The 121,896-nt window shown below is 43.2% G+C and overlaps 3 protein-coding genes, 1 long non-coding RNA gene and 1 pseudogene across 9 annotated transcripts; 3 read left to right on the top strand and 2 right to left on the bottom strand.

Moving 5' to 3' along the window:
• Positions 1 to 202: 202 nt before the first annotated feature.
• Positions 203 to 32,535, bottom strand: LOC119539699 (triggering receptor expressed on myeloid cells 3-like). Of its 4 annotated transcripts, none has more exons than XM_037843408.1 (7): positions 32,404 to 32,459; positions 9,453 to 9,624; positions 8,918 to 9,256; positions 8,308 to 8,358; positions 7,738 to 7,798; positions 1,652 to 1,784; positions 203 to 771 (listed from the first exon to the last, which is right to left on the bottom strand). In XM_037843408.1, the coding sequence occupies exons 2-7, from the start codon at positions 9,511 to 9,513 to the stop codon at positions 736 to 738; spliced, it is 681 nt and encodes a 226-aa protein (XP_037699336.1). In that variant the 5' UTR covers positions 9,514 to 9,624; positions 32,404 to 32,459; the 3' UTR covers positions 203 to 735. The 4 variants fall into 4 exon arrangements, with proteins under 4 accessions (XP_037699336.1, XP_037699337.1, XP_037699339.1 ...); XM_037843409.1 differs by lacking the exon at positions 32,404 to 32,459 and adding an exon at positions 21,326 to 21,341; XM_037843411.1 differs by lacking the exons at positions 203 to 771; positions 1,652 to 1,784; positions 7,738 to 7,798; ... (1 more) ...; positions 8,918 to 9,256; positions 9,453 to 9,624 and adding exons at positions 24,602 to 24,742; positions 25,099 to 25,218; positions 30,767 to 30,881; positions 30,972 to 31,120 and having other exon boundaries at positions 32,404 to 32,535.
• Positions 32,467 to 44,222, bottom strand: TREM1 (triggering receptor expressed on myeloid cells 1). 2 transcript variants are annotated; one of them, XM_037843407.1, is made up of 4 exons: positions 43,910 to 44,222; positions 40,549 to 40,905; positions 39,336 to 39,531; positions 32,467 to 32,587 (listed from the first exon to the last, which is right to left on the bottom strand). In XM_037843407.1, the coding sequence occupies exons 1-4, from the start codon at positions 44,052 to 44,054 to the stop codon at positions 32,521 to 32,523; spliced, it is 765 nt and encodes a 254-aa protein (XP_037699335.1). In that variant the 5' UTR covers positions 44,055 to 44,222; the 3' UTR covers positions 32,467 to 32,520. The 2 variants fall into 2 exon arrangements, with proteins under 2 accessions (XP_037699335.1, XP_037699334.1); XM_037843406.1 differs by lacking the exon at positions 32,467 to 32,587 and adding an exon at positions 36,112 to 36,517 and having other exon boundaries at positions 43,910 to 44,214.
• Positions 44,159 to 46,975, top strand: LOC119539701. The gene is made up of 3 exons (XR_005217920.1): positions 44,159 to 44,276; positions 44,408 to 44,594; positions 45,584 to 46,975. It is a non-coding gene; the product is annotated as an uncharacterized LOC119539701 (long non-coding RNA).
• A 14,370-nt stretch (positions 46,976 to 61,345) lies between these two features.
• Positions 61,346 to 63,929, top strand: LOC119540697 (annotated as a pseudogene).
• Positions 63,930 to 105,371: 41,442 nt separating this feature from the next.
• Positions 105,372 to 114,999, top strand: NCR2 (natural cytotoxicity triggering receptor 2). 2 transcript variants are annotated; one of them, XM_037843902.1, is made up of 6 exons: positions 105,372 to 105,551; positions 105,696 to 106,037; positions 111,901 to 111,960; positions 112,524 to 112,653; positions 112,774 to 112,884; positions 114,715 to 114,999. In XM_037843902.1, exons 1-6 carry the CDS (start codon positions 105,500 to 105,502, stop codon positions 114,758 to 114,760), a joined length of 741 nt encoding a protein of 246 aa, XP_037699830.1. In that variant the 5' UTR covers positions 105,372 to 105,499; the 3' UTR covers positions 114,761 to 114,999. The 2 variants fall into 2 exon arrangements, with proteins under 2 accessions (XP_037699830.1, XP_037699829.1); XM_037843901.1 differs by having other exon boundaries at positions 113,709 to 114,999.
• Positions 115,000 to 121,896: the final 6,897 nt, after the last annotated feature.

Here is a 121,896-nt window from a genome sequence, read left to right as displayed (position 1 = left end):
GCAGGGAAATGGAGGAAAATCCCAGTAGATTCTCTGAGTTGAAAAGATGAAGTTGAGAGTCCAGGGAGACCCAATGCAGCTAGAGTTTGGAGGATAGAGCACTGGAAAGAGCTGCACAGAGATAAAGACGAATCAAATGATAGATTGAGCATTTCTACAGATCCCTACAGATGTTAAGAGGACAAGAATGGAATATTATGAAGACCTTTGTACCTGTTTATTCAACAGCTGAGATGAAATAGACAAATTAATTGAATACACAACTTACCAAAACTAACACAAGAAGAAATTTTAAAATACCAATAGCCTTTTGTTAATTAAAGAAATTGAATTCTTAATTCAAACCCTCCCCACAAAGAAATCCAGCCCTAGATGGCTTCACTGGGGACAGATGCTGAGCTGGTCTTTGGCCCCACAGAGTGGGAAGTGTTGGTGCAGATGCAGATAAACCCTCTGTGGGGGTCAGTTTGGGGAGAGGTCCAGGCTGGGGGAGTGGATCTCCGAGTGATCAGTTCTGGGCTGAGAGGTCGCCACAGGTGAACTCAGGAGCTGTGAGTCGTCTCCTACAGCCTTGGGAACTGGTCTTTCCTCTTGGGGCTTTGGAGCTCAATGGTTGGGGTGGGGGTGGGCGGTTCCCAATAGCTGGGCAGGGGAAGGGGAAGTGTTCATCCTGGATACATGACTGTGGTTACAGCACCCAAGGGTCCTGGTCCTGTGCTGGGTGGGCTGGCAGGGTCAGGAACTTGCGTCTTGGTTGTCCCCACCATGACCCTGAGGAGGGCAGATGAAAGAGCAACATCGTGAACTGAAGTGAAACCTTTCCCTGACCCCCTTTCCCATCCCACAAGCCGGCCTCTTCCTTTTACCCTGATCTTTCTCTTCCCCTTCCCTTTCTCCCCTTCGCTGACCTCCAGCCTTGCCCCCTTACTTCCCCTAAGCCTCCTACCCCACAGTGGATAAAATAAAATAGTGGGCTGCATGGGGCATTGCCAGGAGCAACCCCTTTCCAAGAAATGACAGGGAATTAACAAAAACAATCAAGCGCAGGGGTTTTCCAGGAAAATGGAGCCCTGCGGACAGAACTGCACTTCAGCAACACCTGGCGATAAGCCGGTTTGGGTCCAGTGGAGACAGCTTGTCAAAACGGACAAGCAGACCGTACCGATCAATGCACATCTTTTCCCCTCTCTGTTAGACCCCCCTATGTAACAAGGAACTTTGATGTCAGCTGGTCATTGTAACCCCTAACCGCCTTCATAAGCAGCAATGACCTGGAGGCAACAGAGACCCTTCTTGAGATCTCCCTGCTCACAGTATTTCTCTCAATAAACCTTTTTGATGTTTTAATCGTTTCTTTCTGACACCAGGCACTCTCAGCTTTTCCCTCCTGCCCTTCTTCCTCTCAGGTGGGAGAAAGAGGCTGAATCTTGGAGTGGGGACTCCAGGAAGCCCTTGGCCTCTGTCTTTCTCTAAGAATGGGAGCAGTTAACATCTGAGTGAAAGGCAGAGGTAAGGAGAAGGAAGGGATATTCGAATTAGATTCAGTTATCACTTTTCCTGCCTCTGAGCCCTCCAACTCCCTCCTCCTGGCCATTTTTCCTGGGGCAGAAGCTGTGCCCAGCTCCTTCTACCACTCCCAGGCCCTGCTCACCAGCAGCCTGCAGCCCAGGAGCAAACCCAGAGCTGACAGCGTCAGGCTCTTGGCCACCAGGAGTCCACACAGCACAGCAACCAGGAGATGGGAGGCAGCCTGGTAGGAGGAGGAGGGTGGTGGAACCGATTGCCTGGAGGGAGGAGGAAAAGGCGGGTGAGCCTGGGTGGGATGTCTGGCACTCCTGCAGCCTCCCTGGGCCCTTGTGGCAGAGATTGTTTGTATGGGACCCTGCCCTGAACTGGCTATGAAGGGGCAGAGGGCACAGGGGTGGGGAAGAGTCCACAGAGGTTGATCTGGGCCTGAGATGAGACTCAGGGAACCCAGCAGACTCAGGTGGAAGGAAGGCTGGCTAGGGGGAAAGGTCGGGAGCAGAGTCCACCGGTGCGGAGGGACAGAGGCAGGGCAGCAGGAGCAATCCAACCATTAGAAAGGACAGGGCCACCAGGCTGTACCAGCAGGAGGTTACTCAGGCCAGAAAAGAAAGGTAGATTTTCTGGGGTGGGGGGTAGAGAGCGGCTCTCGGGACCCAGGCATCAGGAGACCGGGGTCTTTGCCCTGAGTCTGCTCATAAAGGGCTGCGTGATTTGGGACGGATCCCATTTCCTCAGTTGTGGCATCTGCGCTGATCCCTGAGATGCTCTTGGCTCCAACATCCCAAGAAGCTCCGCCCTCACATCTGTGGGCAGCCAGGGAGGGAGGGACAACTGGGACAACACATTCTCTCCAGAAGCACATTAAGGTTCCATGGGCTGCGTCTCTGCCGAGCTGAGTGACTTCCTGGCATCTTCCTTTTGCCAGTTGAAAAGGTATAAAGTTACAGTTCGTGGTTGTTTACATTGACACTTCTTTAATTTCTAATGAGTATGCACATCACCCGTAAGCCTTTCATATTTCCTGTACTATAAAACTGCCTTTCATATTCTCTACTTATTTTCCACTGAGGTTACCATTTTTCCTTATTTAGTAGCATTAGCTAACTCCTTGTATATTGTAGGCAATATTTCCATGTTAGTTTTAGACATTTTCAACCAAATTTTCCCAGTCTATCATTTGCTTGATAATTTTTCCATGGTGGCCTCTAACAAATAGAATTCCTCAATCTTGATACAATCAAGTTATCGTTTTTCTTATGACTTGTGCTTTTGAAGTTTTGCATACAAAGTCTCCATCCTCACTCCTAGGCCACACAGATAATCTTCAGCAGTTTTTTCCTAGCAACTTAATTTTAATTTTCACACATATTTTTTAATCCACCTGGAGTTCATCACAGTATATAGTATTAGATAGGGATCCAGTTTTGGGGTTGTTTGATTTTTTAATATGCTCTGACAATTTTCTCAAGGATATCTACCTAATAATGGGTCCTTCCTCCCATTCGTTTGTGGTTCTATCTTATCATAAATGTCATCTCCATATCCACACTAGATCTGAACTCTTCACCCTATTCCAGCAGTCCATTTTTCAGTTCTTGTACCAACACCACATTGTTATCAGTTGTATTATTTAGTAGTATCTCAATATTTGGTAGGACAAATCCTACCTTCTATTTTTTATTTTTCCTACTTGACTTAGCTATTCATGCCTCTATTTTTCCGTATAATTTTAGAATAAGTTTATGAAGTTCTTAAAAAATTAAACACATTTTGTTTGGGATTATATTTAGAGTATTTAATTTTGGGAAAATTGACATCTTTATAATGTTATTGTCTCATCCAATAATCATTTATTATTTCTATTTATTCAGATGACCTCTGTCATTATTAGCATTTTAAGGTTCTCTCCAAAGAGGCCTTGGTTAAATTAATGCTTCCTAGATACTTTGCAGATATTTTTGCTATTATGAGTAGTATTTTATTTTTATTAGATTTTATAAATGATTATTCCCTAGTATAGAGAAACACATTTGGTTTTTATCAGTTGATCTTGGATTTGGCAGCCTTGCTGAACTCTCTCATGAGGTCTAATTGTTTGATGATGATACTGTATAATTTTTTCTAGATAAATGATACCAACATCTATAAATCATGACAGTTTTCACTCTTCCAGTTAATCTCCATTTCTCTTATTTGTTTTCCTTTTCTTATAGCATTGGCCAGGACCTCATTAGTAGTAGTTATGGCTTCCTTAAACATATACTTTCTCTACTAAGGATAATCTCTACTTTAGTTATTAGTATACAATTTTACCAAGTTATTTCTATTTCTGTTTCATAGGAGCTTTTCCTTGTACTCATAAATATATCAAATTTTCACAAATGCTTTTTCTGTATCTGTTGACTTTTCTCCTGTAATTTGTTAATTTTGTTAACCTACATCGATAGATTTTCTGAAGTTGAACAATCCTTTCAGTACTGGGATAGACCCTACCTGATCATAATACATTCCTTTTTAAAACTTCGTGGAATTTGCTTAGCTAATATTTTATTTTGGTGTTTGACTCCATGTTCACCAGTGAAATGAACCTATTATTTTATTTTTTCATATTATCCTTTACTGGTTTTGAAATTAAACCAGTTAAGGTGAGCTGAGCAGCTTTTGTTCCTTTTCTATTTTCTGCAACATCTTGTATAAAATCAGAATCAAATGTTTCCTAAAGTATAGGTGATACCTGTAAAACCTCCCGGATCTTGAATTTTCTGGGAGGAGGTGTCTTTATCTACCATTTTGATTCCTTTGTTATTCATTATTCTATTCAAATTTATTTCTTCTTGTGCTTTGACATTTCATATTTTTTTGGAATTGTCCACAACTAGAATTTCAAACAAGTATCTGTTCAGGATTTATTCATTTAAAAATCATTTTTTCTTAGTTTTCCAAGATACTATGAGAAATACCACCCAATGGGTTGGCTTAAACAATGGGAATTCACTGTTGCTTGGAGGCTTTAGGTTTGCTTCCTCCCAGGATTGCTAGTGCTCTAGTGCCAGCTTGCCAGAAATCATTAAGGTTACTTGGCTTTCCTGTCACATGGCTTCTGTGACTGCAAGTTTCTCTTTAAAAAAGGGCCTCTGCCTGGATATGACTCCCAGGGATGAGCCTGGACCCAGCATCGTGGGATTGAGAACATCTTCTTGACCAGAAGGGGGATGCGAAATGAAAGGAAATAAAGTTTCAGTGGCTGAGAGATTTCAAATGGAGTCAAGAGGTCACTCGGGTGGGCATTGTTATCCACTGTGTAGATATCCCTTTCTAGGTTTTAATGTATTGGAATAGCTAGAAGTAAATACCTGAAACTACCAAACTGCAACCCAGTAGCCTGGACTCTTGAAGATGACTGTATAACAATGTAGCTTACAAGGGGTGACAGTGTGATGGTGAAAACCTTGGGATCACACTCCCTTTATCCAGTGTATGGATGGATGAGTATAAAAATGCGGACAAAAAGTAAATGAAAAATAGGGTGGGATGGGGGGATGATTTGGGTGTTCTTTTTTACTTTCATTTTTTGTTCTTATTTTTATTCTTTATGGTATAAAGAAAATGTTCAAAAATGGATTGGCATGATGAAGGCACAACTATATGATGGTACTGTGAACAGTTGATTTTACACCAGGGTTGATTGTATGGTATGTGAATATATCTCAATAAAACTGAATTTAAAACAAAAAAGACCTCTGCCTGAAATTGGAGAGCAGCTTGGGAAATTCTCCAAGCACTGGCCTGATTCCAAACTCTCCCCTAGGGGGACAGAAGCCCCAGCCCTCCCAGTGCAGTGATAGACCAACCCTTTCCACATATGGTGGGAGCCCCTCTCTCTTGGCCCTTGATGTCATTTTTCCTTTCAATTCACCCCAACTGTGTCTCTCTCAGTCATACGTGACAAATTTGAAGCCTGACAAATCCAAATCTATTATGACCTCTCATTTGAATGACAGTTTGGTTGGATATAAAACTCCAGGCTTAAAGTTCTTTTATTTAATCCTTTAAAAATATGATGAAATTGCCTTCATGTGTCCAGTGTCCCTTTTAAAAAGTCTGATATGAATCTGATTCTTGTTCCTTTTTAGGTTATCTGAAAGCCTTTAGACTTTCCTCTTTGCCTTTGATGGGCTTACATTTCACACAATGGGTCTAGGTGTGTATGTGTGCAGATGTGTGCATTTCCTATTTTCTTCTTTTGGGAGCAATATATGAGTCTTTTTGGTCCAAGATCTTTCCTTTTCCTTTAATTCTGAGACATTTATCTTCAGCCCTACTTCACATATTTCTTCCTTTCCATCTTTTCTCTCTCTCCAGGAGGGAGTCTTAATGCCCCTATGTTAGTACATCTACTCTTATCTGTCATTTCTCTTAACTTCTCTTTGATATTTTTATCTCCTCCTCCTTTCCAAATACATTCTTTCCAGCAACATCTATGCTTTATTTATTAGATATATTGTAGTATTTATTTCAACTATAATATTTTTCACAAGTACCACCATTTCCATTTAACTCCTTTTCATGGTTTTTGTTCTTGCTTCACATAGTTTATGTCTTCCCTTGTCCTTTTAACTTTTTTGATCATATGTATCCAGAATCATTGTACTGTCAGTTCCTGTGGTCCTGCTTCAGATGGTTTCTACTGTTTGTTTTGTTGTCACTCTTTTAGGGTAGTGGGTCCCCTTTGATGTCTGGTTATTTTGGTTTGTGAATTCAGATTCTCCGGGAATGTGGTAACAGGTAATGGGGTGGGAAAGACCTTCCATCTAGTGAGTTTTTAAAAAGGGAAGGATAAGCTCCAGAACACAGAACCCCAAGTATCCCCATTTGCTGCCATTTCATTTTTGGTAAATGTATTCTTTGAAGTCTTCAGGAGACATTCCTTTATTTGTAATCCACCTGCCTAGAAGCTTGGAGAAGGAAGGTGTTCCAGTTTGCTAATGCTGCTGTTATGCAAAATCCCAGAAATGGGTTAGCTTTATTAGGGATTTATTAGGTCACAAATTTACAGTTGTAAGGCCATAAAAGTGTCCAAACTAAGGCATCACAAGAGGATACCTTCACTGAAGAAAGGTCAGTGGTGTCTGGAACACCTCTGTCAGCTGGGAAGGCACGTGGCTGGCATCTGCTGGTCATTTGCTCCATGGTTGTGTTTCAAAGTGGCTTTCTCCAAAATGTCTCTTTCAGCTTCTCTGTTAACTCCTCTCTCTCAGCTCCTGTGCATCCTTGCTTCTTTCTCCCAGGGCATTTCACTCTAAGTGTCTGGGGGTCCTATCTTAGCTTCTCCAGGGTGCACTCTGGTCTTCATCTCTCAGCTTAGCATCTCCAAATGTCCTTCTGTCTGCATCTCCAAACATCAGTGTCAGCAAGCACCGCTGTAGGCTCCCAAGTGTCTCTTACAGGACCCCAGTGATCTAATTAAGACCTACCCTGAATGGGTGGCCCACACCTTCATGGAAATATCTAATCAAAATGTCTCACCTACAGTTGGGTGAGTCATCTCTCCATGGAAACAGCCTATTCCAAATATCTCACAAGATTGAATCTAAACATGGCTTTTGTGGGGGACATAATATATTCAAACAGCACAAGGAGATTAGGGACTAAAGGCCTACAGACAACTGGTCATCTGTTTTCATCAACACTTCATGCTTTTGCTCTGCCCTAAGTGTCCCTTAGAGAACTTGTGACCTCGGCTGCCACAGCCTCTTTCTGCAGTGAAGGGGAGACCATGATGGTCTTGAGACCCACGTTAGAGGGAGTCGAGAGCAGGAACTGAAAGTATTCTTTTAATCATTTCTTGCTGATGTCTCCAGCCACTGTCAGCCAAGGCTAAAGTCACTCCGTCCACACCCACCACTCAACGCACATCAACACAGAGCCTACTTTTCACATGGTTTTTTGTTCTATTTTGTTTCATTCCAGAAATCTGTGGTTTCCTGCTTTTTCTATAGTTCCTCCACGGTTAACGAGCTGCACCCTCCTCCCCATTCCTCTCTACCTCACTTTGAATCTGAGCTCTGGGGGCTCTTCTGAAGTGCCCTGTGCCTCAAAATACTTGGAAAAAAAAAAATCCTTGGTTCCCCTCTTCCTGATTCTGAGTCGCATTAGCCATCTGTCCGTCCCTTCCCAGAATCTTCCCTCCTTTTGAGACCCATGACCTACCTGGGCTCAGAGCCATTGGTGGAAAGTGGACCGGAGATCGTCTCTGGAGTTGTGATAATGACTGAGGAGGACACAAAGAAGATATTGGCTATCGGGAGACCAGAATAGAGAATGGAATTGGTCCCCAAAACCTTTTAGAGGAAATGAGAGGGGCAGGCCTGCTCCTTAGGGCCCCTCAGGCCAGGGGTATTTAACCAGCTAAAGTCCAAGCTGACACTGGAATCAAATGAGAGCAGTCTCTTCCAGAGCTGGTGAGACACAGAGGGCAGGGCTGGGAATGAGATCTGAGGTGGGACATGCAGGTCCAGGGTCTGCGAGGCAGGTTTGCCTCTTGAGACCTTCCATCCATTATCATAAGAGCATGGATATCTTTATGATCAGACCAGAGCATGCAAGTCCTCTCCCTGGGTCTTAAGTTCAGGGAGCCCTGAAGGTAGCTTCCCACTAGTCCAAGCCCCAGGGGTCAACCCCCTTCCCCGGGAAGACCCCCCGGTCTCCTTTTTCCTGAATCTGAGTCTGCCCAAGATTCCTGGTCACATCTTTCCTCCCCCACTGAGACCGCAGACCTACGTGTCCTTGGTGGAAGCCAGGTGGAAGTCCACATAAGTAGAGTGATCGGGGCTAAAAAGAAAAGAGAGTGGATAATGATTGCCCAGGAGCTCAGAAGAGAGAGGAAGTAAGGGGCCCAGAGCCAGTCCCTCAGGGTCCCTTAGGCCAGGGTGACCTGTGCCTAAAATCTGCACACCTTTGGGCTAAGGTCGTGGGGGGAGGGAGCCATTCCCAGGGCTGTTGGGAGGAGAGCGGCTGAAGACAGACAGGGGCCTGAGTAAGAAGGGTATTGCAGATTTGGACATCCCAAGGCTTGCAAACTACTGAGGCAGTCAGTATGTGTGTATGTGTGTGTACGTGTGTGTGTATGTGTGTGTTTAAGAGACAGAAAATCACAGAGAAATTCTGGTTTCCTGTCCAGTGAGCTCTGGGCATATCTCTCCACCAGCTGGGGCCAGGAGGCAGGGTAGAGGTGGCAGCCCTTTTCTGGAAACAGGGTGTCTTGCTCCCCCTGGTTCTGGAAGGGACACCAGAGACCTGATGGGGTCTGAAGTGATGAATGCATGGGAAGGGGTGAGTGACGTTTGCCCTGGGGCCCCAGGGGGCCGGTTTCCACAGGGAAGGATCTCACCTGGAGACACCAGCAGGCTGATGTTTCTGTAAACAGTGATCTCTTCCCCGGAAGCATTGAAGCTTCCACACCAGTAAGATCCCGAGTCCTCCTCTTTCAGCTGACTCATAATGATGACAAAGACGCCATATACAGCATCGTCCCAGATCGTGTATCGAGACTTCTCAGCCACAGTCCAGGGCTTAGAGGTGGTAACTAACATGGTACACCTGTTTGGAGACCTCTCCTGACACCAGGTTTTATTCTCGTAGGGCCCTTCCTTGGGTGGGTACTGGCATGGCACAGAGAGGGTCCGCCCGGCCACTTCATGAAGTTCCTCAGGTGGAAGCCCCCGGGAACCTGGTTAACAAGGCCTTACGTCAGGGCCCTGACTGGACCCAAACCACCCCTCCCTCAGGGCAGGAGAGGGAGTGTTCCTTTCCTTCTCAGGAAGCACCTTCCTCTGCCCACACCCAGAAAATAGCCCCCCAAGCCAACCCTCTGTCCACAGAGCCACCCTGCTCCCTGCCCCACTCCCTCCTCCCCTCCATCTCACCCAAGGCCAGGAGAGCCAGCAGGACAGGTGGCAGGAGCAGGTGTGGGGCCCCCCAGGCCATGCCACCTTTCTCTCTTTCTGGGGATAGTGGAGAGAAGGAAAGGGGAGGCCTCGGAGGACAGAGAACTTGAAGCTAGGTCCAATTCTTCTGCAACTTCCTGGCATTTCTGAGCTGGAAGAACAGAGAAAGGCAAACACTTTGATTGGGGAAGTGGTTGGTCTGAGAGGGGTGGCTCTATAGGCAGAGGAGGAGGGACTGCCCAGGCCTGGGAAGGAGCTGCCAGGCTGCAAGGTCTGTCTCTGGGCTTGGAGAACACCAGCCTGGCCTCAGTCACTCAGCTCCCTGTGGCCAACTTCTCCCCATCTCCACCACTTTGCACCAGCCACCATCACATTCCTTCACTCTTGCTACAGGAAGCTCTGAAGAGGCCCAAGAAGAAACCCTGGCAAAATAAGAGGCCATTCCTCTTTTTTCTGTCTTTACGCACCGCCTATGAGTGGTTAGGAGTTCCTGACTAGTGCCTTGAATCCCACTGGTCCTCGAGGCAAGACAGAGTCCTTGCTCGCAGGCCTGCATGGTGGGTCAATGACATACTTTGCCCAAGGAGGTTTTCTTGGGGGCAGAGTTTCAATTCCAGAAACTATAAGGATGGTCCCTAAGAAAGGCAGAAGGCCAGGATAGCTGGGAGGAAAGAATGCACTGAGCAGGGATTATCAGAGGGAATGGGTCAGTTGGGTGTGGAGAAGGAGCTCAAGAGCATCTCTGTCTTCAGCTCCCACTCCTTAATGATGCTCAGTGCTCAGTGTCTATTGAATGAATACGTAAGTGGGTGGAAAAAAATGGAGTATCCTCTCAGTTTAACAGTGTCTGTGTAAACATGTGAAGAGGCAATGGCTAAAGCTGGAGCAATCTGAGCAACAAAATAAAGCTGTGCTGGATTATGAACCCAAGTATAAAATAAATATCCACAAATCCATACTGATATGAAGAAATTACTGTATGAATAAATAAGTGGAAGGAAATAGAGAAATCTCCTGTGCAGAAGAATATCAAATAATTTAGGTAGTGTGCCGGCTTGGATATATTATGTCCCCACAAAAGCCACATTCTTTAATGAAATGTTGTGGAGGCAGATTTATTAATCTCTCTGATTAGGATGGGGTCTCTTGATTGAACATTTCCATGGAGATTTGACCCCACCCATTCATGGTAGGTCTTGATTAGTTCCCTGGAGTCCTTTAAAAAGAGTCACACAGGCCCACCCAGATGCTTACTGATGCTGATGCTTAGAGATGCTTGGAAATGCGGACAGAAAGATATTTAGCTAAGAGATGAAGTCCAGCATTTTCCCTGGGATATGCTAAGACAGGTGCTTAGACAGAAATGTCCTTGGGGAAAGAACCAAGAACACAGGAGCTGATATTGGAGCTGGAACACAATGTGAGATCAGTGGAAGCCAGCCACATGCCTTCCCAGCTAAAAGTTTTCCAACACCATCAATCATCCTTCAGTGAAGGTATCATCTGGCTGATGCCTGAGTCTGGACACTTTTATGGCCTTAGAACTGTAAATTTGTTACTTAAGAAATCCCTTTATAAAAGCCAATCCAGGAGAGAACCTAAGATGGCAGCCAGGTGAGAAAGGGCAAAAAAACACCTCCGTGAAAAATACTAGATTAAAGCCAGAAAGTGACCCAGAACACCAGTTCCAGTGATATACCAGCTGGACAAGGTCTGCTAAATCCACAGGGAACATTCACTTGGTGAAACCGGAAGTCAGCGTTCTGAGACGAGTGAGTAAGCCGCTGAATATCCAGCAGCCACACTGCGGTGTGGGGAAACCAAGGGTTGGTGTTTGGAGGTGGACTAGTTCTTTTTAAAAAAACCCAAAAGTGGCTGCAGATATGGCAGCAAGAACCGCACAGTGAAGCACTGCAAGAACGGGCTGTGCAAACGCCTCAATATCTGGCGTGAAAGATAGCCTTTAGCGCACCCACTGTTAATTGTCTCGGAGCGAGGCGAGCAGAGGTGAGCCAAAAGTGGAAAAAAACCACACTCTTTGCAGCCATCTTCCCAGCGGGCTGGGAACGCTCCTGCCCAGCACCAGGGCCACAGCCCAGAGCCACACCAAGAAACCCAGTGTGACAGGGGTGTTTTCACCGGCACGCACACATGCCACAGTGTCGGGCGTGGACAATAGCCTTTCACGTACCCACAGCTAACTGCCCCAGAGCTGGGAAGGCAGAGCTGTGCGAAAAGGGGGAAATTGGCACGCCCCATTCAGCCATCCTTACAGCAGGCTAGGAATGCACCTACACGGCCCGGTGGCCAAGAACTTCCCTTGAGGGATGGCGCAAACTTGTGACATAACACAACCTTCCCTCAGCAGAGGCCCTAGAAGGGCATGGCTTGGAAGAGGGACCCACTTGGAAATCCCAGGGACCATATGCCAATACCAAGGACTTGTGGGTCAGCAGCAGAGACAATCTGTGGCAAGACTGAACTGAAGGTTTAGACTCTTGCAACAGCCTTAAATCTCCAGGAACACCTGGGAGGTTTGATTATTAAAGCTGCCCTCCCTCCCTAACCACTCAGACACATGCCCCACATTCAGAGTGGGCAGCACCAACAACACACCCAAACTTGGTGCACCAATTGGACCCCACAAGAACCAGACCCCCACACACCATAAAGACGAAGTTGGGCAGAACTGACTTGAGGGGCATAAGTAGCTCGCAGATGCCATCTGCAGGTTAGTTAGAGAAAGTGTACTCCACTAAGTTGTAGATCTGACAAATTAGAGATTCGTCCTTGAATAATCCTCCATGTCCTGAAAGAACCTATCAAAAAAGCAAATGCCAAGAGGCCAAAAAACAATAGAAAATTTTAAAGCATATAATAAAACCAGATGATATGGATAACCCAAACCTAAACACCCAAATCAAAAGATCAGAGGAGACACAGTACTTGGAGCAATTAATTAAAGATCTAAAGACAAACAATAAGAGCACGGCACAGGATATAAAGGACGTGAAGAAGAGCACAGCACAGGATATGAAGGACATGAAGAAGACTCTAGAAGAGCATAAAGAAGAAATTGTAAGAGTAAATAAAAAAATAGATGATTTTATGGAAATAAAATAAACTGTTGACCAAATTAAAAAGATTCTGGATTCTCATAGTACAAGACTAGTGGAAGCTAAAAAACAAATCAGCAACCTTGAGGACCACAGAATGGAAAATGAAAGAACAAAAGAAAGAATGGGGAAAAAATTGAAAAAATGAAATGGACCTCAGGGATATGATAGATAAAATAAAACGTCCAAATATAAGACTCATTGGTGTTCCAGAAGGGGAAGAGAAGGGTAAAGGTCTAGAAAGTGTATTCAAAGAAATTGTTGGGGAAAACTTCCCAAACCTTCTACACAATATAAATACACAAAGCATAAAAGCCCAGCGAACTCCAAATAGAATAAATCCAAATAAACCCACTCTGAGACATATTCTGATCAGACTGTCTGAAGAGAAGGAGCAAGTTCTGAAAGCAGCAAGAGAAAAGCAATTCACCACATTCAAAGGAAACAACATAAGACTAAGTAGTGACTACTCAGCAGCCACCATGAAGGTGAAAAGGCAATGGCATGACATATTTAAAATTCTGAGAGAGAAAAATTTCCAACCAAGAATACTTTATCAGCAAAAGCTCTCCTTCAAGTTTGAGGGAGAGCTTAAATTTTTCACAGACAAACAAATGTTGAGAGACTTTGCTAGTAAAAGACCTGCCCTACTTGAGTTACTAAAGGGAGCCCTACCAACAGAGAAAGGAGAGAGAGAAATGGAGAAAGGTTTAGTACTAAAGAGATTCAATATTGGTTCATTAAAGGACATTAAGAGAGAGAGGGAAAAAATATGTCTGACAAACATAAACCAAAAGATAGGATGGCTGATTCAAGAAATGCCTTCACAGTAATAACATTGAATGTAAATGGATTAAACTCCCCAATTAAAAAATATAGATTGGCAGAATGGATAAAAAAATATGAACCATCAATATGTTGCATACAAGAGACTCATCTTAGACACAGGGACACAAAAAAATTGAAAGTGAAAGGATGGAAAAATATTTCATGCAAGCTACAGCCAAAAGAAAGCAGGAGAAGCTATATTAATCTCAGATAAAATAGATTTTAAATGCAAGGATATTAGGAGAGACAAAGAAGGCCACTACATACTAATAAAAGGGACAATTCAACAAGAAGAAATAATAATCATAAATGTTTAAGCACCCAATCATGGTACCACAAAATACATGAGACAAACACTGGTAAAAGTAAAGGATGCAATGGATGTTTCCACAATAATTGTGGGAGACTCCAACACATCACTCTCTCCTATGATAAATCAACTGGAGAGAAGACCAGTAAGGAAATTGGAAACCTAAACAATTGGATAAATGAATTTGATTTAACAGACATATGTAGAACATCACATCCCAAATCACCAGGATACACATTCTTCTCTAGTGATCATGGAACTTTCTCCAGAATAGACCTTATGCTGGGACATAAAACAAGCCCCAATAAATTTTAAAAAAATTGAAATTATTCAAAGCACATTCTCTGACCACAATGGAATACAATTAGAAGTCAATAGCCATCAGAAACTTGGAAAATTCACAAACCCCTGGATGTTAAACAACACACTCCTAAAATAAATGGTTTATAATGTAGAATGTAGGGGAACTAGCAATAGAGAGCAATTAATGAAGGGGGAACAATCACCCAATACCAACAGATAAGCTATTGTGGGTAAATTTAACATTCTGGGAATGCCCAGGAATGACTATTGTTTGTTAATTTCTGAAGGGTATGGTAGGAACAAGTTCACAGAAATGTTGCTATATTAGGTTATTTTCTTGGGGTAGAGTAGGAACATGTTGGAAGTAAAGTAGTTATTTTAGGTTAGGGGTCTTTTTCTTACCCCCTTGTTATGGTTTGTTTGAAATGTTTCTTTATTGTATATCTTTTTAAAAAAATTTTTTTATTTAGTTAATTTTTTAAAAAAAGAGTTAATTAAGAGTTAATGACAGTCAATGCAATATATGATACTGGAATGGATCTAAGAATGGAGGAGAAAAGCTCAAAGGGGGCATAAGGAAAAATTGGAATATAGAATTTAAGCTTTATATCCATATTAATTTTCTTGAATTAACTGCAGTTAAGTTAATGACATCAGTTAATATCCTTGTTCATAGGAAATGTACATGGAAATATTATGAGTTCAAGAAATATGATATATGCAACCTGCTCTCAAATGTTCAGAAGATAAGTGAGTAGATAGATAATTGATAGAAAGATAATAGATATAGTTGAAAGAAAGAGAAAGGGGGGGTAGGGAGGGAGGGAAGGAGGAAGGAAGGAAGGAAGGAAGGAAGGAAGGAAGGAAAGAAGGAAAGATAAAGAAAGGTACTACAATGGTAGCAAAATGTAAAATTGGTAGATACAGATATCTGGGGGTGGGGGGGTGTTAGAGTTCTCTGCATAGGGTTTGTATTATATTTGCAACTGTCCTATATGTTTGAAATTATTTCAAAATAAAAATTTAAAAAAAGGCAATTAAAAAAAAAAAGAAAAGAAAGAAAAAGCCAATCCATTCCCGGTGTTTTGCATAACGGCAGCTTTAGCAAACCAGCACAGGTGAATACCATATCTTATAGAGGCGGAGATAACGCCTCACTCCTGAAATGTGGGCTGTGTGTAGTGACTTCTTTTCAAATAGTACAGTATGGAAAGAGGGGCAAAGAGCAACTTTACGGTGGAGAAACCTGAGCAGCACTCTCTCGGCCAGGTGGTCAAGGTCAACATCAACAATAGTAGGTCGTGTTGATAGTAGCTATCCTGGATATGAAGCGATGAGAATGGCACTTTACCTCTGTCGTCTTCCTCCCCAAAACCCAAAACCCCAATCTAATCATGAGAAAAACATCAGACAAATCCCGGTTGAGAGGCATTTTATAAAATGCCTAACCAGTTCTTGAATCTGCTAAGATCATCAAAAATAAGCAAAGTGTGGGAAACTGTCACAGCCAGGGGGTGCCTGAGGGGACGTGATGACTAAATGTAATGTGTCCTGGATGGGATCCTGGAACATAAAAAGGATGTTAGGTAAAAACTAAGGAAATCTGGATGCAGTATAGATTTTAGTTAATAATGTGTCATTATTGATCCACTCATTGTGACAAATATACTTACTAAGGTAGGATGTTAATAATAGGAGCACCTGGGTGCCAGTATATATGAGCTCTCTGCCGTATCCTCACAACTCTTCTGATAATCCAAAACTATTCTAAAATTTAAAAGTTTGTTTTTAAAATGTGGAGAGGTCTGTTCTCATGAGCACTCAACACCTGGCTGCTCTACTGCTCCTGCTCCTGTGCTGGGTTGTGTTGCTGCCGTTTGTGGACACTCTTGGTCCCTCTGCAAACAGACTGTGAGTCCCTAAGATCCAGGTCAGCTTCTCTCATTTACTGCCAGAGTCCGGCCCTGCTCGACCCTGCACTGTGGTTTGCACATGCTTGCTGATGGTGGTGGAGGCTGAACTGCAGAGCTGGGCTACGACTCGCCCAGGGGTCCACAGAGATGTGGTTGCTAAGCTGGGCCTTTGAACCCTGTCCTTTGCTCACCGCTGAGTAGCCTCGTCCACCCCGGCTGCCAGAAGTGTGTCCCTTCTTCCATCCAAACAGCAGCCCAGGGGAGGGTGCCCATGGAGAAGACTCAGGGAAAAAGGGGGCAAAAGGACTGAGGCTCCACCATAATACAAACCCTTTCTTTGAGAAGGGAAAATATAAAATCAGAAGTGTGATTTCTCTTTAAGAGGGAAATCTGCTTTAATTAAATGAAAACTACAAATCAAACAACTCAGGTGTAAAAACAGTTTGTGCTATAAAATGTTTTGATCTATGTTTATGAGATGCTTTATTTATATCAAGGAACGGAGAGCTTTGTTAGCTGACCTGTTACCCTTAAGCAAAAGCCAAGAGCGGTGCTGTCCAACAGAACCTCCTGTGATGCTGGAAATGTCCTGGGGTTACCTGTCCAAGATGTAGCAACTAGCTTCATGCAGTTATCCAGCACCTGACACATGGCTAGTGCAACTCAGGAACTGAATTTTTATTTTTAGTTAACTTTAATTAATTTGAACTTAATTGCAAACAGCCACACGAGGTCAGCAGCTACTCTACTGGACAGTGCAGCTCTAGATGGCCAAGATGAAGTCTGACGATACCCTGCTCTCCTCGTAAGGGGTAGATTCCTTTGTTGTGTCATGTTTGTGAAAGTCAAAACTATAAAGCTAATAGAGGATAATGTAGGAGAATGTCTGTACATTATATAAAAGGCAGAGTTTAGAAGGTCTCTGAGCCTCAGGTTGGGAATAACATTTTATATAAGACCCCAAAGATACCAACAATAAAGGAGAAATGGATGGATCTAATTACATTGCCAAGTGCTGGCTCCCCAAATATCACCACCACAACCTGTTGGTAAGACAAAGCTGAGTTTATTGCTTATGGCTGTAGGCAAGAATATCTCTCCTGCAAAACTTTGGCAGAACTTAGAGAGAGCAAGGGAAGGTCAGAGTTTATTGAGGATTGGAAGTTTGGTAAAAGGCAGGTCTTTCAAAGCAGATGGCTAGATTAAGAGTGGGTCAGAATCAGGGGACAACAGAACCGGGATTGGTGGTAACAGCCAAGCGAGGGTTTTGAGGCAGGGACTAGTGAATTGTAATGTGTAAACTATCTCATAACGCTTTTTGTTGAAGAGTTGATAAAATCTTTCTGGATGTAATGAATAATCATTTTGACTGTAATGAGCAATCAAACCATTTGCCTTGGCAAGAAATTCCTGGGAATGTAAAGTCATGCTAATGAAGACAGTGAAATGGCAAAGTCGTGTGAATGTAGACAGTAAGGTGTGGTTTTGGTTCTCGTGGATATGGGGATAAATGGTTTCAGTTCTCAACATAAAAAAAAAATTCTTTTCAACAACCAATATTGTAGAGAAAAGTAATGTAGGGGAAGAGTCCCCCAGCAATGCCCTGGCCATTTGCATGTATCCGCATAGGCCATGCAGGAAAAGGCTGGACACAGCAAGTCCGCGTCTTGACAGAAGGCCCTGTGATTCTCGTGGAACATGAGAGGATGGGAGGCCTGTAATGAGCTGCTCCAGGACCATCTCCCACTCCTCCCCCGATCTCCCCTGGGAGACAGTTTCTCATTGGCTCCTGGGTTCTGATGAGTTATGAGGCTTTTTGCCCCACTGCCCTCAGAATAGAGCTACAGGCCATAAAACCATTTGGCGGCAGTCTAGATCTGGCTTCTCAGCAAAGGGATATCATGCAACTTGCACTGTGTAATCATCCAGCCCTTTTGTTTTTAAGTGTGGGACAAGGACCACGGGGAGTTAGTACATTGGGCTAATCTTCCTTTTATTGTCTCTGTAAGTGATAAATTGTCTGAATCTGAAAGTGGCTCATTATCTGATATTACTGAAGAAGAATGTGTAGCAAAGGAAAAGGGTGGAAGCTGTGGATAATAATGGCTGGAGACAGAGATCAGGCTTTTAATGCCAGGCTGAGAAGTCTGGACCTCATTCCGTATCGAAGGGGAGACCAGGGAAGATTTTGAAGAGAGAAGAAGAGACATGGTCATACCTATGTTTTAGAAAAATAACCCTAGAGAGAGCTTAGATTTAAAAAAAAAAAAAAAAAAAAAAAAAAGTGGCTCATTATATCTTTATTGGCCAAATCAGTCAGACCCTGACTTTGACCTTGCCTTGTCATGCATGTGCTTGACAGGTAACAACTGACAGACTGGGAAGTGAAATCTCTGGGTCTAAAACTGGCCATGGATTAATAGCTCAATGAAGCAAGGGATTATTAAGACTCAATAAGCAAAAGAAAAGAAATCCAATAGAAAAGTCGTCAAAAATAGGTGATGTACTGCAGTAAAAATGCAAATACTTAATAAACCCATAAGTGGATATTGGCCTCATTATTTATCAGAGAAATACTAATTTCAAACCATTGAGATGTTACGGTGTGAGAGAAAAGTAAGTCTTTTTTCCTGCATGGGTGTCCAACTGATCATCATTATTTGATGAAAAGGCCATCCTTTCCCCACTGAATCACTAAATCTGTTGCTGAGCTCATGATTTTGTTCCATTGGTCTATTTGGTTTTGTGCCAAATGGGTATGTTCTCCAGAAAAATTCTTGTCTGAGTCCTTCAGGGGATATTAAGGGGGATGTTTGTTAAATGTTCTTAATTGTGTGTGTGTGTGTGTGTGTGGGTGGGTGTGTGTGTGTCTGTGTTTGATTTGATTTGGTTTTCTGTTGGTTTGTTTGGTAGTAAGGAGTTGAAGCAACTTAGGTGTTCATCACTAGTAAAATACAATACTTATATGGAATCCTACATAGCAGTAAAAAAAAAAACTAAGATTTAGATTTGCATATAGCAATAAGGAGTCTCAGAAGCACATTATTAAGTGAAAAGTTATAAAGAGTTAAAAGTTAATTTTCTTAAAAGGGTAAAATCATGACTCTCATACAGATATAAACAAGCATGTTGGAGATTTTATTTAACTCACGTTCAAAGGTGGAATCTAGGCAGATGTTATAACCAGTTCGAAAAAACTGGACAAGTGGTACAAACTTATAGAGTAAAGGAATGTTGAAATAAATCACATGTGGAGGTAAATTGGATTTTATTTTTTCCCCACAGCAGGGAAAGGAAGACAGGACAGAATTTGCATGTCTATCAAACCTATAATTTACAGGTTTGTAATATAACTTCCATTGAATCAGAATCAGATAACACACAGAAGAGTATGTTATATAGACAGTGAATGGTTTCCCGTTGAGGTGCAACTTTTTCATTCCACAGGATGAAATTTTGATAAAATAAAGCACACAAATTCAATTCTATATATTTCAAGGATCTACATAAATGTCAGTAAACATATAGAAAGTGGATTGAAAGGACCCACATTAAATATATTAAGATGCTGTGCTAGTTTTCTAGGGCTGCTGTAACAAAGTACCACAAACAGGGTGGCTTATAAACAATAGGAATTTATGGTCTCAGAGTTCTGGAGGCCGGATGCCCCAAATCAGGATGTCGGCAGATACATGCTTTCTCCTGTGGCTCTGGGAAAGAATCCTTCTTGCATCTCCCCAGTTTATGGTGGTGCTTGGCAATCCCTGGTGTTCCATGGGTTGAAGCCGCATAACCCCAGTCTGGACCTCCCAGCTTTGCATGGCCTTCTGCCCTGGGTGTCTAGGTTCTGAATCCCTTCTCCTCTTCTTATCAGGACACCAGCCATAGTGGACTAAGGGCTCACCCCAATCCTATATGACCTCATCTTGACCTAACTAATGACATCTGCAATGACCCTATTTCCAAATAAGGTCACATTCTAAAGTACTGTGGGTCAGCACTTCAACATATCTTTTTTTGGGGGGAATATAATTCAATCCCTAATATATGCCTATGGGGGGAAGTCAGGGAGTGGATTTGAGGGAGGAAGGTGGGAAGAATAAACCTGCTAATGATATGAGTGGTGAAGCATTTCCACTGATGACTGTGGCATCAAATAAGAAACACGTAAACTCAGTTTTTGGCTCTTGAGTATCTTAAAAAAAAAAAAAGTAAAAACAAAAGCAAAGTTTATTTGAATTCTTTGTTTGCAATTAACCTCCCCATCTACCCTATATGTGGGTATTAGCTCATAACATAAATGAAGGGCCTGAACTCCAGCCGGGGAGAGGAGCTGCTTTATCCAAAATTGCATAGCCTGTAGGAAAGTAGGACAGGATTCCTTACCTGGTGGGCTCTTTACCCAGTGTATTCACCTAGGAAGATAGGATTGGGTGGGGGGAGCTGGGATACAGGAGATTGGCAGGGACGTTTGATATATATATATATATATATATTATTGAGATTGTTCACTTACCATGCAACTATCCAAAGATTCAAAGTGTACAATCAGTTGCCCATGATACCATCATACAGCTGTGTGTCCATCACCACAATTAATTTTTTTTTCAATTTTTAGAACATTTTCCTTACTCCAGAAAAGAAAGAAAGACAAAAAAAGGAAACTAAAATCCTCCCCTACCCCTAACCACCCCCGCTCCATTATTGATTCATAGTATTGGGTATAGTACATTTGTTGCTGTTGATAAAAGAATGTTAAAATACTACTAACTGTAGTATATATTTTGCAATAGGTATATATTTTTTATGCCCTTCTATTATTAACTTCTAGTTACAGTGTCATACATTTGTTCTAGTTCATGAGAGATATTTCTAATATTTGTACAGTTAATCACAGACATTGTCCACCAGAGGATTCACTGTTTTATATGTTTCCATCTTTTAACCTCCAACTTTCCTTCTGGAGACATACATGACTCTGAGCTTACCCTTTCCACCACCTTCACACACCTTTCAGCACTGTTAGTTATTCTCATGATGTGCTACCATCACCTCTGTCCATTTCCAAACATTTAAGTTCACCCTAGTTGAACATTCTGCTCATAATAAGCAACCTCTCCCTATTTTCGTTCTATATCCCAGTAGGGACATTTGATTTTAACTGAGATTAACTCAAAGTGGCACAGTCATGAGGTGGTGAAGTTCCTTGGACAACCGTGTAGGCAAAGGAGGAAGAATGGAATGACTTCTTCCCTTCAAACCACAAAGAGGAGCCTGGTCCTTGAAGACCAGCCCTGTTTTAGTTTGTTAAAGTTGTTGAAATGCAATATACCAAAAATGGGTTGGCTTTTACAATGGGGATTTATTAGCCTACAAACTTACAGTTCTGAGGCAATGAAAATGTCCAAATCAAGGCATCACCAAGACGGTCCCTGGAGTGTGAAGACAGGCTGCCGGCATCCTCAGCTCCTCTGGTGCACGGCGGTTCTGCTAGTCTCTCCCTTCTCCGCCCTGGTTTTGTTGCTTCCAGCTTCCTCTGGCTTCTCTGTGGCCTTCTTTCTCAGCTCCTGTGTGTGCTCTTTTCTCTCAGCTTCTGTGTTTGTTTGTTTGTTTGTTTTTCTCTTTCATCCTTTTATAAAGGACTCCAGTAAGAGGATTAAGACCCACCTGGGGCACACCTCAATTGAAATAACCTAATCTAAAGGTCCCACCCACAATGGGTCTACACCCACAGGAATGGATTAGTTTTAACCACGTGATGTTCTGGTGTATGCATAGCTTCAAACCATCACAAGCCCTACAGCAAAAGACTAACCCTTGGTTCCAAAAATAATCATTTCTGATTTTTATGAGGTTTTAAAGTTTATAGGATGCTAAAATGCAACTATTTTCACTGAGGTGACTGCCATGGAAACAATTTCCAAGTGTCACTGAACAATTAGTGACTATGTTGATATCCCAGGAACAGATTAAAGAACATTAATGACAAATAGGACTTGCCTTCCTAAGCAGACAGGTTTCCAAGATAGGTACCATAAATTCTGGAACAGGAAAAAAATAGGAATTATTCTCTGCAGCTGTATCTTTTTGTACTTTCAGTGTAATATATAACACAAAATGTTTAATGTACTGTTTGTGGTTAATGGAAACTTAAAACATGACTTATAATAGATGAAAAGATTTATTTGGCATAACAAAGCAAAAAACGGATGTCTATTTTTCACTTGACAATTATATTTGACTTTCATTGGCAGTAAAAGAAATAGCAAAAATTAGAAATTTGAACTATTTTAATCTCAGTTTTGGCTGAGATTGCTTAAGCAGAGGCTGTGGACTCATTCACTCAACTTCCTCTCCCATCTCCTCAGGGCCCTTCTATCCTAAAAGGTCTGAAATATTAAACAGCATTTCTCAGACTCCCTTGCAGCTATGATTCCAGGTATAATTTAGGCTCCACCAGTCAACCACATATGTGTATGACTTAAATTTGGAACTCAATTGAGTGAGGAGAAAGACATCCATTTCGCTGGTATAGACTGTAGCTGAGATAGGTGATTTTAGAGCCCAAAGCTGTGATGGCGTCTTCCTGATTTGGGCAGTTTTCTGATTCTTCAGGTTCCTGACCATGGCAAGAGCAGTGGCCTCTTTGGTGGCCACATCCCATGGCATGGCTTTGAAGGTCATCCTTGGAAGGTCCGAGTAGGGTCTGATTCTACAAACCATTTAATATCCCATACATATGCTCATTTGCTTAAAATAAGTAGATTGGATTTTGAGGTCTGCAGCTGAAACTTAACTGATGCAGGTCCCAAGGAAATAGATGCCATATTCCCAAGTGAGGTGGGAGACTATCATGCAGGGCCTGCAAAAAGGTGTCTAAAACCTTTTGGCTGCCTTTAACCCCTCACCCACATTAAGGGTATAAAATTATGAGGAGTTTGAAATTTAGGACAGAATTTTTGGAGACAGTTGTTGGTGTGCTGTGGACCAGAGTAGGGGTGTGGGGGCATATACCTGCCTCCCACCTCAAGCCTAAGGGCAGGGACTTCAGGGTCACAACTTGGAGAGCTTGGTAAGTGTCCTGCAATTTGGGAGACAGCGAACTGGTGTCTGACTCAAGCTGGAGAACTCCAACAGGCAGAGACCATGGGGGACCAGTTGCTTTGGTCCTTCACAGCGGAGTGAATGAGAAGTAGGGCATGGAGATCCACCAAAGCTCCATGAGTGTTGGGGTGAATGGAGTGGGTGAATGTTTCCTATTAGCCAGATGTGGGCTGCACCCATGTGAGAGAGCTGGCATGGGTTATCTTAGATCTTGTCCAAAGGGCTGCCTGGAGGTAGAAGGACGTCAGTGGAAGGAAGCTAGCAGTGGACTGACAAATGCTTGGGGAAAGAAGGAGTCAGAGGCAGCCAGAAAAGAGATGTAGTTGTTTGTGTCAAGGAAACTGCATACAAGAGACCTGGGGTTCTCTGAAGACCCCACAACAGTACCCTAGGAACCCAAATTTAAGTTGACTGACCAGCTCAAGGGTCCCATAAGGAAGGAAATTTTCTGCTCCTTTACTTTCTCTCTTCCCCTGTTCCGATCATGGGGGCATCAGAAGCTGCCTCTGGAGGGTGGAGATGGCAAAGTAAGAGAGAAATACTGAATTGTACCCCTTGGCCTCTCCTTGATGCCAAAATCTAGAAGATTTGGGGAAGAAGCTTTAATTTTAAATGGAAGATTTTCCCCTACACTCATTACTAAACTGAAGCTAGTTTGGGGATAGATTTTTTTTTTAATTCAGTTTTATTGAGATATATTCACATACCATCCAATCATCTATGGTATACAATCAACTGTTCACAGTACAATCATATAGTTACGCATTCATCACCACAATCTATTTCTGAACATTTTCCTTACATCAGAAAGAATAAAAATAAGAACAAAAAATGAATGTAAAAAAGAACACCCAAATCATCCCCCCATCCCACCCTATTTTTCATTTACTTTTTGTCCCCATTTTTGTACTAATCCATCCATACACTGGATAAAGGGAATGTGATCCCAAGGTTTTCACCATCACACTGTCACCCCTTGTAAGCTACATTGTTATACAATTGTCTTCAAGAGCCCAGGCTACTGGGTTGCAGTTTGGTAGTTTCAGGTATTTACTTCTAGCTATTCCAATACATTAAAACCTAGAGAGGGATATCTACACAGTGGATAACAATGCCCACCCGAGTGACCTCTCGACTCCATTTGAAATCTCTCAGCCACTGAAGCTTTATTTCATCTCATTTTGCATCCCTTTTTTGGTCAACAAGATGTTCTCAATCCCACAATGCCAGGTCCAGATTCATGGAGATAGACTTTTTAACTACTTAAAAATGACCAGAAAAGTGATGGGTCTTGCCATAAATTTCATCTAAGGGACAGAGACATACCCAGAGTGAGTCTGGAGGGCAAAAGGGAAATGGATATAAGATACTTTTGAATTATTCTCTGTAAACCCCAATTTTTCTATTTAATGCAAAAATCTGCTGCCTTTTCCCTAGTCTCATTTCCCGTGGTTCTCCGCCCACCCCAGCTCTCAGTGCTTTCCCGCTCATCAGTTTTTCTCTCTCTGGGTCGGAGGAGAGCTGATCAGAGATCTTACAACACGAATTTAGGAAGCCGTTTATTTACTACGGAACAGAAAGTTGAATGTGACGTTCATTAGCGGAGGAAAGCGGAGCCGTGGGCCCCTGGGGGAGCGAGTCTGCCGGTCGTCAGGGTCTGCCTTGTCCCGGGAATACCTCAGGATGCTGCCTCACCTGAATCAGAGAAGTCGACAGCACTTGACAATGGTCCAAGCCAGCCCAGGCCTGATTCCACCCTCCCTCCTCTGAAGGAAAGCTGGGACTGAGGAGCGGCAAAACCTCACCCTGCTCCTCCCCACCCCCAGGTTCTCCTGTCCTGGGGAACCGGGCCCAGCCCTGTGACATCCTTCCCGGCTCCCCCACCCATGCCCTGCCCTGTCCAAAGACCTCCTCAGAACAGAAGTGGGGATAAGGCAGGGGCAGGCCTTGGGGAACTGCTGGGAGATAATCCCTCTAAACCAGGGTCTGCAGCAGCTGCCTCCAGCCCCTCATTCACATCCACTGCAAGCTTCGCACTGGCCCCTACTCACCCGAGGCCCAGGTTTTCCAGACCAGGACAAACAGCACTGAGAAGACCAGGCCCTTATTCAGGATGAATCCACATGCTAGGACAATCACCAGCACCGGTGGGGGTTTTGCTTCCCTCATTCCTAAAGGGTGGATGGCTGCTTCATGCTCCACTCTGAAGCCCCAAGAGAGGCCTGACACCTTTAGAAGATGGGCCTCAACCTTCCCATGATGTTCAAATCTGACATCACCCCGAGGGAATTTACCTAGTTTCCTGCCTCTACATACCGCCTGCACACAGCTCCTGGGCTAATCTGCAAGGAGCCTGTGCCAGTTTGAATATGTCATGTCCCCCAAAACGCCATTATCTTTGATGTAATCTTGTGGGGCAGACATATTAGTGGGGATTAAGTTGGAACGTTTGGATTAGGTTGTTTCCATGGAAATGCATCCACCCAACTGTGGGTGATAACTCTGGATGATTTCCATGGAGATGTGGCCCCACCCATTCAGCATGGGCCTTGATTAGTTCACTGGAGCACTATATAAGCTCAGACAGAAGTAGCAAGCTTGCTACAGCCAAGAGGGACACTTTGAAGAATGCACAAGAGCTGAGAGAGTAACTGCAGATGAGAGACAGTTTGAAGACAGCCGTTGAAAGCAGACTTTTCCTCTGGAGAAGCTAAGGAAGGACAAATGCCCCAAGAGCAACTGAGAGTGACATTTTTGAGGAACTGCAGCCTAGAGAGGAATGTCCTGGGAGAAAGCCATTTTGAAACCAGAACTTTGGAGTGGACACCAGCCACGTGCCTTCCCAGCTAAGAGAGGTTTTCTGGACACCATTTGCCATCCTCCAGTGAAGGTACCCGATTGCTGATGTGTTACCTTGGACACTTTATGGCCTTAAGACTGTAACTGTGTAACCAAATAAACCCCCTTTATAAAAGCCAATCCATTTCTGGTGTTTTGCATTCTAGCAGCATTAGCAAATAGAACACAGCCCCTCACTCCCCACCAGGAGCAGAGAGGAAGCCTCAAATGCTCCCTATTGCCCACAGCACAAAGTCCACGTGACTGCATGGCATTCAAGATTCTCGGCAATCTGAACTTACTGTCCTGTTTTAACCGTATCCTCTCTCCACTCAGCCAAACAGTCTACCCACTGCATCTGGGTTTCCACCACCTGGCACAGGATGTCCACCCCCTCTCCCACCCTTCATAACTCCTCTGCTACCTTCAAGTCTCCGGAAAAGTTCCTCCCCCTCCAGGGAATGTTCCCTGCACCCATCTCCAGCCCCCAGCCCCTGCAACAGCTCAGGCGTCTCCGTGCTCTTTTGGTGCTTTGCGCTGCACTGAGAAGCCCTTCCTGTTGGCCCCACCGCTGCCTCCTCCCTCCACCCCAAGGAGGCTGCGGTTGCTGATTACTCGGATCCCGGGCACAGACGGGCCACATTGTCTAGGTGTGGGGCCTTCTCAGGAGGACTATAACAAACCCAGGTGTTCTTAGTTCCCTGACCCCCCAGTCCTTTCTTCTGGGGCTGGATAGGACTTTCGCTGTTTTAAAATAGGAACATCCAAAGTAGGCTTCTGGCTGGAAAGAGAAGTGAAAGCCATTCTGCCTGCTAGGTTTAAGACGCCCTCAGCTTACCTGGGGCAGGGGTTCGTCCTTCCTGTGGCCCAGCCTGACTCCCTGGAGTTCACATTGGGGGTGTGAGCCTAAGACCCCGGCTAATCTCAAAGTCTTCCTCTGCCTGGCTTTGGCCTCTGTGCAGTGACCCTTATTCTGACACAATTGTGTTGCATCCAGACTGGCTTTGGGGGTTGGCTCTCTTTGGTAAGTGCCATGTTCTGGAAGAGATAAAAGCTCTTAAGGGCCTTGACTGAGGCCTGGCCCCTACTGGGTGCCCAGATAATGCTTGATGAAGTTGGGACAGCATACCCTGAGCTTGCCAGGATCTCTGCACACCTGGCAGACACACATCTGAACCGAAGAGTGACCGCCAAGGTGTTTGGAACAAGTTTTCTTGAACAGGCTGAGCAGCTCTCTCCCAAGTTCATTGCCTGTGGGACCACGCTCTGGCTGGGGAAGAAAGGCAACCAGGGTCCTAGAAGGTCAGAGGTGGACCATCCAGACCAACCTCCCATGGCACAGGTGCAGCAGGGGATGCCCAAGGCCACAGAGTGGACAGCAGCAGGGCCAGCACTGGGGCCCAGGGCTCCCATCTCCGGTGCCTGTGTATTTTTCTGGCACCTCACTGGTATCAGCCTTCAGAGCCTCATCCAATGAGCCTGACTAACTCTTTGAGCTCTCGGTGCTTCCATCCAGCCCATCACAGCCAAGCTGGCTGGTTTGCTACACCCACAAAAAGTCCTTCTACTCCTGCTTCTGATCCATCATGGAGGTTGTCCATTAGGCAGGAAATCTCCGTCCTCCTGCCCTCCACAACCCACCTTTCTCTCTCCTTAAACTCCTGGTCCATGCCTCCCTTCCTACAGCTGGGTTGGATAGACATCACCCTCAGCTATCATCCCATTGTGGAGGTTTTTTCCTGTGGTCAGCCACTGCCATTCCCCCCACCCCCTCCCCTGGAAAATTAAGAAAACAAAAAACAAAACCAGAAGGATGCCCAGGATAACCAGGATATACTGAAGGAATGTTCATTTATCTCTGGGCAGGCCCGATACCACCCCCGAAAAGAACCTTTCTCCATTCATTTGTTTCAACTTAACTAAAACACAGTCCCTTGCTGTCCTTTCCTGTCCATACAACCTCAGCAATTACTGCAGGTATGCTTTACAGAGGATTATGGTCTTGTCTTCCCTAAGGGACAAGTAATTCTTTCAGGCAGGAGCCCTGTCCAGTAAAATACAATAGCTGACACTTAACTAGCACTTACTGTGTGCCAGGCATGGTTCCAAGTGCTTTGCACACATTAACTAATTTATTTCTTACAGCAGCCCCTATCAAGTTCCATTACATCCATTTTACAGATGAGGCACAGAGAGGTTAAGTAATTTTCCCAAGACCTCCCAGCTGGTAAGTGGTAGCACCAGCCGTCAACACAGGCCCCAGGGCGCCCGGATCTTTGCTGCTGACCAGCACACCACACTGCAGCCAGTGAAGTTGCACTTTGTTCCCCTCTCTCTGGGGACCCTGAACCGGTCTCTTAAGGTTCTATTTCCCACCAGAGGCTTATCTGCACTTTTTTCCTTGCCGTTAGGTGGTTATAAACAACACTATGATGTTAACTCGTAATATGCATGCTTATAGGCAATGGATTATAATGTGGCCTTTCTTCCCCACTTTCCCAGGAATTTGTCTTTTATTCACTCATTATTTTATTCATTCATTTGACATTTACTGAGGACCTATGAAGGGCTATATACTTCCAGTGTCTAGGAATGATAATATAAATAAGAAATGTTTTTTTTATCTCAAACACTACACAATATCACAAGCACAAAAATGGCATAAGTGGTAGAAAAACAAGCAGTGAGTGAGGGCATCCTGGCTCCTCCTCAGACAGCACCAATGGGTGAGGCTTGTTCCACCAAGGAGGTGAGTCAACCAAAGCATGAGACCTTGGAGCTGCTGTGGCCAGGAGGGTGTCCTGCCGGAGGGTCGGAGAGTTGGGCTTTCTGCAGAGGCTCAGCCTGGAGCCCCATTTCCCATTTAGACAGTGCAGTAAGCCCCCCACTCCATCACCACCCTGGGGACAGACCATGGAGGGAGTTGGGGAGAGACCACGGCCATGGCCAAGCATTTTCCACAGGAAAAGCACACACACCCAGAGAGAGAGAAGGAGAGAGAGAGAGAAAGCAACAAGTACAGGAGCTGTGGATGTCATTTCCAGACCACCTCCTTAAGTCTGCGGAAAGGGGCAGAGGTTGCCAGGGCCACAGAAATCTGGATTGATGATGTCTGTACTTTAAATGATTGTAGATGAACAGAAATGGGCATTTCTGAGACAAACAAGTGGTCACTTTGCAGACCGACTTCAAGGAAAACATCAGGGGGCACAAAGAAGAGGATGGGAGGGCCTGGGCTTTAACCGAGAAAAGGAAGAAGGGAGGGAGGAAGGACAAATCTATACTGGACTCAGTTTCCTTGGCAGCATCTCCGATTACTGGAGAGAAGGAATAAAAGCTTTGATCAGAACCCCACTGTGTGATATTTTACGGTTTGAGGAAAAGAATTATGTTTCAGTTTCTTCTGTAGTAGGTTTGATGAACAGTCCTCACTCAATTGTAGGGGCTCAGCCAGGCTCAATTATTTCCCTCACTGGCTTTAATGAGACTTGAGTTAAAGACCCTGAAGATGGCAGTGAATGGATAGTCCACCCAGAGTGGGCAAGCGCTGCCAGGAGTGAAAACAGGCCCTTTATTTCTGTGAACTCAATGACTATAGAACTGGAGCCTCTGACTGTCACAGTGGGGACAGCCCCACTGACCAGGGTCTGCGAGGCCTGGGAGAGGGTGAGGGACTTGCCCAGGGTCACCAAGTACATTCGGGGCAGAGAGGAAAGAAGACTCCAGGCCAGCAACCCTCCCCTTACCCCACAATGGCCCCACTGTCCTTCGTAAAGAGCAGCAGTTTCAGCACTTCCACAGCAGACGGTTACTAAGTAAGACTAAATTAACAGAAGGTTCTTGAGCAGAGGTCTATGGAATGGCTTAACTGACTGTGCAAATAATTTACAACCAGCCTGTTAATTCCCAGCTATGGCTGAGTGTCTGTAAAGCACTGGGGAATTATTTTATTCTATCACATGGGTTCAGTAACTTCCCTGCAATCCCACCCACGGCACCGTGGCTTTGCTTGATTGATTCTTTTATTTACAGATAAATAAAGCCCAACTTCAGCTCAGCCTTTCCTGGTACCCACACATTTCAAGTTAGTAGGAACTGAAGGAGCAGTATCTTGTGGTAGCAGAGGCCTCCCAGACTCACTGGCTTGAGAGGAGGTTTATTGAGAAGTTTGAGGCAAGAGTGTTAGGGCTCCATCTCCCCCAGGAGTAAACAGGCTTTCTAATGAAAGAGGCAAAATTGGCAGGGCCCCACCGAGGAGGAACTGAAGGTAAGTGAAAGGCCTTTCATTTTGCTCTCTAATATCTATTTCTCATCTGCCACTTTTTAAATTCCTTGAGAAAGGGGAATGCTTTCTATCAGCCAAACTGCGCCCATTTTTCAGATTCATGAGGGATGATCAAATCAGATGGCTCTCTGGAGGATCCCAGCCTCACCACTTCTCTGCTGAATGACATAGTAACTTAAGCTCTTTGAGCCTCAGTTTCTTTACTTGTAAAATGGAGCCCTTGTTTCACAGTAAGGAGGTGAACAAGTTGAATGCTAGCACGGAGGAGATACTCGGTTATGCGGTTCCTGCCCGGCCGACTCTCTGCCTCTGAGTGAGAGGATTTTCCAGATCATCTAGTCCAACATCCTTATTTTACAGATGAGAAAACGAAGCCCCAAAGAGGAGCCGTGACTTTCTCAAAGTCGCAACCCAAGAGAGGGGAGTTATAGACCCTACAGGGGCTCCTGATTTTAGGTCTAGAACTTCTCCCATTTCTCCACACTGCCTCTCCAAATCAGTCCCTCATGGCAGGTGGGACCCCACCCCATTGGCTGTGGCTGAGGAGACCGGCCTCAGCTAAGCCCCTCCCGGGCCGGGGTCACACCTCTGCTCACCATCGCACTGTATCAGCCGAATCCGCTGGTGCAGGATGATGGGCTCCCGGGGGGAGAGGTCAACCACACACTGGTACAGGCCCACGTCCTGCTTCTGGAGCTCTGCCATGGTGACCTTCACGATGGCATCAGTGGTATAATCCTCCAACAGGAACCGCCCAGCCTGAGCCCGGTTTAGACCCGTGTTTCCCGTTTCGGTGCTCACCAGTGTCTCTGGGGGGCCCTGGCTCCCCACCCGTTGCCAGGCCTTCCGGCTGAGGGAGTATTTCATGATGTTGTAAGGACAGATCACGGTCAGGTTCTTTCCTTCTATCAGGCACTCCTCCTCCTCCTTTTCACCTACAGCTTCGAATCCTCGAGTGAGGGGACAAAGCGGCTTCACTGAGCAAAGGTCATTACTCTCGCCACCCCTGCCCCCCGACAAGACCACACATCAAGAGTGTTAATAGCTTCATTAAGCATTTAGGAGTAATTTAAGATTTCTGTAAATAATTTTTAAATGGTTCAGCTATATATACGTAATTTGTTATTGTATATATATCAGCAATGCACACACATATGAAGCAAATAAGGCAAAATATTAATAGCAGTTGAACAATACAGAAGACAAATTTATGGTGGCTGTTCTTCCAACATTTTGTAGGGTGAAAAATTTTTCATGTTAAGCTAAACAAAAGAATTTCATTAGTTTTGCCACCTATTTTCTATTCTACTTGTGGTTTCCCCAGACATGCCCGTTGCTTTCTGATACACAGTACTTTGTATTAGCTCCCGATGTCACCCAAATTGAATGTTCTTCCCACACCTCTTCCCCCATTTCCATCCCATGCGGTCCCAGAGGGGAGTCCACTGGAACAGTTCCAGCTGGCACTGACCTCCTTCTCCTCTTGGCTCTCAGTACCAATGCCATACACCTGGTGACATTACCATCATTGCCAGCACTACCACCATTCACCATTACATTTTTAACTGAGCACTTACTATGTGCAAGACGCTGAGCCACGAGCTTTACCTCAGTCTGCTGTTTAACTCTTAAGACAATCCTCAGAGGTGGGTACCATTGCCCTTATTTACAAATGAGGAAACTGAGGCTCATAGAGATTAGAGAAGTTTCTCGAAGTCATATATGTAGAAAGTGGCAGAGATAGGGCTTGAACCTAGTTCGTCTGATTCTAGAACCCTTAACCTCTTTCCATGCTTCCTCTCTCTGCCTTGCTATAGTGACTTCCACTGTATTTTTCTCTTCTTGTTTCCATTTGGCCCTCCTATTGTTATTTCCCTTTTCCTCACCCCTGTGACTGCATATTCCTTTAGTGAGAGACTTTGCCTTATACTTCTTAACATCTCCCAAGACATCAGCTCAGGGTTGGGGGTTTGCTTGGTTGACTCCACATAATTTTCTCAACTTCAAGATGTAGTAGGGGAAACCCCCAGCTTCTATTTCATTGCCCAGTGTCTGCTGGGATGTGATCAAGATGGGCCAGCCCAGTCTGCATTCATGACCTTGCTTTTCCTTTTCTTATCTGTAACACATACCCTGATCTCATTCCAGTCGATCCTAAAGGAATGGGAGAAGACTCCTCTTAGCAGTTTCCTCCCTTGGCTGTCCACATCCCTCTCCTCCCGCCTCTCCTTACCTGAGACACAGAGCAGCAGCAACAGCAGCCGTGGCCACTCCCGGAGCCCTGTGCCCTCCATCCTATCCCCCTTCCAGGATCCACTGCCTACAGGCCATCCCAGGGCAAGAGTAGCTGCTACAGGATGTTGCTCCACAGGAACATCTTGTGAGAGGCTCTGCTGTCACCCTGCAATTGAGAAACCCTGAGGGAAACAGGATGGGAGGGACCAGCTAAGGAAAATGCACAAAGTGAAGAAAAGAGAGCCCACTGCCCTTGTGACATCTTCTTCCTGTCTCCATTACACCACAGCCTTGTGGGGAAAGGCCGGGTAGCTTCCTGTTCTCCACCAGGGCAAGTCTAGAATCCTTGGCTTCACTTTTAGGACCCATCCATTTGAGCTCTCACCTCTGCTCCACTCACTTCCTCAGGTCACCAGCATGGTCTCATCACTGGCCGCTGACCACTACACTCGCTGTCCCCTTATGAAGTTCTCCCTGTCTGGAATGACACCCTGCCTGTCCTTCAAGGCCAGTTGAGGCCCTCCTGATGACCAGCCTTCTTTAATCTTACTCTACACCAATAGTTCTCAAATATGGACCTGCGTTGAATCACTGAGGAACTTGGTAAATCCACAAATGCCTGGCCTCTATCCCCAGAGACTCTGATTTGGCAGGTCCAGGGAGGGATATAGGCATCTATATTTTAACAAGCAGCTCATGTAATTCTGAGGCAAGTGGTCAAAATAGACCATGCCCACAAAGCTCTCTATTAGGCCAGATGAGCCCTGGGGCATTTCTCAGACACTCTGACTGTGTGTGAGTTGTGTGCTCCCCTGAGCTACCCAGTCCAGGCGCAGGCTTGGAGACTATCGCAAGTAGAACAGTCCTAGCAGTAACTGCCACAGACTGACATCCTCTTGTGTGCTGGGTGCTTTACTTGGGTTACCTCATTTAATCCTATCAACTCTGGGAGGTTGTGGAATGGATGTTTGTCATCCTTAAGACTCTCCAGCACCAGTTGCCTTCTCTGTTTTGGGGAGATTCCCCATTGTGTGGGTCTTACTGGAATGCAGCTCTCTACTTCCCTTTCTATTAAGAATGGAGAAAATATTCCTTTTTCTCATTCTCCCTGGAAGCTGTGGTAGAGGCATATGATTTGACCTAGGTTTAGCCAAGTGCAATTCTACCCAGGATCCTGAAAATTAAGGGTATGATGCAAGATGTAGAGCCTGTTGGAGATGACACACACAGAGGCAATGGAAACATTTTGAGTCCAGCACAGTGAGTGACAGGAGGCTTCAAGTGTCCAGGAGCAGTGGCATCAGTGGCAGCATCATCAGACTGCCCCATGGATATAACCTTAGCTGTAGCCCCTGATGCCCATTGTCTCTTCGTTGCTGTCTCTCATAAACTTTGTGAACTACTGCTATCCTTCCAAAAATTCCTTTCCTAGCCAGAGTTGGATTTTGTTTGCATCAAGCAACATGACTGGTGTTAGTCTGCATGATTATGCCAATAAGGCAATAAGAAATATTGAGGCCACTCAATGTTGAGGTCACTCAACATCAGACATTCTGCAAGGGCATTGCAGAGCTGGGATTTAAACCCAGGTTTTGTTTGACCCCAAGGCCAGTGTGATTAACCACAGCACTGTTGTATCTGACAAGGTCCTAGCAGGAAACAGGTGACTCACTGAAACTGGGCAAATGAGGACATGAGTGAAGGTGTGGGCAAGGTTTGGGGAATCCAACTAGGTATGCTCTACCCTGAGGCTGGGAGCAGTGGTGAGCCATTACCACCTCTAGGCCTGAAGGGACAAGAGGATGGAACAGTTGCCAGAACTTGGAGATAGTAGCTGTTTAGCAAGGAGCGTGAGGATGGCCTTCAATAGAGGAATACAGCCATCCAGGCAGTGCCACCAGGAGGGAGCCTGGAGGAGAATATTCCTGGCCTCACTCTCTTCTCACTCTCTGCTCTCCTTTCAGTGGCACCCATTGGTTGAACCCAACCAGAATCTGGTGGGCAAGGGGGTCTGTCGATACAGCCCATATCAGTCAGGTTCCCAGGCACAGAGCAGGGTAGAAAAGGATGGAGGGGGCTTGCAGGTGCAATTGGGAAAGTATCCAGCACAACCATTGCACTTTGAATTTAGCATATATAATTTCTCAAGCAAGTTTAATATATTGGACTTAAATATCATTTAATCTGTAATTAAATTAAGCACACAAGCACATCAAATCATGCAGATGACTATTTCAGGATTAATGTAGGAATGTGTCAAGGTGTTTGGTAAGAAGCATGATGACTCCTTGAAACAAGGCCTCCCAAACAAGCTTGAGAACCATTAAGAGAGAACTGTGTGCTGTGATTCAGTAGGTCTGAAGGGGCCCCTAAGAATCTGGGTTCTAAACCATTGCTCCAGGAGATTCTGATACTGGTGGTTTCATGCAGCCCTGAAGCCTCTTCTAGACAGCATTTATGCTGCCTCGCTTGCCCTGGCCTTATTTGCCAACTTCACAAACTGGAAACTGCTAGAATGCAAGTCCCAGTGCAACAACCTCAGAATGCAAATGCTGAATGCTGTGCAGTCTATGCCCCTGAGGGGCTAAGTTCTTTTAGACAGGAAAATAGACGGGCTGAGATGAGTAGCTTCGGGATTGAGTGCTTCTCAGAGGACTCTCCCCAGAGCACCAGGATGGAATGAATCCCCAGCAGACATTTTCCACTGGGCTCACAAATGCAGGATCAGGAATGCTGTCTCTGAGGTCAGTGCTGTCCACCTGAGAGAGTGCAGAAGAGCAGTTCTCACAAGGAGGAGGGGAAAGTTGTGCTCATTGGAGGAAGATGTTTTTGTAGCATGAGATGGATTGTGCATGGTAAGGTGTGTTTCATCTTGGGAAATTTAGGGTAAATTGTCCTTGGCTATTGCTGAATTGGAATGGAAGGACCCACCATCCTTTTCCCATCCATGAGGCCCCTTCCTCTTTACAGCCAAAAGAGGTCTGTGGATAGGAAAAAATCTGTTGGAGTTTGCAAGACCCAGGTGGGCCTGGACTGCCGGCTCATGGTTAGAGGTAGGGTCTAGGGACAGCCTCAGAAGCCCAAATGGTTAGCTCTTGTCACCCCACCATCACTGCCCCTTGTGGGATACCAGGAAAAGATGTATTTAGATATAGGCTGAATTCCTGGTTATTCTATTCTCTAAGGTGCTTTCCCTTCAGAAAGGGAACTCTTTCATTTTACTTCTTGGCCAGTTAGCAGTGATTTTTTTACCTCATCACACACTTCCCTGATTTCAGGGGGTTGTTTTGAACATCCAGTGATAAAAGAGACCCCAGCACATCTGATAGTTTATCGACCCTATCCTATAACTCCAACCTCATCCCCCTGGTATTTCCCCAGAACACGACTTTCAGATTAGAAACCATATTTGGGTTCTCTTTCCCAAATAGGCACTTCTCATTGTGGTGTCTTGTCTCCTTGATCCATGGTTTTCAGCACCCCTTTCTGGGCGATCCACTCCAAAAAGGCCACAGATGAAGGGAGAGAGCCAGGTGCCCAATTTCTAGAGGAAAGGGAGGCTCCAGGGGCCAGGAGGGTAGGGTGTTTCTGTAGTGGGCACCCTGTCCAGGTCAGAGCAAGCTCTGATGAGCCCAGGCCAGGCCCAGATGCAGAACTATCAGCTGTGCCCTCTGCACCTCACACCCCCAAGATGGCGACACTGAAAGGCATTGACTCTGTCTTTATTTAAGGTAAACCCCAGGCCACTGGTGAAATGAAGAGCCTGGGCACATCTAGGGCTGTATCTTTTCTTTTCAGGGTGCAAAGCACACATCCGAGGCTACTGTGAAATGAGGGGAGGAAGCAGGACCAGGAAGGTGGGCTCCTGGACCTTGGAAATTATCTATGGGGACGGGTTCCAGGTATGTCCTTGTCCACCCTTCCCCCTCCCCCTTCCCCACTCATTTCCCCGCACAACTGCCAGATAAGGTGGATGGAGGTCAGAGGTCATGCTTGTGGGTTCGTGGGCCTAGGGTCCAGGTGACCTCTGGGTGACAACAAACAGGACAGTGAAGACGAGGCTCTTACTCAGGAGTCCACATCCACACAGCAGGACAGCGAGCCCTGGGAGCCTGGGGGAGAGAGGCAAGTTAATGCCGCTGCTGGCATTGATGCATCCGATCGCTTGCATGTTTCCTCTACAAAACTCCTCCGCGCCCCTTATCTCGCCTGCTTAGGTCCTTCGATCACCCGTCCCCATTCTGACTGGCTCTGAGAGGACAGGTGCCCCATTCCAGGAGACGCACCGTGAGAAAGGGCCAGGCTAGAAAGAGTGTGGGATGTGGAGCCAGGAAAGCTGGTTTCTGTTCTCAGCATTGAGACCAGCTTCCCAGGATACTCACCCACCTCTCTGGCCTCCGGCTCCTCATCCATGAATGGAGAAGAGCCCAATCCTAGTCACAACCTCATCAGGAAGGTTTATAGCTTTTAGCAAAATGATTTTTAAAGTACTGTGTAAAAGACAATAGAATGAGAAAGTAGAGCGACTGAGTGGGCAAATGAGGCACATCTAGACTCAGCAGAGACAGAAACAGATTATAACAAAGGTAACCTAAATATTTACAAGACAGGTGCAAAAAGAGAAAAGCCTACCAAATGAAATGCAAAGCCCAGCAATAGATCTAATATTATGCAAGAATTTAACATCTAACGAAATAGGCGGTGCAATTGAGGAAGGCAAGTTTATTTAGCAGGTAGTCTTGTGCTATCTGGATAGCAATGTGAAGAAAAATTCTTTTCTGAAATTTATACTATATAGCAAAACTAAAATTTTAAATAAAATTTTTTAAAAATCATAGAAAAGCCACCAGAAAATAGAAGCAAGCACAATTAAGTAATAAAGCAGAACAATAATGTCTAAAAAGATGCATTTGCCTACACAAAACCAAGGACTGAGACTGAGGGAGTCAAGTACCCCAGCTCCCTCGCCCCTGTTGGGGATGACCCACTGGGTGGCCAGAGCCGCCCTACAGGACTGAGCCAGCCACCCCCATGGGACTTGGCTGGACGTGGTGCCCTTGCTTGGCTCCCTTCCCTTCCTGATCCCACTCCGCTACCAGTGTTGACTGGGAACACCTCCTAAAACATTTGCACAAGAATTTCTTCTCAGGGCCTGTTTCCGGGGAACCCACCCGAGACAGGGTGACTCACCACCCCAGGTGGCTTCTCAGCCCTCCCATCACCTGAGCACACGATGTCCTGTGTTACATTCCCCTTCTTCACACAGCTAGAGTGGCTAATGTTTTCCTGCCTGGCCTCTGACTGATAAAGTAGTTCACATGAAGTTAGTAGGTAAAGAGTTTACAAGGGCTCTATTAGGAATGTGGACAAAAAGTATGTACCCTCAATTTTCATATTGGAAAATAAAAGTAGTAAAAGGAGAAAAATGTTCACTTTCACTAGATCATTCATTTTTTTTTTCCATAAGTATTTAGTGAGCACATACTAAGTACAAGGAACTTAGTCTAGGGGGAGTGAAATAACAGCAAGGGGAAAGGGCACTCCTGCCACCTGCATAGGCCTCACAGTCCACGGCAAAAGAGAAAGTAAAACAGGTACCCCTTCACCTCTGTTGTAGCAGGAATATTTTTAAAATGCTAAAGCCATGTAGGCAGGCCTGCAGCAACACTGCTTCATTATGCATTACAGATCACACTGCAAATTGTTTTCCAGTCTTTTGGAAGATCATTTGGCAATATGTGTACAGAAGGATATAAACATTCAAATTCCCTTACATTCCTGGGGATTTAATTTGAATAAACCATTTAAACGAAGAAAAAGACATCTGAAGGAATATGCTCATCTCAGTCATTAATCCTATAAATGGAAAAATGAAACTAAAAACTGAGTACAATTTCAATGTCTAAAAGCAGGCAAATAATTGCTTAAATTATGGCTTTTCCAATGGACAGAAAAGTACGCATTTATTAAAATTATAATTATGAAGACTAGGTAGCAACATCAAAGAATAGTTTTAGCAGGAAAGACTTTTTAATTATAATTACACCTATGTTAAAATATGTATAAACATGAATAAAGACTAGAAGAGAATATGGAGGAAGAAATGATATATTATATTGGTGGGGATATAGAAAATTGGGGGAATGAGAGAAGAATATGGAAGAAATTTTTTTCTCTGTTAATTCAATATTTAATGATAAACATACTTTAAGATAAATTAACACAATGCTAATCTATAAAGGGGTGTGTACATGCTAATTTAGTGGTTCTTACTCACTCTGTCTGCACATTACAATGTCCTGGAGATCTTTTTTAAAATACTGAAGGCCAGGCCTCACCCCCAGAAATTTTTTATTCGATCATTCTGCAGTAGGGCCCATATATATGTATTCTAGACAAAACAACTCAAAACAGCAAATACCCTGGGGAAGCTCTATTACTACCTGTCAGCAGGTAGTACTGCTGACAGCTGTTGGGCTAGACTCTCTCTTCCAGCTCTGGTTTTCTAACTGTATCGATTAGAGAGGGTCCCTGACTTGCCCAAAGTCACATAGCCAGCTGGTCTGTCTGGCACTAGAATCTAAGGTCCGTCACTCAGGGTCTCAGGGTGCTCTTTCCACTATGCCATTAGGTTCCTGGGGTTGGCTGAGGTCCACTGACACCAAGCAAAGATTCCCTCTCCCTCCCCCTACTACTCTGGTATGCAAGGAAAGAAGGACAGTGAGCTGGGGAGAGTGGTGGCCTGTCCGTGAGCCTCCTCCTCCCTCCATCACCAGCCCCGGACAGAGGTGGACTCACATCTGCTTCTGCCCGCCACCCTAACCGCTCCCTCACTCCACCTTCCTCTCAGCACAGGAAACAAAGGGCTCAGGACTAGGAAACAAAGGGCTCTGTGTTCCATCCAGGATCCCAGGGTCCTGGAAACCCTACCTGCTGATGCCCCGCACATTTGTGAGGTTGGCTGTGGGGCCAGGAGTGGAGACGTGGAAGGCAGTCGATTTGAGCGGGGGTTGCGCCACAGTCCTGGGCATGGTGCGCTGGGCTTTCGTGGTGGGACGACGAACGGTGGTAACCTGAGCCAAATTCTGGGTAGGATTCTTGCCTGAAGCAGGGGTACCTGAAGGATCTGCAAGAAGGCACATTATAGGGGAAACATCAACCCTCAGGCCAAGCAGAGGCAAGCAGGGTAGAGGTAGGGATGGCAGAAGTACCCACACATGGTCAGTGGGGTGGAGAATGCTGTGTCCAACCCCCAAGAGCGACCTTGATGACTCAGCTCCAATCTTTCCATCCTCAGGAAACCTTCCTGGGCACCTCTGGCACATCAACACCATCCCCTTCCCGGCCTCAAGAAGAACAGCTCTTTCTCTTCCAACTAGAAGTTTCATTCCATGTATCTTTGGGAGAGGAAGCAGCTGAACTGTATTCTATTTGTAATGCAAATGTGACTGTAACACCAGCAAGGACATTTCTGTTTAAAAGAATGGACCTCATACCCCCAACCCACTAGACTAAACTTCAAGACAGGAGCATTGTCTTGATCATCATTGTAACTCAAGCACGAGCAAGTGTCTGGTATCTAGTAGATCCTCAAACAATGTGATGGATAGATGAATGGAAGGATGGATATGTGGATAGATGGATGGATGAATTAGTGGTTGAGTACATGGGTGGATTTTTGGGAGGCAGATAGGGAGATAACAGATGAATGGATGAATGGATGGATAGATGGATAGACGATAGGGTAAATGGAGCAAGTAAGAAAATGAAGATGACCATTTCAGGAAGCAGAGTTTTCTTTTGCTAGGACCAAGGAAATAGCATGGGTTGGTCTGAGTCAGAGAAAGGAAGGAACAAAAGGAGGAAGGGAAGAAGGAAGGAAGGAAGGAAGGAAGGAGAAAAGAGAGGAATTTTCAGGCTAATGTCATTGCAAATGTACTTGCCTGCTTTCTTCACCCATCCATATGTCCCTACCTTCTCCAAGAATCGTTCCCTGACTACCCTACCTTATACCATCCATTCAACCTTGCATTCACCTGTACCTGTGGTTAATTGCTTTGCAAGCTATCTTTTATTAATTTATTGCAAATTCTCACTCAGCCTGGCTCTCCCCACCCTCTCTGCCCAACCACAGATCACTCACCCTTGGTCACCACCAGGCGGACAGGGTGGAACAGGAGGATGGGGTCCCTGGAAGGTTGATAGATCACACACCTATACAGTCCCGAGTCCTCTACTTGAAGGTTGGCCATTCGGACATACAGGATGGAATCCTCAGGGATGTCTTCTAACATGTACCTCCCTCTCTGGACTCGACTGGTGTCTCCTGAGGTATTCTCTGTGACTACAAGCGTCTGGGGCTCTGCCCCATTCTGCAGCCTCTGCCAAGCCTTCTGGCTGTATAAGTATATCTGTCTGCTGAAGGGACAACTTACGTTCAGTGTCTGTCCCTCCGTTAGGACATACTCTACTTCATTTGCTTGAATTGCAGCTTGGAGTTCTGTGAGCAGGAAATAAGAGTAAGGCTCTGTGAGGAATGACTTTCTTCTCTTTAAAATAAACAAATAAATAAATAAATAAAAATAAAAAGAGCAACCACCCATTTTTCTTGTCCAACCACCCATTTTCTGATGAGGTCCTTTTCCTGTAAGCCACAACTAGAACCCAGTTCTTTCCACTCTGAGTAGTTTTTGTTAGTTTGTTTAACTACAAGAGCTAGACTGTACATGGTCCAAGCAAATCAAAATTTTATAAATGATCATTTTGAGAGGAAAAAAAGATTGCCTGACTGGGAGACAGAACACAGGATAGGTGTGCTTAGACCATGAGTGACTGGAGAATGATGGGAGGGAAAGAGTATTGAGAGATTTGTACAGGGTGAAGAAAGGATGTGAAGACTTCATACTAGCAGAGAGTGATACCCACAACAGCTTCAGAAACTTCAAGTCACGGGAAAGAGATCAGTTGAAGAGCTCTTGAAAAACAGTGAGGATGCCATCTTGAGGGAATGGTTTTTTGCTTTGGTTCCCTCCAAGTTTTGAGTATTATAGCATGTAAGGGAGTGATTGCAGTGGTTCTCAACTGGAAGCAATTTTTGTCCCCCTGGGGACATTGGGCAATGTCTGGAGACATTTTGGTTATCATAACTCAGGGAGAAGTGCTACTGGCATCTAGTGGGTAGAGACCAGAGATGCTACTAAACATCCTACAATGCACAGGATAGGACCTGAGAACAAAGAATTATCCCACCCAAATGTATAGTGCTAAGGTCAAGAAACCCTGAGTTATAGAGACAATATTAGCTTCAATCAGACTCTTGGAGATTGAACTGGGATAACAATCACCTAGAATTGGGAATGATCTTCTAGTCTGGTCCAAGGGCACCTTGCTGATAGGGGAGTCAAGTAGAGTGGAAGAAAGATCCAGGTCTGGGTATTCAGAGGACCCAACTGGCTCTAAAACTAAACTTGTATACGACCACAGGCTGGGTACCTCCCTCCATGGGACACCCAATAAAAGGCTGGACAGCAGTGCCAGGTAAAACTGTGGGGTCAGGCTTCCACTACTTCCAACCACCACTACTATTTACACGACTACTGCACACACACATTTTAATCCTTGGGTAGTAGCTCTAGGGATGCCTCTTTGGTGGCATAGCCCACCTGCATGCCCAGCCCCTCAACCTCACTGTGGAGAGAACTACCTCACAGACTTCTGAAGATTTTTAAGGTGAAACCAGACTTGCAACCTACTTCTCCTGAGACCAGATTTCAGTTTCTAGGGAAGCCTTGAACATGGGGCTTCCTGGATGATTCCCATGAGTTCTGGTCAGGAATGCCCCTCCAAGAGAAGGGTGAGCAGAGGCTGGGTGTTATCTTTCAACCAACTGTGGTTCACTTGCTCATTCATTCATCAATCAAGCTGTGCCTAGAGCCTACACTGTGCCAGATGCTGGGCTGGGCTCTGTAAGTGCTCACCATCAAAGCCCTGACCTCTTAAATTAACATTACTAATAATTCTCCATCATTTTCCAGCTCCTCCTGCGAGGAAGAGGGGAGGTTGGAGTTACTGAAGACTCAATTTGTTTGCAAACTTGCCTGTCTCTTTTGAAAGGAGACAATAAGGCTGAAGGGCCATCTGTGCACCATTCCCTATGATATATTAATAAAAAATAATAACAAATACTGTTTATTGTGCACTGTGTGCTAAGGCCTTAAAATGCTATCTCATTTAATCCTCATAACTCTCTAAAGCTGACATTGTTGTTATTGTCACTTCACAGAGAAGAAAACTCAGTCATAGAGAAGTTAAGTGACTTGCCCAAGGTTCATTGTAGAAAGTGATGGCAGCAGGATTCAAGCCTGAGTGGTCCAACTCCAGAATCATGTCTAAATCTCTTAGCTCAATTATCCAACTCTGATCTGGGATGCAGGATACAGTAGCTTGCAGGAGTTTTAAGTCAATTCCTAACCTAGCCGAACAGGACACAATGAAATGTATACCACTAGTTTTCTCTCACACAGTACACAATCTTCAACCCTCCATCTTCTCCCAGTTCTCCTTCGGAAGAACACAAATAATACACAAGGAAATGCACTGGTCCATGAGAGCCTAACTCCCATCTGCCCACCAGGGTTATCACTCCAGCTCCAAGGAGACCCAAAGCTACATTTTTGTGCAGACTCTGAGAGCCAGTTATTCATGACCTTGCTCAAAGTAGTGGGTTCCGGAGAGAATAACCCCTGTCTCCCGTGTCTTTCCAAGGCAAGCATTGCTTTTAACTTATAGTTGACATTTTCTCTCTCCTTTTATTTTTCCCAAGTTATTCACAAGGATTGGGAGGAGGGACTAAAGCCCTGAATGCTTCCATTTTTAGTGAAGGTGTAAACAGAGATGATTATAAGAGGGAGCAAAATAAAGGCAAGGGAAAGGGCCAGCTCCACAGAGCCTGAGAGGTAGTGCCTTACACCCCTGAATGCAATGGAGAACTGGGATTATAAGCTCCATGAACATGGAGACCAGGCCTATTTTGTTCACTTCTGTGTCTTCAGCAGTACCATATTTCCTGGCCTATAGAGGCCCCTGGGAAATGTTTGTTGACTGAATTATGTCTTTCGGGTCTAATAGAGTGTCAATATCAAAACACCATGATGGAATATAAACATTTCAATGTTAAATATAATCATTTTAAATCATGCCAAGTTTAGATTTACTCTATCATTTTCCCAGCTGGGGCTTTGTGTGTCTCTGACAACATCAAAATTACAGAAGTCCTGTTTCCCTAACTTGCCCCTTCTTTTATTTCTGTTCTCAGGCCCTCTATGTTCTCCTGACCCTGCTAAATTTGGGTAGAGAAGCCCAAACTGGTATAACTACTTGTTGGCTCCATCTTGGGTAGCCATGTCCCCTGGAGCTTCAAAAGAAATGGGAAATCCTTCTAATGGGGGGCTCCCCTTAAGTCCTGGACCAGAGACTTCACCTGCTCACACCTCTTCTTGCCTTACCTGAGACGGAGAGTATCCAGAGCAGTGCCCAGAGTCTGGCTTTTCTCATCCTGCATGTGCACCAACTCCAACTGCTGCCGTGGGCTCCTTGGAGACACTCTAACCCAGAGGCTCCGGAAAGTTGCCTAACAGGCCATGACGCCATTACCGCAAGATCCAGAGGGCTGAGACTTCCTGGCCTGATGCCAGGGAGCACCCAGGAGGTGATACTCTGTTTTCAGTACTGGTTGCTCTGGCTACAGCCAGCAATGACCAAGAATGCAGGAATCCAGAGATAAGAGCTTCAGTCTCAATTAAGTTTCTCTGAACTCCAGTTTCCTCTTCTCTGGGAATAATGATACTTAGGTCATCAATCTCATGAATCTTGGTGAGAATAATACTTTTGTGTAAAGAGAAGGAAGGTGCTTATTGTAAGTAGGACCTTTTGATTAAGTTAGTTCAGTTAAGGCATGGCCCAAGGTGGCTCTTCATCTTCTTAATGGAGTCCTTTATAAACAGGATGAATACAGAAGAGAGAAAGCCAAGGAAGCAAGATGCTGAAAGCGATGAAACCCAGAAGAGAAGGGAAGACCAGCAGATGCCGCCATGTGCTCGCCATGTGACAGAGGAGCTGGCAGCTGGTATTCAGGAAGAAGGCATTGTTTTGATGATGCCTTGATTTGGACATTTTCACAGCCTCAGAACTGTAAGTTTACCCATAGTTAAAAGACAACGCATTTCATGGTATCTGCTTGAGCAGCTTAGCAAACTAAAACACCTTCTAAAACTATTATTATTTTTCTTTTCCATTAGATCTACAATCCGTCTGGATTTCATTTTTGAATACAGTGTGAGGGAGGGTTGAAAATACTTTCTCTTCCATATATAAATATCCAGTTGACATATATTGAAAAGACAATTGCTTTCCAACTTCATAGAAGTGTCACTGTTGTCATAAATTAGGGTATCATATGTTTTTCTGTGCTGCTGGAATCTATATTTTGTTCCATTATTATACCAGAATCACTCTGTTTTAGTTACTATAGATTTATATTAGAATTTGATTTCTGGCACTATAATTCTCCTAGTTTTGTTCTTCTGTTTTAAGATTACCATGCCTTTTCTTGGCATTTTGCAAATTCATGATTTTATCATCTGTTTATCAACTTTGGTAGAAAGAAAGTCTGCTGATATTTTGATCATTGTTGCTAATATAGAGATAAATTTGGGGAAAACTGACCCCTTTACAATAGTGAGTCTTCCAAACCATAAATGTAGTATATCACTCCATTTATTTCAGTCTTCATTAATTTCTTTCAATAATATTTTGGAGTTTTCAGTATGAAGACCTTACAAAACTTCTTTTTAATTATTCCTAGATATTTGACCATTTTTATTGCTTTGCAAATTGTATCACTTCTTAAATTTCCAATGCTGTTGTCCTATTGCTGCTAGAAAAAAGATTGATTCATTTTTCATAATGAAAAAAAAGTTAGGTGCTAATATTATCGGGAGAATGAGGCCTCTTTGCTCTGCTGTAAATCCCTCTCCCTTCCCATCCTGCTCAGTGTAGAGTGTCCAAGGCACAGAGGGGCAGGGTGGGATAATGAAACCTCATTTCAGGGTTTTAGTGTAAACTGAATGAAGTTATCTCTGCACCCTGTCACCTGAAGCCCATCTCCTCTTCCTCCCCAGGATGACCCACAGGCTACACTTCCCTCAACCTTCCATCACAGGCATTGCCTGGGGAGCTCACCGAGGTGTAGTTACCCTCAGAAATGACCTGAGGGGACAGTGTCACCCTTAGGCAGGAGCAGACTTAGATAAAAAAGAAAACAGGGTGTATAGGACAAGACAGCACTGAAAGAAGAAAAACCCAGTGGCTTCCACACTAGAAGCAATAAAAGGCAAATTTGACAATGCAAAAATCAAATCAATAATGGAAATACTCCCAGATGTGAAATGAATAAGGACGTTTTGAACAACTTGGAATGTAGAAGGACAAGTCATGGAAATCCAACCTACAAATAATCTACAAGTCAAAGGCATTCTTGAAGAATAAAATGAAACTGAATCATAAACCATAAAAATTTTGTCAAAAAAAAAACTTTACAGATCTGCAAAGAAAACCATAATTGGAGGTTGAGAAGATTCAACATGATCAAGGGGGAAAAAATCATGACATTGTATCAAGAATAAGAATTTTCCAGGCAAAATTTTTAATTTTTAAATAAAATGATTCCTGCTGGCAAACAAACAAACAGACTTGGTTCCTTCAAAAGATTTTAAATAAACAGGACTGAGATTTCTTCTTTGCAATAACAAATGCCAAAGACAGCAGAACGATGTATAAAGAGCTTTGGGGGAACAAAGTTAGACTCTAGAATTTTATCCCCAAACTGACTGCTGTTCAAGTTTGAAGACAACTAAAAGGTACTATCGTATCTGCAAATAAGAGGTTTTTTTTTAATCTTCTAAGATTACCTTTAACTTTTTAAATTAAAATAGTTCAATGTTGCAGATTTATAAAATATAGAAAAAATAGAAATTTAAATCATATTACTAAACCCTGAAAAGATCACTGTAGTTAAGATTTTACCAAAAAGTTCCTTCTAATCTTTGTTCTATGCATACTGTCGGAAACCAGGCTTCAGACTGTGTTTGTACTGAAACCTGCTGGAGTCACTGTTTGTCGTAGTCATTTGGTCAGCAAGAAAGGGAAGTGGACGAAGCCGTTTTGAAATTTTCCGATAAAGAGGAACCTACATGCTTTTTGTAGTGATGAGTCAGATTAAGACAGTTCATTTAAGTGAATGATTTCCATTTCTTACAGCATACATATTACACATTTAAATGAATAATGCATTTACCAATTTTTTATGTTGTCACATATTTCGCGTTGAGGGCCAAATTTCTGGAAGATTAAGAGGGAACTTGGAATTAAATGGCCCACAAAGGACTTCTAATTAGATTTGAATAGCACAGGAAGCTGATTGCTCCTTTCCACTATCCAGCCTAGAAAGAAGCACATGCATGCACTTAAATTTGAATAAAATCTTTCTCCACCTGTATGGTGTCTTTGTGTACTTTGGGTAAGCAAAATACAAATATTCTCTAATCCACTGTCCCTTATTTTTCTGAAGAGTTCAATGACCAGTCCAGATTTTAAATTCTCAAACTGCTTCTCTATTTTCTCTTAAGGTTTCTCATTAAATAGCCTGAGGTTTGTGACCGCTGGTTTCTTTTAATTTTTTAAAAAAAATTTTTATTGTAGTAATATATATACAACTCAAAATTTCTCGTTTTTACCACTTTCAAGTATACAATTCAGTGGTATTAAGTTCACAATATTGTGCTACCATCACCAATGCGCATTACCCAAACTTACACATCACCTCACACAGAAGCTCTGTACCCATTAAGCAGTAACTTCCCATTCTCTTCATCCCCAAGGCCCTGGTAACCTGGAATCTACTATCTGTCTCTATGAATTTGCTTATTCTAGGTATTTCATATAAGCAAGATCATACAATATTTGCCTTTTTATACCTTGCTTATTTCACTAAACATGATGTCTTCAGGGTTCACTGGGTGAGTCAAAAATTCTATTTCCAGGCTCGCTACTTTGGTGGGCTCCTTTAGCACCATGAGGATTTATTTTTAGGATCCCGTTAAGCTTTTTGTATTTCTTTATTTGTCAAATATTATCTTCAGTACTATTTTGAAAGCCTGTACAAATTTTAATCTGTTTTTCTTCTTCTTCTTCCTCTTCTTCTTCCTCTTCTTCCTCTTCTTCCTCTTCTTCTTCTTCTTCTTCTTTCTTCTTCTTCAGTAGATCCCAAGTCAATAGATCCCAGTCTTCACTAGGGGGTAAGTTAGCAGTTTCTTCCTTAAACTTGATTGGTTAATTGTGCACCCATTCTAACCTACCTAGAATGTATGTACGACATTTTGCAACAAGGAGATTGAGTACATCTTCTTTTCTGACTCAAAGGAGAGGGTCCCATGAGGCTGGGACCCAGACCCCTGAGGAAGGGACATGGGCTCGTACTGGTGTCTCTAAGGAGGCCGGTTCTGGGGGTGGGAAAAATGGCAAACCAGAACCCACAGCTGCTACTGGAACCAACTGGAACCAACCAAACTCACAGTGTGAGAAAGAGATTAAGTTTAGCTTTCACACAGGGTGGAGACGACTCTGGGGGGATGGCAAAGGGTCAAGAAGCCAAGCCATAGTCAGCAGCCAGTCCTCCTGTTTATCCACACACTGTCCTTGCAAGGTAAAGACTTGGGGGTAGAGCCTCCTAAAATAGTCTCATAATTTGTTACCAACTGGCTCTGCAGTTAAAGAGCAAAGGAAAGAGGCCACTTAAGCATAGGAGCAGTGTCAGTGCCTTGTATGGGCATAACCGTTACAGTCGGGGTGGAGACTTGTTTCAAGTGTTTCTTATTTCAAATGTTTCAAATTTGCGCAGATTAGTTAGGCCTGTCGAGTAGACTGTAACCTCTGGAGTATCCAGCCAATGGAGAAACGGGAGAGACTTGTGTGTTAGGCTTAGGGAATAAAGCGTGCTATGTTCTATTGTTCGGCACACCAGCCACCAGAGTTTGGTTGCATGCCCGTTCTTGCAAGATCATGCATAAATTTCTTTTCTTCTCCACAACCAGGTGAGCATTTATTCCTTTTAGGTATAGTGTTTGTTTCTTACAACAGGACCAGGAGGCAATCAGGAAGAAGTACATCCTGTCTCCTCCACCAGCCCTCCAGTCTCCCTCCAGGGCCGCTTGACAGAGTCCAGCTGGGAAGCATCTGGCAAAGGAGAAACATGGTTTCAGAGTCCCAGCTCAAAACAGGATGGAGCAGTGTTAATGGGAGACAACAGCCGACCCACCAGCTCACTCGCACAATCAATACACAAACACTCCACTTGTGGAACTTGAACTTTTAAGAGCCTTGCCCACTGTAACCACATCAGCCTTTGAGCATGGAAACTCTACTACACGTTTTGAGAATGTACATACAATTAAATATGAGCACATTATTTTTTCATCTGGGGAAAAATCCACCCGAATATAGTACTCATTATATGTAAAGAAAAGACATCCTTTTCTTCCTTTTTTGAATATAGTTATATACTCATGATTTTTCAGGACTCACCTTGTCTTGATAAACCGATTGTTGTTTCATTTTTGATGCTCACATGATCACAGTTTGGCTGGTGGGCATCTTTTAAGCTGTCTCATGTTTTTTCACCACCCTCAGAATTCTTGGGTGCCTTCTTTCTCTCCGGCAACAAGATGCTTCAGGCCCATCTTGAGTTCCCCTCTTCCAGCATAGAATGGGTCACTCTTCAAGGGTCCAAGATTCCTTTTAGAGAAGAATAGCAATAAAAAGAAAAATCTGGGACCAAGTGAGGACTGTTAGATGGCTTCTCATGAGCACTGTCATTGCAGGGAGAAACCTACTTCTAAATTAACCAAAAGCTTGCAGCAATCCTGGGAGCATTTGGTCAAGAAAATTTTTATAGGACAGCAAACTTTGTTATAGGAACAGCAAACTTTGTGGCATTTTAACTTACCCTAGTCCCATCCCACTGCTCTCCAGCCTCCACGACATTCTTGGAAAATAACAACCCAAATTCCTGATGCAGTATGGAAGCTACTAGAGGAGCATAATAGAGCTGAAGCTATTTTAAAGCCTCTCTTCCAAATAATTATTATTATGTGAACTGTCTGGTGGTTCCTTGGAAGACCCCACTTCCAAGTCTGTCAGTATTTGACCTGACTTTGAAAATATCTATTTAACACAAAAGCAACTGGTAATGGAAGAACAGAGGAGCAAAAAGACATAAGACAAATAGAAAACAAGCAGCAGAATGGCAGATATAAATCTTACCTTATCAGTAATTACATTGCATGTAAATGGATTAAACTCTCCAATAAAAAGGTAGTGTCACAGGATAATATCTCTACTGAGGAATCTAGCAATGAGGACACTGACTCCTCTCTATGCTGCTCTCTTATACCACCTGATGTTTTCTGTTCTGATAGTAAAGAACCAGTTATTCCTTCTGATATAAAAACATATTTAACAGAACTTTTACCCCCAAAACACTCAAGTACAATTTCCAAATAACTGGATCAGATGATTCATATCCTTCAAGTCCTATATTAGAAGATTATACTGAGGGAGAAGCTAAACAGTTAAAAGCTGCGAATATTTTCAAGAAAGCAGAAAGCCCTTCTCAACCTTCTTAGATACAGATAACATGTAACCATCTGGTCCCCTGTGTAAAAAGAAAACAGGATGGGGCTGCAGCTGTTACTTCAATCATAGATCAGTTGTAAGTAATGGAGCAAGGCTGAATACAGTTTCAATCAAATGTATGCTCATCAACATAATGTAATGGCTTAACTAATCAATAGAATAGAATGAAAAAAATATATATTAAGAAGTTAAAAATAAGTAATAGTAATCTCTTTTCTAATTTTTATAGAAGTAAAAGTATCTTACATTGCTATTATAGCAATCATAGCTTAACTAGTAAAATATTATCAGTAGAGTTTTTCCAGGCATTCAAGGCTAAGTTTCTGATAACTGGGGTACCTTCCTTTGATCTTGAACCTCTCATGGGTTGAGATATTTTGCTTCATGAGACATTCATGTTCATGAAGCATTATTTAATGTAAAAATAGAATGTGACTTAATTAAAGTTACTCTAAATCAAGATGCTATAAATTTTGTAACTCAAAAAGAGAGAGCTCTCTAATTTCATGTCCAGCTGTATCTGGAGGACTGGGGGCTCCCAGGCTTGGCAATGTATCAATTAATTTTTACATTGTAAACTTCTTCCTTTTACCTTAAGTGCTCCTTTAGTAAAAATGTGTTAAAAGTGAATTCTTGTCTTGAGTGCTCTTTACTTTTCAACTGTTGTCTGTCCCTATACTATTAATTGAGTGGGAGGTTGCTTGATGAAGCACAAACCCGGTGAATCATGACCTGATTCGGCTCAGGCCTTTTCTAATGGAAATCATAGGTTTAAGGTGTGAAGAAACAAACCCGAGACAATAGATATTTGTAGAATGCATTAAAAAAATTATCCAACTATATGCTGTCTATAAGATACCCATTTTAGATTCAAAGAAACAAATAGGTTGAAATTAAAGGGACAGAAAAAAATATACCATGGAAACCACAACCAGAAGACAGCTGGCATGTTTTTACTAATATCGGACAACACAGACTTTAGGCAAAAATTGTTACTAGAGACAAAGAAGCTACATTTTATAATGATAAAATGGTGACTCCATAAAGAAGATAGAACAATTATAAACATACATGTACCTAACAACAGAGCCCCAAAATACATGAAGCAAATACTGAAAGATTTGAAGGGAGAAGTAGACAATTCAACAATAATAGTTGGCAACATCAGTGTCCCACTTTTAATAATGCATAGAACAACCAGGTAGGAGATCAACAAGGAAAGAGAAGACTTGGGAACAATACTCTAATCCAACTAGACCCATCATCTATTGAACAATTCACCCAACAATGGCAGAATACATACCCTTTTCAAGCATAAATGGAACACTCCAGGGTAGACCATATGTTAGGCCATAAAAGAAGGCTTAATACATTTAAAAGGATTGAAATAATACAAAGTATACTCTCCAGCCACAATGGTATGAAATGAATGACAGTAGGAAATTTGGGAAATTCACAAATATATAGAAATCTAGCAACACACTCCTAAATAACCAATGGAACAAATAAAATATCACAAGAGAAATTAGAAAATACTTGAAATGAGTGAAAGTGAAAAACACAACATACTAAAACTATGGGATGTTGCAAAGGCAATGCTGAGAGAGAAATTTATAGCTCTAAATGGTTACATTAAAAAGGAAGAAAGATCTCAAATCAATAGAAGCACAAACTAGTCCCAAAGCAAGCAGAAGGAAGTAAATAATGATTAAAACAGAAATAAATAAAATAGAGCATAATAAAACAATAGAGAAAATCAATGAAACCAAAAGTTAGTTCTTTAAAAAGATCAATAAAACTGACAAATCGCTAGCTAGACTGACCAGGAAAAAAAAAGAGATGACTCAATTACTAAAATCAGCAATGAAATAGGGGAACATTACTACAAACTTACTTTATTACTTGCAAATTTAAAAGGATTATAAGGAAATAGTATGAACACTTGTATACCAATGATGCAGATAATTTTGATAAAATGGGCAAATTCCTAGTAAGATACCACAACTAACTCACAAATTTGAATAAACCTATAAGAAGTAAAAGTATCAATTAGTAATCAAAAAGTTTCCAACAAAGAAAATCCCAGGACCAGATTGCCTCACTGATCAATTATACTAAAACATAAGAGGCAGAATTAACATCAATCTTTCATGAACTCTTCCAAAAAATAGAAGTGGAAAGAGTACCTCACAACTCACTCTATGAGGCTAGATCTAACCTGATACCAAAATCAGGCAAAGACATCACAAGAAAAGGCAACTGGAGACCAATGTCTCTTACGAATGTAGATACAAAAATCCACAGCAAAATACTAACAAACCAAATCCAACAGCATATAAAAAGGATTATATGACACAACCCTTTGAGATTTTTCCAAGGAATGCAAGATTGATTCAACACATGCAAAGCAATAAATGCAATGTACCATATTAATAGAATAAGGGACAAAAACCACACGATCACTTCAATAGATGAAGAAAAAACACTTGACAAAACCCCACAACGTGTCATACTAAAAACATTCAATAAACCAGGAACAGAGAGGAATTTTCTCAATCTGATAGTTTCTACAAAAAAATAAAATCCACAGCTAACATCTACCTAAAGAAAGCTTTCCCTCTAAGATCAGGAAAAACACAAAGTTATGTGTTCTTGCCACTTCTATACAACATTGTAGTGAAAGAATTAGGCAAGAAAATGAAATTAAAAGAATCCAAATTGGAAAAGAAGTTAAAGATGATTTGCAGATGACACGATGTGGTATACAGAAAATCATAAGGAATCCACAAAAAAAAATTAGAGCTAATGAAGCAAGTTTAGCAAAATCACAAGATACAAGATCAATATACAAATGTCAGCTGTATTTCTACACATTAGTAATGAACAGTCTGAAAATGAAATTAAAGCAATTTCATTTACAATAGCATCAGACAGAATAAAATAGGAATAAGGATAACAAAAGAAGTGCAAAACATGCACACTAGAAACTACAAAACATTTTTTAAAGAAAGTAGAGACCTACATATATGCAAAGACACCCCATGTTGACAGATTTGAAAACTTAATATTGTTAAGATAACAATACTCCCCAAATCAATCTACAAATTCTTTGCAATCCCTATCAAAATTCCAGCTTTCTTTTTTTTTTTTTTTTTGCAGAAATTGATAGACTGATGCTAACTTTCATATGTAAATCCAAGAGACCCAGAATAGCAAAACAATCTTGAAAAAGAAGAACAAAGTAGGAGGATTAATGCTTTCCAATTACAAAACAACAGTTCAGTCTATCAGCCTTTCATTTAGCTGCAGCAGGTCCACCATCAATGACCCAATGCTGGGTTTTCTACAGATGTTAATAAGTGGAAGTCGCCACTGGATGTAATTATTTTGTATTCATAATCATAGAGATAGAAATTTTGATAATATAATTGGAATACAATCTAAATTTGCAAGTGGACTTCCAAAATTGTTGGTTACTAATTTTAACACAACTACAAATTGACGTCAAGGCTATGGCAAAGACAAAACAAAACAAAAAAATAGAATAAATAATCTTCAAGTACACTTTTAAATGTATCCAATTCAATTTTAATTTTACCAAGTTATTTTTCTTTTGTATCTTGCTATGATTTCTCTCTTTTATGACCTGTATCCTTGCTTGTTAAAAAATATTTTCTTCATTTTAAAACATGTAATGTATCATCTTGCCATCCCATATTTTAATTATAATATTGTTGAAAGTGTGATAAGTTTAACGCTGTTCATAAATATTCAGTTTCTCCTCTTTGCTGGCATATAGCAAGGTTGCTCTTCCCTGGCACCCGTTGGGAGTTAGGTATACACTGTGTGATTTGCTTTGGCAATGAATTATGACACAAATACAAGTCACTCAAAGTGAACCAGCACGTAACTCACCATATTTCCTTCTTTTCCTAAAGTGCTTGTGGAAGCTTCTATCCACCAGCTCTCTAATGACTTTGAAGAGCAGGGCTTTGATGATTCATTTGCATCAGAAATAAGGTATGAGTGAGAATTAAATGTTATGGTGTTTGTTCTAGCAGCACACTCTAACCTACCCTGACTAATACAATAATTAAATCTTATTCAAACATTCGATAAGATAATGCCCACAGAGATTCATTTTCTTACTCTTTCTTTTAGGCTTTTAGGAAAAAGCAGGGTGCTCTATATTTTAACAAGCATACATAGGTATAGAACTCAGGGGAATTGTGTGAGCACTATGTCTGATTATTCTTGTAAATTCTTAGCCCAAATATCTTGGAATACATCTTACAGTGTATTTGTCCAGAGTATCCTCCTTGCTAGTATTATCTTAGCACAGTATCAGTAAACTGAGAAGAGACATTTCTATCCTGGCCTCAGGGAGAGATTAGGGAGAGTAACTGATTTTTAGATAGAATTTCGTGTGATAAATGAAAGGGAGGAAAAAAAGTCAAGAATGAGTTTTTGAAGTTTTATCTAAAATCTGCTTAGTTTCAATCCATCAGTCAAAATTACATATATGTGAGTACACATGTATATTAGATATTTAATTTAGAGTCTAACATATACTAGTACAATGTTCTGTGACCACAATCCATTTCAGTGCTAAACACCAAAATGTTTAGCACCAAAAATACTTGGAGATATTCATTGTCTCAGTTTTGTATTAGTCCAAAGTCCCAAAAGTTTATTAATAATGTCATAAAATATGACTAGAATGGTACCAACAAGTAGTTATGAATTATTACAGAAATATTATGCTTTTAAAACTTTACCAGAATGTCCAAGTGGAACAATTGCAGTAGGTCTGCACAATTTTCAATTTTATGTGAATTACGAGAAACAATTTACCTAGACACCAGCTACATATAATAACCAGTATGATGGCGCCAAATTTAAATTTTTAAATAAAATTTATAACCATCAGATTCCCTTAACCATTTAGATTTTGGGGGAAGGAAATACCATTCATTCCACGGGAACTGAACTATTATCAAAGAGAAAGAACAAAAAGTCACTTTTTAAAAAACAATTTTTCTTTAATCAGTTAAGAAATTTCCAAACTCAGGCATTATATTCCCTAAAACAAAACAAAACAAAACTCATAGATCACAACCTTGGCTATATCTAAAGTCACCACTAGAGAGAGCAGTTTGCCCATTTACCTGGTTTATCTTTGGCTAAGCTTCTGTAACTTTACATGGTCTAATTTAGCATCCTCGGAAGAGGTGTAAGGGGTCTGTAGTTTTCTAGACTGTTTATCCTCAGTTCTCAGTCTTCAGAAAGTTTTATCTTGATAATATCTTCCACAATAAAATAATTTTGACACCAAAGAATTTTATTTTAATTTTTTTAGAGCAGCGGGAGTTTGCAAGGAGGGCTTCCCCTGGAAGACCACATACAGGTTTATGATGTAGGGAGGTCTCAGAGGCCCGAGGCTCCTCTACAAACAGGTTGTAGATCAGGCTCTGATTCAGTTAGAATTAGATTGGTCCTATATAAGAGAAAACTCAAGTGATGGTAGCTCAAATAAGAGAGTGGTTTATTCTCACTCATTTAACAGTCCAGAGGCAGGCATCCTAGGGCGGTTTTGCAGTCCTGAGGGTCCTTGATTCCTTCTCTCTGCTCCACCATCCCAGTGCGGGGCTTCGAAATTCAGCAATCTCGTGAGCCAAAGTAGATGCTGAATCTCCGGTCATCACATTTGTGTTCTAGGCAGCAGGAGAGGAGAGAGGATGGGATGGGGGATGGGGTGGTGTGTACCTCAGATGAGTCAGCTTCTTTAAGGAGATTTCCTGAAAACCCAAAACAATACTCACATTTACATGTCAATGGTCAGAATTTTTAAACAAGGTCACAAGCAGACACTAGGAAACTTGAACAAGTCATCTCTAGCTTGGTGGGTACCTGCCCTAAAATGATATCAGTGTTCTCTAACTTATGAAGAAGGGGAGACTGGCATTGGTTGGGTCCTTAGCAGTTTCTAAAGGGGGGTCAATTATCCCCAATAGGATATGCCCCAGATGAACTGAGGAAGCTTATTGTGAGAGGACACACCCCGATTTAATAAGTGTGCTGTGTAAGGGCAACTCACCAGGTCAACTGCGGGTCTCACCAGGCCACCACGCAAAGTGCCAACAGTAAGAATAGACAGTATGTTATTGGTACTCATAGATTTTGCCAAATTTAGACTTGGCTCATAAGTTAGGTTTGGGAAAAGCAAATAGACACACTCTGCAAAGACCAACTTGGACTTAGGGGCAGAAGTAAGAACGCCGGCTGACACGTTCCCCTTTGCTTAATCAGCTCCTGTGAAAGATCCAAGAGAAAGTCCTGCTCTAGCCAGCCCTGGCCCCTCCGGACTCCCACCCCTCCACTCTCTCTCCCGGCCGGGACTTCACCTCAGGACAGTGTCCCCTTATAGAAAGGCAGCTGGGATTAGCTCACAGATGCCCCTGGGGAGAGCGTGAAAAGTCTGCTTGGTTCACAGGTGGTGGTAGAATTTTTCAGGTTTTTTTAAACCCCAACTCACATGGGATGCACTCAAACTGAGTAACTTTGGAGTATGTCTTTTAGTCTCTCTACCATCCTTCCCTGGAGATTTTCTATTAGAGACCTGGAGAAAAGGCAATGAGCCTTGGTTGCCCTGTGCTCCAGAATAGAATTAGTAATTCTTCATCAGCCTGTTGGATTTACACCTACATGTTTTGTGAATTTTAGTGTTAATTGTTCCTTTAAAATTTTCAGTTTGCAATTATATTATGCAGCAATACAATTGATTTTCATATACTGGTCTTGAATTCTGTGACCTTAAAGAAACCACTTAGTAATTCTAGGAGCTATTTTGTTGATTCGTGGTGATTTTTTGTAGAGACTATCATGCTCTCAGAGATTGTTTTATTTCTTCCTTTCCCATCTGTATGGCTTTTATTTCTTTATCTTGATTTAGGGCACTTCTAGGATTGCCAGTATGATATTAAATAGGAGTGGCAAGTGTTAGCATCCTCTCCTCATTCCCAGGTTTAGGGAAAAAGTGTTCAGTCTTTCACTATTCAGGATTATGACAGCTGGAGGGTTTTCATAGTTGCCCCTTATCTGATTGAGGAAGTTCCCTTTAGACCTAGTTAGCTGAGAGATTTCGTGGTTTTGTGGGGTTTTTTTAAATCATGAATGGACGTTGGATTTTGTCAAATGCTTTTCTGCATCTATTGAAAATATCATATAGTTTTTCTCCTTTAGTCTGTCAACATGGTTTCTAGTTTCTTAAAGAGGAAGCTTAATTTGATTTGCCAACTTTCTTCATTCCTAAGAATGCAATGATATAAATTTCTTCTAAGTACTGCTTTTGCTGCATCCCACCCATTTTGATATGTGGGTTTTTTTTTTTCATTTTTAATACATTCATGATTTTTTCTGATTTCCCTTGTGACTTCCTCTTTGACCCATCGATAACTTAAAATTGTGGTGTTTAATTTCCAAGCACTAGGGGATTTTCCAGTTTAATTCTCTTGTGATTAGAGAACAGTCTTTTGTTTTTGTCATTTCACTTCTTTCAAGGTTGTTGGTATCTGTTTTACTATCCAGAGAATAGTCTATCTTGGTGAATATTCCATGTGCACTTAAATAAAATGTGCATTCTGTTCTTGTTTTGTGGAGTTTTTCATAAGCATCTATTAGTTAAGTTGGTCAGTAATTTTGCCTCAGTTCTTCCATATAATTAATGTTTTTGTCTACTTATCCCATCAATTACTGAGAGAGGCATCTCAAAGGCTTCGACTATGTGAATTTGTCTTTGGTGTTGGTGGTGATGGTTGTCATCTGGTGGGGTTCATAAATTTTTGCTTAATATATTTTGAAGCTGTATTGTTAAGTGTGTACCTTTTTTAAGGTTGTTACATCTTCTTGATAAATTGAACTTTTTATTGAAATATATAATGTCCCTTTTATTTTTGGTAATATTCTTAGCTCTGAAGTCTACTTTGTCTGATATTCAAATAGCCACATCAGCTTTCTTTTAATTGGTCTTTGCTTAGTTTACTGATTTCCATTATATAATTTTCAACCCAAGTGTGGCTTTATATTTATTTTTTTCAGTGTCCATGAATAAAGAATTATTTTATTAGAGAAGTTTTAGGTTTACAGAAAAATCATGCAGTAAATACTGAGATCCCATTTAATCCGCATTATTAACACCTTGCATTAGTTTGGTCCATTTGTTGCAATGAAAGAAAGAATATTATTACAATTGCACCATTAACAATAGTCCATAGTCCATGGTTTACATTAAGGTTCACTGTTTGTGTTGTATAGTCCTGCGGTGTTTTTTTTTTAATTTTTAGTCTTTAGTAACATGCATACAACCTAAAATTTCCCCTTTTCATCACATTCAAATATATAATTCAGTAAATTATGTTACAATGTTGTGCTCCCATCACCACCATCCGTTACCAAAACTTTCCATCACCCCAGATAGAAACTCTGTACAGTCTTTATATTTAAATTGGGTTTTTTGAAGAAAAAAAATAAATAATTTTACCATTCAATTTGACAATCTGTTTTTTAATTGATGTACTTAGGCTCTTTGCATAAAACTATTTTTATACTGTTAGATTTAAATGTACCATCTTGCTGTTTGCTTTCTATTTATTCAATTTATTCTTGTGCTTTTAACTTTTCTGTCTCCTTTTGGATTAATTGATATTATCTATGATTGTCTTTCATCTCCACTATTGGCTTATCATTTATAGATCTTTTAAAAATTTTAGTGGTTCCCTAGGATTTACAATATTACAACCTTACAGCAGTATTTGGCAAAATCCTCTCTTTCATCTTTCATGTTATTGTTGCCATTCATTTTATTTTTTTTATGATAAAACACCACAATACAGTGCTCCTATATTTGTTTCAGGCAGTCAATTATCCTTGCTTTAATTTTTAATTTTGCAATAATTACAGATTCACAGGGTCCTGTGTACCCTTCACCCAGTTTCCCCTAATGATTATGTTTTACTTAACTACAGTAAAACATCAACACCTGGGAGCTGACTTGGGTATGATGTGTGCAGGCTTTGTAGACAAGCTTGAGGGGCTCGGGGGACAGGGTCAAAAATGGATTCAATCCACTTTCTGAACTCTCTCCTCCTTTCTCCTCTGTCAAGTGGAAATGAAGAGAACGTCCGTTGGCTGACTCCAGTTCCCTCCAGATCCCAGGGCCCAGGAGCACATCCAGCCAGGCCTGGAGACCCCAGACACATATTCACCCTGCTCCCCACGTATGTCTCCTGGGAGGCCCCTGACCAGTGAGCTACACAGCTCCCGTGAAGGAAAGACTCTGCTTCCTCCACACCCATATGCATCCCTCACCCAGACGGAGCCCTCTCGGACCTCCTTCCTCAGCCTGGACCTGCCCCTAGCTGAGGGGTACTTGGTCTGCATCTAAGCCAGCACCTACCACTCAGCAGGACCCAGACTTAGCTCAGCCTCTTACCCCAAACTGTGCTGCCTCTTCCTCCATGTTCTCCCCTACTTTCACGGCCCCTTATGTCCACCAGTCACCCAGCTACTGCTAGAGTCGGCTCTGATTCCTGGTTCTCTCCCTCACCTCCCACATCCCATATCTACTAAGACCACTCAGTTCTACACAACCCAATGCTTCTGCACCCTCCTCCACGCCCTGGTCCATCTCTCGTTTACTCCTTTTGCAGCTGTCACCAGGTCACTGTTAGAGCTTCCTGAAGCTGATCTTGCTTCATGCTCTGTCTTCATTAATCCAGACTGCTCTCCATTCTCAGACCATTTTCCTGAAGCAAATTGTTTGCATCACTTACTTATTTTTAAACAATTCACGGTTTAAAGAGGTCAGTGAGAAAAAGGCCAATGACCCAATGGAAAAATGTGCAAAGGACACGAACAAGCAGATCACAGAAAAAAAGAAAGTAAACAGTCCATCGACATTCAAAATGATGTCACCTTCCTTGTAAATGAAGTGATACAAAACAAAACAACACTGAAATATAATTTAGGCCCATCAAATTGGTATAATCAAAAAAGATTAATAATATTAGAAGTAGCCAGTATTTGGACACCCTCAAGCACTGTTGATTGTTAGGAGTACTATCTAATGTAAAGTTTGAGGAGGACAATTTTAACAATATTTCTCAAATCTATAATGCATATACCTGTCAACCAAGCAATTCACTGCTGGAAATTTACCTATGGTGTGCCACAAAATCACCACTCTATATGTACAAGGAAGTTTATCGCAATACTATTGGTAAAAGGAGAAGCACTTTTAAGTTTTCACAATCATAGGGAAGTGGTTAAGTACTTTGCAATAAAATATCTACTTCTGTTAGAAAGAATGAGTTGGATCTGCCTGTGTATATACAGAGCAATCTCCAATAGCTAGTCCTAATGAAAAAAGAAAAACTATTCCAATTGCATGGTGCCTTTCATGTAAAAACTTTAAAAGATAGCAATATATGCTGATGTGTGCATAATATTTTCTGAAATGATACATAGAATGAGTTAACAGTGGTGATCTTTGAGGAGAGACACTGGGAGCTAAGGAAAGAAGAGAAAGATTTTTATTTTTCAATTTATATTTCTGAACTGCTTAAAATTTTATATGACCATGTACATGGATTATTATTTATTTTTAATATATTTAACTTTAAACAAGTTACCATAACTCCTCTCAGAATAAGCTTCAGGCTCCTTAGCATGGCTTTCTTTCTCTGCAGATTGACCCAAGCACCATTCAGCCTTAACACCTCTTAATTTATTCTAAGAAATTTATTCTAAGAGTAAAAACTTCTAAAAGACTGGAGAATGCTTCATCCAGTCTGATGGCAAAGGCCAGCCGTGGATGTTTGTCCTGGTGTGTGATTCCACCCTATACATAGAAGTGGAAATGGAAGAAAATATGTAGTGGGTAATGCATGTATGTGTGTGTGTGTGTGTGTGTGTGTGCGTGAACGTGTGAATGTGTACAAGTGAATGGGTGTGTGTGTCAGTATGTGTACTGGTGTGTGTGTGTGTATAGTGTGGGTGGGTGTATGTGTATACGTATGTGTGTTTGTATCGTCTAACTCCCGATGCTCCGAAGGATAACGCTGATTGAAGTCAACAGCGAGTGGGTTGAGTTTGTAGGTCTTTTCTGTAAAACTAAGAGAAGAAAAACACTCTAAATGCGAAAGGAAAGTGAGTGAGCTTCCTGAGAATATGCCTTCTTACAAAAGAGGGTTTCTGGACGTGGTGGGGAAAGGGTGGGCATAAGCATCATTGAGGTTGATGATGGCATCCTGAAACCAGGGGATTTTGTGAAAAATATATCCCAGCCCTGTTCTCCTATGTGGATCCCAGAAGACTGGCAGCCAGACCTTCTTCCTCCAGACACGAGATGGGCTGAGTCCTCCCTGGGAATCTGCCCCAGGCCAAGAGGGAAGGCTGGATGGTAGCAACAGGACCTTCCTCGATAAAGACATTGGACCCCAGTAAAGCTCCCAGGGCACAAGCCCACCAATGGGCTCACGGCATGCAGTTAGCTCTGGAGTTGGAGCAGATAATCTAGTGTTATCGGGTATCTGAGGAAAAGCTCTCAAGAGAATGAGAGAAAAAGAAAATGAATGGGGAGAAGGGGGAAGATGCTTGGAGGAAGTAGGTACCATCCAGGGAGCTAGTAATAAAACCAGAAACTCTTATAAAAGAGGTAGTTGGAGAACTAAAATAGCGCTTGGAAATTTAAATACCTATGACAGCAGAAATGTAAAATTCAGTGAAAGGATTGGAATATAAAGTTGAGAAAATCTCCCAGAATACAGAGAAAGAGAGAAGGAAGCAGAAAGAGGAAAAAGCAGAGGGAGAGAGGAAAAAAAAAAAAAAGAATAACAAAGAAATGGGAGAGAAAAACATCAGACAACTGGTCCAAGAGATTCATATTTGAATAAAAGGAGTTCTAGAAAGAGAGGACAGAGAAAACAGAGAGGAGAAAATCATCCATGAGCTAATTCAAGAAATTTGCCCATGAATTTCCAGATTAGAAAAGCCACTCACTGTGGAAGCAGACACACTAAAAATGGATCTTCACGATCACATTCCAGGACACGGAGAACAAAGTCAAGACACCAATAAAGTGAAAACAACAGATCACATTTTATCATAGTTACCATAATTGCTTCAGACTTTTAACCAAAAATGGAAGCTAAAAGATAACGGACAAATGCCTTCAAAATTCTGACAACAAACAATCTCTGACTCAAAACACTGTACTCCGTCAATCTATTAGTCAAGTGTCAGGGTAAACGAAAGACATCTGAAGATGTGAAAGGTCTCAGAATGTATTTCCTATTTCCCCTTTCTCTGACAATTGCTGGAGGAAGTGCTCCACCAGTAGAAAGGAGTAAAGATTCAAGAAACAGGAAAATGGGCATGGGAGTGGGGGAACAAAGGGAAGGAGGTTCCAAACTGGGGCGGCCAGTCCACACAGGGCCAGTAGAAGGCTGCAAGAGTGACATCTCAGGAAGGTAACTGCTAGAATACTTTACATGACTGAATGTCTTGAGAGGAGATTCAGACATTTGGCAAAGAATTTGGGGTTGACTATATCAGAATACAGAAAACAAAAGTTAAAAAGACAATAAATAGATTCCAGTTCAAACAAATCATTATACAGGAAAGGAAACATAATAATAGTTTACTGTATGGGGGAAAAGAGAACAAAAGTCAACCAAAATTTTTCTTGGGATTTCCCAAATTGACACTTAGGCTTGTATCTCATTGGCCAGAGCTTAGTCAAATGGCCGCCTCTCTCTACGTGGAAATCTGGAGACTTCTGACCAGATACATTGTATCCCAGAATACGAAAAATACAAGGCAATGCCACAAGACAAGGAAAAAGAAAGGCACAGAGATCTGAAAGAAGGCGATAAAGCTATCATTGCTTGCAAATGATATGATGATCTATGTAGAAAACCAAACGTAAATGTAATAAATCATTAAAAATAATAAGAGCTCTTTTCTGGCTGGAACCACAGAGGGCATCAAAGAGAAGAAGAAGGTTCTGACTGTGCTGGAAACCCTTAAGAAAAAGTGAAGGAATTTTGCTGAACTGAAGATCAAGCGCTTGAGAAAGAAGTTTGCCCAAAAGATGCTTCAAAAAGCAAGGAGGAAGCTTATCTATGAAAAAGCCAAGCATTATCACAAGGAATATAGGCAGATGTACAGAACCAAGATTCGAATGGCTAGAATGGCAAGAAAAGCTGGCAACTTCTATGTACCTGCAGAACCCAAATCGACATTTGTCATCAGGATCAGAGGTGTCAATGGTGGGAGCCCAAAGGTCCGAAAAGTGTTGTAGCTTCTTCACCTTTGCCAAATCTTCCATGGCACCTTTGTTAAGCTCAACAGGCCTCAGTTAACATGCTGGGAATTGTGAAACCATATACTGCATGGGGGTACTCGAACCTGAAGTCAGTGAATGAACTGATCTCTAAGCATGCTTATGGCAAAATCAAGAAGAAGCGGATTGCCTTGACAGATGACTCTCTGATTGCATAGTCTCTTGGTAAGTATGGCATCATCTGCCTGGAGGACCTGATTCATGAAATCTATACTGTTGGGAAATGCTTCAAAGAAGCAAACAGCTTCCTGTGGCCCTTCAAATTATCTTCTCCCAGAGAGGGCATGAAGAAAAAGTCTACCCATTGTGTAGAGGGGGGAGATGCTGGCAACAGGGGAGACCAGATCAATAGGCTTATTAGATGGATGAACTAAGGTGTCTACTATGATTACTTTTATAATCTGGTCAGTTAATAAATAGTGACTGCTTTCAAATTAAAAATAATAATAATAATAATAATAGGAGAGATTATCAAGTTGCCAAACATAAGATCTAATACAAAACTCAGTTACATTTCTATGCATTAGTAATAAACAATCACAGATGTAAGTTTTGTCTTTATCACTAGGTTGCAACAGTTATTTGAACTTATCTCTATTCAGACTGATTTCTGATTGATTCTGTCATTTTAAACCACAGCTTCCTCATTTGTCAATCTGGTTTTCATTTTTCCCCTCAGTGGACTGAAGTAAATCTTTAATCTATATTTTTTAAGAAAGGTACCTTAGATTCTTTCATATGAAAATGTTTTAGGTTACCTTTCCAAAATTAGGACAAAATCTAATGAGGCAAAAATTACTGGACCATAAAACTTCCCCCTATCCCGTAGAAGAGATATTTTGTCTTCTAGCATTTAGTGCTGTGTCAGAAAACACTTAAGCCAACAAGATTTTTTTTTTTTTTGTCCTTTGGAAGTAACCCTTTCTTCCTTTCATCATTGATGCTTGTAGGGTTTTTTCCCTTTGGTTGTCAAAGGAAAAAAAATTTTTTTTTTGCCAGATGTGCGTATTAAGTATGTGTTAGGCATTACTGCTCTACAGCAGTAGCTAGTTATCTTTACTTCTGGACACAGGAGAGAGTTTCATGTCTCAGCCCCTTCAAAATTAGGCAGGACAATTTTACTTGCTGTGTCCATAGGAAGTATAAATAGAAGTGTTCTATGTCGCTTCTAGATGAAAGCATTTAACTGCTTGTCTTTCTAATGCTCTCTCCTCTGTGCAAGCATGTGTGGATTTGGAAAGGATGTAAGATTGAAGCAGCCTGCAACACAGGGCCAGCCTTTGGAGGACCTCTCTCTGAAAGGTTACCTGGATCTACAGCAGACATTGCACAAAGAGAAATAACCTTGAAGTGTTTGACACCACTGAAGTTTGGGGTTGTTTATTATGCCAGCTTAAATTAGTCAACCCTGACCGATAGATTATAGATCTCTCTTCACTGATTTTGTCTAGGATGTCCTCTTAATCTTCATTGACGTGTTTCTTAACTTTAAACAAAGTTTTCTTCTACAACATTTTAAATCTTTGCTTCTTTTATTATTTTTCTGGCCTGCCATTCAGAACACCAGTTATCTATTTCCTGTCTCTCAATTCCCTTTTTTTTTTTCTTTTTTTTTTTTTTTTTAAATTCAGTTTTATTGAAATATATTCACAAACCATACAGTCATCCATGGTATACAATCAACTGTTCACAGTATGATCATATACTTATGCGTTCATCACCACAATCTATTTCTGAACGTTTTCCTTACATCAGAAAGAATCAGAATAAGAATAAAAAATAAAAGTGAAAAGAGAATACCCAAACCATCCCCCCATCCCACCCTATTTGTCATTTAGTTTTTACCCCCATTTTTCTACTGATTTTTTTTCAATTTTTTAACTTTGTTTATCAAAAAATTAAAAACAAACAGGCAAACAACAACCAAAAAAACCCCACAACATTTCAAACAAAGCAATGGATTAAGGAAAACAAATAACCTAAAATAACTACTTTGCTTCCAATATGTTCCTACCATACCCCAAGAAAATTAATAAACCATGTCCAAACAGAGGAGTAAGAAAAACAAATAATCTAAAATAACTACATTGCTTCCAACATGTTCCTTCCATACCCCAAGAAAATTAACAACCCCTAAGAAAACAAAGGAATAAGAGAAAAAAAAACCTAAAATAACTCTGTTGCTTCCAACATGATCTTACTATATCCAAGAAAGTTTACAAACCATAATCATTCCTGAGCATTCCCATAACATTGAGATTACCCTCCATAGTTTATCTGTTCTTATTAGATTATCATTCTCCCTCCACTAATTGGTATCTCTAGGTCCCCTACATTCTACAGTATAAAACATTGTACATTTTTCACAGAATTCACATTAGTGGTAACATACAATATCTCTCTTTTTGTGCCTGGCTTATTTTGCTCAGCATTATGTCTTTTTTTTTTTTTTTAATCTTCATTTTATTGAGATATATTCATATACCACGCAGTCATACAAAACAAATCGTACTTTCGATTGTTCACAGTACCATTACATAGTTGTACATTCATCACCCAAATCAATCCCTGATACCTTCATTAGCACACACACAAGACTAACAAGAATAATAATTAGGGTGAAAAAGAGCAATTGAAGTAAAAAAGAACACTGGGTACCTTTGTCTGTTTGTTTCCTTCCTCTATTTTTCTACTCATCCATCCATAAACTAGACAAAGTGGAGTGTGGTCCTTATGGCTTTCCCAATCCCCTTGTCACCCCTCATAAGCTACATTTTTATACAACTGTCTTCGAGATTCATGGGTTCTGGGTTGTAGTTTGATAGTTTCAGGTATCCACCACCAGCTACCCCAATTCTTTAGAACCTAAAAAGGGTTGTCTAAAGTGTGCGTAAGAGTGCCCACCAGAGTGACCTCTCGGCTCCTTTTGGATTCTCTCTGCCACTGAAGCTTATTTCATTTCCTTTCACATCCCCCTTTTGGTCAAGAAGATGTTCTCCGTCCCACGATGCCGGGTCTACATTCCTCCCCGGGAGTCATATTCCACGTTGCCAGGGAGATTCACTCCCCTGGGTGTCTGATCCCACGTAGGGGGGAGGGCAGTGATTTCACCTTTCAAGTTGGCTTAGCTAGAGAGACAGGGCCACATCTGAGCAACAAAGAGGCATTCGGGAGGAGGCTCTTAGGCACAACCATAGGGAGGCCTAGCCTCTCTTTTGCAGCAACCGTCTTCCCAATGGTAAAACCTGTGGTAGAGGGCTGAACCCATCAAACCACCAGTCCCCCATGTCCGCGGCCATGCCAGCAACCATGGAGGTGGGGCAGGCGAACACCCCCGCATTCTCCACAGGCTCCTCAAGGGGGCACCACATCTTTTTTTTTTTTCCTTGTTTTTTTTTTTTTTTTAACTTTCCCTTCTTTTTTAAATCAACTGTATGAAAAAAAAGTTAAAAAGAAAACAAACATACAATAAAAGAACATTTCAAAGAGACCATAACAAGGGAGTAAGAAAAAGACAACTAACCTAAGATAACTGCTTAACTTCCAACATGTTCCTACTTTACCCCAAGAAAGTTACCTAATATAGCAACATTTCTGTGAACTTGCTCCTACTATATCCATCAGAAATTCACAGACCATAGTCATTCCTGGGCATCCCCAGAACGTTAAATAGCTTATATGTTCTTCTTGGATTATTGTTCCCCCTTCCTTAATTGCTCTCTATTGCTAGTTCCCCTACATTCTACATTATAAGCCATTTGTTTTACATTTTTCAAAGTTCACATTAGTGGTAGCATATAATATTTCTCTTTTTATGCCTGGCTTATTTCACTTAGCATTATGTCTTCAAGGTTCATCCATGTTGTCATATGTTTCACAAGATCGTTCCTTCTTACTGCTGCATAGTATTCCATCGTGTGTATATACCACATTTTATTTATCCACTCATCTGTTGAAAGACATTTGGGTTGTTTCCATCTTTTGGCAATTGTGAATAATGCTGCTATGAACATTGGCGTGCAGATATCTGTTCGTGTCACTGCTTTCCGATCTTCCGGGTATATACCGAGAAGTGCAATCGCTGGATCGAATGGTAACTCTATCTCTAGTTTTCTAAGGAACTGCCAGACTGACTTCCAGAGTGGCTGAACCATTATACAGTCCCACCAACAGTGAATAAGAGTCCCAATTTCTCCACATCCCCTCCAGCATTTGTAGTTTCCTCTTTGTTTAATGGCAGCCATTCTAACCGGTGTTAGATGGTATCTCATTGTGGTCTTAATTTGCATCTCTCTAATAGCTAGTGAAGCTGAACATTTTTTCATATGTTTCTTGGCCATTTGTATTTCCTCTTCAGAGAACTGTCTTTTCATATCTTTTGCCCATTTTATAATTGGGCCGACTGTACTATTGTCATTGAGTTGTAGGATTTCTTTATATATGCAAGATATCAGTCTTTTGTCAGATACATGGTTTCCAAAAATTTTTTCCCATTGAGTTGGCTGCCTCTTTACCTTTTTGAGAAATTCCTTTGAGGTGCAGAAACTTCTAAGCTTGAGGAGTTCCCATTTATCTATTTTCTCTTTTGTTGCTTGTGCTTTGGGTGTAAAGTCTAGGAAGTGGCCGCCTAATACAAGGTCTTGAAGATGTTTTCCTACATTATCTTCTAGGAGTTTTATGGTACTTTCTTTTATATTGAGATCTTTGGTCCATTTTGAGTTACTTTTTCTGTAGGGGTTGAGGTAGGGGTCCTCTTTCATTCTTTTGGATATGGATATCCAACTCTCCCAGCCCCATTTGTTGAAAAGACCATTATGGCTCAGTTCAGTGACTTTGGGGGCCTTATCAAAGATCAGTCAGCCATAGATCTGAGGGTCTATCTCCGAATTCTCAATTCGATTCCATTGATCTATATGTCTATCTTTGTGCCAGTACCATGCTGTTTTGGCAACTGTGGCTTTATAATAAGCTTCAAAGTCAGGGAGTGTAAGTCCTCCCACTTTGTTTTTCTTTTTTAGAGTGTCTTTAGCAATTCGAGGCATCTTCCCTTTCCAAATAAATTTAATAACTAGCTTTTCCAAGTCTGCAAAGTAGGTTGTTGGAATTTTGATTGGGATTGCATTGAATCTGTAGATGAGTTTGGGTAGAATTGACATCTTAATGACATTTAGCCTTCCTATCCATGAACATGGAATATTTTTCCATCTTTTAAGGTCCCCTTCTATTTCTTTTAGTAGAGTTATGTAGTTTTCTTTGTATAGGTCTTTTACATCTTTGGTTAAGTTTGTTCCTAGGTACTTGATTTTTTTAGTTGCTATTGAAAATGGTATCTTTTTCTTGAGTGTCTCTTCAGTTTGTTCATTTCTAGCATATAGAAACATTACGGACTTATGTGCATTAACCTTGTATCCCGCTACTTTGCTAAATTTGTTTATTAGCTCTAGTAGCTGTATCGTTGATTTCTCAGGGTTTTCTAGATATAAGATCATATCATCTGCAAACAATGACAGTTTTACTTCTTCTTTTCCAATTTGGATGCCTTTTATTTCTTTGTCTTGCCGGATTGCCCTGGCTAGCACTTCCAGCACAATGTTGAATAACAGTGGTGACAGCGGGCATCCTTGTCTTGTTCCTGATCTTAGAGGGAAGGCTTTCAGTCTCTCACCATTGAGTACTATGCTGGCTGTGGGTTTTTCATATATGCTCTTTATCATGTTGAGGAAGTTTCCCTCAATTCCTACCTTTTGAAGTGTTTTTATCAAAAAGGGATGTTGGATTTTGTCAAATGCTTTTTCAGCATCTATTGAGATGATCAATTGATTTTTCCCTTTTGACTTGTTAATGTGTTGTAATACATTGATTGATTTTCTTATGTTGAACCATCCTTGCATGCCTGGAATGAACCCCACTTGGTCATGGTGTATGATTTTTTTAATGTGTCTTTGGATTCGATTTGCAAGTATTTTGTTGAGGATTTTTGCATCTATATTCATTAGGGAGATTGGCCGGTAGTTTTCCTTTTTTGTAGCATCTTTGCCTGGTTTTGGTATTAGATTGATGTTAGCTTCATAAAATGAGTTAGGTAGTGTTCCATTTTCTTCAATGTTTTGAAAGAGTTTGAGTAAGATTGGTGTCAGTTCTTTCTGGAAAGTTTGGTAGAATTCCCCTGTGAAGCCATCTGGCCCTGGGCATTTATTTGTGGGAAGATTTTTGATGACTGATTGGATCTCTTTGCTTGTGATGGGTTGGTTGACGTCTTCTATTTCTTCTCTGGTCAGTCTAGGTTGTTCATATGTTTCCAGGAAATTGTCCATTTCCTCTACATTATCCAGTTTGTTGCCATACAGTTGTTCATAGTATCCTCTTATAATTTTTTTAATTTCTTCAGGATCTGCAGTTATGTCACCTTTTTCATTCATTATTTTGTTTATATGGGTCTTCTCTCTTTTTGATTTGTCAGTCTAGCTAGGGGCTTGTCAATCTTGTTGATCTTCTCAAAGAACCAACTTTTGGTGATATTTATCCTCTCTATTATTTTTTTGTTCTCTATGTCATTTATTTCTGCTTTAATCCTTGTTATTTCTTTTCTTGTACTTGGTTTAGGATTGGTTTGCTGTTCATTTTCTAGCTTCTTCAGTTGATCCATTAGTTCTTTGATTTTGGCTCTTTCTTCCTTTTTAATATATGCGTTTAGTGCTATAAATTTCCCCCTCAGCACTGCTTTTGCTGCATCCCATAGGTTTTGGTATGTTGTGTTCTCATTTTCATTCGTCTCTATATATTTAGCAATTTCTCTTGCTATTTCTTCTTTAACCCACTGATTGTTTAGGAGTGTGTTGTTTAACCTCCAGGTATTTGTGAATTTTCTAAGTCTCTGATGGTTATTGACTTCTAATTGTATTCCATTGTGGTCAGAGAATGTGCTTTGAATAATTTCAATCTTTTTAAATTTATTGAGGTTTGTTTTATGTCCCAGCATATGATCTATTCTGGAGAAAGTTCCATGAGCACTAGAAAAGTATGTGTATCCTGGTGATTTGGGATGTAATGTCCTGTATATGTCTGTTAAATCTAATTCATTTATCAGATTGTTTAGGTTTTCAATTTCCTTATTTGTCTTCTGTCTGGTTGATCTATCTATAGGAGCGAGTGATGTGTTGAAGTCTCCCACAATTATTGTGGAAACATCAATTGCTTCCTTTAGTTTTGCCAGTGTTTCTCTCATGTATTTTGTGGCACCTTGATTGGGTGCATAGACATTTACGATTGTTATTTCTTCTTGCTGAATTGCCCCTTTTATTAGTACGTACTGGCCTTCTTTGTCTCTCAAAACATCCCTGCATTTGAAGTCTATTTTATCTGAGATTAATATTGCTACACCTGCTTTCTTTTGGCTGTAGCTTGCATGAAATATTTTTTTCCATCCTTTCACTTTCAGTTTCTTTGTGTCCCTATGTCTAAGATGAGTCTCTTGTATGCAACATATTGATGGTTCATTTTTTTTTTGATCCATTCTGCAAATCTATATCTTTTAATTGGGGAGTTTAATCCATTTACATTCAACGTTATAACCGTGAAGGCTTTTCTTGAATCAGCCATCTTATCCTTTGGTTTATGTTTGTCATAATTTTTCCCCTCTGTCTATTAATATCCTTTATTGTACCCATACCGAATCTCTTTAGTACTGAACCTTTCTCCAAGTCTCTCTGTCCTTTCTTTGTTTCTCTGTCCGTAGGGCTCCCTTGAGTATCTCCAGTAGGGCAGGTCTCTTGTTAGCAAATTCTCTCAGCATTTGTTTGTCTGTGAAAAATTTAAGCTCTCCCTCAAATTTGAAGGAGAGCTTTGCTGGATAAAGTATTCTTGGCTGGAAATTTTTCTCACTCAGAATTTTAAATATATCATGCCACTGCCTTCTTGCCTCCATGGTGGCTGCTGAGTAGTCACTACTTAGTCTTATGCTGTTTCCTTTGTATGTGGTGAATTGCTTTTCTCCTGCTGCTTTCAGAACTTGCTCCTTCTCTTCTGTGTTTGATAGTGTGATCAGTATATGTCTCGGAGTGGGTTTATTTGGATTTATTCTATTTGGAGTTCGCTGAGCATTTATGATTTGTGTATTTATGTTGTTTAGAAGATTTGGGAAGTTTTCCCCAACAATTTCTTTGAATACTCTTCCTAGACCTTTACCCTTTTCTTCCCCTTCTGGGACACCAATGAGTCTTATATTTGGACGTTTCATATTATCTATCATATCCCTGAGGTCCATTTCGAGTTTTTCAATTTTTTTCCCCATTCTTTCTTTTATGTTTTCATTTTCCATTCTGTCATCTTCGAGGTCACTGATTCGTTGTTCAACTTCCTCTAGTCTTGTACTATGAGTGTCCAAAATCTTTTTAATTTGGTCAACAGTTTCTTTAATTTCCATAAGATCATCCATTTTTTTATTTAGTCTTGCAATGTCTTCTTTATGCTCTTCTAGGGTCTTCTTGATTTCCTTTATCTCCCGTACTATGGTCTCATTGTTCATCTTTAGTTCTTTGAGTAGCTGCTCTAGGTGCTGTGTCTCTTCTGGTCTTTTGGTTTGGGTGCTTGGGCTTGGGTTATCCATATCGTCTGGTTTTTTCATATGCTTTATAATTTTCTGTTGTTTTTGGCCTCGTGGCATTTGCTGAACTTGATGGGGTTCTTTTAGGATTTGTAGACCAGTTGAAGTCCTTATCTCTACTTTATCAGATCTACAGCTTCGTGGAGTACACTTTCTCTAACTAACCAGCAGGTGGCGTCCACGAGCCACTTGTTCTCCACAAGCCAGTTCTCCCCTGCTTAGCCTTTTTTGGTGAGTGGGGGAGTGAGTCTTGTGGGGTCCAATTGGTGTACCAAGCTTGCGTGTGTAGTTGGTGTTGCCTGCCCTGTATATGGGGCGTGTTTCTGGGCAGTCAGGGAGGGGGGGGTGGCTCTAACAATCAAATCTCCCTGGTGATCCTAGAGTTTTAAAGCTGCTGCAATAGTCTAATCCTTCAGTTCAGTCCTGCCACAGTTTGTCTCTGCCACTGACCCACAAGTCTTTGGTATTGGCGTATGGCTCCTGAGACTTGCAAGTGGGCCCCTCTTCCAGGCCATGCACCCCAGGTCCTCTGTTGAGGGATGACTGTGCTATGTCACAGGTGAGTGCCGTCCCCCCAGGGCAGTTCTGGGCTGGTGGGCTGTGTAGGGAGGCTCCCAGTCTGCTGAAATGATGGCTGAATGGGGCTTTGTTAATTCACACTGCTCTACCTTCCCAACTCTGGGACTAACAGCTGAGGTTGCAGGGAAGGCTAATGTCCACACCCAGTTTGTGGTGTGTGCCTGTTATTTGAAGCACTTCCGTCACACTGGGTTGTCTGGGGCAGTTCTGGGCTATGGGGCTGGCGATGGGCAGGAGTGTTTCCTGTCCACCAGGATGATGGCTGTGGGCGGACACCCCCCTTTTCTTGGGAAGTTGTGGTGTTTAGTGAATTTTCTCAGCCACTGGATTATTGCATTTTGTCTCAGAGCTCTCCTAGTTCTGCTCTTGACTTGACCTGCCCAAATAGTAAGTCTTTGAAGCTTTCTGTATTGGGCTTCTTAGAGTAATTGTTTTAGAAAAAGAAAAAAGGATTAAAAAAAAAAAAAAAATGGGCCCTCCTCGGAGATCTAATGGGTTATTGAAATGCTAAGAGACAAAGCAACCAGGGCCATTAAAGAAAGGTCCACAGGGCAGAGAGATCAGCTTTTCTTCAGGATTTGCATATGCGCCTCAGGGCCCTTCCCCTTTCTATGTTCACCAGAACTCCAAAAATCCTCCGCTTTTATTTTGGAGTTTTTCGTGTTGTTTTTTTTCTATGCCTGTCTCCTCTCTGCTGGGCTGGCTGCTCTCAGATTCTCTGGTGTCTGGTCTCAGTCTATCTATGGTTGGAGTTTGAATCAGTAGAATGAGTTTCCGATAAGAGCAGCCACTGCAGTTCTCCCTTCTCCTTCCCGGAGCTGACAGCCCCTCCTCCCCCGGGACTGAGCCCGGCAGGGAGGGGCGCGGGTCCCCTGGCCGCAAAAACTTACAGATTTCGCTGATCTCAGCAGTTCCACGTTTTCATGAGTGTTGTATGAAGTATGCCCAAAGTCAGATTGCTCTGTGGTGTCCAGTCCACGCAGTTCCTGGCTTTCTACCTACTTTCCTGGAGGAGTAACTAAAACATACAGCTCACCAGTCTGCCATCTTGCCCCGCCTCTCTCTCTCAATTCCTTTTTGGTTCATATATCATCATTTTAAAATTAAATTACATTTTCTCTCTCATTCTGGGAGAAATTCTGAAGCTATTGTTTCATATTAATGATATTTATCACAGTTGCAATCGTGATTCAAGAATCCTGGCAGCCAGACTTATACCTGCACCTCTAGCTAGGAATGTTAGAGGAGTCATTTTGGGGGGAAATGACCAGTTCAAGACAAAATTACTACAGATATTGAGATTGGTGGTCTTTCAAAAAATACACAGACCCTTGCCTAATTATTCTAGATCAAATTCTCCAGGGGGAATTTATCATATCAATGTCTAGAGAAATTCTTGGCCATCACAACAGAGGGGGTGAGGGATGCCACTGGTGGGTAGAGGCCACAGGTGCTGCTCAACATCTTATATTGCACAGGACAGCCTCCACAACAAAGAATTATCACGCCCAAAATGTCAATAGTGCCAAACTTGAAAACTCTGTTCTAGAGTAAGACCCAACATTCAGCAAACCACTCACACACAGATAATCCAAACATTTTTGTACAGCCTCAGTCTATTTTCACTAAGTTTTCATTGTGAAAAATGTGCAAGCATCAGAAAAACAGAAAGAATAATAAATTAATATGTGTGTAACAACACATTTTAGGAAAGTCTATAATATAAAACAGAAATTTAAACACAATTTAAACAAACACAAAGGAAAATTGGGAAATAGATGACAAGAGGGACCAAATAAAACAATTTGAAAACTCTATGCATAATATCCTTAGAAAGAAAAGGAAGACATCCATGAAACAACAGAATATTATTAAAAGGAGCCCTTTTGAGAACAAAAAAGAGTACCTTTTCCAATAAAAAAAATGATAGCAGAAATGAAAAGAATTCAATACAATAATTGGAAAATATTTAAACAAAGTTTTCTACTACAACATTTTAAATCTTTGCTTCTTTTCTTATTTTTCTGGCCTGCCATTCAGAACACCAGTTATCTATTTTCTGTCTCTCGATTCCTTTCTGGTTCATACATCATCATTTTAAAATTAAATTACCTTTTTGCTCTCATTCTGGGAGAAATTCTGAAGCTGTTGTTCCATATTAATGATATTTATCACAGCTGCAATCATGATTCAAGGAATCCTGGCAGCCAGACTTATACCTGTACCTATAGCTAGAAATGTTAGAGGAGTCATCTTGGGGAGAAATGACTATTTTGAGAAGAAGAAAAAAATGGAAAATGACTATATTGGGAAGAAGAAAAAAAGGAGGAAAAAGAAAGTGATAGAGAAAATACAGCAAATTTGAAGTATCAATCCAGGAAACCAAGTAACTGAAGAGATATACCATATTCACGGATTGGAAGAATCAATAATGTTATGATGCTCACTCTACTCTTGTAAACTCTAAAGTCCATGCAATGCCAAAAAATTCCAGTGGAATTTTTTTGTAGAAATTGATAACTGATTCTGAAATTTTATAGGAAAGCAAAGGACTTGGAATAGCCAAAAATAATTGTTAAAAAAAAGTTCAAGAATTTGCATTACTTGATTTCAAGATTTAATACATGGTTTCTTATAAAGGTGCTAAAACAATTCAATAGAAAAGGAAAATCTTTCCAACAAAGGGCACAGACACAGCTGGATATCCATATGAAAAAAAAAAAAAAAAAAGAACCTCAATCATTTTCTTCACCACATAGAAAAAACTTAATTAGAGAAGTCTTGAGGCAGATTCTCTGGAACCTTCAGTGCTTGCTCTTCAGATCTCCAACTGATTGAATGGGACTCACCACTTTTTGAGAGTTATCTCCTTTACTTAAGGTCAAGTGACGATCGATGCTTATCCCATCTATGAAATGCCTCCATGGTAACAAGTAGGCCAGTGTTTGACAAAACAACTAGACACCATAACCAGCCAAGGGGACACATAAAATTAACCAATATAAAGTGGATTCTTTCAAGGGACTGGGATGTGGTAGCACAGTGTGGTGGAGCAGGGGACTGCTTGTCTTCTACAATAATTGTCTTCTACAATTATTTGTCTTTTTAAAACAGCAGTCATCACACACTTTTCAAATTACTTGCTGAGAAAAACAAAATTACTTGCTGAGAACATTTTTTTAGAACTGCTGGTTCAATTACCATGTGTTTCTTTTCCTTGTTTATCTTTTTCTGCCTTTTAATTCATTACCACATTTCCCTCCAGACAGAGGGTATCAGTTATCTCCTTCCCACAATGTATAAGGAGGCCCTTTTCCCTACACCTCTCCAACATGGACCCTATTATCATTTATTTTAATCTTCTCTAAACTGATGGTGAAGAGCAGGTCTCATTTCATTACGCATTTCCTTGTCGATCAGCCATATCATACAAATGTTCGTACATGTTATTCATTCTTTTATTCCATAATGAATTACTTATTCATACACTTGGCCCATTTTAAAAATGGAAATGTTTCTCTGATTCTTATTTATTGAAAAGAAAAAGATGTTTATGTACTCAACCTATTAACCCTTTTCCTGCCATATATGATGGAAATGTTTTCCCTTCATTGCCAAACAAATTTTAAGCTTGTTTGTCATTTTTGAAAATATCGGAATTTTCCTTTTTATATGGTATGAACTAATGATATTTTCTTTAAAGGGAGAAGGAAGAACCAAGGCTGACTGAGACGGGCAATGGCGACCTGGGTGACCGTGGATCTAAGGGCTGATGACAGAACAGGAAACCCTGGAAGGGAGGAAGGCATGGGTGAGGGGAAAGATGCCAAGTTGGGTTTGGTCCCACTGAGGGACACAGGGGTGGCCCAGCATCACATGGAGAGCCCTGCAGATGGTGAGTCCACACTTCAGGGACAGGGGGGTGGGGAAGGCAACCCGGGTGCTGGCAGGCATCTCCACAAACACGGGAATAGCCCGTTCCTCACAGAGGCTCCAGATCTCAGTGGTCGTGGAGGAGCAGGAGCAGGTGGGCATACAAGTCCATCCTGGGACCCCAGGGTCAGCAGGGAGCGCCCACAGACCCTGGAGCCTTCAATGGGCTGGGGGCCGCCATCGCTGCTGCTCCCACAGTGTAGGCATAGCTCTGAGGGGCAACAGGAAAAGGAGGAGCAACTCAGAACACAGGAGAACACCCATCCACTGATCCTGGTCCCTCCAGCACTAAGCCCATTCTGTCACCCAACCCTCTTCCTGATACCCTCTTCCCAACCTTTTTACCCTTGTGTCCTCTTCTCACCCAATTCTGTCTTCCTCTCTTCCCTCCCACACCTTCTCCCCTCAGGACACAGATGATGCCAAGTCCTGGGAAGGGAACACTAGAGCTTTAGGCTCTGCCCCTGCCAGTCCCCTCTCAGTCTTTTCTGAGTGTTGGGCTGTGGGAGAGATGCCATGTGTGCAGATCTGGTCCCCAAGGAAGGAAGGAACACCTGTACGGTGTGTGCATCCTTATGTCTGTGTGTGCACCTGAGGGTTAGATATGGAAGATGCCTGAGGACACAGCCTCAACCTGCGCAGCCCAGCAGCTGCAGGTGGCCATGGACCAGGGGCATGAGAATGAAGGTGAAAGAAAACAGTGGGTTGTAACAACCAAATGAGTGTGCAGAGATGGACAGGTAAAACACAATTTAAATTGGTGTGGATTATAATGTATATAAAGCCACTGCTGCGACCCCTCTTCCTTCCATCCTGGGGCCCTTCCTGCCCAGGATGAAGCTGTCCCCTGCCCCCTTATCCCCAGGCTCCAGCCCCACTCACCAGGACTCTACAGCTCAGGAGCACGAGCAGGACTACCAGCACCAGGACCTTGGTCACAAGAAATCCACACAACAGAAACACCAGGAAATTGGTGATAGACAGACTGGGAGGGAGAAAGAAATTTGTTTTTGTTGAGGGAAAAAGGACAAGAAGAGAGCAAGGATCCAGGCTGGGGAGAAGCAGCTCTTGCAGCCAGAGGCTGGAGTCTGTAGGAGTGGGAGACCCACCCGAACTCACAGAGGGGCAGGGGGCAAGCCACAGGGGCCACTCTGGGATAAGATCACGGGAACCCAGTCCTTCCCAAGCCCCTCCCTTCTGGTGAGCCCCGGACCTACCTGTGCTCAGAGCTCTTGAAGGAAACTGGACCAAGGCTCCCCTCTGAAAAAGCAAGTGCAGCTGATGATGACACAGAGAGGGCAATGGCAGCAAAGGTCCCCAGGAGGGAGAATGGGACACCCCCGAAGTCCTAAGAGGAAGAGGGGAGGGTCCAGAGCAGCCCCTCAGACTCCTCTGGCCAGGGTGGATTGGGATCCCAACAGGAGGAAGCTTCTCCAAGAGCTGATGGAGAGAGAGAAGCAGGAGTGGAGGTGGGGAGGGGCACACTGAGCAGCGAGAGATGCCTGATACTGAGTCACCCCAAGGGCACAGAGACTCAGGACAGGCTCCTGTGGAGACACCACAGGCCACTTATCCTAAGAGCCTCGGATAAGCATCCGAGACCTTGAATCCCAGAGTCCTGAGCACCTTCTGCCTTGACTGCAGGTAGAGAACATCTTGGTGCCCAGCTAGGGGGTCTGGGGTCGCAGGCCCCCACACAGATACCAGGCTGCATCTGGGCGAGTGGGTGGCCCGGGGGTCCCCAGCCAGTGGTCCTGTGTCACTTCCACCTGTCAGGACCAGGACACACAAGGATGCAGGTGACTGCACAAGTTTGGGTGCTGGGGATCCAACTGCCCCACAGGTAGCGTGGGAAGAGGCAGAAGAACTGGGGGGATCTGGGGTGACAGAGGCACAGGGAGGGGGTGAGCAGCCTTATTTCCCCCAGAAACCACAGGCAGCCCCATTCCCTCATCACAGAGCTCACCTGGAGACACCACCAGGCTGATGTTTTTGACAATAGTGACAAACATCTTCTGAGCATCGAATACGCCACACCAGTACTGTCCTGCGTCCTTTGTCCTGACTGCAGCCATGGTGGCTATGAAGAAGCCAGCAGCAGGGTTGTCCCAGATGAAATAAGGAGACGCATGAAACATTTCCAGGGGCCTGGAACTGGTGACCAACCTGGAACACTGATGTCCTTCTGTTACCTTACACCAGGTTTTATTCTTATACCCACCTTCCTGGACAGTGGACTGGCATTTCACAGAGACCGTCTGCCCCTGCACTGCCCACTAGACCTCATGATCATCGTTCTTTGCCCAGGAACCTAGGAAAGAAGCCTGCAGATCAGGCTGAGGAATGGGGCTCCCAACATCCAGAACCTGACCCCAGGCAGCTTTTTGGCCCCAGCACCACACCTGCCCCTGCCCCACCTGCCCACACCTCTCCTCACTACCCCGCCCTCCTTCCCTTCCTCTGTTCCCTCCATCTGCCCTCCTCCCCCTGCAACTAACCTGAGACCATGAGCAGCAGCACCAGTAGCAGATTTGGGGCCTCTGGGTCCATGCAGCTTTCTCCTAGGGCTGGGGTGTTGGGAGTGGGTGATACCAGGTGGTTCCAGAACAAATAGACCCAGGAACTGGGCCTGACTCTGCCCAGACTCCTCAGCACATGGAGAAGGAAGATTGAGAAAGGAAAAGGCCTAGATTGGGTAAGTTTGAGGCCTGTGGGCAGACTCTGCGGCCAGAAGGGAGAAAGGGGCCCTCTGGGGAAGCCTGCAGTTGGTGGCTAACGCCTCTTCCCTGCAGGGCCCTCCTCCTGCCCCAGCCCAACGGCTCCAGGCACTGTGGCTGCTGCTTGGCAGCCCCTGCCTGTTCCCTAAGCAGCCCACCACCCACCCCCAACAGGCACTTACCCACATGACAAGGAAGGCCCTGGAAGACCCAGGAGGAAACTAGGATGAAATAAGAGTCTGCCCCACTTCTCTAAATCTCTCCCCTTTTTTGCTTCATCCTTCCAGAACCCTGGCCTTCTTCTCCCCTCCCCAGTCCCCCAAGGAAAGGACATGCTGAAGGCCTGTGGGCCATTTGAGGTCTGGCCAGCCCTTAAGCCCCTCTGTCCGCAGGGACAGCAGATATGGCCAGGAGGGTGTACGGTTGGAACGACACTGGCCCACCTCACTCCCTGGCTCTCACTGCCTTTGAGAACATGTCCCATGGTGATTTTCAGATGGGACCCACCTGGATTCCATTATAATAAATGGGGACCATGGTAAGGGGTTCCCAGGCAGCCAACCCCTGGCCATTTCCCCACTTATCACTAACCCTCTCATGCACACCTCCATAACACTCCCCAAGAAAGAGAGCCAATATTAAACACCAAAATTCCAATGACCACATTATTTCATGTTTAACATTCTACTTAGTCTGTCTCCTGTCCTGCCAGAGGACAGCATGAGCAGTAGAAAGAGCCAGGAGCCAGCAGTCGGGAACCCTGGCCCTGGCCATGCTACTAATGCAGTGGGGAATCTTAAGGGAATCAGTTTCCTTATTGTGAAAGGGGAGAGTGACTGTGGAGACATGGAAGTTTCCCTGGCTTGATAGGTTATACAGGGGGGCTGCCTCCTAAGCATTGGGAGCCTGAAGGCGGGCACCAGGCTGGGAGAAGGCCAAAGCTTTGCTTGCCTGAAGGCAGGCACCAATTTAAATAAGGGTAAAGTCACCTGGCTCCTTCTGTGCTCTTGTCTCCTGCTCCTGCTGTCTCCCATCTAGCCCCAAAGAGATTGTCCCTTGAGATCAAAGACATGCAATCACACCTTGTGGCTTTAGAAAAAATGCACCCTCCCTGAAATACCTGAAAACAGTCACGTAGGAGACTGCCTTGTATGCTATAAAAGCCTGTAGGAATGAGTAGAATAAACTTTTCTTTTGCATGAACACAGAGACAGAGTCGGCTCCCTTCTTTCACAAGTGACCACTAATTTAACAAGGATTTTTTTTTAATTTAGTTAGACCATGGTTCCCTAAGTTGTCTACACAGTGGAGTAATGTGGGGAGTGTGAAAATATTGATAGGGGTGGTAGGGGGGGTGGTGTGGTGTGGTGTGCAGTAGACGAGCATTCTATTTAGCAGTGAATACAAATTACATGTCCCTTCTACACTGTATTGTACATTGTGATGTTAATACAAAGGGAACAGTGTGCTAAATCTACAAAAGTTTTTATCTGAATTGGACCTGGGTTGGTTTTGCCCTCAGGGCCTGGCAGAACCAAGCACTGGGAGCCCCAGAAACCCCAGCCCTGACTGCCTCTCCCATTGAGGGAATCTCCGAGACACCACAGCCGTGAACCGCTGTGCTCTCCTGGCCTCAGGGCACCTCCCATGTCTTCCCGGGTGCACCATGGACATGTGTTATGGTTGGTTCTTGAATCAGATGGTGCATTTGGGATAAACCTTTTTCACACAATAGGGAGTGAATATTTGAGTAGTTTGAGCTCAGATAGTGAGGGAATCAGCATTTTCCACTTTGAACGGTTCTGTGGGGGCTGGAAGATACTAGGGGAGAGGAAAGGGAATTTCAATTTTGTGGAAAAGAGGTAGAAAAGAAAGGAACTTGGGGGTGGGAGGAGTAAAAACACTTACTTGCACCTTAGAGTTTACTTTTTACCAAACCTGATCACGGAATTGTCTTACTCTGAGGCTCCCAAACTTGTCTGAACTTTGGAATGTTCTAGGTAATTTTTTAAGCGCCAAATCCCAGGACACATCCCAGACCAATTAAATGAGGCTCATTGGCAGCGGGACCACCCACCACCCCCACCACCACCCCCATCAATATTTTCACATTCCCAACGTTATTCCAATGTGTAGACAACTTTGGGAACCACAGTCTAACTAAATTTCAAAAAAATCCTTTGTTAAATTAGTCATCACTCTCCCCTTTCACAATAAGGAAACAGGCACAGAGCGTCTGGGTGACTCCCTTAAGACTCCCTGCTGGGCTAGTGGCATGGCCAGGGCCAGGGTTCCCCACTGCTGGCTCCTCGCTCTTTCTGCTGCTCGTGCTGCCCTCTGGCAGGACAGGAGACTGAGTTAGGGATCGCCAGGAGCGCTGAAGAGGTGACTTATGCAGAGTTCCACAACATCGCAGCAGACCCAGCCTCTGAAGCTCGGCCCTACCGGCTGCTGGCGAAAGAGGGCGGGCCCCCGCGCATGTGCGCATGTGCACGCGCGGGTGGCCTATTAGCAAGAGCTCTGCAGCTTCTCACTGATTCCGTCCCTTCATCCCCCAAGATCCCGTTGTTCCCAAACTCTGCTCTGAGGCCCTCCTGCCCCACTAACGTGCTCTCTGCTGTTTAACAGGAAGTCCCCTCTTCCCAGCAGACAGTGAGCACTTGGAGGAAGGAGCTGCCATTTTCTCTGCACTGTGGCCACCCCAAGTGGGTCTGTGAGGCGAACACCCTCCACGCAGAGCTGTGTCTCAGGCCCCCGAGGGTGCAGAGTATGCTCGGCTTGTGGGTTTTCGGTCCTGGGGCAGTTGGAACCTCGGGAATGGAAAGTTCAGAGAGACAGGGCCCCAATCCTGGGAGGCGTTTCCCCCGTCCCTGCTCACAGGCTCGGTCTTGCAAGTGTCATTTCTTCTATGAGGTCTTCCCCTAGGTCATTCTTTATCTATCTGCTTTTTTTTTTTTTTAACTCCTTCAGCATTTTTATTCCTTTATTAAGATAATCGGCAGGTACTTTAAATACTACTGTCTTATACTATGCCCTGGTACAAGTGTATTTCGACGAGAATATTATGTCTTCCCCATTCATGACAGCACTTACTAACCTGATTAGGTACTGACTGATATTAACAAAGCCACCACAAATGTAAATTCTTCCACACATTGAGCTAACAAATGACAAAGTAATTAAGAAGCCAGATTCTTTGAAATCCATGTAACTAAGGTTACTAAACGTTATCACTGCAACCTTTGCAGCTGTATTCGTTTTTACCTCTATTGGAGGTTAAAAAAAAAAAAAAAAAACTCTTTGTTTTCATAATATCTTAAAATTTTGAAAAACCTTAAAAGTACATCAACTGACTCGGGGGCAAGATGGCAGACTGGTGAGCTGTATGTTTTAGTTACTCCTCCAGGAAAGTAGGTAAAAAGCCAGGAACTGCGTGGACTGGACACCACAGAGCAATCTGTCTTTGGGCATACTTCATACAACACTCATGAAAACGTGGAACTGCTGAGATCAGCGAAATCTGTAAGTTTTTGCGGCCAGGGGACCCGCGCCCCTCCCTGCCAGGCTCAGTCCCGGGGGAGGAGGGGCTGTCAGCTCCAGGAAGGAGAAGGGAGAATTGCAGTGGCTGCTCTTATCGGAAACTCATTCTACTGATTCAAACTCCAACCATAGATAGACCGAGACCAGACACCAGAGACTCTGAGAGCAGCCAGCCCAGCAGAGAGGAGACAGGCATAGAAAAAAAACAACACGAAAAACTCCAAAATAAAAGCAGAGGATTTTTGGAGTTCTGGTGAACACAGAAAGGGGAAGGGCGGAGATCAGGCCTTGAGGCGCATATGCAAATCCCGAAGCAAGGCTGATCTCTCTGCCCTGTGCACCTTTCCTTAATGGCCCTGGTTGCTTTGTCTATTAGCATTTCAATAACCCATTAGACCTCTGAGGAGGGCCGTTTTTTTTTTTTTTTTTTTTTTTTTTAAATCCTTTTTGCTTTTTCTAAAACAATTACTCTAAGAAGCTCAATACAGAAAGCTTCAAAGAATTGAAATTTGGGCACGTCAAGTCAAGAGCAGAACTAAGAGAGCTCTGAGACAAAAGGCAATAATCCAGTGGCTGAGAAAATTCACTAAACAACACAACTTCCCAAGAAAAGGGGGGTGTCCGCTCACAGCCACCATCCTGGTGGACAGGAAACACTCCTGCCCATCGCCAGCCCCATAGCCCAGAGCTGCCCCAGACAACCCAGTGTGACGGAAGTGCTTCAAATAACAGGCACACACCACAAAACTGGGCGTGGACATTAGCCTTCCCTGCAACCTCAGCTGAATGTCCCAGAGCTGGGAAGGGGGAGCAGTGTGAATTAACAGAGCCCCATTCAGCCATCATTTGAGCAGACTGGGAGCCTCCCTACACAGCCCAGCAGCCCAGAACTGCCCTGGGGGGACGGCACTCACCTGTGACATAGCACAGTCATCCCTCAACAGAGGACCCGGGGTGCACAGCCTGGAAGAGGGGCCCACTTGCAAGTCTCAGGAGCCATACGCCAATACCAAAGACTTGTGGGTCAGTGGCAGAGACAAACTGTGGCAGGACTGAACTGAAGGATTAGACTATGGCAGTAGCTTTAAAACTCTAGGATCATCAGGGAGATTTGATTGTTAGGGCCACCCCCCCTCCCCGACTGCCCAGAAACACGCCCCACATACAGGGCAGGCAACACCAACTACACACGCAAGCTTGGTACACCAATTGGGCCCCACAAGACTCACTCCCCCACTCACCAAAAAGGCTAAGCAGGGGAGATCTGGCTTGTGGAGAACAGGTGGCTCGTGGACGCCACCTGCTGGTTAGTTGGAGAAAGTGTACTCCACGAAGCTGTAGATCTGATAAATTAGAGATAAGGACTTCAACTGGTCCACAAACCCTAAAAGAACCCTATCAAGTTCAGCAAATGCCACGAGGCCAAAAACAACAGAAAATTATAAAGCATATGAAAAAACCAGATGATATGGATAACCCAAGCCCAAGCACCCAAATCAAAAGACCAGAAGAGACACACCTAGAGCAGCTACTCAAAGAACTAAAGATGAACAATGAGACCATAGTACGGGATATGAAGGAAATCAAGAAGACCCTAGAAGAGCATAAAGAAGACATTGCAAGACTAAATAAAAAAATGGATGATCTTATGGAAATTAAAGAAACTGTTGACCAAATTAAAAAGATTCTGGACACTCATAGTACAAGACTAGAGGAAGTTGAACAACGAATCAGTGACCTGGAAGATGACAGAATGGAAAATGAAAGCATAAAAGAAAGAATGGGGAAAAAAAATTGAAAAACTCGAAATGGACCTCAGGGATATGATAGATAATATGAAACGTCCGAATATAAGACTCATTGGTGTCCCAGAAGGGGAAGAAAAGGGTAAAGGTCTAGGAAGAGTATTCAAAGAAATTGTTGGGGAAAACTTCCCAAATCTTCTAAACAACATAAATACACAAATCACAAATGCTCAGCGAACTCCAAATAGAATAAATCCAAAAAAACCCACTCCAAGACATATACTGATCACACTGTCAAACATAGAAGAGAAGGAGCAAGTTCTGAAAGCAGCAAGAGAAAAGCAATTCACCACATACAAAGGAAACAGCATAAGACTAAGTAGTGACTACTCAGCAGCCACCATGGAGGCAAGAAGGCAGTGGCACGATATATTTAAAATTCTGAGTGAGAGGAATTTCCAGCCAAGAATACTTTATCCAGCAAAGCTCTCCTTCAAATTTGAGGGAGAGCTTAAATTTTTCACAGACAAAGAAATGCTGAGAGAATTTGCTAACAAGAGACCTGCCCTACTGGAGATACTAAAGGGAGCCCTACAGACAGAGAAACAAAGACAGGACAGAGAGACTTGGAGAAAGGTTCAGTACTAAAGAGATTCGGTATGGGTACAATAAAGGATATTAATAGAGAGAGGGAAAAATATGGCAAACATAATCCAAAGGATAAGATGGCCGATTCAAGAAATGCCTTCACGGTTTTAACGTTGAATGTAAATGGATTAAACTCCCCAATTAAAAGATATAGATTCGCAGAATGGATCAAAAAAAATGAACCATCAATATGTTGCATACAAGAGACTCATCTTAGACACAGGGACACAAAGAAACTGAAAGTGAAAGGATGGAAAAAAATATTTCATGCAAGCTACAGCCAAAAGAAAGCAGGTGTAGCAATATTAATCTCAGATAAAAAGTACATCAACTATCAAGCTCTGGAAATATACTGCAGTTGTTTAATTTGTCCCAAGCCTAAAACGAGGAAAACTTTTCCATAGTTCTCAAGGACCTTTCATTTTACTTACTGAAATTTGGCAGTTAGATCTTATTCAATTACTCCTATCTCAAGGCTATTTGTATTTTAATAATGATCTGATTACTATGGTTATCATTGCAATTTTGACAAAAATGGCCTTTTCCATAACATTTCTTCTATGCCTGCCATTTGTAATCTCCAGGTCCTGTAGAAACAATTCTAAACTACACCTCCCCCATCTTGCTGCATCCAGCCCTTCCCTCTCGACTGCTTTAGGTGGTTAGGCCCTGGGAGCAGGGAGAGGTAGGACAGAAATAATGAGGTCTGGTCTGTTAAACTTGGTTTTAAAAGTTTTAAATGAGGGCAGAGGGATGAGCATTCCTTCACCCTTCTTTCAATTATTTTCAATTATTAGATCTATTTCAATTAAAGCTGTGGCCTGGACAATTGGAGAAGGTCTTTGCCTTTTCCTCCAGGCAGCCCTCTGGTAGTCTTCTGCTGCCCTAAGGAAATTCCACAGGTGGTTTCTTTCTAATGTCCAGGTTTGTTGACAGTAATTACAAAAATTAAGGCTTTGAATCCTGCTGCCCAGAGTGGTTGTTTCCAACCCTCACCCCCTTTTCCCCTCTGGGACTCCAGGAGTACTAATTCATAGATAAAAGTGCTTATTTATTTCTAAGCAATTCAAATAGACCTCTTTAAGAATTTTTTATTGATTTACTATTACAATCCAGGGGTGTGAGAATATACATTGGACAGGAAGACAGAAGCAAATAGAAAGTTAGTCACGCAAGAAACAGAAACACAGAAATACTTTTGAGAGGGACAAATAAAGGATTGAATATACATCATCTCATCCCATTTCTGCTCTTTTGCAGAACAATTCTAACTGTAATACAGTGTTCTTTTCCATAGAGCCATTCTCAGGCCATTTCTTTCCTGATTCTAAATCATATCGAGGCCAGATTGTGTTACAGAAGTAAACTATTTTTTTGTTTTTTTTCATAGTCTCGTAACTAAAATCTTTCCAATTTTTTAAAATGCAACCCAAAGGACTACATTCAGGAATGCCATTGGAATTCGAATTTCCCATTTTAAAGAATTTCCATAATCAGTAACCAATTAGGAACACTTGACCAATACAAATGCAGTAAGACACCAACTAACAAATTTAAAGACACCTAACACACACTTACTGTATATGTAAGTAACCCATTAATAACTAGACCAAACACACCAATTAATTAAGCAGGCATTAAACACTTACTATATCTAAGTAACTCACCAATTAACAATTAAACAAATATTAAATACCTACTATACCTAGGCAACACGTCAGTTAACAATTAAGCTGGCATACTTAATTTCATTGAACACCAATTAATTGTTAGATTACTCATTTTTCAGGAGTATACTCAACAGACAAACTCAGGTCAGGGCCTCAAACCCCATACAGCATGGTACCCAGAAAACAGAAAGGTGTACAGGTCAGATCAAGGGGGATCATTCTGGAAGTGAGACCCAGGCCTTCAAGCCAAACTCACTTCCTGATCCACTTTCACATTGATGACCCACTTACCCAGTCAGATGTACAGATGTGGAACTGGAAACAGTTTCTCTCTTTGCAACTTTTAAGGCACCCAAAGGGTATGGAGTGCCAGCCGAACAGAGAAAAAAACCCAGTTGCGAAGCCTCTAGACTAAATAAAGTCCAGCGGCCACAAAAGTCTCAGTTACCACGTTTTCCCATCCCACCAGGGCCCCAGAGCCTCAAGCAGCCAGCCTTCCTGCTTGTTAGCACCTTTTGGTCCCATCTGGGTTGCCAGTTGGTATCGGACAAAGGCAGTGAATTCTGCCCAATGCGCTCAAATGACCAATTTCAAAGAGAAAAAGAGTTTATTGCTAGGCGCAAAGCAGATCAGATGACCCAGTGACCTAAAAAAATCTGTCTTCCTTGAAGGTTTTGATAGCAAGTGCATTAAATGTAAAAATCAGTTTGGGGAGAACTGGCATATTTTGTATCTTGATTCTTTCAATCCATGAGCACAGTATATCTTCCCATTTATTTAGGTGTTCTTTGATTTCTTACTAGCATTTTGTAATCTTAAGCATACAGATCTCATACATGTTTTAAGTTTATACCTAGGTATTTCATTCTTTGGAGTGATAATAAATGGTATTTGTGAAGCAAGTTGCTATATGTGCATCATGAGAACACAGGCTCAGGTGCAACAGAAACTTTCAGCAAATGACCCCTTTATTACTTACACAGCACAGACGGTCCAAAAGAGCAGGGGAAGAGATCCCACCATGGCTGGTCTCCCAGGGAGGCCAACTGTTTGGGTCAGGCTCAGTGGATGGCAGGTCCACATGCCCCACTTCATGTCAGAGAAGAGAGACTGCTGTCTCCCCATGGCGGGGGGGGCCTGCCACTGAGAGTTCCTGCCCTGGTAAGCAACTGGGGCTGCTTGTTCCCAATTTCAGCTTCAAGGTATGGGCTGACCTTTACATTAGACCTAAGACGGCCCCAGGCTGTGGAATGGAAACAGACTGAAACATCTGCACACAATAGAAAAGGAGGTGGGGGTAGGCAGCTGGGAGATGGTGACTTCTCCAGTAGTTTTGTGTTTTTAATTTCTGTTTTCACTTGCTCATTAATATATAGAAATGCAAATAATTTTTGTAATGATCTTATATACTGTGACCTTGTTAAACTCACTAGTTACAGTAGGCTTTATTTTGAAGATTTCTTGGATTTCTCTATATAGACAATCATATCATCCTACAGTAAGGACATTTTATTTCTTCCTTCCAAATTTGTTTCCTTATATTTCTTTTCCTTGTCTTCTTGCAGTGACTAGAACTCCCAGTTTGTTGAGTAAGAGTGGTTAGAGCTGACATCCTTGCCTTGTTTCTTATCTTCTATTTAAGTACAGTTACCTTACCCACTTTTAAATATCAATGTCTTGAGTATCGGATAGTATTATAATTTTTGTTTCAATCACCAAATATGATCATAAAACTCATGAAGAAGAGTCCATTGTATGTATCCATATTTCTGCTCTTTCTATTATTCTTTCTTTCTGCCAGATGCTTCAAGATTCCTCTTTTACCGTTTCCTTTCCATTTGGTTCCTTTTGCCAATCTTTCAGGGTAGATCTGCTAGCAACAAATTCTGTTAGTTTACCGTCATTTGAAATGCCTTTATTTCTCCATCATTCCTGAAGGATCATTTTTCTGGACATAGAAGTCAGTGTTAACAATTCTTTTCTTTCATGCTTGAAAATGTTATGTCATTTCCTTCTGGCCTTCACGGTTTTAGAAAACAGATCCGCTGTCATTCAAAGTTGGTGCTGTCCTATAATTAATGCATTGTTTCACTCTGTCTGCTTTAAGGCTTTTTTCTGTGTCTTTAGTTTGCAGAAATTTATGATGTGTCTTGGAATGGGTTTTTTTTTGGTTTACCCCATTTGAGTTTCACTCAGCTTCTTGAATCTGTAGCTTTGTATCTTTTGCCAAATTTGGAAAATTTTCAACCATTATTTCTTTGAATACTCTTTCAATTCAACTTTCTTTCTCCTCTCCTCCTGGGATTTTATGATATGGATATTTGATCTTTTGTTATGTATCCCATAGGTGTCTGAAGATGTTTTCTTTTATTCTCAGTCTATTTTGTCTGTTTTTCATGTTGGTTAAATTCTATTGATTTGTCCTCAAGTTCACTATTTCTATCCTCCATCATCTCTACTCTACTATTGAACCAATCCAGTAAGAGTTTTTTGTTACTGTTGTTGTATTTTTCAGTCGTATAATTTCCATTTGGTTCTTTTTTATTAACTTCTATTTCTCTGCTGAGATTTTATATTTTTTCATTTGTTTCAAGAGAATTTTTGACTGTTGGAGAATTTTTATGATGACTGCTTTAAAATCCTCATCAAATGATTCCAACCTCTGATTCATCTCAGTGTTGGCATCAGTCAATTGTCTTTTCCTATTCAAGTTGTGGTTTTCCTGTTTCCTGATATGACCAGTACTTTTTTTTTTAATTCTATCCTGAACATTTTGTCCATTATGTTAGTATATTCTGGGTCCTATTTATATCTTTCATCTTAGCACGCAGTCCTCCTGTTTTGCTTAGTCCTACTTTTGTGGGCTATGGTTCCAATGATAGTTTAATATTCAGAGTCACAGTGTTATTTTGGTATGCTTGGCTTATCTGGTGCCTCTGGAGTCCCCTCTTTCCCTGCCCCCTGTCCCTGTTGGTGCTGCCAGAGGGGGCAGATGGGATTTCCCCAGTTCAAGATGCCCAATGTCTCTAGAGGGGGTGAGGAATATCAGGTCTACAGGAATGAAAAGGCTTCTCTGACAAGATGTTTATTATGGCAGGATCTCCTCTGCCAGTACCCACTGTCCCCCCAGTGCTGGGCAGGGGAATGGAATCTCATGCCAACAGGAGGGATACCACATGTCATGATGGGGTACCTTTTGCTGGTTCCACCAGCTGTTACTCAGTGAGGGAGGAAAGTCTCCAGCCTAGTGGGGAAGGAGATAAATTCCTCTGGCTGCTTATTGTTAACAGTGCTCCCAATCAACCCCTCTTACCGGTGGTGTCAGGCTTGTCCAATGTTGTCAGAGGGACTCCCTTTCAATCTCAGGGAGGAATGAGTGTCTCTAGCCAACTTCTTTTGCCATCTTGGGGGTTGAGAAGTGCCAGGCCTGAGTCACCTTCACTGGTGAATTCTATCAAATATTTCTATGTCCAAAATGGTTACTCTTTTTTATAGTGGATTATTATTTATTGCAAATTTTTAATTAAAAATGGACTCTCACTCTACTTTTATGATTTTCGCATAGGACTTACTTTTATTAAAGTTTTATTTTTATTTATTTATTTATTAGTTTAATATCTCATTTCTACCCTATCATGCTAAGCACTATTCTCTGAATATAAGTAACATGAGAGCAGGAAATTTGTCTGTCTTATTTAACAATCTAGTCCTTGTGTCTAGAATGATAGACTCTGAATAAATGTTTGTTGAATGTAAGTATGAATGAATGAATAAGCTCTCCTTTTGTTCCTATAGTTTTTCAGTTAATATCCTTGAGTTTTTCAAGTAAATAATCACATAACCAGTAAACAGTGGTAATTTGGCCTATTTTTTTTTAATTTATATATCCAAACTTATTTTCTTACATAATTACATTTGCCAGTACTGCCAGAAGCATTTAGCAATACGTTTGATATTGTGCATTTTTATCTTGATCCCAGCTTTTAACATGTTTCGTCGTTAGTGTAATTTTAGCTGATTAATTCAATAGATCATTTTTAATCTATTAATAAAGCAGTTTCCTATCCGTAGAGTTACTAAAACTTTATCTAAAATGGATGTTGAATTTTACCAGATGTCTTCTGCCATTTATCAATGTTCTCATATGGTTTTCTCCTTTGATTTACTGAAGTGGAATCAAGCATTGATATAACATTGATAGTTGAACACATTTGTATTCACACAACATAGGCTATTTAGTCATGATATTATTATTCTTTCCATATGCTCCTGTCTTTGGTTTGCTAATATTTTATTTTGAATTTTTTGGCCTGTCTTTGTCAAGTTTTTATAAGAGGACTTAAAAAGAAATTATCTTGTTATAATCAGCTGGGAAGCATTTCATCTTTTTTCTTCTCTGTAACAGTTTAAATCTGATAGGAATTATCTGTCCCTTGGAAGTGTGTTGAGACTTAAACATGTATCTGGGTCAATTCAAAGGTGGATTTTTTTTAACACCCTGTTCTAGCTTGCTAATGCTGCCAGAATGCAAAACACCAGAGATGGATTGGCTTTAATAAAAGAGGGTTTATTTGGTTACACAGTTACAGTCTTAAGTCCATAAAGTATCCAAGGTAACACATCAGCAATTGGGTACCTTCATTGGAGGATGGCCAATGGTGTCCGGAAAGCTTCTATTAGCTGGGAAGGCACCTGGCTGGTGTCTGCTCCAAAGTTCTGGTTTCAAAATGGCTTTCTCCTAGGATGTTCCTCTCTAGGCTGCAGTTCCTCAAAAATGTCACTCTTAGTTGCACTTGGGATATTTGTCCTCTCTCAGCTTCTCTGGAGCAAGAGTCTGCATTCAACTCTGTCTTCAAACTGTCTCTCATCTGTGGCTCCTGTGCTTTCTTCAAAGTGTCCCTCTTGGCTGTAGCTGCTTGCTCCTTCTGTCTGATCTTATACAGTGCTCCAGTAATTTAATTCAGACCCACCTTGAATGGGCAGACCAAAACTTTATGGAAATTATCTAATCAGAGTCATCACCCACAGTTGGGTGGGGCACATCTCCATGGAAACACTCAAAGAATTACAATCTGATTAACACTGATAGGTCTGCCCACACAAGATTACATCAAAGATAATGGTGTTTGGGGGGACATAATACATTCAAACTGGCACACGCCCATATCAGTATCTTCCATGGTTAGTTGTCTATTGATGATTTTAACATCTTGAGCTAATTCTGTTAGCTCACATTTTCATTTAAAAAAAAAAAGTCTTTCTGGGACAGACAGAAAAAATGGCTGTGGTTCACTGCCTAATCCCAGGAACCTGTGACTATTACCTTATAAGGCAAAAGATGTGAGTCAGTTAAGGATCTTGAGAGGAGGTGTTTATCCTGGATTATCCACCAGGGCCCTAGATGCAAACACACGGATCGTTATAAGGGAGACAGGAGATTAGACAGAGGCGCACACAGCAGAGAGGGCAGTGCGGCCACAGGGGCCAAGGATGGAACCGAGTGGCCATGAGCCATGGAACGCGTGGGAATGCCACAGCCACAGGAGCTGGGAGGGGCAGGGAACCTGGGGAGGGTGGCTCGGCCCACGCCCAGCCTCCAGAACTGTGAAAAAAAATTGCTGTTGTTTTAAGCCACCAAGTTTGTGGTGATTTGTTACAGCAGTCCTAGGAAATTAATACACCATCTAATCAGAATTTTTAGTTTTTGTAATTGTAGAATTACAATGAATTCATATGTTTTCTAATATATTTCATATCTGTAATTTCAGCTGATTTGTCATTCCTGATGGAATATAAATGTATTTCCTTTTAAAACTATGTTTTTCCGGCAGCATTTTTATTTGTTTAATTTTAATTTTTTCACTTTCTTGTTGGATGCACATTATGGTTTTCCAACTATATGCTTATGTTTTATATATGTATATATATGTACATGTACTTAAATATAAATATGTTGTTTATTTATTTAGCATTTTATATAGGTTTTTAATTTACAGTAATTATAGTAATATAATTTATTTTGTAACAATTAAATACATAAATGAATAATCAAATTATTAAAAATAATAGGAGAGACTATTAAGTTAGCCAGATGCAAGATCAATATACAAAAATCAACTGTATTTGTATTCACAAACAACAAACAATTACAAAATAAGATTTTATAAAGATTCCATTTTTGGCCACCTTTATAACCAGAATGCAATAATTATTTAAACTTATGTCTGTCTGGACTTGTCTCAGTGCTTACCACCATCAAAAAATTTAACTCTAAAAAATTTAACTATCAGCAAATCAAAACAAATAGTCAAGTAATTTTTTTTTTCCAGGAGGGGTCTTAGTTTCTATTATACGTAACACATTTGGTTGTCCTCACACAGTGAGGATAGCTTAGTGAGGCACAAGAGTCTTGGATCACAAGGTGTCCCCTTGTTCTCCAGAGAAGTTGACCTGTTGTCCTCTGACATTTGGTGTTGCAGCAGAAAACTCTGAAGCCAATAGGACATTTTTCCCTTTGGAAATAACCTTTTCTTCCTTGCGGTCCTGAAGCATGTAGGGTTTCCCTGGGGAATGTGTAGGCATCACTATTGCTGACCAGCATTTGGTTCCCCTTTACCTCTGGATGAATGGAAGGATCATTCTTTTCAGCTCCTTGATGTATCATATGATAGGTTTGGCTAGTGAAATGCAAGTGCCATTTAAGGGCCAGAGCTCAACTTCCCCGCAATTTCTTCCCTGCCAATACAATCAGGAAGGTACACGTTGATGTGCAGGTCCATAAAATCTGCTGAGCACACCTACAGAGGATATCTCCCTGGAGAGTCCTCGGGTCACGTGGTGAACTTCACATGAGCAAGGAAAAAGCTCTTTGTGACCCCACCAAAGCTTTTAGGTTAGGTATGGGTACAGCCAAATCCGGCCTGTGCTGAAAGACCCAGTTTACATCTCTTGCACTGATTATTAATAAGGCTGAAGTTTTTGACCAGCCCACCTATGTCTTCCTTCACTTAAAATAATTTTTATTCCATTAAACCTATATTTGTTGTTTCTGTTCTTACTCTTCACACTTCTCCTTCAAAAACACCCATTATGCATTGGCTGCCTCTCCTTTCTCAGTCATCTGCTATTTCAAAGTCAGGAGACTTTTTCTGTAAAGGGCCAGATAGTAAATATTTTCCACTCGTGGCCCATCCTACCTCTGTCACAGCTACTCAGCTCTATCGTTGTAGCATGAAAGCATCCATGGGCAACCCATAAATGAAGGAGCTTGCCTGAGTCCAATCAAATTTTACTTACAAAGACAGGTAGTGGTCTGAATTTAGTCTAAGGGCTGTAGTTTGCTGACCCCTGCCCTAAAAGGAGGGAGTAAACAAAGAAGAATTAGACTTGGCCTCCACAAGAGGCCTGGATGGGGTGATGGGGGTTCCTGAGGAGATGGCACAGGGGTATCTCAGAATGACGTGGTTTGATCGCCTCTAGAGAATGCCCCTGCTATTCCACGGTGGGACAGGAGGAAAGTCGGCAGACCTAGCGTCTTAGGCAGCCGGCATGTCACTGACTGTCCCCTTGACCAGCTCCCTGACCACGCACAGAGGTCTCTAGTCCCGACCACATTTCCAGGTGAAAGGAAACGGTTGATTTAAAAACCCTATCTGGAGGCTTATCTTCTGTGTGGTGTGTTCGCACTGGTTCCCCTGGGCTCTGGTTGAAACTTGAACCATCCTCACAGTCTTTCAGAGAAGCCCTCAACTTAAAAGGGCACAACCAAGGCCACCCTCTGGTTTGATTTCATACGCATGGAATGATACTGCCTGTGCCGTTCTGCAGCAACTTAGCAAGACATTTGGAGATCTGACTGTGTTCGCATACGAGATCAGCCCCATTATTTTAAAATTGCTACACAGGACTGTCTAGAGGAGGCAAACATAAATTATATCATTCCCCTGGGGGGTTCCCTGTTATAAACAATGTGCAATGAACATCCTTGTGCATGTCCTTTTTTGCCTGTCTGTGTGCAGGTGTGTGTACATGTATTTGCTAGAAATGGAATCAGTAGGTCCAAGAAGGCACAGTAAACGACATAAATCCTTTCTATTTGCCTTTAAAAATGCTGACCATGTATACTTCTGCTATCAAGGTATGATAATACCTGATTGCCCACAGGCCTTCCAACCCTGGGTGTGAACAGTCTTTTCAAATTTTGTCAAAATAATGAAATAAAATAATATTGTGATTTGCTTTCACAAATGCAATGTCCTTGTAAATATCTCTGAGGATACTTATTTCAAATATTTAAAGTTTCTCATCCAGTTCCTGAATTCTTGCCATTATTTATAGAGCCCAGTGTTCCATATGTTTGTGTTGATTTTTTTCTTTCATGCAATTAATTTCCACAAATGTATGGGAAACTTGATTGTTAATATTATTGATGAATGAAGGACTGAGAGGAATATTCTCCTGCTCTTATTTTGGGCTGTTGAGTCTTCTACTTCTGACATTCTAATTTTTCTGATCTTAAAAGTTTTAGCCCTCAGAAATGTCTCTGACTTCCTAGTATGCTGATGGTAACTTTTCCTGTTTAACTGTGATTATCGCATTTTAAAATCTATGTTTTCTGCCATTTACAAAGATTTGGGGTGGGAAGAGAGAAATGCCAGTGGGCCCACTGGCCGCGGTGATTCCCACCCCACCCCACCCCACAGACTTCGGTGTGTGTCTTCCAAAGCTAAGCCCACAAGGAAACACATGGGACCTGCCTGTTCAAGAGGGCAGGGTTGTCCCTTAGTTGGCAGAGTTGCATTTGACCTAGAGGTGGCAGAACCGGGCCATCAAACCAAGCAAGACCGTGAGGAGACTGGGCTGCATTTCCTGAGAGGCGATGAGGCAAGGCCAGAGCTCTGCACCAGGAGAAATAAATAGGTAGCCATCCATAGGAAGGGAGAGGCTGAGGGTGGGGAACAAACTAGGATGCATAGATCAGTGGAGAGCAGCCTGAAATGACAGGGAGGCAGAGAGGGGAACCAGAGTTAACAGTGGCGGTAATCTGGGTGATTTGTGGGACTAAAAGCAGAAGGAAGAGACCCTGAAGGAGGAGGATTTGAAGGTTGGCGGAAAGAGCTGGATTGGGTTTGGGTCCATGGATTGGGAACATTGGACCAGATGGTCGGGGAAGCTACAAAGGGGCTGGGTGTGCACACTGAGGATGAGAGAGTTGGGGAGCCACATGGGAGGCCTGGGTCCCGTCACAGCAGGAGAATCGCATGCCGCAGGCCCTTCCTGGGAGAGGCTCACAGTTGTCCTAGAAGTCAGGAGCTGTTGCCCCTGGGCCTGGGCAGAGCTGGGGCCATCAGAAACCTTCGTGGCCACTGCTTCCTCAGCCTTCCTACAGCCCTGCGGAGTAAAAAGGAATTTAACAAAGCTAACGACATGCCCTGCTCCCTCTCCCAAGACTGCCTGGCCCCTCCAGGCCTCAGTTCTTCCCCGAGGGGCTGACTTCTGGTTGAACAGGTCCATTTTATTGATGGACTGAGTGACGCTTGAGTGTGTGTCTGTGTGAGTGTGGGTATGTTTGGCAAGGGGCTTGAGAGTTTGAGGGTAAAAGATCTCGATGGCTTGTAACAAGCAAATGAGTTGGCAGAGATGGACTGGGTCAAAGATGTGCAAATTGGTGTCAGATCTCATTTTCAAACTCCTCCTCTGTGACTTCTGCTTCATCCTTTATGCTGGCCATCTTTCCTAGAACGGCTGACCCCTGCTCATTCTGCCACCTACCCCCTGAGCCAAGCCCAGGCCCCACTCACCCTGTGGCCCAGGAGCACAAGCAGGGCTGACAGCAGCAGGCTCTTGGCCATGAGGAGTCCACACAGCACAGAGAAGAGGAGACTGCAGCTGATGGTGGTAGTGGGTGGGGAGTTAGGTTCCAGGGTATGCTGTACTGATCACAGCCCCCTGCACCTCCCTGGGCCCAGACCCTGGGGTGTCTGGGGTTGGAGCCTGATTCTGTGCCTGACCCACCCTGAACTCGCTATGGGGCCAGGTGGCAGGAACGTGAGGGCGATATCTAGGGGCCGCTCTGACTCTGCCAGGGGAACAGAATGCTGTGGGTTTCTGATGAGACCAGATCTGGAGGAAGCAGAGGCTTCCAAAGAATGGGGAAAGGACTAGAGTCCTTTGGTCACATGGGGAAAGGATTCCCCTGCCAGGGGCATTGGTGGCAGGGATCTCAGGCAGGAGATGAGCAGAGAGCTGTTGGGGCCAGAGGGAGAAGCAGGCACCCTGGGGTTCAGGAAGAAGACTCCTGCAACTGGGCTAGGCAAACCCAGGAGGGGCTACCCTGAGGTGCCCGTGGAGAAGCCTGGAGCCCAGGAGAAGCTCTGGACCAGGAGGACGGAGTCCTGGTCCTGCTCTGCACTGAAGGAGGACTTGGGACAGGCCACAGGCCTTCTCTGGACCTCATTTCCCTCAGCTGTGAAATCAGCACTGATAAAAGATCTCTTTCACCCCTGACACTGTGGCTATTTCTGGGCTCCATCATGGGATGAGTTTAGAGCTTCTCTTTCACCCCTGCCCAGCCCAGCTCAAATCCCATAGTTCATCTCCTCTAGGAAAGGCCTCTCTGGTCTCTGCTTTCCTTAATCAGAGGCCACACTAGTCACCTGTCTAACCCTTCCCAAGCCCCTCCCCTCTGGTGAGCCCCAGACCTACCTGTGCTCAGGGCCCCTGATGGAAACTGGACCAAGGCTCCCCTCTGAAAAAGCAAGTGCAGCTGATAATGACACAGAGAGGGCAATGGCAGCAAAGGTCCCCAGAAGGGAGAATGGGACACCCCCGAAGTCCTAAGAGGAAGAGGGGAGGGTCCAGAGCAGCCCCTCAGACTCCTCTGGCCAGGGTGGATTGGGATCCCAAGGGGAGGAAGCTTCTCCCAGAGCTGATGGAGAGAGAGAAGCAGGAGTGGAGGTGGGGAGGGGCACACTGAGCAGCAAGAGATGCCTGATACTGAGTCACCCCAAGGGCACAGAGATTCAGGACAGGCTCCTGTGGAGACACCACAGGCCACTTATCCCAAGAGCCTGGGATAAGCATCCGAGACCTTGAATCCCAGAGTCCTGAGCACCTTCTGCCTTGACTGCAGGTAGAGAACATCTTGGTGCCCAGCTAGGGGGTCTGGGGTCGCAGGCCCCCACACGGATACCAGGCTGCATCTGGGCGAGTGGGTGGCCTGGGAGTCCCCAGCCAGTGGTCCTGTGTCACTTCCACCTGTCAGGACCAGGACACACAAGGATGCAGGTGACTGCACAAGTTTGGGTGCTGGGGATCCAACTGCCCCACAAGTAGGGTGGGAAGAGGCAGAAGAGCTGGTGGGATCTGGGGTGACAGAGGCAGGCACAGTGAGCAGCTTTATTTCCCCCAGAAACCACAGGCAGCCCCATTCCCTCATCAAAGAGCTCACCTGGAGACACTACCAGGCTGATGTATTTGAGCGCTTTGGCGATGCGTGTGGAAGAATTGAAGATTGCACACCAGTGGCCTCCTGAGTCCTCCACTTTGAGCTTGGTCATGGTGACGTTAAAGAACCAGATGATGTTATAGAGAGACCTGGGCCAGCATCCTGGGCTTGGAAGTGGTGACTAACCTGAGACAGTCAAATGATTTTTTCCTGCACCATGTTTTGAACTTATTGGAGCCTCCTTTGTGTGAGTACAGGCATCTCACAGACACTGCCTGTCCTGCCACTGCCCGCATCTCTGCCCCTGGTCTCTGCACCCAGGAGCCTACAGAACAAGCCCTCAGATCAGGCAGAGGGATGGGGAGCCCCCATACCCAGAACCTGACCCAGATGGCCCTCAGCCCAGAGCCACCCCTGCCCCTGCTCTCCTGTCCCCAGAGCCTCTTCACACCTCCCCTCACCTCACCTTCCCTCCTTCCCTTGCTCTGGCCCCTCCACCCGCCCTCCTTCCCCTGCCACTCACCTGAGACCAGGAGCAGCAGGACCAGCTGCAGGTGTGGGGCCTCCGGTGCCACGGTGTCGTCTCCCTGTACTATACGTGGGCCGGGGTATGGAGTGATTCTGTCCAGATGCCCAGTACTCAAGGTGGAAGAATTGAGAAAAGAAGACATCTTGTTTGGATACATTTGAGTCCTGAGAGGCAGGCTCTGTGGACAGAGCAAGGGGGGTGTCTCCTGGGGAATCTGCAACTGCTCCCATCTTCTCTCCCCTGTGGGGTCTTAATCTTACCCAGCCCTAGTGGCCCAGCTCCAGCCGTCACGCGAACAAGAGCTTCCTCCCTCCCCTTTGTGCTGTTTCTTTCCCTCCCCAGTAACCCCCCGCACTCCCAGCCCCCCCAGTGCCCCCCACCCACCCACCCAGGAAAGGACATGCTGAAGGCCTGTGGGAGCTCGGGGGCCATTTGAGGCCTGGCCAGCCCTTCAGCCCCTCTGTCCGCAGGGACAGCAGATGTGGCCAGGAGGGTGCGTGGTTGGAACGACACTGGCCCACCTCACTCCCTGGCTCTCACCACCTTTGAGAACGTGTCCCATGGTGGTTTTCAGACAGCGCCCACCTGGATTGCATTATAACACATAGGGACCATGGTAAGGGGTTCCCAGGCAGCCACCCCCGGCCATTTCCCCACTTACCACTAACCCTCTCACGCACACCACCATAACACTCCCCAAGAAAGAGGGCCAATATTAAACACCAAAATTCAAATGACCATGTTATTTCATGTTTAATATTCTATTTAGTGGGTAAGTTTGTGTGCAGTAGACAAGAATTAAATACAGTATTGGATACAAATTACATATCCCTTCTACACTCTTTCATACTTTTACTTTGATGTAAATAAGCAATGAAGCAAGTAGTATTAGTATTAAAGTACTAGTATCAGTATTAAAGTACTAAAATACTAGTATTAAAGTACTAAAGACTTCATCTAAATTGGACCTGGGTTGGCTTTGCCCCTAGGGCCTGGCAGAACCAAGCGCTGGGAACCCTATAACCCCTCAACCGCCTCACCCCCAGCCTTTCCTATGGGGGAGCAGCTGAAGCACAACTTCTCCTCAATTAGATTCACAGGCACTTGATGTTTTCACTTGGACACACTTGCACTTTCTATACAGTGGGTTTTCAATGTGGCCGATGAGTTTTGAACACTTTTCATATGGTGATAGATGGAGTGAATAGTTGAGTACTAAGAATACTATATAATGTGTTCTCTTCCCCCTCCCTTTAGGAAAAGAACCTTGAATTTATTCCTCGTGACAGTGCCTCATTATGTGTCTTAACTCCCCAAGTTAAGCGAGGGGTGGTCATGTGACTAAGATCTGACGATGACAAGTAAACAGAAATTGTTCTATGCTTTTCTTAAGGACTCCTCCCCCCTCATTAAAAGACTACTGGCACATGCTCTTTTCTCATCTTTATCTTCCCCCATGTTGCTGCCCAGCATGGAGATGTGATTGCTGGTCGTCTATCAGCCATCTAGGACTATGTGGTGACCTTGGGAGTGGATGGCCTGCACAGCAGAGCATTAAGATGGAAGGATTCTGGTCCTTGACATTCTGGAACTAATTTGCTAACCTCAGATTTCCTATCACTGAACTTTTTTTGAGAGAGAAAAAAACTCTCTTGTTTAACCCACTTTATTATTATTATTATTCATTTGTTACCCCACGATGAACCTCTGAGTTACTGATATAAATGCTGTGGTGTTTCATTCAGCTATTTCTACAACCATGCTGCATAACAAACCACCAGCACCTCAGGACTTGAAACAACTTTCATTTATTCTTGCTCATGCATCGTGGGTTGGGTGAGGGTCAGCTGTTCTAGGCTGGGCTCAGGGGGCTTGGTTCAAAGTCACATTTAAAGTTAAGAGAATCAAGAGTGAAATGTAGAAAACCCTAATTAATATTTACCTACTTATGTCCCTTTTCCTAAAGTCTGATTTTGTATGAATGACTTTCTGTTTAGGAGAGTGAATAAGCTCCTCTAATTTAAATCAAGACACAAGTTTAAGTCATTGATTGACAGCTCTAAATCCTTATACACCCTCACAACCACTCCCAAAATATGCTACAAATGGGCCCAAGTAAGCAAAACAGACAGATGCTCTAATCATTAAATAACAACAAAACTCTCCAGGCTAATGCTAAATTGCTTATAATTGTGCCTAAGAGTCTCCCCTTGAGTGCCTCTTTCTTGCTCAGATGTGGCCCTCTCTCTCTAGCTAAGCTACTTCAGCAGGTGAATTCACTGCCCTTCCCCCTACGTGGGACCTGACTCCCAGGGGTGTAAATCTCCCTGGCAACGCAGGATATGACTCCCGGGGATGAATGTGGACCCAGCATTGTGGGATTGAGAACATCTTCTTGACCAAAAGGGGGATGTGAAATGAAGCAAAGTTTCAGTGGCTGAGAGATTTCAAATAGAGTTGAGAGGTCACTCTGGTTGACATTCTTAGAACTATACAGATAACATTTTTTAGGTTTTAGTGTATTGGAATAGCTAGAAGTAAATACCTGGAACTACCAAACTGCAACCCAGTAGCCTTGAATCTTGAAGATGATTGTATAACAATGTAGCTTACAAGGGGTGACAGTGTGTCTGTGAAAATCTCATGGATCGCACTCCCTTTATCCAGTGTATGGATGGATGAGTGGAAAAATGGGGACAAAAAGTAAATGAAAAATAGGGTGGAATGGGGGGAATGATTTGGGTGTTCTTTTTTACTTTTATTTTTTATTCTTATTCTGATTCTTTCTGGTATCAGGAAAATGTTCAAAATTAGATTGTGGTGATGAATACACAACTATATGATGGTACTGTGAACAGTTGATCGTATGCCATGGATGATTGTATGGTATGTGAATATAGATCAATAAAACTGAATTTAATTTAAAAAAAAAATTCTTCAGACTGATGTGTACAATATGATATGTAGGACATTTGGCCAGTTGAATTAGAACCTGTATGTCTTGTTTCACCCTAAAAAAGAGCTAACAAAACTGCCTGTACACATCTCATTGTCCCAAACTTACTCATATGGCCATGCCTAGCTGCAAGGGAGCTGGGAAATCAGTCTTTAGTTTTAAGTGGCCATGTGGCTAATCAAAAATCTGGTCTACATCAGAAGAGAAGAGAGACTGAGGGGCAACTTGCAGCCCCTATCACGGTGGCTATAGCAGTCTCTAAGGTAGGGAGGTAAAAAAAAAAAAAAAAAAAAAACTGCCTATATATACATCAGTTCCTTTACTGCCTCCAATCACTCTGTTTCCAAGTCCTGCAGATGTTTCCAGCTCAGGGCCCCCTGGAGTCCTCACCTCATCCACCCCAGGCCCTCATGGAGACAGTGAGAGCTCCCTGACTGAGCATCCTGCACGCAGGCTCTCTCCCTTCCTAGGCAGGGCTCCCTTAAATATAGCTCTGGCCTCTTCCTTGCTCAGGAATCACAGTGGCTCCCACGTGCTTCCCCAGTGAAGCCCAGACCCTGGCCCAGCACTGTGGCTCACGGCCAGGGCCCATCCACCTTCCCAGACTGGGCTCCCACCATGTGGCTGGTGTGCAGACCACGTGTCAAAGGGAGACGGGCCAGGTGGGGACCCCAGCCTCCGCCTGCTGGCTGAGTGAGCTGGGCACGTAGTCCATCAGTTTCCTCACTGATAGCAATAGAACTGATCATGATCTGCCTAAAAGAACTCTCAAAAGAACTAAATGGGATGATGACTACAAGGGACCCAGGATGTGGAGCAGACTGAACCAGCGCTGAACTCATTTAGAGGGTATGGGGTCAGGCTTGCTAGGAATCAAATCAGAGCCCACTCCTGATCAGCTCCTGTGAATCTGACACTTGAGTGTGTTGAAAAGGGGGCTGGAGAGAAAGGATCCCTGGCCCACTCCACTCTGATGTCCTGGAATACCAAGAGCTCCTGCAGGGGACCCAAAGTAGGTAACTGGATAACTCAAAATGGACTGGGGAGAAGGTGTTATGTGTCCATCTTACAGACAGAGAAACTGAGCTGTGGTCTGCCCTGGACCCATTCTGGGAGAGGAGGAGAGGAATAGACCCCCGGGAACACCATGTCCTCAGCTCTCCCAGCTCGTCCTCTAGGCTCCTGTGCATGGGGCTGGGAAGAGGTTGCTGAGGCTCCTGAGTTCCCTACAGGGCCTTCTCAGAGGGTGGGCAGAGGTGCCCAAGCCCCACCACCCCGAACCCTATGCCTTCTGGCAGGACTATGGCAGTGCTCTGTCCTGATGGTAGCTCCTTGACCCCATTCTCTGCGGACACTTCTGAAGGAGCCCAAAATCCCACCATTGATCCTGCCACAGCCCCTCCTGGAAAAGCTTAACCTGTGACAGGGGCTGCCACGAACCCCTGGGTTGCAGGGTCAGCCCTATCCCGAATGGGGATTTAGATTCCAGGTCCAAGCTTCCCTCCCTCCCACTCCTGTACCTGGGGCTCCAGATTCAAGCTGCCAGAAGAGTCCGGGGGTCAAGACAGCTCCAGCAGAGTCCTTGCCTGGGGCCCGAGACCCCCGACTCTATTCAGAAAGTGGTCACCCCTCACTCATATGAGGGGATCACAGTGCAAGGAGAGGGGCAGACTCCGCCTTTTGAGAGCTCACTTCCCCCTGGAGAGGGAGGACCCACTTGCAACACAGCAAATAACTCAGAGCTGACCACAAGCTGGAGGGACAGAGATAGTGGTATGTGGGCAAGGGTGATGCTGGGGACCTGCAGGGAGGAGGTGCCCCTTCCCAGGGGTCAACAGTGACCAGGGCTGGGGGGAATCTGTGTGGGAAACAGTCTCCACGCACCCTCCCGCACAGTGACATCCACCCAGGGCCACCTTCCTCCCACTCAGGGTATGTGATTAGGTTCAGGGAGGGGGAAGCTGAGCTCAGCTGTAGGCAGAGGACCCCCAAGAGCTGGCTTCTGCATCCACATGCGATTCAGTGGATGCCTCTGCCTCACCCCTGGTTTCCTGTCCTATCTATGGGTCAGACTTTGGCCAGATTCAGTTGAAGGCGGAAGTTAGGATGCCTGGTCTGGTAAACACCACGACCTCACTGTGCAATTTGGAGTGGATCGCTGACTGTATCTGGGCCTCAGTTCCCTCATCTGTGAAAAAGAAAAGAAACATATTGTGGGAATGAAGTGCATATGAACATGCTTCATAAACTGTAAAACTATACAAGTGAATGATTGCATTGTGCCCTCAGTTTTCTTCTAGCTCTAAACCTCCAATCCTGCTTTCCCCACAGTTGGCCCCTTGGGCCCTGATATCTGATATCCCTATCGTCCTCCTCTGTCTGTCCCTCGGCGCTTTCTTAGCTTGGTCTGGCTCACTCCTAGGGTAAGGAGGAGGACCTGCTCCCAGGCTGAGCGGGTAGCAGGAGATCAGGGCTGGGCAAAGCTGTGGATTGAGCATCACATTCCCGTCTCGTCCCCATCGGAGCACCCTATGGTCATCAGAGGTCACCAAACGGGCTGACCAGCAGAGCCCACCCCATCTTCTGGGTGAGTCAGAGCCTCCAGTGGCTGCTACAACTGGAAATACACACAGTGGCACCACTGGCCCTAGTCTCTCTCTCTCTCCCTCTCTTACACCTTTTTAAACAAAATCTTCAATGTGCTGACATTCGCTAAAGAAAGAGATATTGGATTCTTTCACCTATTTCTGTATTAATGAAGAAAATATTTCTCAAGTGCCCGAAGGTGGTGGAAGCTGAGGATGCAGAGACGATGGCAGGTCCAGTCCCCTATGTTCCCTTCTCCCCACCCTTCACCTCTCCTCTCTGCCCCCAACTGATCCGTCCCCTCCCACCTCCCCTCTGATGATCTCTGCCCAGCGCTCACTGTACTCTTTGCCCCCAGTTATCCTGCCCCCCCCACCCCCACCCCTTTGCTGGAAACCCTCTCTGCATCTCTGTTCCTGGAATTGAATCTCCACCTCTCCCCTCCGGCGCCCACAAAACCTCTCAGGGTGGAGACACATCACTGACCCGCTGGGCAGCCGGGGCGCGTGGTCTCTGACCACACACTGGGACCAGCAGGACTTAGAGCTCTGGGCAGACCATTAAGTGGTCCCTGATTTTGCCACCCACCTTCAGCCCAACCCCCACCCCACCCCCAACCCAGAGAGGAGGGCAAAGCTGGGGCCTGCAAAGAAGAGGAGTGCACAAAGACAGAGAAGGGCAGAGGAGTGAGGCAGTCCATCATTTGACCACAGTTTCCTCCTGGTCTTCTCAGCTCCTCCCCCAGGGGGAGAGGAAAGTCCTTGTGGGGAAGGGGCAGCCAACATCCTCAACGGTCTCCACAGCCAGGTGCCAGGGCAGGGCCGAGCCCTCCAACCCAGAGCCACACTGCAGCTGGACCCAGAGAACCTGCCTCCCTGGCTCCCCACTTCCCCGCTCCAGGCCTTGGCCCATCTCACATCTTTTCCTTGCACAGAGGTGCTGGGAGAGCCGAGCAGAATCAGGCCCAGCTCCTGGTTCTCTCTCCTTCTCCACATGGCCCGGAGAGCCCCGCTGCTGCTGCTGCTGCCGCTGCTGCTGATCTCAGGTGAGGGGCGGGGAAGGGCAAGGGGGCAGAGGAAAAGGGCACTAGGGGGGCTAGCAGGACAGTGGCCCTGTGGCCAGAGCGCTGGTCGTGGGGCCTGTTCTGGTGTGGCCCGAGTGTGGCCTGAACTATCACCTTGCTCCCCAGGCTCCCAGGCCCAATCCAAGGCCGAAAAACTTCAAAAGGTGGCAGGGCAGATGCTCTCCCTGAGGTGCCAGTATCGGCCCAAGGCCGGGTCCTACCAGCAGAAAAGTTGGTGTAAGGAGGTTTCTGCATTTCACTGCATCAGGTTAGTCACCAGCTCAGGTCCCCAGAAACTGGCTCAGACCTCTCGCTTTTCAATCTGGGATAATCCTGGCGCTGGCTTCTTCGACATCACCATGACTGGCCTGAGGGAGGAAGACTCGGGACACTACTGGTGTAAAGTCTACGACGCTTTCGGCAACTCTGTTTCTAAGTCCAGAAAATTCTACCTGGCGGTGTCTCCAGGTGAGCCCTTCCTGGACCCTCGAGAGGGTGGGGAGGCATCTTGCTCCCTATTGGTGCCCCCATTGCCCCTAGTTTCCAGATCACGGAAGCCAGGCCCCTTGTCTCCTGAGGCTGTTGGGACCCTGTGGGATCTTGAGGTGCCCCCACAGGCACCCCCCACCCCACGGTCGGCTCCGTGCTTTACAAACCAGCAGGCAATGGCCGCCTCAAAGAAGCTCAAGCAGATCGTTGAGCGTGCTGACCTGCTGGAGCACTAACGACTCTCCCACAGGGAGCCTGAGACTGCCCAGCATCTTCCGAGAAGGCACCTGAACTCAGCATGCACTAGATGCTCAGTAAAAGTGTGTCCATGGGCCCCAGGTGGGCCTGTCATCCCTCATGGCCCAGATCAGGGGTCAGCAAATGACAGTCTGCTAGCTAAGAGTGGTTTTTTTTTTTTTTTTTAGTAACAGTCATTGGCCACTCCAGTTTTTGCCATGTTGTACAGTCCCAGTCTTTATCATCTATCTTTACCTCTGGTGTCATACATTCTCCTATCCCACCTCTTTCAGCTTTACTCACAAACATCTTTGTTCAGTGTACTTACAATACCATGCTACCATCACACAGTATTATGCTATCTATTTCTGGATCTATGCAATCAATCCTAAACATTCTGTAGTCCTTCAGCATCAAATGGCTGATCTCTGCCCTCTTTCTATCCCCTGGTCGCCTGTGTTGTCAGCTTTTAACACCCAAAGTTTGTTCATTAATGTCTGTTCATATTAGTGAGACCATACAGAATCTGTCCTTTTGTTTCTGGCTAACTTCACTCAACATAATGTCCTCAAGGTTCATCCACATTATTACATGATCCATGTCTTTGTTCTGTCTTACAGCTGCATAATATTCCATCACGTGCATGTGTATATACCATAGTTTGTTTATCCACTCGTCCTTTGATGGACATTTGGGCTGTTTCCATCTCTTGGCAATTGTGAATAATGCTGCAATAAACATTGGTTTACAAATGTCTGTTTGTGTCTTAAGTTTCAGTTCCTCTGAGTATATACCCAGCAATGGAATAGCTGGGTCATATGGCAGATCTATATTTAGCTTCCTGAGGAACCTCCATACTGTCTTCCAGAGTGGTTGCACCATTCTACATTCCCACCAACAATGAATAAGTGTGCCTCTTTCTCCACATCCTCTCCAGCACTTGTCATTTTCTGTTTTTTGGATAATGGCCATTCTGGTAGGTGCGAGATGATATCTCATTGTGGTTTTGATTTGCATTTCCTTAATAGCCAGTGAAGTTGAGCATTTTTTCATATGCTTTTGAGCCATTTGTATTTCCTCTTCAGAAAAATGTCTGTTCATGTCTTTTGCCCATTTTTTAATTGGATTGTTTGTCTTTCTGTTATTGAGATGCAGGATTCCTTTATATATTTGGGATATTAAACCCTTATTTGATATGTGGTTTCCAAATATCATCTCCCATTGTGTAGGTTGCCTTTTTACTTTTCTGACAAAGTCCTTTAATGTACAAAAGTGTTTAATTTTGAGGAGATCCCATTTGTCTATTTGTTCTTTGGTTTCTCGTGGGTTGGGTGTGAGGTCTAAGAAACCACCTCCTTTCACAAGATCTTTAAGATATTGCCCTACATTTTCTTCTAAGAGTTTTATGGTCTTGGTGCTAATGTTTAGGTCTTTAATCCACTTTGAGTTAATTTTGGTATAAGGTGTGAGATGGGCATCCTCTTTCATTTTTTGGAAATGGATATCCAGTTCTCCAAACACCATTTATTGAACAGGCTGCTCTTTCCCAGTTGCTTCGGCTTCACTGCCTTATCAAAGATCAGTTGTCCGTAGATGTAAGGGTCTACTTCTGAAGAGTGGTTCTGATGTTTTTAAATGGAGGGGAAAAAATAACAAAGAAAAATAGCACTACATGGCACGTGAAAATTGCAGGAAATTCAAATTTCAGTGTCCGTAAATAAAGTTAAATTAGATCACAGCCACTCCCGTTCATTTACACATTGTCCAGGGCTGCAGAATTGCCTGGCTGTGACAGAGAGCATGTGGCCCACAAAGTCTGAGCTATTTACTGTTGGGCCCTTTACCGAAAAAATCTGCCAACCCCACATCTAGATCAGAGTTTTCCAAACTCTCTGTGATGAAGGATCCTTTTTTTTTTTAATGCTCCAATCCTTCAAAGACTATTTTTTTTTGTACAATACAACAACAACAACAAAAAGAATTACTCTGAAAAATAAAAAATGAGGGGAAGAAACAAAGTACAAGCCTAAAATGTTTATTAGATTTGACAGCCATGAAATTACATTTCAATAAATATAATCAGAACAAACACAACATAGGGAAAAACTTAAAAATTATAAAACCGTGCACATTGTTTGTTCATTGGATGTGTACATTTGGTGGTTGATATAGTGGTTTAACATCCCACCCATAAGGTTTGTTGCTCCTCAGTCATGACTAAATACAAATTTAGGAGTGAGATAGCAGTTTTCCATATGAAATGCCAATACGCACACTTTGAACAAACACTCTACATATTTAAAGATTTTAATGTGATAAGCAAGCTTCTTGCTTGTTAACTTACCTAATCTAAGTAATATTGATGACACCATAACTCTTAGAGGGTAAAGAAGCTGTTTCAATGCTCTGTTTTAATAACACTAATAGTAAGAAAGAAAAAAGAAAAAAAAAGGAAAAAAAAGAAAAAAGAAAAAAAAAGGCCTCACACCACAGATATGTTGACAAAAATGCAAGAAAGAATCTTAAAGCAATGTCAAACTCAATATTTTTATTTTTATCTCTTACAAAAGGAGCAGATGATGCTGTATTTTCAAAATGCATCTTCAATCCATCAGCAGTCAGTTCCAAAATTTTATCCTATAAATTTAGAGTTAAATTTAAATTATCTTTTGATGAATGACATGGGTCCTGGGTCTATGAATTTCCTATGTGTATGTTTTCTTTTCACAGAAAACAAAATTTAAAGCATTCTCTCAAATTCACAACATTTTTCCATGATTTATTTTTCAGATATGCAATATTAAGATCATCACCTATTTCAATAATAATTGTTATTATAGAACAAAACATCACAATCTATAGAATCTCTGTTCTTTTAAGCCTCTAACTTTCATTTTTGCCCTTAGATCTTATTTCCATTGAAAAATGTGTTGCATTCCTTCCTTGCATAGAAATATTAACTTCAAAGCCATAATACAGACAGGTCTGACTGTGCATTCACATACTTAAAAAGTTAGTCCTAAACTGTTTTCTTGTCTTGCAAAAACATTAGGGGTTCTTTCCATAGATCAAACAGTCTCAAAAGAACTTTTCCTTGTACTTCAGCATGCATAATAGGTGGTTATGACCGGCTTGCAATTTAGCACATAAAAAAGAGAATGATCTCAACCTTAATGCATTCACCTTTATGTAATTCACAATTTTCACCAGGTTGGTAAGCTGATGTTTTTCCATAGCAAGACTCTCTTGATGAAGGAAACAGTGCATTGCATTTGCTCCTTAATCTGGAAGACTACTCTGGGATGTTTTCCTGGCATAGCAGCTACAGCCATCAGAACATACTCCTGCTTAAAACTTAAATTCCAAACCACATTTTGATAATGTTTTCCTTTGCAGTTTGATATAGTTCAGAGCTAGTTGTGACTTTGACAACGAAGCTAAAAAACACAGAAGTCTTTTTCAAATGATCATATTCAAATTGTATGTATACTAAAAGAACAGCTATGTTCAGCAATATTTGTGCATTTTCAGGTGACAGTGGGAAACTTCTTCCTTCCTTCCTTCCTTTCTTCATTAATTTATTTATCTGTTTTTTGTTTTTTTTTTTTTTTTTGTTATAGGAGTTGGTCTTCCACATCATTAGCAGTTCCTGAATACGTTAAGCCAAGGTGTCTATAGAAAGGGATACTTAAGCATTCTTCTTTGCCACAGATTAACCGAACATTGTGAAACAAACAACTCTGTTGCACTCTTTCAATAATCTTTTGGCAATTGCAGATGAGTTTTTACTCTTGGCAACATTATAAGAAGCCCACAAAACGCTGGAGTTTATATGTGGATTACTGACTGTTTTTGAAAGCTTTTTAATCTACTACTCATATTTTTTTTGTGCTTTGAAAAAAAATTAGTTTAGTTTTGAACTTACATTTTTATGTGTTTTGTATGTAAATGCCACTTGTCCTGATGGTGTATTTGCCTCCTTCACTAGTGCATCTCAGCAAAGAACTCACTGGGTTTTAGTACTTCACCATTAATTATAGCTAAACGCTCACACTTTATGAGTGTATTCATTTTCTATTGCTGCCACCACACATTACCGCAAACCTAGGGCTTAAAGCAACAAAAATGTGTCACCTTCCAGTTCTGTAGAGCAGAAGCCCAGCACAAGTAGCCCTGGGCTACAGCCGAAGTGGCGGCAGGAGGGGCTCCCCTTTGGAAGCTCTTATGGAGAATCCATTTTCTGCTCATTAGGCTTGTTAAAAGAATTCAGTTCCTTTCAACTGCAGGACATTGTTGGCTGTAAACTAAGGGCCCTTCCCAGCTTCCAGAGACCGTCACACTCCTGGGCTTGTGGCCCCCTTGCTCTGTATTCAAAACCAGCAGCAAAGGGGCAAGTTCCCATGCTGCATCTCTCTCTGACACGAGCCAGGAAAGGCTCTCTGCTTTTAATGGCTCGTGTGATTGATTAAGTCCCCTTGGATAACCCAGGATAATGTCTCCACCTCAGGGTCCTTCACTGCAATCACAAGTGAAAAGTCCCCTTTGCCATGTACAGTAACAAATCCACAGATTTCAGGAAATTAAGATATGGACACTTTTAGGGGGCCCTGATTCTACCTTCCCTCAATGAGGGATTACACTTCCAAATAAAACCAGAGTAAACTCTTGGGAATCACATCCAAAGAAAAGGTTTCTTTGGAATCAATTCCATCGACATCATTTGCTTTACTGTTTCTGCCACATTCAGGAAAAGCGTGTCCTTTCTTAACAAAAAAAGTTTAGTGACCCCTCTTTTGCTATCTGTTAATTAGGGCAAAAAACAAATCATAAATTTTGTACTCTAAATTAGCTAACCATGTTAAACTCTAAATTTTTTTTAAAAGTTTGATTAAAATTTTAAATAATTTTTAAAAAAATGAATTTTTCAGGTTTTATACACTTTGGGATTAGGGTTAACCAACCTTAAAGAATCCCATGCTGTAACCTGGTCATACTCAGTGCATCACGAGCACACAGCTCACATGTTCAGTGAGACATGACTTTATGATCACGTACTTGGATCTTGAGCCAATGTCAAATTAATACAAAAGTTTTGAAATCCTCACACCCAGTTCCTATTCTCACTTTGTCATGATAGGTTGCAGACAATTCATGAGCCTGCACTAGTCCACAGATCACATATGGACAAGCACTAGTTTAGAATTTTCTCTGAGTAGCCCTGAGCCCCTCCTGTAGGCTGGGCACATGGGTGGTTCCAGGCCTGCATTAAGGCAGCTGCAGAAGTGCGTCCCTGTGGGACAGGGTCATGTCTGCATGTCCATCGGCCTGGGGCTCTCTTCAAAGAAGCCCTCTCAGAGCAGTCTCAGCCTTGGGGAGTCCCAGCCTCAGGCACCTTCTCCTCCAGGCCTCTCCCAGCCCTCAGCCCCTCTCTTTCCCCCAACTCTGGTATACTCTCCCTTCAAGGACCCCAGCTGGGGGGTGCAGACCTAGCTGAAGACCCTGAGAGGCCCCACCAACCCTTGCAGCCTTGGGGCTAACCCCATTGTCTTTCTCATCTTTCCCTCCCTGCCACCAACAGCCACTGTCTTCTCTTTATCCTCAATAGCCCCCATCACTTTTCCAAAGAGGAACTCCTTCCAGCCTCCACCCAGGACTTCGAGCACAGGTAGGTCTGGGGTCTTACAGGAAAGTGGAGGTGGTGGGCAGGCAGCTCACAAAATCTCAGAATCAAGAGGAGAGCCAAGAAAGGCACTTATGCAGCGTTTGAGGCACTGGCCCAGAATCAGGAAAGGCAGGGATGTGAAAGCACCCCCTCCATTTCCCCATGAGAGGCCCCTTCCCCAAAGATCCCTACAGGTATGAGAAAAGGGAAACTGTGGAGGGCAGAAAGGAAAGGGGCCCACAGATCATGGCTGCTTTTGCACTTGAGGAGGTGGAGAGAGAGAGAAGACTGGTCCAAAGACGTAGAAATGCTTGGAGGGAGACCCAGGTCTCCAGCTTCCTCTCCTCTCAGACCCAGTTCTCCCACCATTGTAGAGCTCTGGCCACAGAGCTGTCTAATTCTGAGCCAGGGAACGTCATAACCCAGTCCCCACCCCACCCCATCCCAGAGTCTGTTTTCTCCTCTGAGCCAATAGGCCAGGCCAGCCCCCACTCCAATGTTCCGCTGTCAAGAACAAGTGGGCTCTCCTGCCCCACTAACCACACTCCTTTCTCTTTTCCTGACAGCCTCTGCCTCCACACAGAACACCTGGGTTCCCAGTAGACTGGTCTCATCACAGACCCAGAGCTGTTTGCCAACCACTGGAGGAGCCAGAGAGGCCCCCGGGGCTTCCTTTGGCATGGCTGCCCCTTCACCGTGAGTTCAGGGTGGGATCTGCACCCACAAGGGCTCCAACCAGGGGTCTGGCTCAGGGACCTGCAAACCTGGTCACACCCCAGTCCGACACTCTCCCCTTCTCGCCCCTCCTCCTTCCAGGCAAGGAAACGCCACCCTCCGGTCCAGCCCCGCAGCCTCCAGCACCCTAGTCCCCGTGCTGTGTGGACTCCTCGTGGCCAAGAGCCTAATTCTATCAGCCCTGCTCGGCTGGTGAGTGGGATTTGGATTGGGCTTGCAGGAAAGTGGATCAGGAGAGAGTTTCTGTCCTGGGATAGAGGGTCAACGGAGGCAGTCAGCCAGAAAACACAGAGATGAGAAAAATGATCATTGACGTGGTTTTCCAAATTAAACCCTCCCTGATTCTATTCCCCTTGCATGCTGAATGCCCACCTTTTTTCTCACCTTCAAACTCTCAGGTACCCCATCCATGTCCCCCCACCACTGCTGGATTCCCCCCATTCAAAACCAGAGTCTCATGCATCCTCAATAACTAGACTGAAAACTCTCTGTGACTCTTTCTGTCACTGCTTCTCTGTATCTGTCTTTTATCTCTTCCCCTTCCTCTCCCCTTCCCTTCCCCCTCCCATCCTCTCCCTTCCCTTTCTCCCTTTCTACTCCTCCTCCTTCTTCTTCTCCTCCTCCTTTCTCTTCTTCCTTCTTCTCCTTCTTTCCTTTTTCTCTCTCTCTCATTCATCCCTCCATCAGTAACACTGACTGCACACCCTTCTGGAATGCTCAAGTCTGGGGACTTCCTCAAGCCCCCATCCCAGACTCTGCCTCATCCTAAATCCTGAGAGCGAGAGGGTGGAGATAGATGGAAAAGGGTCACAGGCTCTGGGAAGAAGGGGACACATAGGGGAAAACTTATGTGGGCTTGGTGAGAGATTGCAGGGACCACGTAAGCAAGAAGAGGATCTGGAAAAGGGATCAGGCCAGGAAAGGAGGCTTGCTAGAGGGCCAGGCATGGGAAGAGAAGAAAAGGGTCAATCAACAGCTCCCTTGCTTCCTGTTGCTTCCTCCTTCTCCCATTTCAGGGCCTTAAGGGATCTACATGTGCTGTATAAATGGGGGTCCCGGATGAACCCAGCTCAGCCCAGGCCCCAGGTCCCAGGCCCAGAGGCACTTCTCACTGAGCCAGGGTCCCAGGATGTATGGCCAGTCTCCCCCAGGCCAGCCCCCAGGAGCTCCTCCCCGACCTTGGAACACTACGGTCCCTGCAAAGAAAAGGCCCAAACCTCCCAGAACGCCATCAAATGCCCTTGGCGACATCCGTCACTCCAGAGCTGAGGATTTCCCAGCCCAGCCTCCTCCCAGGGTCCAGGCCCACGTCTTGCTCACACTCAGTTTGCATCTGGGCCAGCACCACCCAATTATGAGAACCAAAGCCCAACACAGCATCTTTCCACCAAACCAGAGCCACTGCTGACGCCTCTCCCTTCTCTTCCTCTGCCAAGATTTCCTGCTTCTGTCTTTGGCCCCACACCTCGGGCACCCAGGAAACTCCCCACATTTCTCTGGCTCTGCTCCCTGTCTCCTTGCCACACTCTGCCAAGAGCTCTCCGTTGCTTCTGCCTCCTCCTCCTCTTCCTCCCCCTTTCAAATGCCCACCATCTCGCACCTGGACCCTAATTGGTGTCTTCAGCCTCTACCATCTACAAATACCAGTTAGATTGCACCCCTTTACACATCCCTTCTCAACCACACCTCTGTGCATTTTCACTGCACAGAAATTTTGAAGTCCTGTGTCATTACCGGGCTCCAGGTTCTGCCGAGGTTAGGCACTACTGGTCATCACGTCATTGTACCGCCCATGCTCTCCTTACCACCACTGAGATGGCTGCATGTTCTAGAAAGACGTGAACCCTCACTTTTTCTGCACAAGCTGGGCAGGAAGACTCCTCAATTCAGCCACAACCAAGATCACACTGGGTCCTACCCCAGCACTGTTCTGTCTTCTGACACTCCTATTGTCCCAATGTTGGGGATTGACTCTTGTCCCCTACGAAAGGCATGTTCAGGTCCCAACCCCTGGTCTTGCAGGTGTGGTCCATTTGTAAAGAGGGCCTTTGAAGGTGTTGCTAGTTAAGGTGTACCCAATATGGCTGAAGTCCTTATGAGCAAGGGAGACTGGGCACAAAAAGAGAAGCCACCGGGAGCAGCCAGAAGCTGGAAGGCAACAGAACCCAGAAGAGAAAGGAGATGCTGCTACGTGGATGCCACGCAACAGAAAAGCCAAGGAACTCCAAAGTGTATTGGCCAGCCATAAGATACCGACCCCAGGAAGAAAGAAGCCTTGTAGCCTCTGAAACCATGAACCAATAAATTCCTGTTGTCAAGCCAACCTATTGTGTGGTATTTCTTTTAGCAGCCAGGAAACTAAAACACCCGATTTTAGACCTTCTAGTTATCTTTTTCTCCAGGTCTTCATCTATTTTTCTTTATCCCTACTTTCTGGGAAAGTTCCTCAACATTACACTTCAATTCTTCTATTCAAATTTTTACAATTTATGCCATGATATTTTTAAATGTTTCAACACTGCATTTGCTCTCTGAATGTTCCTTTTTATAGCATGCATGTTTATATTTTGGGAATGCAATTTTTTTCTGGCAAAATTGAAGTTTTAACTTTTGAATTTTTCTCAGTTTTGTGTATTTTTGGTTTCCTCCAAGTGCCTTTTTATATCTTTTGTTTTCTCCTTTCATCAGCCTCTGTCTTTCCTCAAATCTTTCCAGAAACTTCTACTGCTTCTCAGCAGCCCATCTGTATTGAAAAGCAATGCCTTCTAAAGCTGCTCAAATGTTTGCTGTGGGTTTGGGGCTCATGGACTCTTGACTGATTGGGCAGAAGTATGGCTTTTTGGGTGAACCATCAAATCTCAGTTTGCTCCATTTTTTTCTCTTTCCTTAGTTTCTACTACTTTAACTGTCCTCCTTGGGGGCATAACCTGGATGCCAGGGTTCTGGACACCAGCCACAGCAAAGCAAAGAGGTCTCTCTGTCCAGTGTGCCCACGATTGCAGCCCCCAATAACTCTCCCAGTCAGGATGCCTGGTGCCCCGAGCGGGCGCCTCTGTGGAGAGCCTTCTTCAGGGGCCACCTTGAGTTCTCTGCAGGTTGACAAGTGACAGCAAGGACAGAGGATGTGGGCAGCTGGCCTATTTTTAGTCTTAGTGTGGCAGGTTAGACGTAGGAAAAACATCTTGCAAACTCTGAGGCGCCTTTGGACAAAGGCAGGGAGGAGGGGGCATCTGGTGAGAACTGTCAGGCTCCTAAAACCTGAGGATATTGAACGTAAGATAACATTATTCAACCACCTGGCACAAACCGATTGCAATAACCCATTCATAATCCTTGGTTTGACTGTTTATTCAGCCTACAGCAATAGCTTACTTGCAAACCTTGGGTTGCATGTTTATGAACCAATCACAAGAATGTATAGACAACAATCACAATGCCTACTTACACTACTTAATTTGAGTGATAACTCACCAATCACAATGTGCCAAATGTACCAATGTCTCAAACCTCACTTCCCTTTGTTTAATTTGATAAAAAGCCCTTGTGCCCAACCACGTGTGACGCGTCTCCCTCTTGCGCACACCCTGCACTCACCCTGCAATAACCTTTTCTCCCTTGCTTATACCTATTTGTCTCATCCTTGAATTCCTTCTTGCGACAAGACGGCGAGCCTGGATCAGAGCTCTGGTAACACCTTTCTCAGCAAAAGGGACTCCGCTAGCATTAGGGGAGGCAGAGAATCCAAGAGTGTAATGGCTTCTTAAATAGACTGCTCTGACCACCTCCTATTCTCCCCGTTGGTGAAGGAAGAATCACCCACCCTAAAGAGTACGAGATTGCAGAACACCACCACTGGATGTGACTGGTAGCAATTTATTACCCACATGCATTCACATCCCTGGGAGGAGAGCACCACACACCGTGCAGGGCCACACACTGTGGAACTGTAACCTATGATATTCTTTGAAATTTGCTCTCTGACTACTTGTTAAATTGCACTTGGAATGTTATCACTTCTATGTATATATGATATATTTGACAATAAAAAATATGATTTAAAAAATGTTTATAAGACAGGAATATAAGGGAGTGATTTGGGATTCTTGGTGGTGGTGATGTTGTCTGACCTTTTCAATGTATTTTATTTTTATTTTTCTTCAATCTTTTGTATTTTTGTTCTTCATTTTTTTTCTCCTTTCCCTCTTTCTTTGGGAAAGAGATGGAAATGTCCTCATATAGATTGTAGTGGTGAATGCATAAGTATGTGATTATACTGGGAATCATTGATTGTTCACTTAGGGTGGTTCCTATGGTTTGCGAATAAAACTGTTAAAAATATAAACAGAGATACAAGTGCTGGAGAAAATGTGGAGAGAGGGATGTACCTATTCACTGTTGGTAGGGAGGTAGAATGGTGCAGCCCAACTAGAGGGCAGTGTAGTGGTTCCACAGGAAGCTAACTATGGGGTTGCCATATGGTCCTGCAACCCCATTATTGTGTATATGCTTGGAAGAAATGAGAGCAGGGACATGAGTGGACATTGCACACTGGTGTTTATGGCAGCCATATTCACAATTCACAATGGATGGAGGTGGCCTAAGGGTATATCAACTGATAAACGGAATGCTGAACTGTGGTGTATACATACAATGGAACACCAAGTGACAACAAGAAGAAATGAAGTTGTGAGGTGTGCACCTAGGTGAATGGAACTTGAGGACAGTATGTTGAATGAAAGAAGCCAGAATCAAAAAGACAAACATTATAATGCTTCACTAATATGGACTAACTATAATGTGCAAACTCTGAGAATTGAATCTGAGAGCATAGGGTTATCAGGGGAAGGCTTATGGTAAAGGTTCCTAAATTGTAAGCTCTTACAGCAGTCACATCCATTCATGAGTTGGAATGGTTATCTCTAAATTCTGAGATGCTGAGCTGTTTATGTATAACCTGGTTAGTCCCTGTAACTTCAGGTATCTGTGTGACACCTGAGACTCAGGGCCAGAGTTCAGCAGTTATGAATGTCAGCATTACCCCATACAGCAAATGTTAAAGCCGAAAAAGAAATCAGACATCAATTAGAGACATGAACGAAATACACTTGATTAGAACTAAGGTAAACCAGACCAAAGGGAAAAGGATGACATTGACTGTGTTTTAAAACTTCAACTTCTGTGTGAGACCAAAGGAAGAGATGTTTATTTGGTACAAAATCTATACCTTCTGTAGCATGCTGTATAATTTAACTTGTATGCTCAGTTTATTCAAACACCATAATTACATGGAATCTTGAATAGGGGGTGAAATCTGGTTGGTTTGCACAGGTTAGAGAGGAACCCCAATACATCCCAGAATAATTTGTGCAGAGAATAAAAAGTATTTGCAATTCCCTCCTGAGGGCCTGGGGGGGGAAATGTGGAAACATTAAACTTCCCCACCTGGGGAATTCCTGATATTTTTTCAAGCATTGGGGAATACCATTGTAGTATCCCAAGTCCTCAATCTTGGGGCTTGCCTTTATGAAGCTTGTTACTGCAAAGGAGAGGCTAAGCCTACTTATAATGGTGCCTAAGAGTCACCCCCAGAGAACCTCTTTTATTGCTCAAATGTGGCCTGTCTCTCTCTAAGCCCACTCAGCAGGTAAACTCACTGTCCTCCCCACTACGTGGGACACGACTCCCAGGGGTATAAATCTTCCTGGCAATGTGGGACATGACTCCCGGGGATGAGCCTGGACCTGGCACCACGAAATTGAGAAAGCCTTCCTGACCAAAAAAGGGGAAGAGAAATTAAACAAAATAAAGTTTCAGTGGCTGAGAGATCTCAAATGGAGTTGAGAGGTCATTCTGGAGGTTTATTCTTGTGTATTATATAGATATCCCTTTTTAGTTTTTAGTGTACTAGAATAGCTAGAAGGAAATACTTGAAACTGTTGAACTACAATCCAGTATCATTGATTCCTGAAGACGATCATATAATTATGTAGCTTATACCGTGTGACTGCATGATTGTGAAAACCTTGAGGCCCACACTTCCTTTATCCAGTGTATGGGCAAATGAGTAGGAAAAAAGGGAGGCAAAAAGTAAATGAATAATAGGGAGGAAAAAGGAGTATGAAATGTTTTGGGCGTTCTTTTTTACTTTTATTTTTATTTTTATTTTTATTTTTTGGAGTAATGAAAATGTTCAAAATATTGATTGTGGTTATGAATGTGCAACTATGTGATGATACTGTTGAACTTTGGATGATTGTATGGTATGTGAATATATCTCAATAAACTTGCATTAAAAAATAAAAAGCCCACAGATAGGTGCACGCACACACACATGCATGTGCACACACACACACACACACACACAAAGCAGCCTAAGACAAAGGATTACCAGCTTTAAGACATACAAGAGAGCAGCCTGAAAGGGATGGGGTGCAGGGGTCTATTTCATAGGGAGTAGAGGGAACATTTGGATTCCTATAAATGGGGGAATTCCTAAGGCCAAGAGTGAGCAAAAGCCCAGGACAATATGCAGGCTAAGGAGAGGACCCTGCACTTCACTTTTGCCTTAGGTTGCTCTTCTTGATCGGAGGGCTAAACTCTGAAGGAGAACACCAGCCAACACAGAACCAATTTGGAAAGACTGTGAAAGGTGTCTTTTGCTTTGGTTTGCTTGTTTTTGTTAGCGTCTGGCACTCAAGGAAATCTCTGTCGTATCACTAGCTAGACACAAACTTAAGGAACAGACAGTCAGGGAGTAAATTCCACAGATAACACATTAAAATATTGAAGTGTACACTGTATGGCAAAAGATTACAAGAAAAACAAAGAAACAGGAAATGATGGCCTATCCAGAGGAACAAGGTAACAACTCAGAAATCATCAGCAAAGAAGACCGGACTTCAGACATATTAAAGACTTTAAAAAAAAAGGTTTACAATATTAAGAGAAACTAAAGGATATCAGAAGACAACAACATGAGATCTCAATAAAGAGAAAGAACTTTTAAAAAGGAGTGAAAAGAACTACTGGAATTGAAGGCCACAATAACTTGAAATGAAAAATTCCCTAGAGGGTTTCAACAGCAGATTGGAGTTGGCAGAAGAAAGAATCTAGGAACTCAAACAGAATACAATGGAAATTATTCAGGCTGAGAAGCAGAAAGAAAAAAGAATTTTAAAAAATGAACAGAGCCTAAGAGGCCAGTGGGACACCTTCAATATACCAATATAAAAATTATGGGAGACCAGAAGGAGAAGAAAGGGAGAAAAGGGCAGAAAGAATATTCAGAGAAATAATGTTAGAAAACTTCCCAAATTTAGCCAAAGACATGAATATACACATTCAAGAATCCCAACAAACCCTAAACATGATAAACTCAAAAAGAACCATGCCCAGACAAATTGTAGTCAAACCATTAAATGCCAAGGACAAGAAGAGAATTCCTTGTCTGAAAGTTGCAAGAGAAAAGAATGGGTTATGTACAAGAGAGCCCTAAGAGGATTAAATGCTGATTTCTATCAGAAAACATGGAGTCAAGAAGGCAGTGGGACAAAATATTTAAAGCATTGAAGGAAAACTATTTTTCCAACTAAGAATTTTATATCCAACAAGACATGTCTTTCAAAAAAGAAGGAGAGATTAAGACATTCCACTAGAACGCCCTACAAGCAATGTTAAAGGGAATTCTTCAGACTGAAAGGAAAGGACACTAAACAGTGAATTGAAGCAGCATAAGGAAATAAAGACCTCCAGTAAAAGTAACCATATGGGTAATTATAAATGCCATTACTATTGTATTTTTAATATGTAATGCCATTTTTAACTTCCTACAGTTTCTAAAATACAAATACATAAAAAGTAATGACAAATCTGTGGTTTTTATGTACAATGTGTAAAGATATAATTTGTAACAAGTACAACAAAAAGGTAGGGAGATTGAGAGGTATAGGAATTACGGCATAGGTATTTGTGCTATTGAAGTTAAGTCAGTATCAAATCAAATGATTATTATATATTTAGAATGTTAAATTTCAGCCCCATTGTAACCTCAAAGAATATAAATAATATATTCAGAAAGAAATGAGAAGATACTAAAAATGATACAAAAAAAATCAAATAAATATGAAAGAGATATTTATGGAAGAATTCAAGGACAAGAAAGGTATAAATTTTATAAATGCTGAATAGCAAAATGGCACAGGGAAGTTCTGCATTATCAGTAGTTACTTTAAATGTAAATGGGTTAAACTCTCCTGTCAAAAGGCAGAGATTGGAAGAATGGATTTTAAAAGCATGACCCAACCATATACTGCTTATAAGACACTCACCTTAAATTCAAAGACACAAGCAGATTGAAACTGAAAGGATGGCAAAAAAATGTATCATGCAAATAGTAACCAAATGTAATCTGAGGTAGCTACACTAATATCAGATTAAAAAGAGTTTAAGTCGGGAGAAGCTAAGACAGCTGCATAGAGAGGAGTGGAAGACTGATAGTCCCCCCCAGAACAATTCATAAATGACCAAAAAACTAGTAAATAACCTAGAATAACTGCGGGGAGACAAACATGACTGTCCACTCATCATCCACTAACCTGAATTGGGAGGAATGCCCAAGATCACAGCATAAAATCTGTAAGTAAAATTGTGGACCCGCGCTGAGAGCCGAGAGCTGAGAGCCCCTCCCTCATGGAAGCCTCACAGTGCTAGAGAGCAGCACTGTCTCAGCCCAGCTCCAACTGGGGTTTTAATGTTAACTGCTCAATACAGACAGCAAATCCTCAACAAGCAGAAAGAGGCTTTTGGTGACAACTGACCTTGGGAGAGTTGGGGGGACAAATCTGTCTCAGGATGGAGAGCCCAGAGGCTTGGGTGCTATCTCTGGCTGACGGGTGGACCTGGGAGCTTTTCTGTCCCTTTCTCTCTCTGTGGAGAAAACCTCAGCTGTTTTCAGCCCACAGCGCTTTGCAGTAAAGAAAGCCTCAGCCATTTTAAAATCAAACCACTTTGATCAGCAGAGTCAGAGAAACAAAGAACTTACTGATATGCAGATGAACTCTCTGGAGTGGCATAGCTTCCCAAGAGGAAAGGGAGGGGCCCAGCTCTACTGCCTGCCTTTCTGGAACCAGACCCCAAAGCCTGGGGGAGGAGAGCCACAGGCTACACCCTCTTACACCAGCCGGTGACAGGCTGACAGGTGCACCT

This window comes from Choloepus didactylus, chromosome 7 (genome assembly GCF_015220235.1).
Source record: "Choloepus didactylus isolate mChoDid1 chromosome 7, mChoDid1.pri, whole genome shotgun sequence".
NCBI lineage: Eukaryota > Metazoa > Chordata > Mammalia > Pilosa > Megalonychidae > Choloepus > Choloepus didactylus.
Note: the sequence above shows the minus strand (reverse complement) of the source record. Positions and strands in the feature narration are given on the sequence as shown.

Excerpts from the sequence above, each read along its gene's own strand:
- LOC119539699 (XM_037843408.1), bottom strand. The coding sequence starts at position 9,513 with ATGGCCTGGGGGGCCCCACACCTGCTCCTGCCACCTGTCCTGCTGGCT. Across the intron at positions 1,785-7,737 it reads ACCAATGGCTCTGAGCCCAG|GCAATCGGTTCCACCACCCT; the intron begins GTAGGTCATGGG and ends TCCTCCCTCCAG. Across the intron at positions 772-1,651 it reads TCCTGGGCTGCAGGCTGCTG|GGTCATGGTGGGGACAACCA; the intron begins GTGAGCAGGGCC and ends TGCCCTCCTCAG.
- TREM1 (XM_037843406.1), bottom strand. The coding sequence starts at position 44,054 with ATGGCGTCATGGCCTGTTAGGCAACTTTCCGGAGCCTCTGGGTTAGAG. Across the intron at positions 40,906-43,909 it reads CTGGATACTCTCCGTCTCAG|AACTCCAAGCTGCAATTCAA; the intron begins GTAAGGCAAGAA and ends TCCTGCTCACAG. Across the intron at positions 39,532-40,548 it reads CCGCCTGGTGGTGACCAAGG|ATCCTTCAGGTACCCCTGCT; the intron begins GTGAGTGATCTG and ends GCCTTCTTGCAG.
- NCR2 (XM_037843901.1), top strand. The coding sequence starts at position 105,500 with ATGGCCCGGAGAGCCCCGCTGCTGCTGCTGCTGCCGCTGCTGCTGATC. Across the intron at positions 105,552-105,695 it reads GCCGCTGCTGCTGATCTCAG|GCTCCCAGGCCCAATCCAAG; the intron begins GTGAGGGGCGGG and ends CTTGCTCCCCAG. Across the intron at positions 106,038-111,900 it reads CTACCTGGCGGTGTCTCCAG|CCCCCATCACTTTTCCAAAG; the intron begins GTGAGCCCTTCC and ends TATCCTCAATAG.